The sequence below is a fragment of the Camellia sinensis genome, chromosome 13 (genome assembly GCF_055761805.1).
Source record: "Camellia sinensis isolate YWXY chromosome 13, ASM5576180v1, whole genome shotgun sequence".
NCBI lineage: Eukaryota > Viridiplantae > Streptophyta > Magnoliopsida > Ericales > Theaceae > Camellia > Camellia sinensis.
The window spans coordinates 58,269,178-58,406,237 of record NC_138973.1 but is presented as its reverse complement, the minus strand read 5'-3'; the positions used below and the strand labels follow the sequence as shown (position 1 = coordinate 58,406,237).

At 35.5% G+C, this 137,060-nt stretch overlaps 13 protein-coding genes and 1 long non-coding RNA gene across 45 annotated transcripts; 7 read left to right on the top strand and 7 right to left on the bottom strand.

Annotated features, from left to right (window-relative positions):
* The first annotated feature begins 7,885 nt into the window (after positions 1-7,885).
* Positions 7,886-9,034, top strand: LOC114300180 (uncharacterized). The gene is made up of 3 exons (XR_014349876.1): positions 7,886-8,008; positions 8,731-8,816; positions 8,980-9,034. It is a non-coding gene; the product is annotated as an uncharacterized LOC114300180 (long non-coding RNA).
* A 5,825-nt stretch (positions 9,035-14,859) lies between these two features.
* LOC114291816 (kihadalactone A synthase LFS) lies at positions 14,860-20,125 on the bottom strand. Its single transcript, XM_082903853.1, is given in 11 exon segments — positions 14,860-15,134; positions 15,683-15,762; positions 16,067-16,112; positions 16,286-16,342; positions 16,837-16,895; positions 16,993-17,093; positions 17,499-17,620; positions 18,041-18,092; positions 18,271-18,351; positions 18,794-18,986; positions 19,915-20,125. Coding segments are annotated over 11 exon segments (933 nt in total). The 5' UTR covers positions 19,993-20,125; the 3' UTR covers positions 14,860-15,070.
* A 1,984-nt stretch (positions 20,126-22,109) lies between these two features.
* On the bottom strand, positions 22,110-32,463 carry LOC114310828 (uncharacterized). The gene is made up of 2 exons (XM_082903855.1): positions 29,493-32,463; positions 22,110-22,834 (listed from the first exon to the last, which is right to left on the bottom strand). The coding sequence occupies exons 1-2, from the start codon at positions 29,616-29,618 to the stop codon at positions 22,373-22,375; spliced, it is 588 nt and encodes a 195-aa protein (XP_082759981.1). The 5' UTR covers positions 29,619-32,463; the 3' UTR covers positions 22,110-22,372.
* Positions 32,464-36,304: 3,841 nt separating this feature from the next.
* Positions 36,305-46,428, bottom strand: LOC145806550 (azadirone synthase LFS-like). Of its 4 annotated transcripts, none has more exons than XR_014349865.1 (12): positions 45,947-46,409; positions 41,309-41,394; positions 40,211-40,403; positions 39,689-39,769; positions 39,459-39,510; positions 38,931-39,052; positions 38,416-38,525; positions 38,269-38,327; positions 37,718-37,814; positions 37,493-37,538; positions 37,109-37,188; positions 36,305-36,560 (listed from the first exon to the last, which is right to left on the bottom strand). XR_014349865.1 is itself a non-coding variant. In XM_082903847.1 (12 exons), the coding sequence occupies exons 1-12, from the start codon at positions 46,104-46,106 to the stop codon at positions 36,497-36,499; spliced, it is 1,101 nt and encodes a 366-aa protein (XP_082759973.1). In that variant the 5' UTR covers positions 46,107-46,428; the 3' UTR covers positions 36,305-36,496. The 4 variants fall into 4 exon arrangements, 2 of the variants coding, with proteins under 2 accessions (XP_082759973.1, XP_082759972.1); XR_014349866.1 differs by having other exon boundaries at positions 38,425-38,525; XM_082903847.1 differs by having other exon boundaries at positions 37,718-37,774; positions 38,425-38,525; positions 45,947-46,428.
* A 1,139-nt stretch (positions 46,429-47,567) lies between these two features.
* On the top strand, positions 47,568-51,361 carry LOC145805416 (uncharacterized). The gene is made up of 3 exons (XM_082900547.1): positions 47,568-47,693; positions 49,409-50,367; positions 51,236-51,361. The coding sequence occupies exons 2-3, from the start codon at positions 49,411-49,413 to the stop codon at positions 51,359-51,361; spliced, it is 1,083 nt and encodes a 360-aa protein (XP_082756673.1). The 5' UTR covers positions 47,568-47,693; positions 49,409-49,410.
* Positions 51,362-52,692: 1,331 nt separating this feature from the next.
* Positions 52,693-54,182, top strand: LOC145806552 (uncharacterized). Its single transcript, XM_082903854.1, has 6 exons — positions 52,693-52,787; positions 52,883-52,967; positions 53,056-53,145; positions 53,269-53,520; positions 53,636-53,775; positions 53,856-54,182. The coding sequence occupies exons 3-6, from the start codon at positions 53,137-53,139 to the stop codon at positions 54,040-54,042; spliced, it is 588 nt and encodes a 195-aa protein (XP_082759980.1). The 5' UTR covers positions 52,693-52,787; positions 52,883-52,967; positions 53,056-53,136; the 3' UTR covers positions 54,043-54,182.
* Positions 54,183-54,953: 771 nt separating this feature from the next.
* On the bottom strand, positions 54,954-58,840 carry LOC145806551 (uncharacterized). Its single transcript, XM_082903848.1, has 2 exons — positions 56,682-58,840; positions 54,954-56,134 (listed from the first exon to the last, which is right to left on the bottom strand). Exons 1-2 carry the CDS (start codon positions 56,713-56,715, stop codon positions 55,083-55,085), a joined length of 1,086 nt encoding a protein of 361 aa, XP_082759974.1. The 5' UTR covers positions 56,716-58,840; the 3' UTR covers positions 54,954-55,082.
* Positions 58,348-107,538, bottom strand: LOC114308149 (kihadalactone A synthase LFS). 3 transcript variants are annotated; one of them, XM_082903851.1, is made up of 12 exons: positions 107,222-107,528; positions 102,598-102,790; positions 95,173-95,253; positions 94,943-94,994; positions 94,415-94,536; positions 93,909-94,009; positions 93,753-93,811; positions 93,202-93,258; positions 92,978-93,023; positions 92,593-92,672; positions 91,937-92,044; positions 58,348-58,840 (listed from the first exon to the last, which is right to left on the bottom strand). In XM_082903851.1, exons 1-11 carry the CDS (start codon positions 107,297-107,299, stop codon positions 91,981-91,983), a joined length of 933 nt encoding a protein of 310 aa, XP_082759977.1. In that variant the 5' UTR covers positions 107,300-107,528; the 3' UTR covers positions 58,348-58,840; positions 91,937-91,980. The 3 variants fall into 3 exon arrangements, with proteins under 3 accessions (XP_082759977.1, XP_082759976.1, XP_082759978.1); XM_082903850.1 differs by lacking the exon at positions 58,348-58,840 and having other exon boundaries at positions 91,679-92,044; positions 107,222-107,538; XM_082903852.1 differs by lacking the exons at positions 58,348-58,840; positions 95,173-95,253 and having other exon boundaries at positions 91,679-92,044; positions 107,222-107,500.
* LOC145805415 (uncharacterized) lies at positions 65,059-65,970 on the top strand. Its single transcript, XM_082900546.1, has one exon. It carries the CDS (start codon positions 65,059-65,061, stop codon positions 65,968-65,970), a length of 912 nt encoding a protein of 303 aa, XP_082756672.1.
* Positions 67,694-68,605, top strand: LOC145805414 (uncharacterized). Its single transcript, XM_082900545.1, has one exon. It carries the CDS (start codon positions 67,694-67,696, stop codon positions 68,603-68,605), a length of 912 nt encoding a protein of 303 aa, XP_082756671.1.
* On the top strand, positions 70,329-71,519 carry LOC114291824 (uncharacterized). The gene has a single exon (XM_028235699.2). The coding sequence runs from the start codon at positions 70,329-70,331 to the stop codon at positions 71,517-71,519; it is 1,191 nt and encodes a 396-aa protein (XP_028091500.2).
* LOC114308147 (uncharacterized) lies at positions 103,604-107,420 on the top strand. Of its 24 annotated transcripts, none has more exons than XR_014349871.1 (10): positions 103,615-103,756; positions 103,875-104,208; positions 104,608-104,684; positions 104,817-104,852; positions 104,970-105,034; positions 105,116-105,202; positions 105,415-105,484; positions 105,774-105,905; positions 106,603-106,698; positions 107,185-107,420. XR_014349871.1 is itself a non-coding variant. In XM_082903871.1 (9 exons), exons 5-8 carry the CDS (start codon positions 105,007-105,009, stop codon positions 105,898-105,900), a joined length of 312 nt encoding a protein of 103 aa, XP_082759997.1. In that variant the 5' UTR covers positions 103,615-103,756; positions 103,875-104,208; positions 104,608-104,684; positions 104,817-104,852; positions 104,970-105,006; the 3' UTR covers positions 105,901-105,905; positions 107,185-107,420. The 24 variants fall into 24 exon arrangements, 16 of the variants coding, with proteins under 16 accessions (XP_082759995.1, XP_082759997.1, XP_082759996.1 ...); XR_014349874.1 differs by having other exon boundaries at positions 104,970-105,053; positions 105,166-105,202; XR_014349870.1 differs by having other exon boundaries at positions 104,817-104,864; positions 104,970-105,053; positions 105,166-105,202; positions 105,421-105,484.
* A 1,789-nt stretch (positions 107,539-109,327) lies between the features above and the next one.
* On the bottom strand, positions 109,328-113,820 carry LOC114308148 (uncharacterized). Its single transcript, XM_028253656.2, has 2 exons — positions 112,284-113,820; positions 109,328-110,024 (listed from the first exon to the last, which is right to left on the bottom strand). Exons 1-2 carry the CDS (start codon positions 112,407-112,409, stop codon positions 109,563-109,565), a joined length of 588 nt encoding a protein of 195 aa, XP_028109457.1. The 5' UTR covers positions 112,410-113,820; the 3' UTR covers positions 109,328-109,562.
* Positions 113,821-119,900: 6,080 nt separating this feature from the next.
* Positions 119,901-131,919, bottom strand: LOC114291815 (azadirone synthase LFS). Of its 4 annotated transcripts, none has more exons than XR_014349863.1 (12): positions 129,582-131,807; positions 124,901-124,986; positions 123,801-123,993; positions 123,279-123,359; positions 123,052-123,103; positions 122,524-122,645; positions 122,009-122,118; positions 121,862-121,920; positions 121,311-121,407; positions 121,086-121,131; positions 120,702-120,781; positions 119,901-120,153 (listed from the first exon to the last, which is right to left on the bottom strand). XR_014349863.1 is itself a non-coding variant. In XM_082903845.1 (12 exons), exons 1-12 carry the CDS (start codon positions 129,739-129,741, stop codon positions 120,090-120,092), a joined length of 1,101 nt encoding a protein of 366 aa, XP_082759971.1. In that variant the 5' UTR covers positions 129,742-131,919; the 3' UTR covers positions 119,901-120,089. The 4 variants fall into 4 exon arrangements, 2 of the variants coding, with proteins under 2 accessions (XP_082759971.1, XP_082759970.1); XR_014349864.1 differs by having other exon boundaries at positions 122,018-122,118; XM_082903845.1 differs by having other exon boundaries at positions 121,311-121,367; positions 122,018-122,118; positions 129,582-131,919.
* Between the last annotated feature and the right edge of the window lie 5,141 nt (positions 131,920-137,060).

Below are 137,060 nucleotides of genomic sequence, written 5' to 3'. Positions count from 1 at the left end.
TAATGCGGCCGAGAATCCGCGCTCACATTGTTGGGGCTTTCTAGGGCTTCCTCGTAGTTTCTAACAAACTGCCTAACAACCATTGCTATCCTTGTAATAGAATGATCAACCGTGTTATATTTCTACAAAAATTTCTTATAAAAACATTTTTTTTATAAATTTTGATTGATAAGAGTTTGTATGCACTTAAATTTTTATCGGCCAAAATTTATAAAAAAATACTTTTGTGAAATTTTTTTTTTGGAATAATTTTTTTTCATAAAAAGATATTAGGATAATCATATAAAAGTTATAAATATAAAAAATAATTATACTAAAATATAATATAAAGTATATTTAAAATAATATCATTACTAATATCATAATTAGTTATGACTAATACCATGATATGTATAATTAAGTCATAAAATATAGAATTTCTCAAAATATTATGATGTTATTTTGTTGTCGTTTGGCAAAAACAATTTTAATTGATTTTTTAGAATTAAGACTTTTTTTTTAACTTGGTACTAAAAAATTCATTTGGCAATTTTATTTATTTTTTAAACTTTTGTGAGAAAAAAATATGAAATGATTATAATTTAGATATAATATTTTGTCTTATTGACTTATTTAGTTTATTTTATCTTTTGTACTTTTTTAATTTTAACTGGAATAACCAAACGAAACCTTTGTATATATATATATATATATTTACATTAGTAAAAATAATTACAATTCAAAAAAATTCCAATGTAATAAAGTTGCACACAAAATATGATGGTTTATGGGCAAAAGAGAATTGTCTAATATCTAGTATATTACATAGTTGTTTATTTAGTAGTATTTAGATTTTTAAAAAAATGTGTTTTTTATTGTCAAAAGGACATATCATTTGTGTTATAAGTTGGATCAAGTAGATAACTTTTTGTATTTTACAAATATTTTTGAGTTGATTTGATAAAATAAAAACAAATAGAGAGAGAGAGAGAGAGAGAGAGAGAGAGAGAGAAGTTTGAGTTGTTAATGACAAATTACTTAAAAGATTGAGTCTATAGAAACACTGAGGGGTGGTGTAAAGATTTGATGTGAAGTCTAAGTTTGAGTTATTCTAATAAGCCATCTGTTCTTTAATTTTAAGATCTCAAAATTAGTTAAGATACACGCAAATTAATTCAGATACTCGATTATTGACTCTATAGAATACTTGGTATGTTTGTATAATAGTTAGGTTTATTAAACACTTTCAAGGATCCTTTAATAGTAAAGATATTTAATTATTTTACTTTCGAGATTAATTGATGTACACGCAAATTGACTCAACCATTCGATTATTGATTTTATAAATCATTCGGCATATCTGCAAGATAACTAAGTTTATTTTATTTATTTATTTATTTGAAGAAAATGAGATCACTCATTCTAATAATAAAAGCAACATACAATTTCATACACATACAAAACGTAGTTCAGATCTGAACTACGACTAACTTCATGGACAGGCTGAACATCCTTTCTATTTACCTTAGTAATACATACATGATCCAAACTACTACAAAGATAACTAATATCATTTCAAATAGAGTACAATTTCCATTCCACCGCCTTCTTTGTTTTGATTCTCCATAGCAACACTTTAAAATCTGTGAGAATATTAACTGATAAAAATTCTGTGCTGTGAACACCATTTGAGCACCTCCAAATAACTAAATTCATTGGTCACCTTAAAGCGAGTAAGGGCATCTAATTGGCTTATCCTCTATTTTTCTAACAAGAAAAGTATATATTTTACTATTGTGTGGCCAAATAACTCACTGGCTCCTTTTTTTGGGGTTGGTGGAACAAATTATAAAGAAAAGGACATACAAGTCATTTCCTCTCCCCAATAAAAGCTATCATTTTAAAGCTTTCATATGAAAGTATCAATCACTTTTGAGATCATTATATATGGAAATAGATGTACAAAGCTTTCAAATGAATTCCATCATTTTTTAATTAATTAAAATGAATCTAACATATATTGAGTAAATATATAAAACATGAAATAAACAGATAATATATATATCTATCAACAAATATTATTTTTCTTCGTAATAGATTGAAAGCCACAACAACCCCAAGTAACGAGTTCCCACCAAGTTCCCAAACAAATTCTTTGAGCTAATAATGGTATAAACATGGGAAAATTAGTAAAAAAAATTAACACACGCAAGAAAAAAATAGTCTAGTTGAAGTAGAAGCATATATGTAAGTAAATAGATAGTCAAGCATAAATTGTGGATTATTTTTATTACACAATCAAGTAAAGTTATAAGAAATGACAAAAAACTAATATTAAAAAAATTAATTATAATTAATATTCAAAATTTTATTATATCCCCTCTTATTTCTCCTGTTTGTTAGGACAAGGACAAAACGGTAAAAAGCATGGTTTATTCAGATTTCATTTGGAAAATGAGTTGACTTTTTGACTTTTTGGCTGGCCTCATTTGGAAACATGTTATTTTAGTAAATTTTTAACTTTTTACGAAATGATTTACAAAAAAATAGAGAGAGTGATGTGACAATTTGTAGTGACTTTTTGGCTAAAATACTTACTCCCCAAATCTCATTAGATTTTTTTGACTTTTGTGAGAGAAAAAATAAAATAATTATGGTTTAGATATGATATTTTATCGTTTTATAACTATTTTAGTTTAGTAGTCCCATTCCAAAGGAGGGCTCATTTAAAGATTGTCCATGCCATTTTGTATATTTGTAAATCAACTATTGAATAAAAATTACTTATTCGTATATTAATTATTGAACAAAAATAATTATTCTAACATCAAGTACCAATTATATTTTTATTCTATAGTTGATATCTAAATTGCTAATTTAGTTTAATAATTGATAAGTGTATTTAGTTAGGTCACACCATATCTCTATTTTTTCATAAATTTTTTTATAAAAATAAAAAAAATACACTAAATAAGCAAATCCTAAGCAGCCACTTAAATAAAAAATAATGTAAATTAAGATTTTTTATAATATACAGATAGAAATTATTGTAAAATAATGGATAATGTAAAATTAAATTAAAATAGACCACATGGAAGTGTATGTATAGCAAATGGTAGGGAGGTCAACGTGGCACAAAGGTGTATATTCATGGGTATAATCCAACACAAGATTTCTTATCGTATAAAGCACATTATAAAACCTTATCACACTACAAGAAAAGTGAGTTTATGAGACGGAACTATTTGTGATGGCACACTTGCCGTCTCAAAAAATCACTTTTTTGTGACGGCAAAAAATGACATCTTAAAAAACAGAGTATTTGCCGTCTCAAAACATGAGAGTATTTGCGACGGTATTTGGTGCCGTCGCAAATACCCTGCTTTTTAAAACGGTATTTTCTGCCGTCGCAAAAAGTGACTTTTGTGTGTTTTTTTTTTTTAGTGAATATTTTTAAAATTTTAATTCTTTTTAGATGCACCTTACTTAGATGTATCTAAAAAAAAATTACGATTTTTTTTAAAAAAATTAATAAATACATAAAAATACAAAAAAAAAAATGTATTGAAATATTGTATTTTTGGTATTTAGTGAATTTTTAAAAGATTTTTTTTACAATTTTTTTAATTTTTAGGTTTATTTATGTTAGGTGTGTCTAAAAATAAAAAAAAAAATGCTTAAAATATTAAAAAAATTCAGTAAAAACAATATAACACGGAAAACAATAAAGTATAATTTTCTCAAAAGAGTTTTTGGAAAACTCTAACCTAGCATAGTGATTGTGGTTTTGAGACAGCTTCATATATATACAGTCACAAAATGGTTTGAATAAATTCAACGGTATTTTTCTGTTGCAAAAAAATATTAAAAAAAATAATGTCGTCTTACTCTTTTGATATAACATTTCTCTTTTCATTTATTTTTTCATCTTCATGTCTCTTTGTCTCTATCTCTCTCTCTTCTCTTTATCTCTTTCATTCGTCACTCTTCTTTCTCTATCTGTCTGTTTCTCTTTCTCATTTTCTCTCTGTGTCTCTCGCCTATCTCTCTTCTCTCTATCTCTCTCATTTCTTTTCTCTATCTCTCTCTCTCTCTTATCGTTCTATCTCTTTCGCCTATTTCTTTTATCTCTCTGTCTCTCTCTTTTTTTGTGTCCTTCTCTCGCTCATCTCTTTTTGCTCTATTTCTCTCTCTTTTTGTCTATCTCTCGTTCATCTCTTGTTTCTCTCTCTTTTTCGATCTCTCCATCTATATCTCTCTCTCTCTGTCTCTCACTCACTCATCACTCTTCTCTCTCTCTTTGTGTCTACTTGTCTATTTCTCTCTCACTATGTTCGCCTTGTTCATTCTCTTACTCTCATCTTCTCTATTTATCGAGCTCCTTCTGGATTTATCGATCCACTATAAGAAAATGCACTTTTAGCGACCATTTTGTCTCTCTCTTGCTCACCACTCTCTCTCTCTCCTCTATCTGTCTCTCACTCATCTCTCTCTCTCACCACCCATCTCCTCTACCACCTTCACCACTACTGCAAACGCTATTTCACTACCAGCACTACTACCACGGTCGCCATTTCATCTCTACGACTGCCATTACTACTACCACCGCCACCACTCCACTACCACTACTACCACTATTGCCAGTACTACTACTACCATTACTTCTCTTTCACCCCTGCCACTCCATCTACTCTACCACTACTACAACTTCACCACTAATCTCCTTCGCCATCACCACCACCACCACCACCACCATCATCTCTTATCCACCATCTTCACCACTACTGCCGTTTCCTCTTCTCTACCACAAAATATTACCTCTCTTCTCTCTCTCACTCATCACTCTTCTCAGTTTGTCAGTCTCTGTCTCTGTCTCTTTCTCTTTCTTTTTCTCTCTTTGTCTCTCGCACATCTCTTTTCTCTCTACCTCTCTCATCTCTCTTTCTCTATTTTTCTCTGTCTCTCTCTATCCCTTTTTCCCTCTCTCTCTCTATATATATATATCTCTTTCTCTCGTTGTCTCTCTCTCTCACTTATCACTCTTCTCTCTCTCTTTCTCTCTCTGTGTCTGTTTGTCTGTCTCTCACTCTTCTCTCTCTCTCTCTTTCTCTCTATGTGTCTGTCTGTCTGTTTGTCTCTCTCCCCCATTGTGTTCACCTTGCTCAATTTCTCCCTCATCTCTTCTCTATTTACCGAGCTTTCCACTACAAGAAAATGCACTTTTAGCGACCATTTTGTCTCTCTCTTGCTCATCAATTTGTCTCTGTCTGTTTCTCTCTCTCTCTTTCTCTCTATCTCTCTTCTCTATCTGTCTCTCACTCATCTCTCTCTCACAACCCATCTTCTCTACCACATTCACCACTACTGCAAATGCCACTCCACTACTACCACTGTTGTCACTCGACCTCTACAACTATCATTACTACCACCACTACTACTACCATTACCTATCCTCTACCACCGCTATTCTATCTCTTCTACCACTACCACAACTTCACCACTTATCTCCTTCAGCATCACTACCACCACCACTATCACCTCTTGTCCACCACTTTCACCACTATTGCCACTTTTTATCCTCTACCACAAAAAATTAGTTCTTGATTTGTAGTAACAAAAAAAAAAAATGGTCGCAAAAAAATATTTTTCATTGACCACAAAAAATTAACTTTATTTTAATGGAAAATATTATCCCTACTTCTACCAAATAAAAAAATAATAATAATTTTTTATTCATTAAAATAATGAATAAAATAAATTTTCAACATTACTAAATGGGAAAAAAAAATTCATTAACTATAAAAAAAATTATTTTAATAAAAAATAATTTTTTTTAGCAAATCCTCCGTTTCGAAAAAAAAAGAATCGTTTTATTATTTAAATATTCATTTGTAATGAAAATATAAAAAAAAATTCCAAAAAAATTTCCATTCCCCCCCCTTTTCATTCCCGCTCGTTTTTTCTCCCCCCCTCAACCAAAAATTCCCAAATCTCAAATCCCTAATTTTTGAACCAATAATCCCCATCTCTGTCTCTCTCGCGACTGTGAGCAGGGCAGACGATGGCGTCGAGTGACGGGGTTAAGGAGCCTCAATCTTTTGTTTCTCACTCCGTTGGCTTTCCCTCTGTTGCTCTCATTCTAGTGGCGAAGGAGCTGCTGAGAAACCTGATGTGTATGCGCACTGTCAGATTACTCTCTCCCCTTCCATATCACAAGGAGGAAAGCGCCCTCTCTTTGCTCTTTCTATATCTCTCTGTAATCGTATTCATAATTCACGTTCTCATCTCTTCTTCTTCTTCTTGTTTTTGGTTCTTCGCATCTGTAATCGCCAACCCGCTCTATATATAGGAATTCCATTGGAAACCTTGTGTTTCCTTGACGATCTGATCTACATAATTGAAGTTTAGATTTTTGATTTCGGTTTCTCCTCTGATCCGTCTCACAAAATGCCTTCCGCTCTAAAAGTTGAGTATTATTTGGTTAAAGTTTTTCAGTTGAACAAGTCTCATTTGTTGTTTGTTTGTTTAGTTTCTTTTGCATCTCCCCACTTAACTAATTTTTAGTTTGACTAGTTTACATCTCTATTCTCTGTGTATTCATTTCTACACTTCCTAAGTTTGAAATGAGTGTTGTTGTTGATTGGAGCAGGATTGGGAGATCATTAATGATTTGAGGATCGACATGGCTAGGCTTGCATCAAAAAATTTATTAAGGTAACTGATCTTCATTTTGTTTTCTTTTCCTTTCAAATTAGAGCCTTGCATAGTTTATCATTTGCTTGAGCAATAACCACTAAAGAGGTAGATAAAAATATTTGGTTTTATTTGATGAAAAGCTATTGGAGCATCCCATCAAGCTTTTAACCAATTTTTACTCAAACTTGATGCTCTTATAAATCCATTTTTCTAAAAAAAAGCACTAGGTCATTTGGCATGTCCATTTCCCACCAAAAATCCAACTTTAGCCACTTAAAAATGCCAGTAGTTAAGCCGAAAATGCTAGAAAGCTAGCATTTTGGGAACTGTATGATTAAGGAAAAAAAAAACCTTATGTATTTTTCTCTATTAACTTTGTAGAACAGTCTTGTGTTTCCATGATAGGCAATTTTAGCAAAAGCTGTTTCCAATTACTTTGTTAATGCTTTATAATTTGTTCTGTGTTTTATCTCTGTCTCTCTCAAACTTGTTTACTTCAAATATCAAGTTGTAATATTTCCAAGTTCCAGGCAGAGAAGATGGTTCTGGTTGCTTATGGATGGAGGCATACAATATCTGTCTCATCTTCTGGTGGTTTATACACTTATGGGTGGAGTAAGTATGGTCAATTAGGACATGGAGATTTTGAAGACCACCTCATACCTCATAGGCGGGAAGCCCTGCGTGAAAATTTTATTTCACAGGTAACCTTTTCGGTTTTCATGGAGTTGATTATGATTTCCTAATTTGGTATCAGTTCCTTTATGTTCTTTTCTTTAGACAAGAAAATCTAGTGAAAAGAATAAGAATATGGAATTTGTTGTATTCTTTATTTGCTTGAATTTGTTGTTTAGAGATCTCAATACTCTGTTCTCTTTCTCTGCCTTCTTGGTGACAAGGTACTGTTTAATGAGTCAATAGAGTTCGGTTGATGTATTTCAACTTGTGAAGAGTTTAGTTGCTGTGTGGTTGACAGAGATTTTGAAATTTTTAAAGGAATTTGCTTAATAAAAGAGCATCAGAATGTTTAGTTAAAGGAGGTGCATATGATACACACCCTATAACGGGTATGTACCGAAGGGGTTCCCATATTATATTACTTGGTCCATTGGCCTTAATGTTTAGTTAAAGGAGAATATTGCTGGTTTTGATTTCTTATATGGGGTCTTTTTTAATTATCACTATCTTTTGCTGGTTTGGTTTTTCACTTGCAGAAAGTAGTTCAGATCTCATGTGGGTGGAGGCATACACTTGCTTTTACTGAAAGACAAAATGTATTTTCTTGGGGAAGAGGTACAAATGGACAGCTTGGGCATGGGGAGTCAGTTGATCGGTAATAGCTTTTGGACTGGCCCAATATTTTGACATTATGAGTTTCATATGATACTTTGTATTTGGCTTTGGGCATGGAATGCCTCTGAACTGGTACCCAGGGCTATTAAATAGTTTTTAAGTTGCCCATTTTATTTCCTTTTAATTGTTTTCTAGCATAAGGTTGTACATTGTAGAATGGTTTACTTGTTCATATTTATTTGAGTTTACATTTTTTTTTTTTTTTTTTTTTTTTTGTGGGACTGAACACCTAAGAAGTGTAGAGACTTCTCAGGTGTGTCCATGTCGGACATTCGTCCAAGCGTGTCCTATTATTTTTTTGAGAACCGAACATGTTTTGGACGCTCTGGGAACACATAAGTCTGTCATTTAGACACATGAAACACAATATAGTTTGAACAAAATAACTTAAAATACAATGATAAAAGAAAAACAATGTATATTTACGCCTATTAATCCCTCATCCTTTAAACTTTAGGAATTCATGTTATGTTGTAATTTTTAAAATTTTTAAATAAATATTTGTGTATGCGACGTACGATAAATTTTAAAATTATATATTTTGCATGTTTTCCACACGGTCTGTGTCCTGCATTTTTTCAATGTCGTGTTGTATGTCTGTTTGTGTGCTTTGTAGTTGAACATCACATGCCTTCTCAATTATGGCATACTCTTGTGTAACTCATAAACTTCTAGATTTTTTTTTTCCTCGAAATTTTGTAGAAACATTCCAAAGATGATAGAATCTCTGAGTGCGGATGGATCTAGTGGACAACAGATAGAATCTTTAAAACTTGACCCATCTACAGGTGTGTGACTTCCCTTTCTTTGTCTATATTTGTTTTTTAAGCAACTCAAGTTAAGAGTTTATACCACTATTTTGGACTACATTGAATTCCATTATTATTGATATTATTATTATTATTATTATTACTATTATTATTATTTTTTTTTTTTTTTTTTCGTGAGTAGGGAAAGCTTTGGTTTCTCCAATTGAGAGATATGCAGTTGTTCCTGATGACAATGTAAGTGTTCTTTCCACAGTCTTCATTGTCTTCATTACTGGTGTTTAAATAGTTAGAATGTGTGGAACACCTGCTAATAGATGATGGAAGCGGCACTCATTAAAAGAAAAAAAAAGGAGTGGTGGAAGAGGCAAGATTAAGTGTTCTTACGAGTAAATCAAATTCTAGGGCTTGAAGCTACAAACTAGTTATTCATATTTAAGTTTCAACAAGCACTGCATAGTGCAATACAAATGATATTTAAGCATACACGTATTTGAATATGATTGGAGGACATTTGAAATTTGTCAAATATTACAAAGTCTGTCACTAACACAGTTCTTTTCTGGCATATGAACTTTGTACGTTGTGAATCCTAGTTCTTATCTTTGCTCTGTTACTATCATGGGGATTTATGTATTAGCTTTTATCTCTTAATGATTTTGATGGTATTTATTGCTTTGTTCTAGATTTTCTTCAAAAAGATTATAATTTGCAACTGTTATCTATTTATTTGTAGGTCAAAAGAACAAATTTTGCCGAGGGGAAGATCTGATTCTAGAAGTAAGGAATTTGCAGCTTGATTTTTGAAATAGGCCCAAAATTGAAATCTTGTTGGAAATTTTTTATTTTTTGTAAGAGCATTTAAATATCCAAGTGTGCTTATTGGTGAATATCAGATTTTATTTTATTATTTTACTTTTTTTTAGGATTGGGGTGAATTTTATAATTTAAATATGCTTTTATGAACATGTACAGTTTAATTGTTCTTTGTAAAATATTGAATTTGATGGTTTTATTAATTTTTATTTTCTGTTATGATGTTTTTGTGAATGGAATGTAAATAACCAACTCAGAGCATATTTTATATTAATTAAATTATGAAATTAAGTAAAAAGGTGGCGTTTTTGTTCAAAACGCCACTATATCTTGTGACGTCATCAATTTGACATAATTATTTAAGCAGATTTAATAGTATACTGATGTTTATGAAAACGTCACTATAAGTATCAGTGATGTTTATAAAACGCCTTATACTTATAGCGACGGCGTTTTGCCATCGCAAAAAAGCAATTTTTTGTTGAAACGTAACGCCTTTAGCGACGGTTTTATTGCCGTTGCCAATAGCTCTTTAGCGACGGTTCAGGTGCTGTCTCAAATAAACCTTTAGCGACGGTATTTTTGTCGTCGCAAAAGACCTTTTTAGCGACTGCAACACAGTGCTGTCTCAGAAAAACTCAGATTTTCACGCGTTATTTGCGATAGAATTTTTCCGTCACAAAAAAGGCACTTTACCGTCCCAAAAAAAGGCGACGGCGTTATGCCGTCGCTAAAACCCTTTTGCAACCCCCTTTGTTGCGACCCCCCACTTGCCGTCGCAAAAAGCTATTTACCGTCGCAAAAAACCTTTTGAGACGGCATTTGGGGTATTTGCGACGGCGTTTTACCGTCGCAAAAAAGCAATTTTTTTGTAGTGTCACCATCTTATCCGAACACTTTTAATCTCTATCCGATGAATTTTCGATTATGGGTCCCACTCAGAATAAACAAAGATCAGGATGATTGTGAGCTGGGCTTAATATTTGACGGCTGAGATTTTCTAGGTGGAGAGCACCATATGGTGGCATGTATCCAATCTTGTCTACCCCCCTAAAGTTGGATGGACGGTGGAAAATCGTGTTGGGCCCACGTGATTGTACAGGTGGAGATTATTCCATATGTCGTTCTTCACCTTCTTACTTGTTTGACCCATTAAAGAATATTTTAAACGTGTCCTCCAATTTAACGTAAGTTTCGGAATTTTCTTTTATATCAAAAAATAAATAAATATTTAAATACAGGATTTATTTGGGAGGTACTAATTTAGTATATTATTTTATCTTATTTAAGTTATAGTACTTTCAATTATATTTCACGTTTATATAAAGTCAAAAAAATATATTTATTTAAATCATTTTAAATAATCTCACAATACTAAAAAATCACTACTAACCCATAGAGGAAATCTAATTAAAAAAAAAAATAATCAAAGGTACTATTTGATTTAGTTTTTAAATAAATATTTAGATCAAAAAGTCAAAAAACAAGTTTGATTTATCAATTTTTTTTAAAAAAATTCAGTCTCCTCTTTTCTTCCCTTTTTTTTATTATTTATTTTATTAATAAATTAATTAATCACTTTTTTTTTCAAAAACTAAACCAAAAGGAACCAAAATGATTTTTCATAACGATTTTACAATGAGACTGTTTGATGCATCTTAAATATTCTTAAAAACTTGTGTTAAATTATTTAACTTACCTTCTACTTATAACTTAAAGAGGACTTATGTGTACTTCTTAATAGATTAATTTATTATCTAATAAGTCTTATGGTAATTAATAATATTTTTTATTAAATGCTAGGTCGTTCCCCTCAAGTGACGCGTTGCGCCTGCCTCCGGGTGTTTCGAAAAGTGAGCAAGGGGCGCCGCACCGACGCCTGGGTGCGGTGAAAAATGGGCAAAGGTTTCCGCGTTTTTCTGGACGAGCGCGGGTAAAGAAGCTAGTCCAAGACTATAGGTTTAGGATAGCCACTTGGAACATAGGAACCTTAACTGGTAGGACGATGGAATTAGTAGATGTTATGATTAGGAGGAGAGTTAGTATAACTTGCATACAAGAAACTAAGTGGACGGGAGAGAAAGCTAGGGAAATTGAGGATACTGGTTTTAAATTTTATTATAGTGGTAAGGATAGACGCAGGAATGGGGTAGGAATCATAATTGCCAAGGGTCTTGTGGAAAGTGTGGTGGCGGTCATTAGGAAAGGAGATAGGATTATGATAGTTAGATTAGTTATTAGAGGGAATATAGTGAATATTATTAGCGCTTACGCCCCTCAAGTAGGGTTAGATGATCAGACTAAGAGGAATTTTTGGGAGCAAATGGATGAGATCATACAGGAGATACCCGTAGGAGAGAACCTGGTTATAGGTGGAGATTTTAATGGCCATGTGGGCATAGATAAAGTAGGTTATGAAAGGGTGCATGGTGGATACGGTTTTGGTGACAGAAATGAGGCTGGAGAGAGAATCTTAGATTTTGCGTTGGCTTCTGACTTGGTGGTGGCTAATACTATGTATAAGAAGAGGGATGAGCATTTGATAACCTTTAAGAGTGGATTAGTTAAGAGCCAAATAGATTATTTCTTAATGAGAAAAGTAGACTGCCTAAAATGCAATGATTGTAAGGTGATTCCTGGAGAGAGTCTGGTCTCTCAACATAGGATTTTGATACTAGATTTATGTTTTAGAGGGCAATACCAAGCTAGGAAGGATGGTGGGCGTCGTAGGACGAGATGGTGGGACTTAAAAGGGGATAAACTAGAAATATTTAATAATCGAATGGATAAGGAAGGTACTTGGGACTTAGAAGGTGGGGCTAACACTATATGGAATTCGATGGCCAATTGTATGAGGAGAATCTCAAGGGAAGTGCTTGGAGAGTCGAAAGGAACGGGACCCAGCTCTAGGGAACTTGGTGGTGGAGGGAAGAGGTCCAAGCAGTAGTTAAGGCAAAAAAAGAGTGCTTTAAAAAGTGACAGAAAGATAGAACTGAGGAAAACCTTAAGAGCTATAGATTGGCTAATAAGGAGGTCAAGAAAGTAGTGAAAGAGATTAAGTTGAAAGTTTATGATGACCTATACACTAGACTAGATAGTAAGGAGGGAGAGAAGATGGTATACAAACTTGCTAAGATGCGGGAGAGGAAAACAAGAGATTTTAATCAAGTAAAGTGCATCAAGAGTGAGGATTCTAAGGTATTAGTGAAGGACGATGAGATTAAGGAAAGATGGAAGAATTATTTTGAGAAACTATTAAATGAGGAACATGGAAGTACGACAATAGGGGAAGAAATAATCAGTAATACGATAAACCAAGACTATAGGTTCTATCGCAGGATTAGAAATTTTGAAGTGGAGATTGCACTTAAGAAGATGAAATCAAATAAGGCTTTAGGACCTGATGATATCCCTATTGAAGCTTGGAAGTGTTTGGGTAAAAAGGGAGTTGCTTGGTTGACTAGGTTGTTTAGTAAAATTTTGTTGACTAGGAACATGCCAGATGAGTGGAGGAAGAGTATTTTAGTGCCAATCTATAAGAATAAAGGTGATGTCCAGAATTGTAACAACTATAGAGGAATTAAGCTAATGTGTCATATAATGAAAGTGTGGGAGAGGGTGATGGAACGTCGATTGCGAGACATAACAGAGGTGTCAGAGAATCAATTTGGGTTTATGCCTGGTAGGTCAACAATGGAAGCGATCTATCTTTTGAGGAGAGTAATAGAAAAGTATAAAGAAAAGAAAAGAGACATTCATATGGTGTTTATCGACCTTGAGAAAGCATATGACAGAGTGCCCCGAGATATAATATGGTGGGCGTTAGAGAAGAAAGGGATGACAAAAGGCTACATTGACGTGATTAGGGACATGTATGAAGAGGTGGTGACCACTATTAGATCGCCAGCTGGAGAAACAAATGAATTTCCTATCACTGTAGGGTTACACCAAGGATCTACCTTAAGTCCTTATCTTTTTGCTTTAGTTATGGACGAGTTGACGATAAATATTCAGGATGACGTGCCATGGTGTATGCTTTTTGCAGACGATATTGTGTTAGTGGATGAGACTAGAGAAGGAGTTAACACAAAGTTGGAGATCTGGAGAAAAGCTCTTGAATCTAAAGGATTTCGGATAAGCAGAACTAAGACAGAGTACATGGAGTGTAAATTTAGTAACAGTAACAATGAAAGCAGAAGAGAAGTGAAGATTGAGAACCAAGAACTGCCTAAGAGTGAACATTTTCGTTATTTAGGGTCAATTATCACAACAGCGGGAGAGATTGATGCAGATGTGGCCCATAGGATTAAGGCGGGATGGTGTAAGTGGAAAAGTGCGTCTGGGGTATTGTGCGATAAACGAATACCTACTAGACTCAAAGGTAAGTTTTATAGAACGGCTATTAGACCAGCTATGTTGTGTGGGACGGAGTGTTGGGCAACTAAGAAACAACATGTAGATAAGATGAGTGTGGCTGAGATGAGGATGCTAAGGTGGATGTGTGGTAAGACTAGACAGGACATGATTAGGAATGAGTGTATTCGGGAATGGGTAGGAGTAGCACCGATAGAAGATAAGTTGAGAGAGAATCGTTTGAGATGGTTTGGTCATATTCAACGGAGACCAACAGAGGCAGTAGTGAAGAGATGCGATGCTGTAACGGTAGATAGAAGTGTTAGGGGACGAGGTAGGCCTAGATTAACGTTGACTAGCGTTATAAATAGAGATATGAATCTACTTAATTTGACCAATGAAATGGCCTTTGATAGGGCCGCGTGGAGAAGAAGGATTCATGTAGCCGACCCCATTTGATAGGACTTAAGGCTTCGTTTGGTTTGGTTTGGTTTATTATTTAAAAACGTCACTAATTGTTAATTTTTAGCGATAATTTAAAAAATTTATCACAAAAAATGTCATTAATTATAAGTTTTAGAGAAAGTTTAAAAAAATCGTTACTAATTTTCAACATTTAATGACATTTTAAAAAATTTGTCACAAAAAATCATCACTAATTATAAGTTTTAGAGATAATTTATAAAAATTGTGACAAAAAAATCACTGATTGTCAATTTTTAGCAACATGTAAAAAATTATCACAAAAAATTATTTTTAGCGACAATTTTATTAAGATTTATTTTCAATAAGATTTAATAAGAATTAAGTACAACTATTAAAATCTATTGATAATTTATCATATAACTATAACAAACGTTACAAGTTTGGTTAACGTTGTTATGACACATGCTAATAGTTTAAAATAATTGTACTTTGTCTATTATACTTACTTTCATATAAGATGTACAATATTTCTAAATATCTAAACATGAGGCATAAGTTTAAGAGTAATGTTGCATATATTAAAATTAAACAACAAAATACAAATATAAAAATAAATTAAGTGCAGAGCAGAAGTACCAAATATTCAGCTTTTTCAAGGCATGATGCCTTCAAACTCAAACCTATGAACCATATGTAAGCCTGAACCTCTCTCCCAGGTAGTCTCCACTGCGGACTGGTGGAAATCTGCATGACATCATGACCTATCAATCTTAACTCCCTTAATGAACAAAACATACCCATTTGAAAGATAATAATAATTATAAAAACAAAATAATATAAAATATTTTTTAAGAACAAAAATCACTTGCTTTAGAAATCAATGAATGCAAAACAAATGTGAATACTGAGGACAGACATAGTTTATCAGATGATTTATCTATCGGTGAGATATCCGAAGTGCATACAATGTTTGTCTTCTGCAAGTCAAATATAGCCTATGGGATTCAAATGCCCAAACACATATCTCGCACTAGGACTTTACAATATGCCACAAAATCATTTGGACAGACCGTCTAAGCATTCTCAAAATTGTTCCCAAAAACACTGAAGTGTTTGATACCATTGACAATCCATTTGTGACACAAGCATTACAGAAATAGGCATGAAATCTCATTTGATCCACTATTACAGGATGCTAGCAAAAGGCAATACCAAAACCACTAACTTCTAATTTCAAGCATAGCGAGCAGTGACGTATAATAACAGAAGTTAGGCCAAGGGGATGTCCATACCTAGGAGGAGTCAACTCACTGCAGCAACTCTCCAAGCATTCCACCACACAGTCTGCGCTGGGATTTAGGAAAAAAGCCATCTGAGGAATTGCAATTAAGCAATGGTCAGCAGTGAAACTTCCGATTTTCTTCTTCTTCAACAGCTTATTTATCAGAGTAACCTATCCTCTAGTCTATCCAGTTATAAAGCCTTATTTTGTTTTTTCCCTACAGATTGATCTACTCAGTCTACCCTTTAGTTTTACCCAGCTGATTAAGAACACATAATTTTGGTACTACATCATAAACATGAACCTCTTCCTTGACCAAATGAAAAGAGGAAAAAGTAGAGCATAATGGCAAAAATTGGACAAGAAAGTAAATTGTGGACAAAATATTTAGTACCGAATAGCGTTCTCGTCCTGTTGACATCACTCTGTGCAACGTGGACCTACAAAAGAATTTAAACATTGAAATATGGAGAGAGAGAGAGAGTATTCATGTACTTGAAAGAACAAACGGAAAAAAAACCAAAAACAAAACATTTCATCCTAAATAGATGAATGAATTCTCTGAGAAAAAAGATGAAATGAGATGTTTAAGTTACTAGAAATGGAACATTACCGAAACAAACAATTAGTCCACCTCTCCGTCATGTCCCCGATGTTAACAATAAGGGCCCTGCAGATTTAATTTGCCCCACAAAACTTCAAATTCTGAGCTAAAACATACACAATGGGAAGAACAAGAAATAAATTCTCTGGTTAACCATAATTGTAGTTGTGCAGAACTCTACAATCTCCATTGTGAATGTAAATGAAAAACTCAAGCTTCAGCCTTTTTAGATATTAGACATTTTTCTTCATATCTATTGCTTAGATATAATAATAGATCAATTTTATACAAATTGTAGTGTAAAGAAAAGAAAAATTCCAAGTTGGAAAAGGCATTCCCTACAGCAGGAGACTCGGGCACTTGAAGCCCACAAACGTGCCTCTTAAGCAACAAATGTATTTAAGGCCTTGAAGTTTGGGAATGGTAAAAGATATTCAAAGTTGGAGCGAAGAAAAAATAAATTTTCAGGTCATAATTAACAAAATAGAAATTTGTTGGATACATAGATACAGACCAAATGACTATTTCATTGAGTTAATTTTGTTAAATCATGAACTCACCCATTGATATGATCCACATCTTCCCAGACCAGTGGTTGCTTAGATTTGTCCCTGCAAACCTGTTAACACATAAAAGCTAGCTAACTAAAATGATGGAAGATATTATATTCAATGAATTTACAGCTGAAGATCACAATTAATATCGACCAAACATGCCTGAAGTCCACCAACACCATCTGTTGCTAGTAGGGTTATCATTCCATAGTCTGAATGAGCAGAAGCACCAAAAATTTCTTCATCAGAAAGCCCCAATTCACCTGAAATCAAAATAGAGAGGCAAAAGAGCTTTGGTTAAATAGCCATTCTTTTTAGTTCCTACAAATCAATAATCATTTCCTTAAAAGAAGCTTCAATCCAATCCACAACTGTCAAATTAAAGCATAATGTTTCAGATAAAGTGCACGCAGAGACATTGAGAAAATAGTATTTTTTATCTAGTCAATTTCCAATTACATTTTCATATGCATCCTTAATTTTCTGGATTTCATCCTGCTATCGCAAAGTGTTGCAATTTTACTGACAGTAAGACATACAAACAAAATGCTAAGCTCCTTTTATAAACCACACATCCTACAGATTCCTGAATCCGTCCATGTATGAACCCAGATAATGAAAAGAAAGACTATACAGACAAAGCAGATAAAGCCAAATTTTGATTCAACCAGGATAGTGTAGGAGACGAAGAAATGGCATTGGTGGATTGAAAGCCCCAGCTTTCTCAAAGAAGTCTTCATCCAAGTTTAAAGCCAGAGCAATTAAAGAGATCAACTTTTTTCCAGCAGTCCTGAGGCAGCAAAAATCAACACCAGCCAAAAGTCATACACAGCCTTGTTCTTATCAACATAAGGAATTATGAGCTATTTGATCAATCAAAACTGCTGCACCACTTTTTACCAAGGCATCTTTATATAAAAGTCATCTAAACTATTCCAAGCATTAAGTATCACATCTCAGGCCCCAAAAATTAGTTAAAAAGACAGAAGTTTTTCAAAATCATGTAATCAAAATCATGTAAATGCTTAAGAAAGTCATAGAATTAACATGAGCAAAACTTCTGATTTTGTATGAAGAAATTAACGCTTATTGAAGGAAATGAACTTACTAGGCAGACACAGTTTAAGTGAATAGATCTACTATGATTTCTGATCACTTTCTACTCTCTTTTCAGAGTGTGACATAGGAATAAACAATGGGGAAAACTTACAGGACTCTTTCATAGTAAGATTCAATAGTAGGTCACCAAGATGGCAAAACTTCTGGAATTTCCTAGCCAGACAACACCAGAAATAATGTTATCACCTCAGGAATCATGTACCCATTGTACAACATGTATGCTAAATGACAGATTACAAAATGTAGGAGAAATGAAATTGTTATATGAGAACATGTTAAGAGAACATAAACAAGTGAAAGCACACAAAATTATTAAAATACCTTCTGAAGGCCATTGATTCAGATTACTATGACTTGAAATGCTTTCCAGGGGACCAATATAGAAACTCTCTTTTGAGTCACCTGTACTCCAATCAGTAGAAGACAGGCAACCCTAAGTTCTTTTCTCCATTACACCAATGAAATATGCATTAATGAGAAAAGAACCTATTAGAGTTTCTCCATCTAATATCAATCATACCATCAATCAATGAGTTTCAACCCTGGCTTTAAATTCATGAATTGGAAAAAAGTTATCTTTAGGACCACATCCTGTTTAGACTGAATCACAAAATCTTTGTAAAATCATTGTCAAACTTGCTATTATTTGTCAATTTATGCTTCCACCAAAATTTGAGAGCATTCATTCAAATTTTCAGCATACTCAATCTCGATACTAAACTGATACACTTTTCTGAATTTATTTTTTTAATCTGAAAATTTTAGCTTACATCGGCACATTTCCCACTTTATATACAATTTGAAAGCATCACAAAATTTGTCAAAAGTGAGAGAACAGTAAAACCTTTAGAACTTGAAGAAGGGTTGAGATTCTCGGCATACAGTGGCGTATAACCTCTTGTTTCTCTGTGAAGCAATTTCATCTTCTCTTCAAGGGGGAGTCAAAAGAATCTTTTGCTCTCATCAAACACTTGCTTAAGCAACTGCTGCTCTACCCCATGGTTTATGAGGTAAAAAAAAACACATTCTATGCATGCCTACACCACACATCCGAATACTAATGAATTTGGGAACAACATGATGAATCATTCTAAAAAACAAACCAAATTAATATTACCATTACTGGCCCATTTCTAACAGTTTATAAGCTTTCCAGTTAATTGGCTTACCTTAACAATTAACAACCATATGCTTATCAGAAAGAATTCTTTAGGCTGTGTTTGTGGAGAAAAAATAAAAAAGGAAAGAAAATGTGGAGGGGAAAAAAAAATAAAAAAAAAAGAAGCTTAATTCAAATTTCCCTTCCCTTTTCTTTTCCCCATGTTACAAAATAAGGAGTTGTTTGGATAACCCAAGAAATTTAATAGTATCACTGCATCATTCATAGCTTTTAAAATCATAAAGTAACATTGCATAATTAATGAGTTTATCTATTCTATTATATAATGCTAGCACCCAAGTTGGTGTGAACACTGTCACCCATTTTACCATTCCCAAACTGCCCTTATGCAATTACCTCAGTATGTAACTAGTTGATTTTCAATACACACCGTCTAGTTAAGCAAATGACTTCCCAAATGACACTATATCACTTGTCCACTATAACATTGCTGCTTTTCTAAGCTGAAATATAACTAAGTATGTAAACATTCAAGTCCAATGGGATGTCCAAACACGCCCTAAATGCACAAACATGTAACTTGATTTTAATTTCTGGGTACTTTTGTCTTGATTTGCATATATAATATACCAAATTTGAAAAAAAAAATAAATTAAATTAATTAAAAACAAAAACAGACACCTGATGAAGATAAACGTAATTCTTGAAAATATTCTATTGATGATAAAATAAAGCTGATATATAAGGCAAATATGCAAATACAGATTTGTATATATATATATATATATATATGTAGTGATAAGGTGTGAAGAAGGAGAAGACGAAGAAGGAGAAGAAGAAGAGACCTGACGGATGGAATTGGCGGTGGAGATTCGATCAAGAGAAGCGAGGTCTATGATGGGAAGTTGTAGAGCTTTCGCCATTTTCTTCCCCTGCAAATTTGTATTCAAATCGAAATTGATACAGTCTGTCTTAGACCATCTACAACATGTATTCTTGTTTTCCAATGAAATAAGTCAAGTTGCCAATCCTGACATTATACCCATGATGGACAATGATGGCTCATGATCAAAAGAGCCGAAAACAATCCAAAAGCAATACACTGTATTACATATTGTATTAACCGAAAGTTGCCGGCGCTATATTATATTACTAACAGTAGGCACTATATTATATTATTAAGGTCAAGTTTGGAAACATTAAAATAAATTTTTTTTTTTTTTATCATATAATCTCTCTATTTTTTTACATATCATTTCGTAAAAAGATAAAAAATGTACTTATTTAAGTCATTCCAAATAACATCTAACATTTACCAATGAAATAAGTCAAGTTGCCAATCATGACATTATACCCATATCAAATTTGTTTTCCAATGAAATAAGTCAAGTTGCCAATCTTAACATTATACTCATATCAAATCGAAGATTATTTTTGACTTTTCATCAAATTGAAATATCTCCAACAAATTGAGGATATGGTTCTAGTTTATTTATATAAAACCAGTCGATTGTCCGGACATCCATTTAGTCGATAATTTGATAAAAAATATAAAAATTTCATTGGAACGTTTAGGTGTAATTTGGTAATACTAAGTATGAGATGAAGTTTTTATTCAAATCTTTACTTAAATTTGATAAAATAAAATAAAATAAAAAAGAATATGAGTTGGGGATGTTTTTAGAGGAAACACTTATGGAGCTTTTAATTAAAAATAAAAATATGGCATAATTTTAATTTTTTTAAAATTATAAGTTAAAAAAATGTCATAACTTAAAATAATTAAAAAATTCATCGATTATAACTAAAATAATGTCATTACAAAAAAAAAAAAATTTAAAACTTAAATTTTTTTTTTTAAAAAAATATAATTAAAGGACATAGAAGTGTGTATATTAAAATTTTCCTTCTTAGAAACCCAGCCAGCTCATATATTGACTTCGTAGGACTAGACCAGAGCTTTCTCAAAATTCATTTTTGAGTTAATTACAATTTTTCCCAAAATAATTTGATACAAATTTCATTTTATTTGTATAGTATTACTAAAATGGTTGTCAATTTTGTAAGGTATATACATATATAAAATTAATAAAAATTTAGACAAAATAATCAAATTGAAATTGAATTTTGAGTGTAAGAACCAAATTATTTGATTTAAAACCATAGGAACTAAAATTAAAATTGAGTCTATATAGAGTTGAAATTGACTCAACTTTTTGATTGCCTTCAAGTAAATTCAAATATTTTTCAAGACCTCAACGCAATAATACAATATTATTATTCTATTAGGCTATAATATTTTTTGAATTATGAATGAGAATAATATATGAATATGTAATTTATTTTGAGTGTTGCTAATAAAATTTCATTTCAACACAAGGAAAAAATAAAAATAATAATAATAAGGATAGATTATTTCATTATTTTTTGAAATTTTTGAAATCTTTTTATTTTATTTTCTATTTCCAACCTACTTTTTATTCCAATCTTGAATTAATCATTGGCTCAAGTCACTTGTTAATATTTGTTTTCATTTTTGTATGAATATTCTATAATTTGTTGGAGAAATTTACCTTTTAATTAGTTAAACTTATTTAGTGGTAGGTTTTGGAAAGACATCACTGTAGATAATGATGGGGGCAATTTAAAAGAAACTTTCACACTACAATTTCATTTGCATTGGACTCATTGATGCATTGTGTATAAGTGGCTTTTTGGTAGTTGTTTTCTTTAGCCTTTTTTTTTTTTTTTTTTTTGTTGATTTTTATTTTCTTGGTCTTTATTAAACTTGTTTAAAATAATTATCAAAATTTTTTACTCTTAAAAATTGAACAAGAAAAAATTGGACATGCAAGCCTTAATAAATTTTTAATGATGCATCTCTCCATTTCAACTTCACAGAATGATTGAAATAGCTATTTTAACTCCAAAAAAATCGCCTTTAATGTTCGATAACACACAAGTAGTTGTAGTATAAGCTAAATAGTAATAAAAAAAAATCTTTGTAAAAAGAGTCCGATCACAAAATGAGACACAATTGTAAGTATAAATGTCTAATTCTATGATTAAATTTTGTGAATGTAGAAGAACTGAAATAGTAATAATATACTACAAAGAAGTCTCAGTCATACCACAATATGAAAATGCATTCATGCCTAGCTAATATTAAACCACTAACTAGTGCACCATGTAGTAAAACATATGCAACACAAAATATCCAGAAGACATTGTCACTACCATGTTCAATACACATATCAAACATCTCCTAACAGCGATTCAAAGCTTCAATGAGCTTGGAATTGGCTAGAGGTAATCAAACATGTCAGCCGGCAATTCATCAAAGAAACTATCAGCTCTTCCATCGTTCCTCCCCGTGCCATCCAATTCAAGGAATGGTGAGCCAAAGTTGATCTGTGACACATTTTCAAGTTCAACAGCTTGTCGAGTGCTCGCGGACACATCAAGAAAGTTGGATTCACTGAGGCCCAAGACGGAGTCATGGCTTTCGGGCAAGAATGGGAGGTGGGTGAAGGAGTGTTGGAGAGGGGTTTGAGTTGAGGACTTGTTGTGATGGTCAGTCTCTATGGTGTCAAGTAAGGGCATGGTTGTTGAGTCTAGATTGATCGAGTTTGGGGTCATCATGAAATTGGGTAGTGACATTATCCGCAATATTTCAGAGTTTCCCATGGAAGAAGAGAGGCAAGATTGACATTTTGAAGATGATGATGCTTCTTCTTTCATTTGGGGGGTATTGAACTCTGGTGCCTGATATATGAGACACATGCTTACTATAAGATACTGCCTAGGAAAACAGAGCATGTGACAACAAAAACTATAGATGAACAAATGATGGATATTCAGTCCAATGTACAAGAAACTGCACATAGATTATGGTAGAGTACTGAAAAATGTACATTCAATCCAGTAAAAATAAAATAAAATAAACCTCAGTTATTGATATTTATGAATCAATGTAAAGTAGACAACCTATGGAAAGCATTAAAGCGGTCTGCAGTTGCATTGGGAAGTGCTTCAGCTAACCCACAAAAGTATTAAGAAAAATGCTATGAATCCCACTTAAATACTCCGAATTTACCCTGAATGGGAGTTGTGTGGTTGAAATTGAACTTGTGTAGTGTGGGGTCCATGTGTAGAATAAATTTGAACCACAAAATGACAATTCTGAGTAATTTCTGGGTAGTTAAGATTGGGTTTGTAGTATTACTGAAGTATTAAAGTGTGTCCCAGCCTCAATGTTAAATCTTCGGAAAATAATTTGCAAACATAAATTTTATACAGAAAATCCTACCAAAATGATATGGCAATGGTACTTTGGAAATAAATAGATACAAATCAACCACATTATTATGTATAGATTTTATATATGATTTTTCTATTTGTATATCATTACTCTAAATCTTCAAACTCCTCATAGGTCAAAGTTCTCAAGAATCGGAGATTGACATTAAACCCCAATTTTATAGTTCTAATGACATTATTAGCAATAGTCCATACAAAAATAAACTTCTTGACTTCAAAGTCCCCATAATGCCGAGTAGTACTATTCATTTTGTCCTTTACACTACAACAATCAAAATCAGAACTCACCCAGAAAAAACTTGTGAAACAATACTGGAAATATAACTCACTAGTATGCATGAATAGTACTACTCGGCATTATGGGGACAATTAGTGTTTGTTCTGCAAAAAGCCGTTGAGCTACCAGAGTGACTCAGAGCATTTATTACAATCAATCGTTGACAATCTATGCATAAAAATCCACTTGAACCACACAAAAGTTAAAGCAGTCTAGTTAAAAATTCATCTGCGAAGATAAAACAAAGAAAGACCAAACATTTTAGTTTTTGGTCATAAAATGCAAAGAAGCTTTAATAATAATAATAACTACTCGAAGATTCTCCTTCCCATGCATCCTAAGAAGCACAGACCACTTCTAAGAAAGCGATATGTCCATGTTGGACACCGACACTCTCGGACACATGTTTGATACTCTTTTTTACGTGTCCTTAATTAAAATTAAAAATATTACTTTCGAACACGTGTCCGACACTCAATTTACAACGTGCCCGTCACTTCTTGGCCATGTCTATCACTAAAAATTTAAACACGAGACCAGCACTTCGACATTTGCTAACGCATGATTTTCAAAATTTGAGAATTTGACGTACATATTTTATATTCTTAAAAACAATGTAGGATTGTTAATAATAACGGAATGTATAATTCTTTAAAAATATATATATATATATATAAATAGATGGCTTAAGAGGATGAGAGAAATGTTGCAATTATATATGTTTCCTAATTCATGTAAGCGAATTAGATATAAGATTTACTTTTAGTATAAAGTAATATTATGCACATATATAACTATATAATATAATATATTATATCAAAATATAATTATTTGTGGCGTGTCCAAGCCGCGTCGGTCTCCTACGTTTTTGCAATTTTTTGTGATGACGTATCCGTGTCATATATGTGTCCTGTGTCCCTGTCTATGCTTCACAGCATGCATCCGAGCAAAACTGAGTAACTAATCCAAGGTTGGTTCCTAAGAAATTATTGATGAAAAAAATAATTCTAAGTTCTGAATTTTATGTTCATTATTAGTTTGAGCTATGTGAAAAAAGAAAATAAATCATTGTGATCTCTCATTTGAGTGAAAAATGTAAACATAAATTTCAGAACATAAACCTTACAGTTTGGATCATTTACCATGTATTTTATCAAGAAATCAAGACAAAATGACATACCTGAATCCATTGATGAACGGTTAAACGGAAGCGTGATTATCAATGAACTCTTTGTTATTGATTATGTTATTGCCTTCTAATCCTTTCCCCTTTGGTGCCTTATGATTCTCCTTGAGAGGATTTAGAAAGAAAAATGGCAGTGTTCTTATTTTTTCCACTTGGGAAGGAATAGGGACCATAACCTTTTAAAGGTTGTAATTGGTTTTCAAAACTGAAAGGTTGTGGAAGTTCAAAATGAATGAAAACCAACTTTAACCAATATGTTTTAATTTCTATTTCTGCCCTTCATAGAAATAGAAATTATACAACTAGTATCTACACATTAGGTCCATAACACATATACCCTTAAGCCTATTAACTAAATTGAATCACTTAAATTGTAGGCTTCTTATAAATGATAACACCACATTTAATTATGTGGTCCCATTGAGACATTATCTAACAATCTCCCACTGGACCACATATGTATCCTGAAAAATGTGCTTAACTTTAGTGAGCTCAGAAATTTGTTATCATAACTTGAGGGTATCCAAACAATCTAGTCCATTAACTATATTAATATGGGATCAAAGCGGTCTTCGTTACATCAATTGTAACTCGACCCACCAATGGTCACGTATACTAATACAGCTAAATGACATAGATCAATCATGGATGCGTAGCATGGAAATTACATGTGATGTGATCCATACATGCCTATTTCCAACTGGTCCTACTTAACTTTATTGAGATCAATACTTCACAATACGTAACAGAGCTTAATAAACTGAATATTTCATTTCTGCAGAAATTAATCTAACTACATAGATAAAACTCAAGGCTGACATAAAGTAGTAATATAAATACAAACTCCCACTAAACCAGAATGTTCTCAAATAGAACAACACCCATCTGAGCAATGTGCTCATGAAAGACCTTGGGTGGTAGTCCCTTCGTAAGTGGATTCGCTATCATGGAGTTTGTCCCAATGTGCTCTATGGAAATCTGTCCACTCTGCACTCTTTCTTTTACAACTAGGAACTTGATATCAATATGTTTTGATTTTGTCGAGCTCCTGTTGTTATTGGAATATAAAACTGCAGACTTATTGTCACAATATAACTTAAGTGGTCTTGCAGTGCCTTCCAAAATACGCAACCCAGTGACAAAATTCCGCAGCCATATCCCTTGGTTTGATGCCTCATAACATGCTACAAATTCTGCGGCCATGGTGGATGAAGCTATGAGCGTCTGCTTTGCAGACCTCCAAGATATTGCTCCGCCAGCTAACAGATAAATATAGCCTGATGTGGATTTCCTACTGTCTTGGCATCCAGCAAAATCGGAGTCGGAATATCCAATGACCTCTAACTTATCCGATCTCCTATATGTGAGCATATATTCCTTTGTTCTCTGTAAATATCGCATAACACGCTTGACTGCTTTCCAATGATCCATGCCAGGATTACTTAAATATCTGCCTAACATGCCAACTATAAACGCAATATCCGAACGCGTACATACTTGAGCATACATTAGACTCCCTACAGCTGAGGCATAAGGAATCTTCTGCGTTTCTTGAATTTCAAGACTGCTCTTCGGGCATTGGCTGAGACTAAACTTGTCTCCCTTAGCAACCGGGGTTTCACCTGATTTTCAATTTTGAATGCCAAATCTATTGAGTACTTTTTCGATATAGCTCCTTTGTGATAATCCCAGAATACCCCGAGAACGATCTCGGAGTATTTCGATTCCTAATACAAAGGAAGCATCACCAAGATCTTTCATTTCAAAATTCTTAGATAGAAATCTCTTGGTGTCATGCAATAAGTTTATATCGTTTGTGGCAAGCAATATGTCGTCAACATATAAAACCAAAAATATGTGTTTACTCCCACTGAACTTGTGATACACACATTCATCAACAACATTAGTTTCAAAACCATACGAAGTGAGAATTTGATGAAATTTGAAGTACCACTGACGAGAAGCTTGTTTGAGTCCATAGATGGATTTAATCAATTTGCAAACCATATTCTTTGGGTCTCCTAACACAAAGTTTTCTAGCTGCACCATATAAATTGTTTCTTTAATGTCACTATTAAGAAAAGCTGTTTTGACATCCATCTGATGCAACTCAAGATTAAAATATGCAACAAGCGCCATAATTGTCCTAAAAGAATCTTTCGAAGAAACTGGAGAGAAAATTTCTTTAAAGTCAATTCCTTCTTTTTGAGTAAAGTCTTTGGCTACAAGACGTGCCTTATACCTCTCCACATTACCATTTGAATCCCTTTTGGTTTTAAATATCCATTTACAACCTACGGGCTTCGCACCAACTGGTAATGAGACAAGTTCCCAAACTTTATTGTCTTGCATAGACTTATATTCTTCATTCATGGCTTCTATCCACTTATGAGAGTTGGAACTTTCCATGGCTTGACGAAAGTTGATTGGATCATCTTTCGACATTCCATTTTCTACCTCATGTTCCTGGAGATATACAATATAATCATCTAAAAATGCAAATCTCCTTTCTGTGGTGGATCGCCTTAATGGCACAGATTCTTGAGGTTGAGGTTGTAGAGTTTGTTCCTCAGGAACAATTACCTCATCTTGAATGGGGGTTTGAACTATATTATCTTGAACAACATTGTCTGGTTGAGGATCCGAAATTACTTCTCGAGCAATGACAGGTATAGGAACCTGTGATTGGTCAAAAGTAGTAGTAGGAAGTGGGATTACTCTTGCTTCCTCCTCAAAGACAATGTCTCTAATTAGATTTCTCCCCCCAAACTCAATATCCTCAAAAAATGTTGCAATTCCCGTCTCAAATATTGACCTATTTGTGGGATCATAAAACTTGTAACCCCGTGATCGTTCGGAATGAATAAACAATTTTGCTCACATTAAGTTACCAAACAGATAATCTCTAAATAAATTAATTTAATGACAACATCTCAAGATACCTAGCACAACATTAATACCAAGCCTTTGGGTAGTGATATTAACTGTAAATGGTATTCTTGTTGTAATGATCAAACATTGACAATAAGTTATGTCAAATAACAAATCTATCTTTTGATGGATTTATTATTCACATTAGGTTTTCTTGACAATTGGCACATGTTTATCACCACAAAATGTGTGTGTAATTCTGCAAAGTCTTAATCATGTCTTTGGAACGATAAATACCCGCATGAGATACACAGACATGAACTTCAAAACATTCCATATAAAACAATCTAGACAAGAGAGATCACTTTTGTGACATCTTGTTTGAATTGACTTATATTGAGTGTTAGAAAATTAAATTTTTGTAGACGTTGTATGAAATTACATTAAATTTAAAGATTTCTAAATTTGTGACCCCGTATATGTTATATAATCTGCAGCAATTCCAATTATATATATACATATATAAATAGAATTGACGGGTCCAAAAAATAAATAGTTTTTTTTTTTTTTTTTATGATGTTCAAAATTAAACCGATCAAATCGCAAGATATATCTATATATATATAAATACATGATGTTCATCCATTTGAGAGGAAAAAAAAAAAAAAAAAATTGCCCACCGAATCATTTTACAATTCCAGAAAACAGATTGCCATTTTCACAGAACAAAACAGGAAAAAACAGAATTTACATCCATAAGAAAATTCAGAATCTGATTCCAAGAAACTAAATAGAATGAATAAAGCATATCAATTCTGATAAGACACATGATATGCATGCTCTGATACCAATTGTAAACATAAATTTCAGAACATAAACCTTACACTTTGGATCATTTACCATGTGTATTATCAAGAAATTAAGACAAAATGACATACCTGAATCCATTGATGAACGGTTAAACGGAAGCGTGATTATCAATGAACTTTTTGTTATTGATTATGTTATTGTCTTCTAATCCTTTCCCCTTTGGTGCCTTATGATTCTCCTTGAGAGGATTTAGAAAGAAAAATGACAGTGTTCTTATTTTTTCCACTTGGGAAGGAATAGGGACCATAACCTTTTAAAGGTTGTAATTGGTTTTCAAAACTGAAAGGTTGTGGAAGTTCAAAAGGAATGAAAACCAACTTTAACCAATATGTTTTAATTTCTATTTCTGCCCTTCATAGAAATAGAAATTATACAACTAGTATCTACACATTAGGTCCATAACACATATACCCTTAAGCCTATTAACTAAATTGAATCACTTAAATTGTAGACTTCTTATAAATGATAAGATCACATTTAATTATGTGGTCCCATTGAGACATTATCTGACAAAAAAGAGATAAGAAATGACGGTATTTTCTCACAAATCATCATGCTTGAACAAGCAAATTCTCTTTATTTCCATTTCTCATAATTTCTTATTCAATTTGTAAACCAAATATGAGTTCTTTTTCATAATTTTTATTATATCTCATCAATCACTCAAATCCACATAGAAAACCATCAACCCAAATCAAATAAACTCATCATTTCTGTGCTTAAACCCTTCATTCTTAGTAAACAACTAAAAAATAAATAGTATTGACTCATTCATTCAATTTCGAATTCGATTCTTCACAATTATCACCAAACAAAGATAAACAAAATAAAACTTTGTAGATGCAGAACTTCAAAATTAAAACCACTGAACCCATAAATTAACCAAACAAAGTTCGAACCTTTCTTTCTTTCCCGACTGGACGACGACCCGGGAACAAAATCCTCCAACGCATACCCATCTCCGGCGGCGCCGCCGTGGTCTGGCGTGTCTCCGGGAGAGTCATGGTTTTTTCCGGCGAGGCCATTTTGAAGGTTACCGCTACTGGATCCGGTGTAATGGGTCAAGTTACCCATACTGGCACTCTTCCGGATCGATCCATCAGTCAACCGGACTCCGAATAGCTTGACTCCACGGTTCGGGCAGGTCCGAGAGTTGTGGCCATTGTGGCTGCAATACGAACGCCGCCGAGTCATGATCCCTCTCGCTCTCTCGGGTCTCCAAGTCGAATCCACCAAAACCCAGATTCGAATTCGGATTAATTACATGATCCGAGGCGATTAGGGTTTTGAGAAAATTGGTTGTGGTGGAATTCGAGTTAGTGTTTGGTTGAATAGATTTTGATTCAAAGATTTTCTATTTCTTTTTCTCTCTCGAAATTCGGAGATGCGATATATAGATGTAGAGAGAGAAAATGAGTGAAAGAGGAGAGAGAGACGCGGTGGACAAATATGGATCACAAAAATTTCTACAAAAATTTCTTATAAAAACATTTTTTTTTATAAATTTTGATTGATAAGAGTCTATATGCACTTATAAAAAGAAGAAAAATGTTTGAGGGACATTATTTTTGTGGTTCAAATGGTTTGAAATTACTAAAACGACGTCGTTTTGATAATTTCGAAATTGTTTTGTACTCAAAACGACGTCGTTTTGACAATTTCAAATCATTTGAGCCACAAAAATTATGACCCTCAACCATTGCTGATAAAAAAATACAATATAAAGCCAAGTGAGATTTTTTTTTCTATATTGTTATATTTTTATCCGTCAGAGTTTATAAAAAAATACTTTTTTTTTTTTTTGTAGGAATAAATTATTTTCATAAAAAGATATTAGGATAATGATATAAAAGTTGTAACTATAAAAAAAAAAAAAGTTATACTAAAATATAATATAAAGTATATCTAAAATAATATCATTGCTAATATCATAATAAATTATGACTAATACCATATATGTATAATTAAGTCATAAAATATAGAATTTTCTAAAATATTATGATGTTTTTTTGTTATTGTTTGGCAAGAAAAAAAAATTAGTTGGCTTTTTGGAGTTTTCGTTTGGCAAAGTTTTTTGATTTTTGTAAAAGAAAAAGTGAAATGATTATGGTTTGAATATGACATTTTGTCTTATTGATTCATTTAGCCTATTTTGTCTTTTTATTTTTTTAATCCTAATTAAGATAGCTAAACAAAGGTTTTGTATATATATTTATACTAGTAAAAATAATTACAGTTCAAAAAATTTCCAATGTAATAAAATTGCACACAAAATATGATGGTTTATGGGCATAAGAGAATTGTCTAATATCTAGGATATTACATAGATGTTTAATAGTAATATTTAGATTTTTTAAAAAAAAATGTATTTTTTATTGTCAAAAGGACATATCATTTGTCTTATAAGTTGGATCAAGTGGATAACTTTTTGTATTTTACAAATATTTTTGAGTTGATTTGATAAAATAAAAACAAATAGAGAGAGAGAGAAGTTTGAGTTGTTAATGATAAGGGGTTGTTTGGGAGTGTCCTAAATAAGTGTATTTTTTATCTTTTTGGACTAAAAAATTGAGAAAAAAAATATGGATGTTTGGGTTAATTTTTTATTTTTTATGAAAAAATGTGTATTAAAAAATTGTATAAATTAGTGTGTAGGGAAAAATTAGGATTGAGAGTTGTGCAACCGTAATTGTTGACTTTTGGTAAATAGTGTTAATTTTTAAAACTTTTTGAGTAACTTTTTAACTTTTTGACTTTTTATGGACTTGCCAAACTTGACCTAAATTACTTAAAAGATTGAGTCTATAGAAACATTAGGGGACGGTGTAAAGATTTGATGTGAAGTTTAAGTTTGAGTTATTCTAATAAGCCATTTGGTCTTTAATTTTAAGATCTCAAAATTAGTTAAGATACATACAAATTAATTTAGATACTCAATTATTGACTCTAGAACACTTGGTATGTTTGTATAATAGCTAGGTTTGTTAAGCACTTTCAAGGACCCTTTAATAGTAAAGATATTTAATTATTTTACTTTCGAGATTAATTGATGTACACGCAAATTGACTCAACCATCTAATTATTGATTTTATAAATCACTTGGCACGTCTATAGAATAACTAAGTTTATTTTATTTATTTATTTGAAGAAATTGAGATCATTCATTCTAATAATAAAAGCAACATACAATTCCATCCACATACAAAACATAGTTCAAACCTGAATTACGTCTAACTTCATGGGTAGCCTAAACATCCTTTCTATTTACCTGAGTAATACATACATGATCCAAACTACTACAAAGATAACTAATATCATTTCAAATAGAGCACAATTTCTATTCCACCGCCTTCTTTGTTTCGATCCTCCATAGCAACACTTGAAAATCTGTGAGAATATTAACTGGTAAAAATTCTGTGCTGTGAACACTATTTGATCACCTCCAAATAACTAAGTTCATTGATCACCTAAGCGAGTAAGGGCATTTAATTGGCTTATCCTCTATTTTTCTAACAAGATAAGTATATATTTTACTATTATGTGGCCACATAACTCTGTGGCTCCTTTTTTGGGTTTGGTGGAACAAATTATAAAGAAAAGGACATACAAGTCATTTCCTCCCCCAATAAAAGCTATCATTTTAAAGCTTTCATATAAAAGTATCAATCACTTTTGAGGTCATTATATATGGAAATAGATTTACAAAGCTTTCAAATGAATTCCATCATTTTTTAATTAATTAAAATGAATCTAACATATATTGAGTAAATATATAAAACACGAAATAAACAGATAATATATATCTATCAACAAATATTATTTTTCTTCATAATAGATTGAAAGCCACAACAACCCCCAAGTAACGAGTTCCCACCAACTTCTTAAACAAATTCTTTGAGTTAATAAATGTATAAACATGGGAAAATTAGTAAAAAAATTAACACTCGCAAGAAAAAAATAGTCTAGTTGAAGTAGAAGCATATATGTAAGTAAATACATAGTCAAGCATAAATTGTGGATTATTTTTATGATACAATCAAGTAAAATTATAAGAAATGACAGAAAACTAATATTAAAAAAATTAATTATAATTAATATTCAAAATTTTATTATATCCCTCTTACTTTCTCCTGTTTGTTAGGACAAGGACAAAATAGTAAAAAGCATGGTTTATTCTTAGAGATGGACCACGGAGGGGGCTGGCAGAGGTAACCGCCACCTCAAAGTTTTGAAAAAATCCCCTAGATATAGTAATAAAATTACAAATATTTTTAAATTATATAAGTTTGCCACTCCAAAATTTTTGCAAAAAATTTAAGAACCGCCACCCCCTAAATTTTGTACTTTAAAATTTATTTATTTTTTGATAAATACTAAAATTTCAATAACAATAATTTATTTTTTAAGTATGATTACTTTTTTATTTTAAATTTAGTAATGTTAAAATAATTAAGAATTTATTTGTTAATATGTGAAAGTTTTTTTTGTCTAATTACGGCCCAAATTTTTTAATTGTTTCCTTATAACTAAATAAAAAATATAAAATATAAAATAAAAATAATTACTCAAGAAGATACAAGTCTCAATCATATGTAGGCAGCAGTAGCCTACCTAGAGCAGTCATCATATATTCAAAACAAAGAAACTTCTCTTCTCTTCTCTCTTTTATTTCACAACCAGTGAACTCAAATTATCAGAACCAGTCACCCAAAACACAATCTCTCTCTCGTGCGTCATGAGCCTTCCAGCGTTCAAGATCGTGATTCCTCCGGCAATACTTCAGTACTCTCTCTCTCTCTCTCTCTCTTTGTCTCTCTCTCAGAGTAAGGGTTTATTGTTTGGGGAAAAAGATTAGACTATGAACTTGGTAATGCTAGTAATGGAACCATTTGTGTAATTCCTTTTTAGGGAAAAAGGATTCGAGCACAACTTTAGATGATTAAGTAGATATGTAGAGCAAATAGTTGCTTTTTTGAAAATTAATATGGATTTACTAGAACATATTCAATTGTATTTTGATAATATTTTATAATTATATACAATGAATGGAAACATCTAATTATATATTTTTGTGATATTTGGATAGAAATTGATATTGTATGTCACATACTCATTATAAATTTTTTAATTACATATACAATCGCACCCTCGATATTAAAATCTCTCGTCCGTCCCTATTTATTCAGACTTCATTTGGAAAGTAAGTTGACTTTTTGACTTTTTGGCTGGCCTCATTTGAGAATATGTTATTTTAATAAATTTTTAACTTTTTACGAAAAGATTTACAAAAAAATAAAGAGAGTGATGTGACAACTTGTAGTGACTTTTTGACTAAAATACTTACTCTCCAAATCTCGTTAGACTTTTTGATTTTTTTAACTTTTACCAAAGAAAAAATAAAATAATTATGATTTAGATATGATATTTTATCTTATTAATTTTTTAATTTATTTTATCGTTTTATAACTATTTTAGTTTAGTAGTCCCATTAAAATAATTAAATCGTTTTATAACTATTTTAATTTAAGAAAATGTCTCGTAGCTCAAATTTGGTGCTCAAAAGTGGTTCAAATGGCCAAAACGACGTCGTTTTGGCCATTTTTATGTTGTTCTGTACTCAAAACGACGTCGTTTTGGCCATTTGAGCCACTTTTGAGTCACAAAATTTGAGTTACGTAGCATTGCCGTTTAATTTAATAGTCCCATTGCAAACGAGGGCTCATTTAAAGATTGTCCTTGCCATTTTGTATATTTGTAAATCAACTATTAATAAAAATTACTTATTCATGTATTAATTATTGAACAAAAATAATTATTCTAACATCAAGTACCAATTATATTTTTATTCTATAATTGAAATCTAAATTGCTAATTTAGTTTAATAATTGATATATGTATTTATTTACGTCACATCATATCTCTATTTTTTTTTTATTTTTTTATAAAAATAAGAAAAAATACACTAAATAAGCAAATCGTAAGCAGCCCCTTAAATAAAAAATAATGTAAATTGAGATTTTTTATAATATACAGATAGAAATTATTGTCAAATAATGGATAATGTAAAATTAAATTAAAATAAGTGTATGTATAGCAAATGGTAGGGAGGTCACCGTGACAGAAAGGCGTATATTCTTGGGTATAATCCAACACAAGATTTCTTATCGTACAAAGCACATTATAAAACCTTATCACCATCTTATCCGATGAATTTTCGGTTATGGGTCCCACTCAAAATAAACAAAGATCAGGATGATTGTGAGCTGGGCTTAATATTTGACGGCTGAGATTTTCTAGGTGGAGAGCACCGTACGGTAGCATGTATCCAATCCTGTCTACCCCTCTATAGTTGGATGGACGGTGGAAAATCGTGTTGGGCCCACGTGATTGTACAGGTGGAGATCATTCCACATGTCGTTCTTCACCTTCTTACTTGTTTGACCCATTAAAGAATATTTTAAACGTGTCCTCCAATTTAACGTAAGTTTCAGAATTTTCTTTATATCAAAAAATAAATAAATATTTAAATACAGGGCTTATTTGAGATGTACTATTTTAGTATATTATTTTATCTTATTTAAGTTATATCACTTTTAATTATATTTTACATTTATATAAAGTCAAAAAAATATATTTATTTAAATCATTATAAACAATCCCACAATACTAAAAAATCACTACTAACCCATAGAGGAAATCTAATAAAAAAAAATCAAAGGTACGATTTGATTTAGCTTTTAAATTAATATTTAGATCAAAAAATCAAAAAATAAGTTTGATTTATCATTTTTTTTTTTAAATTCAGTCTCCTCTTTTCTTCCCTTTTTATTATTATTTATTTTATTAATAAATTAATCAATTACTTTTTTTCTCTTCTCTCTCATTTATACATTAATCAATCAAATTTTTTGTCACACTATCTTTTAAAATACAACTTAAAACTCAATTTTTTTTTTCAAAAACTAAACCAAAATGAACCAAAATGATTTTTCATAATGATTTTACAATGAGACTGCTTGATGCATCTTAAATATTCTTAAAAACTTGTGTTAAATTATTTAATTTACCTTCTACTTATAACTTAAAGTTGACTTATGTGTACTTCTTAATAGATTAATTTATTATCTAATAGGTCCTATAATAATTAATGATATTTTTTTACAAAATATTATTTAAAAACATCACTAATTGTTAATTTTCAGCGACAATTTAAAAATTTTATCATAAAAAATGTCACTAATTATAAGTTTTAGCGAAAGTTTTAAAAAATCGTTACCAATTTTCAACATTTAACGACATTTTAAAAAATTTGTCACAGAAAATCATCACTAATTATAATTTTTAACGATAATTTATAAAAATTGTGATAAAAAAAATCTACATTTTATACATCTTTTCATAAAAAGTCAAAAATCATCTCAAGTATATTAATTTTTTTACTTCATATTTTAATTAAAAAATCAAAAAATTACTAAAATAGTATGTTTCAATTTAAATAATTAAACTCTCCTATCTTAAAAATAATAATAATTAAAATCGAAAGTTTTATGTGGTTCATGTCAACCTTAGGTTTGAGAATTTGCTGCGAGTGATGCAAGATTTCCAAGAAATGCAGGCATCAAAACACAGCCACATATCCTGTATCAAGGTTCCAATCACCAAAGCTGTGTTTGGATCTAAATTTTTTTTAAAAAAGTTCATAGATATAAACTAATAAATGAAATATGAGCTAAATTTTTATAACTTTTCCCTCATCGAGCAATCAGGCTCTGACAGTAGTATAGGAAATATGTTTTTTTTATCAAAATTAAACCACAAAATACAAATATAAAAATAAATTAAGTGCAGAGCAGAAGTACCAAATATTCAGCTTTTTCAAGGCATGATGCCTTCAAACTCAAACCTATGAACCATATGTAAGCCTGAACCTCTCTCCCAGGTAGTCTCCACTGCGGACCGGTGGAAATCTGCATGACATCATGACCTATCAATCTTAACTCCCTTAATGAACAAAACATACCCATCTGAAAGATAATAATAATTATAAAAACAAAATAATATAAAATATTTTTTAAGAACAAACATAACTTGCTTTAGAAATTAATGAATGCAAAACAAATGTGAGTACTGAGGACAGACATAGTTTATCAGATGATTTATCTATCGGTGAGATATCAGAAGTGCATATAATATTTGTCCTCTGCAAGTCAAATATAGCCTATGGGATTCAAATGCCCAAACACATATCTCGCACTAGGACTTTACAATATGCCACAAAATCATTTGGACAGACCGTCTAAGCATTCTCAAAATTGTTCCCAAAAACACTGAAGTGTTTGATACCATTGACAATCCATTTGTGACACAAGCATTACAGAAATAGGCATGAAATCTCATTTGATCCACTATTACAGGATGCTAGCAAAAGGCAATACCAAAACCACTAACTTCTAATTTCAAGCATAGCGAGCAGTGACGTATAATAACAGAAGTTAGGCCAAGGGGATGTCCATACCTAGGAGGAGTCAACTCACTGCAGCAACTCTCCAAGCATTCCACCACACAGTCTGCGCTGGGATTTAGGAAAAAAGCCATCTGAGGAATTGCAATTAAGCAATGGTCAGCAGTGAAACTTCCGATTTTCTTCTTCTTCAACAGCTTATTTATCAGAGTAGCCTATCCTCTAGTCTATCCAGTTATAAAGCCTTATTTTGTTTTTTCCCTACAGATTGATCTACTCAGTCTACCCTTTAGTTTTACCTAGCTGATTAAGAACACATAATTTTGGTACTACATCATAAACATGAACCTCTTCCTTGACCAAATGAAAAGAGGAAAAAGTAGAGCATAATGGCAAAAATTGGACAAGAAAGTAAATTGTGGACAAAATATTTAGTACCGAATAGCGTTCTCGTCCTGTTGACATCACTCTGTGCAACGTGGACCTACAAAAGAATTTAAACATTGAAATATGGAGAGAGAGAGAGAGAGAGAGTATTCATGTACTTGAAAGAACAAACGGAAAAAAAACCAAAAACAAAACATTTCATCCTAAATAGATGAATGAATTCTCTGAGAAAAAAGATGAAATGAGAAGTTTAAGTTACTAGAAATGGAACATTACCGAAACAAACAATTAGTCCACCTCTCCGTCATGTCCCCGATGTTAACAATAAGGGCCCTGCAGATTTAATTTGCCCCACAAAACTTCAAATTCTGAGCTAAAACATACACAATGGGAAGAACAATAAATAAATTCTCTGGTTAACCATAATTGTAGTTGTGTAGAACTCTACAATCTCCATTGTGAATGTAAATGAAAAACTCAAGCTTCAGTCTTTTTAGATATCAGACATTATTTTTCATATCTATTGCTTAGATATAATAATAGATCAATTTTATACAAATTGTAGTGTAAAGAAAAGAAAAATTCCAAGTTGGAAAAGGCATTCCCTACAGCAGGAGACTCGAGCACTTGAAGCCCACAAACGTGCCTCTTAAGCAACAAATGTATTTAAGGCCTTGAAGTTTGGGAATGGTAAAAGATATTCAAAGTTGGAGTGAAGAAAACATAAATTTTCAGGTCATAATTAACAAAATAGAAATTTGTTGGATACATAGATACAGACCAAATGACTATTTCATTGAGTTAATTTTGTTAAATCATGAACTCACCCATTGATATGATCCACATCTTCCCAGACCAGTGGTTGCTTAGATTTGTCCCTGCAAACCTGTTAACACATAAAAGCTAGCTAACTAAAATGATGGAAGATATTATATTCAATGAATTTACAGCTGAAGATCACAATTAATATCGACCAAACATGCCTGAAGTCCAGCAACACCATCTGTTGCTAGAAAGGTTATCATTCCGTAGTCTGAATGAGCAGAAGCACCAAAAATTTCTTCATCAGAAAGCCCCAATTCACCTGAAATCAAAATAGAGAGGCAAAAGAGCTTTGGTTAAATAGCCATTCTTTTTAGTTCCTACAAATCAATAATCATTTCCTTAAAAACAGCTTCAATCCAATCCACAACTGTCAAATTAAAGCATAATGTTTCAGATAAAGTGCACGCAGAGACATTGAGAAAATAGTATTTTTTATCTAGTCAATTTCCAATTACATTTTCATATGCATTCTTAATTTTCTGGATTTCATCCTGCTATCGCAAAGTGTTGCAATTTTACTGACAGTAAGACATACAAACAGAATGCTAAGCTCCTTTTATAAACCACACATCATACAGATTCCTGAATCCGTCCATGTATGAACCCAGATAATGAAAAGAAAGACTATACGGACAAAGCAGATAAAGCCAAATTTTGATTCAACCAGGATAGTGTAGAAGACGAAGAAATGGCATTGGTGGATTGAAAGCCCCAACTTTCTCGAAGAAGTCTTCATCCAAGTTTAAAGCCATAGCAATTAAAGAGATCAACTTTTTTCCAGCAGTCCTGAGGTAGCAAAAATCAACACCAGCCAAAAGTCACACACAGCCTTGTTCTTATCAACATAAGGAATTATGAACTATTTGATCAATCAAAACTGCTGCACCACTTTTTACTAAGGCATCTTTATAGAAAAGTCATCTAAACTATTCCAAACATTAAGTATCACATCTCAGGCCCTAAAAATTAGTTAAAAAGACAGAAGTTATTCAAAATCATGTAAATGCTTAAGAAAGTCATAGAATTAACATGAGCAAAACTTCTGATTATGTATGAAGAAATTAACGTTGATTGAAGGAAATGAACTTACTAGGCAGGCACAGTTTAAGTGAATAGATCTACTATGATTTCTGATCACTTTCTACTCTCTTTTCAGAGTGTGACACAGGAATAAACAATGGGGAAAACTTACAGGACTCTTTCATAGTAAGATTCAATAGTAGGTCTCCAAGATGGCAAAACTTCTGGAATTTCCTAGCCAGACAACACCAGAAATAATGTTATCACCTCAGGAATCATGTACCCATTGTACAACATGTATGCTAAATGACAGATTACAAAATGTAGGAGAAATGAAATTGTTATATGAGAACATGTTAAGAGAACATAAACAAGTGAAAGCACACAAAATTATTAAAATACCTTCTGAAGGCCAGTGATTCAGATTACTATGACTTGAAACGCTTTCCAGGGGACCAATATAGAAACTCTCTTTTGAGCCACCTGTACTCCAATCAGTAGAAGACAGTCAACCCTAAGTTCTTTTCTCTATTACACCAATGAAATATGCATTAATGAGAAAAGAACCTATTAGAGTTTCTCCATCCAATATCAATCATACCATCAATCAATGAGTTTCAACCCTGGCTTTAAATTCATGAATTGGAAAAAAGTTATCTTTAGGACCACATCCTGTTTAGACTGAATCACAAAATCTTTGTAAAATCATTGTCAAACTTACTACTATTTGTCAATTTATGCTTCCACCAAAATTTGAGAGCATTCATTCAAATTTTCAGCATATTCAATCTCGATACTAAACTGATACACTTTTCTGAATTTTTTTTTTAATCTGAAAATTTCAGCTTACATCGGCACATTTCCCACTTTATATACAATTTGAAAGCATCACAAAATTTGTCAAAAGTGAGAGAATAGTAAAACCTTTAGAACTTGAAGAAGGGTTGAGATTCTCGGCATACAGTGGCGTATAACCTCTATTTTCTCTGTGAAGCAATTTCATCTTCTCTTCAAGGGGGAGTGAGAAGAATCTTTTGCTCTCATCAAACACTTGCTTAAGCAACTCCTGCTCTACCCCATGGTTTATGAGGTAAAAGAAACCACATTCTATGCATGCCTACACCACACATCCGAATACTAATGAATTTGGGAACAACTTGATGAATCATTCTAAAAAACAAACCAAATTAATATTATCATTACTGGCCCATTTCTAACAGTTTATAAGCTTTCCAGTTAATTGGCTTACCTTAACAATTAACAACCATATGCTTATCAGAAAGAATTCTTTAGGCTGTGTTTGTGGAGAAAAAATAAAAAAGGAAAGAAAATGTGGAGGGGAAAAAAAAATTTAAAAAAAAAGCTTAATTCAAATTTCCTTACCCTTTTCTTTTGCCCATGTTACAAAATAAGGAGTTGTTTGGATAACCCAAGAAATTTAATAGTATCACTGCACCATTCATAGCTTTTAACATCATAAAGTAACATTGCATAATTAATGAGTTTATCTATTCTATTATATAATGGTAGCACCCAAGTTGGTGTGAACACTGTCACCCATTTTACCATTCCCAAACTGCCCTTATGCAATTACCTCAGTATGTAACTAGTTGATTTTCAACGCACACCGTCTAGTTAAGCAAATGACTTCCCAAATGACACTATATCACTTGTCCACTATAACACTGCTGCTTTTCTAAGCTGAAATATAACTAAGTATGTAAACATTCAAGTCCAATGGGATGTCCAAACACGCCCTAAATGCACAAACATGTAACTTGATTTTAATTTCTGGGTACTTTTGTCTTGATTTGCATATATAATATACCAAATTTGAAAAAAAATTAAATTAAATTAATTAAAAACAAAAACACACACCTGATGAAGATAAACGTAATTCTTGAAAATATTCTATTGATGATAAAATAAAGCTGATATATAAGGCAAATATGCAAATACAGATTTGTATATATATATATATGCAATGATAAGGTGTGAAGAAGAAGAAGAAGAAGAAGAGACCTGACGGATGGAATTGGCGGTGGAGATTCGATCAGGAGAAGCGAGGTCTATGATGGGAAGTTGTAGAGCTTTCGCCATTTCTTCCCCTGCAAATTTGTATTCAAATCGAATTTGATACAGTCTGTCTTAGACCATCTACAACATGTATTGTTGTTTTCCAATGAAATAAGTCAAGTTGCCAATCTTGACATTATACCCATATACCCATAATGGACAATGATGGCTCATGATCAAAAGAGCCGAAAACAATCCAAAACCAATGCACTGTATTACATATTATATTAACCGAAAGTTGCACTACATTTAGGCACTATATTATAGTACTAACAGTAGGCACTATATTATATTACTAAGGCCAAGTTTGGCAACATCAAAAATAATTTATCTTTTTATCTTTTTTTCATCACATCACCTCTCTACTTTTCTGCACATCTTTTCGTAAAAAGACAAAAAGTACACTTATTTAGGTCATCCCAAATAACCCATAACATTTACCAATGAAATAAGTCAAGTTGCCAATCATGACATTATACCCATATCAAATTTGTTTTCCAATGAAATAAGTCAAGTTGCCAATCTTAACATTATACTCATATCAAATCGAAGATTATTTTTGACTTTTCATCAAATTGAAATATCTCCAACAAATTGAGGATATGGTTCTAGTTTATTTATATAAAACCAGTCGATTGTCCGGACATCCATTTAGTCGATAATTTGATAAAAAATATTAAAATTTCATTGGAACGTTTAGGTGTAATTTGGTAATACTAAGTATTAGATGAAGTTTTTATTCAAATCTTTACTTAAATTTGATAAAATAAAATAAAATAAAAAAGAATATGAGTTGGGGATGTTTTTAGAGGAAACACTTATGGAGCTTTTAATTAAAAATAAAAATATGGCATAATTTTAATTTTTTAAAATTATAAGTTAAAAAAATGTCATAACTTAAAATAATTAAAAAATTCATCGATTATAACTAAAATAATGTCATTACAAAAAAAAAAAAATTTAAAACTTAAATTTTTTTAAAAAAAAATATAATTAAAGGACATAGAAGTGTGTATATTAAAATTTTCCTTCTTAGAAACCCAGCCAGCTCATATATTGACTTCGTAGGACTAGACCAGAGCTTTCTCAAAATTCATTTTTGAGTAAATTACAATTTTTCCCAAAATGATTTGATACAAATTTCATTTTATTTGTATAGTATTACTAAAATGGTTGTCAATTTTGTAAGGTATATACATACATAAAATTAATAAAAATTTAGACAAAATAATCAAATTGAAATTGAATTTTGAGTGTAAGAACCAAATTATTTGATTTAAAACCATAGGAACTAAAATTAAAATTGAGTCTATATAGAGTTGAAATTGACTCAACTTTTTGATTGCCTTCAAGTAAATTCAAATATTTTTCAAGACCTCAACGCAATAATACAATATTACTATTCTATTAGGCTATAATAATTTTTGAATTATGAATGAGAATAATATATGAATATGTAATTTATTTTGAGTGTTGCTAATAAAATTTCATTTCAACACAAGGAAAAAATAAAAATAATAATAATAAGGATAGATTATTTCATTATTTTTTGAAAATTTTTAAATCTTTTTATTTTATTTTCTATTTCCAACCTACTTTTTATTCCAATCTTGAATTAATCATCGCTCAAGTCGCTTGTTAATATTTGTTTTCATTTTTCTATGAATATTCTATAATTTGTTGGAGAAATTTACCTTTTAGATAATGATGGGGGCAATTTAAAAGAAGGAAAATTTAGCTATAAACCCTCTTTACCTTCCTTTCATTGTTAAAAGGATTAAGAAAAAAATTATATTTTCTAAACCCCCTCATAATTATAAAATTTTGCATAAAAGACAAAATTTATTATTTAAATATTTTATTAGACTATTATACCCTCAACTAAATTTCCTCACCTTCTCCACCCACTCTCTCCTCACCTTCTCTGCTCTTTTACGAGCTCTCTGTTATGATTCTCAACATTCTTCGATCTCCTCCTACGCCGATTCAGTTTTTCCGATCACTCTCCAGCGGTTCATACGCCGCCGCCGCCGGTGTCTTCCTCAAGGCGGTGGAACATGATCGAAGTCTCAACCAAGCAAACGCACAAACAAATTCTCTTTTTTCCTTCTCTCTTCCATTCCTAGGGTTTGGATTGGATTCGTTCAAAGCTCTCGTGATTTCAACCAAAACTGTGAATATACCTAAATCACTCTCAGTTGCAGAGAATTTTCTTTGAATGGCGCATAGGTTTCGCAGTGGAAGAGATCGTCGGAGATGATCGGAGAAAGCTTCGACGATGTCGACGTATCGCCTTCCAATTCTCATGAAGTTCATGTTCTTGCCGTTGATGATAGTCTTGTCGATCAAAAATTCGAATTATGAAAGAGTATAGAGACAGATCGCGCGACTGTTCAAAATTTTCATATTTGAACACAGTTCTTCAGATTTTTCATATATATATGTGAGTGTTTGTGTGTGTGTGTGTGTGTGTGAGGGAGAGATTTTTCATTTGGATAGTGTTGTTAAGTTCTTAAATTGATCTATTGATGAGTTGTTACTATGTTCTCTCAACTTTTTGTTGTAAAATTATTTTTGATTTTGACAAATTTTTGTGTCGTGAGTGAGCAATATGGATTGTGTATATGTAATAGATAACAGAGAAAACAAAGAGGTGATACGAAAGAGGCAAGTAACTGTGAAGAAACAGAAGAACAGTGGTTGTGAATGATCTAATTTCATTTGATAGAACCAGAGTAAAATTTTACTCTGGTTTTATTGCTCTGTTTTTTTCATTTGACAGAACCAGAGTAAAATTTTACTTTTAACTTCAAAATCTCACAGTTTACTTGTTTTTCAGAGTAAAATTTTACTTTTATACAGAGTAAAATTTTACTTTTAGTTTCAGAGTGTAAAATTTTACTTTTAGTTTCAGAGTGTAAAATTTTACTCTTATTCAGAGTAAAATTTTACTTTAGTTTCAGAGTGTAACATTTTACTCTTATTCAGAGTAAAATTTTACTTTTATACAGAGTAAAATTTTACTTTTATTTTACTCTGAAATACATAGTGAATATGGCTTAATAGGAGAGCTGATAGATATGAGGGTAATATAGTAAAAGAAACAAGTTTTAAAATATCAGGGGGTTTTGAAAGTATTTATATAATTCTTGTCCTTTTGAAAGACAAATTAGATAGTGAGGGGGCTATCACCAAATCCCCCTTAAAAGAAACTTTCACACTACAATTTCATTTGCATTGGACTCATTGATGCATTGTGTATAAGTGGCTTTTTGGTAGTTGTTTTCTTTAGCCTTTTTTTTTTTTTTTTTTTTTGATTTTTATTTTCTTGGTCTTTATTAAACTTGTTTAAAAAAATTATCAAAATTTTTTACTCTTAAAAATTGAACAAGAAAAAATTGGACATGCAAGCCTTAATAAATTTTTAATGATGCATCTCTCCATTTCAACTTCACAGAATGATTGAAATAGCTATTTTAACTCCAAAAAAATCGCCTTTAATGTTCGATAACACACAAGTAGTTGTAGTATAAGCTAAATAGTAATAAAAAAAAATCTTTGTAAAAAGAGTCCGATCACAAAATGAGACACAATTGTAAGTATAAATGTGTAATTTTATGATTAAATTTTGTGCATGTAGAAGAACTGAAATAGTAATAATATACTACAAAGAAGTCTCAGTCATACCACAATATGAAAATGCATTCATGCCTAGCTAATATTAAACCACTAACTAGTGCACCATGTAGTAAAACATATGCAACACAAAATATCCAGAAGACATTGTCACTACCATGTTCAATACACATATCAAACACATAGTATAAAGTAATATTATGCACATGTAAGCGAATTAGATATAAGATTTACTTAGTATAAAGTAATATTATGCACATATATAACTATATAATATAATATATTATATCAAAATATAATTATTTGTGGCGTGTCCAAGCCGCGTCGGTCTCCTACGTTTTTGCAATATTTTGTGATGACGTATCCGTGTCATATATGTGTCTCGTGTCCCTGTCTATGCTTCACAGCATGCATCCGAGCAAAACTGAGTAACTAATCCAAGGTTGGTTCCTAAGAAATTATTGATGAAAAAAATAATTCTAAGTTCTGAATTTTATGTTCATTATTAGTTTGAGCTATGTGAAAAAAGAAAATAAATCATTGTGATCTCTCATTTGAGTGAAAAAGAGATAAGAAATGACGGTATTTTCTCACAAATCATCATGCTTGAACAAGCAAATTCTCTTTATTTCCATTTCTCATAATTTCTTATTCAATTTGTAAACCAAATACGAGCTCTTTTTCATAATTTTTATTATATCTCATCAATCACTCAAATCCACATAGAAAACCATCAACCCAAATCAAATAAACTCATCATTTCTCTGCTTAAACCCTTCATTCTTAGTAAACAACTAAAAAATAAATAGTATTGACTCATTCATTCAATTTCGAATTCGATTCTTCACAATTATCACCAAACAAAGATAAACAAAATAAAACTTTGTAGATGCAGAACTTCAAAATTAAAACCACTGAACCCATAAATTAACCAAACAAAGTTCGAACCTTTCTTTCTTTCCCGACTGGACGACGACCCGGAAACAAAAATCCTCCGACGCATGCCCATCTCCGGCGGCGGCGCCGTGGTCTGGCGTGTCTCCGGGAGAGTCATGGTTGTTTCCGGCGAGGCCATTTTGAAGGTTACCGCTACTGGATCCGGTGTCATGGGTCAAGTTACCCATACTGGCACTCTTCCGGATCGATCCATCAGTCAACCGGACTCCGAATAGCTTGACTCCAGGGTTCGGGCAGGTCCGAGAGTTGTGGCCATTGTGGCTGCAATACGAACACCGCCGAGTCATGATCCCTCTCTCGCTCTCTCGGGTCTCCAAATCGAATCCACCAAAACCCAGCTTCGAATTCGGATTAATTACATGATCCGAGGCGATTAGGGTTTTGAGAAAATTGGTTGTGGTGGAATTCGAGTTAGGAAAAATGCTTCGACCCCTACTGAGGGGAGGTGCTGTGATTGGATGAAAAAAAAAAAATTATTTTATTTATTTATTTTTTTTTTTTGAGTTTCGGCTAGTGGGGGCTCGCCACCTCACTGGGGTGCGACCCCACTGGGGGGTCTGCAGCAGTCCTCTTCGAGTTAGTGTGTGGTAGATTATTTGGGGCCTCTAGCATTACTCTTTTCTATAAAAAATGCTAGGTCCTAAACAATCTACCAAATGTTTTACTAAATCTCTCACATGGGTGTGAGACCTACACAAAATCACATGTGTATGAGTCCCACACCCATATAAGAGATTTGACAAAATATTTAATAAATTATTTGGGGCCTCTAACATTATTCATTTTCTATTTCTTTTTCTCTATCGAAATTCGGAGATGCGATATATAGATGTAGAGAGAGAAAATGAGTGAAAGTGGAGAGAGAGACGCGGTGGACAAATATGGATCACAAAAATTTCTTATAAAAACATTTTTTTTTATAAATTTTGATTGATAAGAGTCTATATGCACTTATAAAAAAATACAATATAAAGTCAAGTGGGATTTTTTTTTCTATACTGTTAAATTTTTATTTGTCAGAATTTATAAAAAAATACTTTTTTTTTTGTAGGAATAAATTATTTTCATAAAAAGATATTAGGATAATGATATAAAAGTTAAGACTTTTCTTAAGTGTGCAACTTACACCTTACACTTACGTCTTTCTGTTTACTGTCCTGTTTTATGTTTACACCTTCCATTTACACCTTTTGTGTTGGTTGCATATGGTGTGCAACCTTAAGGGGTTGCACACCATAACAGCACCCTAAAAGTTATAACTATATAAAAAAAAAAAGCTATACTAAAATATAATATAAAGTATATTTAAAATAGGGGATTTTTTTTTAAGGTCCCTAATAATAACAATTTAGAGGCTAAAGGACACACAAAAAGATAGTGATGCCTCACGTCCCTGAAACAACTTGGCGCGCGTTTTTAATTATTTTGTGGACCAAAATACCCTCGCCAAAATCAACACAGAACCAAACTCATTCCGACGTCTCAGTTACATTCCAAACATCCAGCATCTTCACGAACAGGAGACCAGCAGAATTAGGGTTTCAACATCATCTGCACCATCGACATTACAGCTTCGTTATCCTCTCCAAAAATCATTCCCATTCCTTCCTCACAAATTTCTCTGACCTACGTTAAAGCTTCGTTTTCACGGCTCATCATCATCTCAGTCCATCTTCGTCACGTCGCATCTTCATCGCGGACCATATCAGCTCATCATTCAAGTTTCATCCTAACTCTGGTCAGTTTTTCTACAATACAACTAGATTTTCTCTGGAAACACAGTTAATAGCATTTTATAATAACCTTTCATAAATTAGGGTTTCAATTTCGTAATAAAAAGCTACCTGCATTTGAAAAAATTTATTTCTGTGTATTTTGAACTTATTCTTCAACATGTTTGTTTGATTTTATCTGTAAATTTCTCTGGCATTTGAATTTCTCTGATTTTTTATTAATGTAATTTTCTTCTTTCAATTTTCTCTGGCAAGTTTATTTTCACAACAATTTTTTGTGTTTTTATCTTATTCTTGAACATGTTTCTGTAATTCTGTCTATAAATTTTCCTGCTCCGTAAATTTCTCTGTAATATGTATTTTTAATTGCAATGTCTATCTTAATCTAGAATGTCTATTGCTTTCTTGCCTCTGTCTTAAGTTTCTCTGGTATTTATAATTTTCTCTGACCACATCACATCACTTTCCTCCCTTGTGTCTTTGTCATTTTAAATTTTCTCTGGAATTTTAATATTGTGGACTGGAATGAATGTTTCTTCTTGGAATTTTCTCTGCCATATGTACTTTGAGAAAAAGTTATTTCTCTGAATTTTGATCTTATTCTTGAATATGTTACTGTCATTTTGTATCTGAATTTCTCTGCTTTGTAAATTTCTCTGGAATATGTATCCTTCTTTGCAATGTCAATTACACTCTTGCCTCTGTCTTAAGTTTCTCTGGTATTTATAATTTTCTCTGGAATGAATGTTTCTTCTTGGAATTTTCTCTGCCATATGTACTTTGAGAAAAAGTTATTTCTCTGAATTTTGATCTTATTCTTGAATATGTTTCTGTCATTTTGTATCTGAATTTCTCTGCTTTGTAAATTTCTCTGGAATATGTATCCTTCTCTGCAATGTCAATTACACTCTTGCCTCTGTCTTAAGTTTCTCTGGTATTTACAATTTTCTCTGACCACATCGCACCACTTTCCTCCCTTGTGTCTTTGTCATTTTAAATTTTCTCTGGAATTTTAATATTGTGGACTGGAATGAATGTTTCTTCTTGGAATTTTCTCTGCCATATGTACTTTGAGAAAAAGTTATTTCTTTGAATTTTAATCTTATTCTTGAATATGTTTTGTCAATTACACTCTTGCCCCTGTCTAAGTTTCTCTGGTATTTATAATTTTCTCTGACCACATCGCACCACTTTCCTCCATTGAGTGTCTCTATCATGGTTAATTTTCTCTGCTTGTGTATGTAAATTTTTCTTGCATTTTAATATTATGAATTGAAATTTTCTCTGGAATGGAAATTTCCTCAAGAATGTGTAATTTTTTCCAGAATGTGCATTTTTCTCTGGTATGTTTATTTTGTTCAATTCTTGATTTCAATATGGTATACTTCTCAGTGCCATGTTTACATTACTTTGTTTATTTTATCTTTGCTAATTGTGGAATGCAAATTTTCTTTCACTTGCCATGTTTACTTTTTTCTATCATTCATTTTCTCTGGTATGTTTACTTCTATCTGTAATTTAAACAATTATTGAAAATTTCTCTCCCATGTTTATGATGCTGTGTTGATTTTCTCTGACATGTCAAATTTTCTGTAATTTTCCCTTATCTGTAATTTTCTCTGGCATCTCCAATTTTCTCCCTTATCTGTAATTTTCTCTGACATTTCCATTTTTCTCTGGGATTTAATGTTGACATCTCTATGCTTTAATCATTGTCTAGAAATGGCAAAACGTAAAGGCAGCGAAACACCGGAAACACCAAGCAAAAAACAGAAACTGTCTCAGTCTTCTTATGGACTAGGATCAAAAACCAGCAGCAAAACACTAGAAACACCAAGGAAGCAAGAACAACTCTCTCAGTCCTCTTATCATCTAAGATCAAAAACCAGCACTAAAACACCACAAACTCCTTCCCAAAACACACAAGTCCAAGCTGATGAAGCAACTAGCATCCAGATGAGTACCCCAACTTCAAAAGACTCAAGCTCAAGGGGGAAAAAACCTGTTAAACTCCACAGAAAGAGAGCTCACTACAGCATTCAATACCGATCCAACCTCTCATCTGTCGTCTCCTTCTTTCAAACACTTAAATTCAGTTCAAAACATCTTCTAGAGCTTCAAAAGACCCCATTCTGGTATTTGATTCAAGCTCTAACCACTGGAAGGATGGATCCAAAGAAATCTAGGAAATCCGATGATGATGTAGTTGCCATAATCCAATGTTACAATGAAAAAACAAAAGCATTCACAGTTGGGAAGAAGAACCTGACCTTTACAACAAATGACATGACCTTGATTTTTGGTTTGGAAGGAGGTAAAGGAGCCATGTCATTAAGATACTCTAAAAAGCCAAAATCTGCATTCCTCAGGAGAAGATTCCAAAAGGACACAAGGCTCACTGGTCCTGTTCTTAAAAATGCCTTGGTCAAAGCAATGAAAGGCAAGCAACCAACTGACTTCAAAGATGTAGCAATCATTGTTACATTGTACTTGTGTCTCACCCTATTTTTTGCAACAAGTGGGAATTCAATAGGTTGGGTTTTTATAAAGTATGTGGAACCTCTTGAATCAATGAAACAGTATGATTGGCCGGAAGCAATCACATCAACATTGATTGATTCTATCATGGCATTGCATAGAACTCCAGAAAAAGTTACGGGGTGTGTCATTGCATTGTTGGTAAGTATAATATCCATTCAAATTTGCAGTTATCATACTTACAAATTTGTGCGTTTACAAAATTTTATTTACTTTCATTTTCATCACAGTATTGGCTATGTGAACATGCAACTATCATTGACTCAGAAGACAGTAACACAACAGACTTCCCAAGATGTGCCAAGTGGAACCTTCAAACCTTGACGAAACAGCTGCAGAAGACACCAGTCCACTCTCTTGCACCTCGACAGGTTAGATTCCTATTGCTACCGAAATCTCAGTGAAATTTCAAAAATTTCTCTGACTACTGCTTTGTTTCCCTCCTTGTGCATTGATTGATTAAGATTAATTTTCTCTGAAATATCAATTTATGTTTTCTTCTTTGTTAACCACTGGTCTATTTCTGCCATTGTAATCAATTTTATCTCCCATCCAAATTTCTCTGACCACAATTGTAACACATTAACTTATATGCCCTGATTCATTTTCTCTAATATCTGAATTATGTTCTTTGTCACATAATTTTCTCTGGCCCATCAAATTTTATCTCCTTGTGTGTAATTTTCTCTGTCCATAACTTGTGTGCCTTGCATCTTTGATTAACACTGTTTATTTCTACCCTTCTAATGAATTTTCACTGGAATTCAAATTTCTCTGACACAAATATAGTAAAACATTAACTTATAAACACTGTTTATTTCACTGTTTCATAATTTTCTCTGCCCCATACAATTAACTCCATGCCTCTAATTTTCTCTGGCCCAATACAATTTTCTCTGAAGTTTGTATCCAATTAGTATCATTTAGATGAATTTTATTTTCCTTATTTGAATTTTTTCTCTGAGTGAATTTTGTAACATTTCTCTAATAAAAGAGTCTCCTGTTACAGATTGATAACAAGCAGCTAGTCAAAAACCCATCTGAGGAGTTTTGTCTTGGCAAAAAGACGAAGAAAGAATTAAAAAAGGCAATTGTCATATTCAAGGAGAAATTACAAGATCCATCTGAAGATTGAGGGAATGAACAAAAAGAAGAAGAAACCACCAAAGAAACCAGCAATGGACAAGAACATCAAGCAAGCAGCACAGAAGAAGAAACCACCAAAGAAAGTGAAGAAATAGAACCAGAAGACAAAGAACAAAATGAACAGAAAGAAAATGATGAAGAAAGTGATGAAGAAGAAAATAATGAGCAGATGGACCAACAACATGATGAAGAAAGTGATGAAGAAGAAAATGAACAGAAAGAAAGTGAACAAGAAGATGAAGATGAAGATGAACAAGAAGAAGAGAACAAGGATGAAAGTGATGAAGAAGAAAATAATGAGCAGATGGACCAACAACATGATGGCATTTGTGGCTCAACAATGCATCAGCCTGAAAAATTTGAGGAATCAAAGGATGCCCAAATTGCTGATCTACGTCAAAGACTGAAGGCACTGTCTCAATCTAAAAAAGAAGAAGACAGAAATTGGATGGAATTACTTGCTGAAAAGGATATTTCAATAAGAATCCTGACATCACATAACTCAGAACTTCAAGAAAAAGAAAGCACAATCCGAATGAAACTAAGGATGTTGGAGGTTGAAAAAGCAGACGATGCAAAAACAATTCAACAGTTGAGGTGTTCAAATTCGGAGCTTGAAACTGAAAATGCCAAATTGCATGAACAAGTTCAAGAACTATCTGTCCAACTAGCAACACAACCATACCGAACACCAACACAACTTCAACCACAAGGTCAGTGAAAATCTTGAGCCACAAAAAGTTATGTCCTTGTGCCATCATAACTCAGAGAAATTTCTATTTATTATAATTTTCTCTGTCATTGGTAATTTTCTCTGGAAGTTATATCTCTCTCAACACATTAGTTATATTTCTACTGCTCATTTCATTTCTCTGTATATTTTCTTATTCCATTTTTGGGGCTTGTTTGATTTTCACTGTGTATAGTTGGAATGCAATTGGAACAACAACCAACAACCCAACAAGAGCAAATCCCACACAAACAACAACCGAAACAAAAGAAGAAACTCTATGGTAACTACAAAATATTGAATTAAATAAATTTACATATTGAAATATCATCTGTTGCTTCAGAGAAATTTCACTTTTCCTAATATTTTCACTGCCTACAGTCAAAAAAGATCCAACCTCAATGATAAAAAATTTAAAGGCAAAAGAAAGGAAGGAAAAGCAGCATGATCCAGAATTCCAATATCCGAAAGTTGCGAAAGTGACTAGAGCTTCAAAACAAGCTGCAAAACAAGTTGAGCAAAGCACAAAGGACAAAGAAGTGCTTGATGCTGATGCATACGTCTTGCCTCAACCTATAAACATAACAAAATCTTGGGTCTTTCCACAAACTCTTCCCATTTCAAGATTGATAAAAGATCATATAAAAGACATCTTGCAGCACATATCAAATGTGTCTGGGCTTGAGTAAGTACAACAAACAAAATAGAACATAACAAACAACAAATTACAAACTTATGTTGCATTAACAACAATTCAATCCCTTCTTTGTCATCTTGTAGAGCTTTAATTTGGACAAGTGAGTTGAATATCATTACCTTTGAAGACATTGGAAACCTCATAAAGCAAAAAGAAATTGCCAACAATGTAAGTCTTTCCCTTTCATCAACATTTCTCTGCAATGTTCCATCAGCCTTTATAAAACAATATTACAATTATAAATCATATTTTTTAGGTCATTGATGGCTATGGAGAGATCCTTTTGGCTGACCAAATCAGAGAGAAACAACAACCAACCTCATTTTTTTTCACATCCATGTGCTTAGTATGTTACTACTATTTTATTTGATTTTCTCTGGAATTTACTTTCTACTTTCTCTTCTTAATATACTTCTTGAAGTCAGTTGTGTCACTAACAAAACCATTTTTTGATTTTCTCTAAGCACAGAATTTCATCAACATGACAGAAAATCAAAGTTTTCGAGTGTCCTTATTTGACAAGCATATTGAAACAGCATGGAGGAACTATAGGTTCCTCCATTTCCCAATAAATACTGGAGGTAATGAGAAGTCCACACATGGAAATCACTGGACCTTGCTTGTCCTGGACAAACAAGACAATTTATGGAGGTTCTACAACTCATTGAGGCCAAGGAGGGATGATGCAGAAGACAAATATGTCAAAGATGCAAAACAATTGGTAACGAGTGCAAATTTCTCTGATCCATCATCATCTTTATGTGATGATAATTTTCATAGAATCCCATTGACTTGTCCGTAAATTTCTCTCTTATATAAAAATTATTTTTTTGCAGCAAGATTACGTGGAGAATTTTCTGAAAGCTTGTCTTGAAAGAGACGCTCAATCACAACCCTCTTTCAAATTAATTAACTCACAAAACACAAGTTATGACTTTGAGTATGTCAACAATGCTCCACAACAAGAAAGCGATTCGTAAGTTTCATACATCTATAAATAAGATAATTTCAGTTGCATGTTTCTTAAAACTAACCATACCTATAATTTGTATGCAGTCTGGATTGTGGCCTCTTCGTCTGCTATATAATGAAACAATATAGCAAGCATGAACCTATCAAATCCAAATTATCCACACAAGAGATAAGGTTGATGAGGGCAGAACTCATAGAGAGATTTGTGACCGAAGTTGGCAGGTCATGGACTGAACCAATTGAAATACCCCCAGAAGAACCACAAATGTAATAGTGAAACTAGTGAAAGGAAGACAATGTACATATCCACACAGAGAAAATTGTCTCACATATATGTATATATCCTTTCTTGTTCATACATTGAAGGAATGATGATCCTTGACGTATATGTATATATCCTTTCTTGACTAATCTAAATTTCATTTTTTTTTTTTATTTCGACTAATGTAAATTTCAACAATTGTCTGCCAGAGAAAATTGTCTGCCAGAGAAAATTGTCTGCAGAAATTTCTCTGGTATAAACTACCAGAAATTCACAGAGAAATTTAACTTGTATCGTCCCAAGGGGATGCCTATATGATCATGTAATCTGTAAAACTTTGTGTTGGTACAAAACAATCATCAAACTCAACAAAACACAAAGCACACAGTAATTTTATCCGCCACTGGAAAATTTCATTGCATGAATTTCAAATTTCAGACCACAATGCCCATATAGTTTTCTCTGTTGGTGAAAAATTTCTCTGGATGAAAATTTCTCTGGCTTTGACACAAATTTCTGAGTTCAAGTGAGTCCAGAGAAATTCTTTCCTGGTCCAGAGAAATTCTCAACTCAGAGAAATTTTTTGAATGCTCTGTCTGCTGTGCACATTTCTTGAAATGACTGATATGAAGCTACCAGAAATTTACAGATAAATTTAACTCATATCTCACCAAAGAAGGTGCCTATATGATCATTCAATCTCTAATGCACTGTGTTAGTACAAAACAATTATCAAATTGAAAAAACACAATCCACACAGTACTTTAGTCTGCCATTGTCAAATTTATGTGGATGAATATGAAGCTTCAAAACACAACACACAGAATTTTCTCTGCCATAGGAAAATTTCTCTGGATGAATTTGACAGGTACTACAAACCCACTGCCTATAGTATATATCAACAAACACACTTTAACTCATATTGAAAAATTTCTCTGGATGAATTTGATTGATATTATTATATACACTGTCCAAAAAATAAATTTCACAAAACAAAATACACAAAGTAATCATCAAATGTATTATTCCATCAATAAAATGTATAATCCTCAACTATTTAACAAAGGTTCCTTGCATGTCCTCTTATTATGGTGACCAATACTCTCACAACGACTACACTTAATCACCCTTTTAAACTCTCCAGTAGAAGCAATTCTGTTCTTCTTCGGCCTCCCAGCAGGTCTCTTGCTCAATGGAGGTAAAATCATAGCATCTTCAATGCTACACACAGGTTTTTCAACAGTTGGAACTGGGCCAATCGAAAAGGAGTATGCTTGACGATACATATCAGCATGAAAAAATGGTTCAACAAATGAATTCAAATTCTTTCCACTCCTAAAAATTGCAGCAACAGCATGTTGACATGGATACCCATTTATTTCCCATTTTCGACATGAACAAGTTCTCAACCCAAGATCAACCATAACCGAAGGAAAACAATGTACTTCAAAGACATTATCAGATGATAAACTCACATTCCATGTCCTCCCGTCCAAAAAAGACTTCTCCAACACACTATCCATACGAGGACACAAAATTTTATTCCATTTACTAGAGAGCAACCTCCTATCAGACCTCATATTCATGATTTGCAACCGTATCATGTCCACCAAATTTGTTATTGGCAAGTGCCGAGCTTCTCGTATCCATGAATTGAATGACTCAGCAACATTTGAATACATCTCACCATAACGTTTCCCTGCAAAATATGCATCACTCCAATTTTCATATGGTAAACTTCTCAAGAAAACACTCACAATGTCTCCTCCCTCACTTTTTAACTCATTTAACTTGAAATGAAATGATGCCTTTGTTGGAGCATATGCACATTCTGAAAACTTGGACACAATCGTCTCCCTAACCAAATTTGTGTTTCCACATGACAACTTATCCCTCAAATTTCTCTTTAGATGTTCCAGACAAAATCCATGAAAGCAGTTAGGGAAAAACCTAGCAATTCCCTCCACAATTCCACAATGTCGATCTGATATGAAACTTATCACCCTTTCTGATCCTAATACTCCATATAAATGTTCAAGAAACCAACACCAATTGTCTTTATTCTCAGCATCAACAACAGCAAAAGCTACAGGAAAAAAACCTACAAAACAAATAGGAACAAGCATATTAGGTACACACATACAGAGAAAAATAGAACAATAAACATCCAGAGAAAATTCACACATTGGCAACATCCAGAGAAAATTGAATAAGTGACCAGCTACAGAGAAAATTCACACAATCATAATATACAGAGAAAATTCACTTAGTGACCACCTACAAAACAACAGAGAAAAATAGAACAATAAAACAACAAGAGAAGTTTGACACTGCCAACATCCAGAGAAAATTCACACATTGGCAACATCCAGAGAAAATTGACTTAGTGACCAGCTACAGAGAAAATTCACACAATCATAATATACAGAGAAAATTCACTTAGTGACCACCTACAGATACAATTCACACAATGACAACATCCAGAGAAAATTCATACACTGACAAAAATCCATTGAAAATTCTCACAGTGGCCACAACAATAGAAAATCCACACAGTGGCCAAAACCAGAGAAAATTCACATTCACTCAATTCCTACATGTATAGAAAATTCACATACTTAGATAAAAATAGATATATTTACAATTACCTTCATTCCCATCTTTCCCCGTTGCAGCAAGCATAACTCCTTTGTATCGTCCTTTCAAAAATGTTCCATCAAGAAAAAGCAATGACCGACAATATTTGAAACCAGCAATGCATGCATGAAAAGCCACAAACACTCTTTTGAAACGCTTGTTATCTTCAAAATCTAACTCAAAACGACTCCCTGGATTGTTCTTCAATGCCTCATCAAAATACTACCGTAATTGATCAAATGACAAACAAGAATCCCCATATGTACTACATTTTGCTTTCTCAACACTCAACCAACCACAGTTATAACTAATTGAGACCCCATACTTGTCTTTCATTCCTTTCACAACATCCACTGGACGAGTTAAAGGTTTTGCACTTACCTCTTCAAGTATCAGCCCAGAAACCAAGCTGGAAGTCATCCTCGAATGTTTACTCGTACGAACCGCCACACCACACGTATGTTCATTGTTCAAAGTCCTTATGTAGAAGAACCCATTTGTTTTTTCAACAGAAGCATGTACACGCCACATACATCCCCTTGATTCCTTATATGCACATTCTGCCGTAACCCTCAGCTTGTCATTTTTAACATACGTAAACTGAAAACCAACCTCAATAGCATACTTGCATAAAAAAGTACGGAACTCAACCACACCACCCTCAAACTTTTGTCCAACACTCGTAATATTATTCCGCCAACTAGCCGACAATAACACCTTTTCTTGGTGAGAACAAAACTTAGAGAGTGAATTCCTTTCAACATCCACCAGCCTATCACACTCACCATCCACAACATCTACCCAATTAGACCCCACTTCATCCTCTTCATCAGAAGTACTACATCTACTAACTGAAACATCAACTATATCAACACTGCGTGCACAAACAACCCTCAACATATTCAGAAAATCAATATTATTTCGAACCATACAATTCGGATGGCCCAAAATAGAATATGAAATACACATAGTCTCAGGTTTCAAATTCTCCCATGTTTTACACAAAATGCCAACCAATTCCTCAAAATTCAATTCGCATGAAACATTAATGACAATAGTATCATTCCCATATTTGCACAGCAACAACACTGCACTGTCCATTAAAACTGAAACAAAAAACAACAAAAAAAATCACACAAACACTTCACAATAACAACATAAATGTCCAGAGAAATTTCTAAAAATTATAATTTTCTCTGAACTTAAAATAAAACTCCAAAGACATCTACAAACTGATATTCACCTTCAAGATGATAAAAAACAAAATCACAGAAACTTAATGAATCACAGAGAAATTTACTGCTAACAATTAAACACAATTATAGAAAAAAAATCACATAGAATACAAGTCCAGAAAAATACTTTTCTCTGAACTACAAACTGAAAGTGAGTAACAAACTTACAATTTTCTCTGAACTACAAATACAAGTATAGAGAAATTTATGAACTTGCATTCACTTTCTCATATTCTATCGCCATTACAAACTTCTAATAATATGTCCATATGCACTTATAATTTCCTCTGGACTACACAAACAATAGTGCAGAAAATGAAATTTCTCTGGTTTGAAAAAACATAGAACACAACTATAATTCATCAGCATGTTGATAAAAAACAGAGCACCAAAAATGAACTCTAAACATCAAAATCACCTACACTGTCAACACTATCTGAAATTGATCAAAAAAACAAAGAATGAAAAATTAATTCCAAAAATAAAAATCAACTCTATCAAGCTGGCCTCTCTCTAAACAAAAATAAAAATACATTTGGAATCTAAATCGAAAACAAACCTAATTCAACTCAACTCAAAAACCTACGCGATCAACACACTGTCAACACTCTTTCAAATTGATTAAAAAACAAATAATAAAAAATTAATTCCAAAAATAAAAATCAACTCTATCAAGCTGGCCTCTCTCTACACAAAAATTCAAAACAAATATCAAAATGCATGTGCTATCTCCATCGAAAACAAACCTGATTTAACTCCACTGAAAATCTACGCGATCAATACACTATCACACCACTGAAATCTCCGACGAAATCTCCAACAAAATCTACACGATCGTAGCAATCTTTCTCGTCAACTCCACTGAAATCTCCGACGAAATCTCCACCATAAAATCTCCACTGAAATCTCCGACGAAAACTCCGACAAAATCTCCCCTTCAAATTCGGTTTCCAAAATGTATCAGTTAACTCAACCATATAATATTCAAACAAATTTATGTTATAAAGGAAGGGTAATTTAGGTACTTTATAACCTAAAATAAATTTGAGGGACCTTAGCCATCAAAACATATTATAAAGGACCTCTCCTCATATCAAAAGTAGAGGAGGGACCTTAGGCCAATTTTCCCTTTAAAATAATATCATTGCTAATATCATAATAAATTATGACTAATACCATATATGTATAATTAAGTCATAAAATATAGAATTTTCTAAAATATTATGATGTTTTTTTTGTTATTGTTTGGTAAGAAAAAAAAAATTAGTTGGCTTTTTGCAGTTTACGTTTGGCAAAGTTTCTTGATTTTTTTGACTTCTATGAAAGAAAAAGTGAAATGATTATGATTTGAATGTGATATTTTGTCTTATTGATTCATTTAGCATATTTTATCTTTCGGAACTGCTACGTAGCTCGAAACTGTCGAACTTGAAATTTGCTCGAATCCAAAATGACGTCATTTTGGAGAATTTTTTTTTTTTTTTTTTCATTCTCGTTTTTTGGAAGTCGAAGATGAAGAAAAAACAGAAGAAGAAGAAGAAGATGAAAAGAGCTGCAGATCCAGATCATCAACATCAACAAAAAAAAAAAAATTTGTTCATCAACAATTTTTTTTTTTTCTTTCTTGCAGGAAGAAGAAGAAGAACAAGAGCAAGAGAAGAAGAAGAAGAGGAAGCAGACCAGAACTAGAAGAAGAAGAAAAGAGAATAGGAAGAAGAAGAAGAAGAAGAAAAAAAAAAAAAAAAACAAAACATCAATGTCTTCTCTTCGTTCAGCTCCAGATCAAACAAAACATCAAACAAAACATCAATTTTTTTCCCCCCCTTCATTTTCAGCTCCAGATCTAGAAAAAAAAAAAATCATCAATTTCTTCATCACATTCAGCTCCAGATCAGCTCCAGATCAAACAAAACATCAATTTTTTCCCCCCTTCATTTTCAGCTCCAGATCTAGAAAAAAAAAAAAAAAATCATCAATGTCTTCATCACACAGCACATCTTCATCATCAACATCTTCATCAACACAGCACATCTTCATTATCAACATATTCATCATCAACATCCCCAGATCCAGAAAAAAAAAAAAAAAAAAACTGCCCCTTCTCTCTTCCTCTTCTCCCCACCGATCGCCTCCTCTCTTCCTCTTTTTTTCTTCTTCTTCCTCTTCTTTTCTCTCTCTCCTCTCTATCTCGCCTCTGTCTATTATTGAAAAGCAAAGCCTCTGTCTGTAATTGAAGCAAGGGAAGGAAAAGAATTTAAAAAAAAAAAAAAAAATTCGAGCCAGTTTTCGAGCCAAGCATTCGAGCTACGGATCTTTATCCTTTATCTTTTTATTTTTTTAATCCTAATTAAGATAGCTAAACAACGATTTTGTTTATATATTTATATTAGTAAAAATAATTACAGTTCAAAAAATTTCCAATGTAATAAAGTTGCACACAAAATATGATGGTTTATGAGCATAACAGAATTGTCTAATATCTAGTATATTACATAGATGTTTAATAGTAATATTTAGATTTTTAAAAAAATGTATTTTTTATTGTCAAAAGGACATATCATTTGTGTTATAAGTTGGATCAAGTGGATAACTTTTTGTATTTTACAAATATTTTTGAGTTGATTTGATAAAATAAAAACAAATAGAGAGAGACAGAGACAGAGAGAGAAGTTTGAGTTGTTAATGATAAATTACTTAAAAGATTGAGTCTATAGAAACATTAAGGGACGGTGTAAAGATTTGATGTGAAGTTTAAGTTTGAGTTATTCTAATAAGCCATCTGGTCTTTAATTTTAAGATCTCAAAATTAGTTAAGATACATACAAATTAATTCACATACTCAATTATTGACTCTATAGAACACTTGGTATGTTTGTATAATAGCTTGGTTTATTAAACACTTTCAAGGACCCTTTAATAGTAAAGATATTTAATTATTTTACTTTTGAGATTAATTGATGTACACGCAAACTGACTCAACCATCTGATTATTGATTTTATAAATCACTTGGCATGTCTACAGAACAACTAAGTTTATTTTAGGGACATTTACATACAAGTCCCATTTTGTGAACTTATACTCCATTAGGTCCTAGATAAAATTATTTGTTCCTTCAAGTCCCATTAATTTTTAATAGACCAATTTACCCATGCAAACCCCCTCATCTTCTTCGTCTTCACTCGAACTTGCCTAATGCAGGTGACTTTGGGAGAAGAAGGCTCTGGGTTTTCGACAGCGCAGCCTTGTTTCTTGGTTCCGGTGGGGAACATGGGAGATTGGCCGCCTTTGAGGCTGCCGTTTGTTTTGAGTCGGCGGCTGAGAGAGCTGGGGAGAGAGACGGGTGCGCCACGAGCGCGGTCGGGGCTGAGGATTGACTTAGAAGAGATCTTCATGGACGGGGAAGAAGAAGAGGAGAGGCGAGAGGTGAAGCAGATGAAGAGTTCGCTGGTACTGCTTGTGCTGGCAGTGCGATGGGGTCTCTCTCATGAGTCCATTATTGCTCTGTTTCGGCCATTAACAACCATAAAAATGGCTGATGATTGATTTTATTGCACGCACAAAGAGAGAGAGAGAGCTTCAATTAGAAGCTCCAGATTTAGTTTGTCAATCAGAGAGAGAAAGTGAATAGCTGAGACGAGAGAACCAATTAGGAGATTGAGAGAAAGAGAGAGAGAGAGAGAGAGAGAGAGAGAGAGAGAGAGAGAGTTTTTTAAAATTGAGAACCTTCTCCGTTTATAATATTCTCAATTTTAATCATGAAAAAATTGAGAAATTTCTCAAAATTGATAATTATAAATTTCTTAGAATATTCGCAGAATTATCTTTCTTTTCAATCCCATACTTTTCTCAGAAGCCAAACATAAATTTTTTAATTTTGATAATTATATATTGAAATCATTCTCTGTTTGAAAATTGAGAATATTCTCAGTTTTGAAATTGAGAACATTCTCAGTTTTGGGATTAAAGAGCAAAACGTCTTTTTACTTATAAATGGGACTTATTGGTTCAAAAACTTTTTGACACGACCTAAACTACCACCAAATATGTAAACAGGACTTTTTGCTAATTAACTCTTTATTTTATTTATTTATTTGAAGAAATTGAGATCATTCATTCTAATAATAAAAGCAACATACAATTCCATACACATACAAAACGTAGTTCAGACTTGAACTACGTCCAACTTCATGGGCAGCCTAAACATCCTTTCTATTTACCTTAGTAATACATACATGATCCAAACTACTACAAAGATAACTAATATCATTCCAAATAGAATATAATTTCCATTCTACCGCCTTCTTTGTTTTGATTCTCCATAGCAACACTTGAAAATCTGTGAGAATATTAACTGATAAAAATTATGTGCTGTGAACACCATTTGAGCACCTCCAAATAACTAAATTCATTGATCACCTTAAAGTGAGAAGGGCATCTAATTGGCTTATCCTCTATTTTTCTAACAAGATAAGTATATATTTTACTATTATGTGGCCACATAGCTCAGTGGCTCCTTTTTTGGGGTTGGTGGAACAAATTATAAAGAAAAGGACATACAAGTCATTTCCTCCCCCCAATAAAAGCTATCATTTTAAAGCTTTCATATGAAAGTATCAATCACTTTTGAGGTCATTACATATGGAAATAGATTTACAAAGGGTTATGTTTAGAGAGAAAAAAAAAAGGGCATGAAAGCATGGGCGATCCTGATAAGGGCGAGCTTGATGGATCGGCGGCAACGGATCATTCCACAGCAACCAGCACATCCACAGCACAACTAGATGGGCACGACGAAGAACGATCTACAGAAGAGCAAGACTTACTAGAAAGAAACCAACTAAAAACCTTCAAGAATCAAGGTACACCAACTAAACCTCCCATTTCTTTCAAGGAGGCACTCGCATCCCTGCTTTTGTTGGAGGAGTTTCCTGCTGTCTTGTCCGTGGACGCTTCCTCCCCGACGGACCTGGTAGATGAAGATGGAGTACCTGCCATCTCTGTTTCTCCTGAGGAGGTACGACGGATTCAATCTCCATGGGTCAACTCTTTGATTATCTGTCTCATGGGTAAAAATCTGGGCTATAAGTTGCTCATGGAGAAAATCAAAGCACTCTGGAAACCCACTGGGACGTTGCATGGGCTAGATCTTGGTAACCATTTCTACCTCATCAAGTTCCAACTGGATATCGACATCAGCAAAATTCTCAACGGTGGTCCGTGGTTCATTGGCCCCCATTATCTAGCCGTTCGACGGTGGGAACCTGAGTTTCAAGCCACCACAGCATCTAATACCACCACTGTGGTCTGGGCACGCCTCATTGGTCTCCCCATTGAATTTTTTGATGGTTTCATCCTTTGTAAGATTGGTGCAAGGCTAGGTAAGCTACTAAATATTGATATTTTCACTGAGAATGGGGCTAGAGGCCGTTTTGCTAGACTATGCATCCAAATATATCTCTCCAAACCCCTGATCTCTAAAGTCAAAGTAGGAAACATCACCCAACGAGTTGTCTATGAAGGACTGCCAGCCATCTGTTTCAACTGTGGCATAATTGGTCATAGTCTGGATGACTGCAAGGTTTCCAGTAAGGCTTCTTCCACAGCTGAGAAACCCACACCTCCCTCTCCTCCTCTTTCTGAGTTTGGGCCCTGGATGCTTGTTGATCGGAAAAAAACCTCAAAGTCAGTTAAATCCGGTGCCGGTAGAGCTGCCATGGCTGGTACGTCATTGCATCTAAACCCTAAAGTTTGGAGGAAAAAGATGCCTGATTCAAATTTGGCGCCCAAACCCCTTCTGCAGGTCCACGTCACCTCTGACCGTCTTGCTGCAGCTGCTCCTCCAGCTGCAATCCAGACGGCTTCAGACGGCTCCAAGTCAAACCTTTCTATTTCTAATTCTTTTCAGCTTTTAGCTGACCCTACTACATCCATTCTTGGCCCATCTCCCCAACCCTTGACCAGCTCTTCTTCTAATGGGCAGAAAAATTTTCAGAGCCTTGTCCCATCACCCATCACCCATCCCCCCGTCAACCTCAACCCTTTCCTCGTCCAAATCAATATCACCTTTGTCTCTAAAACCTATCCACCGTACCCCCCCTAAACTACCCCTTTTACTTAACCCCTCTGAACCTCCAGTCTGCCCCGTCGTTAACGTCTCTTCCATCACGCCTTTTCAGCATTTTTCAGACTGTAATTTTTCTGCCTTTCAGCCTTTTAACAGTCACTCGTCCCTCTCAAAACCCTCTTCATAACCTTTTTTTTATCCCGCAACCAAATCATCTCTCACCACCACCTTTAAAGTCTAGCCCTTCCAACGTTAAAAACAAGTCCTCCGAACCTCTCACGTCTCTCTTATCCCCCCCTCCTCTCCCTCTGACCATGACTCGTCGTCACCCAAACCGCAGATCGACTCTCCTCAGGAACCCCACCCTCACCAGCACACCTACCATCCCACCCAACCCACCCTACCCCGACCTTCTCATCCCTTTCAGACTGGAGAACCAAGAGACACAACCCATTCCAGGCTGGTACATGAGGGTGAACAACCACTACTCTGGTGTGGATGACCGTCTGATCAAGGAGATTCGTCGAGATCCCTCCTTCATCCTGGGTTGGTTCGACCCAGACATTTTCAACATCTGGATGAGCCTTTCACAATCCCTCCCCTTCCCACCCCATCTCTATAACCAGCAAACTGTTATTGTCACCTTTCTCTCAACTCCATACACTCATCTCTCCGACCAACCCCCCCAGACCATCCAACTAAACCAGATCATCACCCCCTCACTGAACCTCCTCCCAAATCTCTAACCCGTTTACACCCACATCATCTCGGAAACTCTACTACCCATTCCACCTCTCCCCTTTTTGGACTCTCATTGCCTTGTAAATCACCCCCGAGACTTCATTCTAAAGGGCCAACTTTATATGGCAGAAAAGCTGGTAGCGGAACCAAACTTGAGCAGACTACGCATTATCGTGCGATCTTGCACAATGCAAGAAGACTGGGGTTTGGATCACCACGTTAGAGTGATACCATTCTTAAAGAAGACACTACAAACTATGCTGGGTCCGGAATAGATTGACGAAAACAACGAGCCTCTAACTCAGACGGAAGTGGACCTTCCTCATCTCCCACTCTTTAACACTCCCATGAAAGTTCTGCTGTGGAATTGTCGAGAAGCTGCAAACCCACATTTTTTAAGGCATTTCAATAACCTCATGGAAGATCATCGTCCTCAGCTAGCAGTGGTCACTGAAACTAGAGTTGGTGGCAGTAGAGGTGCTGCTCTATGTCAAAACTTGGGCTTCTCCAAGTATCACATTGTGGAAACACACGGTTTTGCTGGAGGAATCTGGTTGCTTTGGAATGATCTGGAAATCCACTGTGACATCATAGCTCAGACCCAACATGAGGTCCATGCTTGGATTCAGGTCCCTTCTATACCTTCTCCGTGGTTTTTTTCAGCTATCTATGCTAGTCCTATATTCAATTCTAGGAGACTATTATGGGAAAACCTTACCCCTTTGGCTGATTCCCATAATACTCCCTGGCTCATAATGGGTGATTTCAATGAATTACTAACCAGTGCAGACAAATTTGGAGGTAGACCTATCAACCTCTCTAGAGCCCTCAAATTCAAAGAATGCATGGACCACTGTGGCATGTTAGACCTGGGCTTCTCTGGCCCAAAGTTCACTTGGACAAACCTCAGAAATACTGGAGCACTCATTCGGGAAAGACTGGACAGAGCTTGGAGTAACCATGATTGGCAACTTCTTTTCCCCGAAACTAAAATCCTCCACTTACCCCGCATTCACTCAGACCGCTGCCCTGTCCTCCTTAACACCCACCCCCTACCTAGCAACAATGTCAACCGTCCCTTCCGTTTCGAAACCATTTTGTTCTCGGATCCCTCCCTCTTCTCAGTTGTTCGTGACAGCTGGGCCCAACACCCTTCATCCTTCCTCCGTAGTATGGTTACTTTCACCTCCAAAGTCTCCATCTGGAATAAAACTTGCTTCGGTAACATCTTCCGTAAAAAAAGAAGACTGGAAAGATGACTGCTTGGAGTCCAGATGTCAAAGTAGGAAACATCACCCAACGAGTAACCTATGAAGGACTACCAGCCATCTGTTTCAACTGCGGCATAGTTGGTCATCGTCTGGATGACTGCAAGGTTTCCAGTAAGGCTTCTTCCACAGCTGGATGACTACAAGGTTTCCAGTAAGGCTTCTTCCACAGCTGAGAAACCCACACGTCCCTCTCCTCTTCTTTCTGAGTTTGGGCCCTGGATGCTTGTTGATCGGAAAAAAACCTCAAAGTCAGTTAAATTCGGTGCCGGTAGAGTTGCCATGGTTGGTACGTCACTGCATCTAAACCCTAAAGTTTGGAGGAAGAAGACGCCTGATTCAAATTTGGAGCCCAAACCCCTTCCGCAGGTCCACGTCACCTCTGGCCGTCCTACTGCGGCTGCTCCTCCAACTGCAATATAGACGGCTTCAGACGGCTCCAAGTCAAACCTTTTTATTTCTAATTCATTTCAGCTTTTAGCTAACCCTACTATATCCATTCTTGGCCCATCTCCCCAACCCTTGACCAGCTCTTCTTCTAATGGGCAGAAAAATTTTCAGAGCCCTGTCTCATCACCTATCCCCCCGTCAACCTTTACCCTTTCCTCGTCCAAATCAATATCACCTTTGTCTCTAAAACCTATCCACCGTACCCCCCCTAAACTACCCCTTTTACTTAACCCCTCTGAACCTCCAGTCTGTCCCGTCGTTAACGTCTCTTCCACTACGCCTTTTCAGCATTTTTCAGACTGTAATTTTTCTGCCTCTCAGCCTTTTAACAGTCACTCGTCCCTCTCAAAACCCTCTTCATAACCTTTTTTTTATCCCGCAACCAAATCATCTCTCACCACCACCTTTAAAGTCTAGCCCCTCCAACGTTAAAAACAAGTCCTCCGAACCTCTCACGTCTCTCTTATCCCCCCCTCCTCTCCCTCTGACCATGACTCGTCGTCACCCAAACCGCAGATCGACTCTCCTCAGGAACCCCACCCTCACCAGCACACCTACCATCCCACCCAACCCACCCTACCCCGACCTTCTCATCCCTTTCAGACTGGAGAACCAAGAGACACAACCCATTCCAGGCTGGTACATGAGGGTGAACAACCACTACTCTGGTGTGGATGACCGTCTGATCAAGGAGATTCGTCGAGATCCCTCCTTCATCCTGGGTTGGTTCGACCCAGACATTTTCAACATCTGGATGAGCCTTTCACAATCCCTCCCCTTCCCACCCCATCTCTATAACCAGCAAACTGTTATTGTCACCTTTCTCTCAACTCCATACACTCATCTCTCCGACCAACCCCCCCAGACCATCCAACTAAACCAGATCATCACCCCCTCACTGAACCTCCTCCCAAATCTCTAACCCGTTTACACCCACATCATCTCGGAAACTCTACTACCCATTCCACCTCTCCCCTTTTTGGACTCTCATTGCCTTGTAAATCACCCCCGAGACTTCATTCTAAAGGGCCAACTTTATATGGCAGAAAAGCTGGTAGCGGAACCAAACTTGAGCAGACTACGCATTATCGTGCGATCTTGCACAATGCAAGAAGACTGGGGTTTGGATCACCACGTTAGAGTGATACCATTCTTAAAGAAGACACTACAAACTATGCTGGGTCCGGAATAGATTGACGAAAACAACGAGCCTCTAACTCAGACGGAAGTGGACCTTCCTCATCTCCCACTCTTTAACACTCCCATGAAAGTTCTGCTGTGGAATTGTCGAGAAGCTGCAAACCCACATTTTTTAAGGCATTTCAATAACCTCATGGAAGATCATCGTCCTCAGCTAGCAGTGGTCACTGAAACTAGAGTTGGTGGCAGTAGAGGTGCTGCTCTATGTCAAAACTTGGGCTTCTCCAAGTATCACATTGTGGAAACACACGGTTTTGCTGGAGGAATCTGGTTGCTTTGGAATGATCTGGAAATCCACTGTGACATCATAGCTCAGACCCAACATGAGGTCCATGCTTGGATTCAGGTCCCTTCTATACCTTCTCCGTGGTTTTTTTCAGCTATCTATGCTAGTCCTATATTCAATTCTAGGAGACTATTATGGGAAAACCTTACCCCTTTGGCTGATTCCCATAATACTCCCTGGCTCATAATGGGTGATTTCAATGAATTACTAACCAGTGCAGACAAATTTGGAGGTAGACCTATCAACCTCTCTAGAGCCCTCAAATTCAAAGAATGCATGGACCACTGTGGCATGTTAGACCTGGGCTTCTCTGGCCCAAAGTTCACTTGGACAAACCTCAGAAATACTGGAGCACTCATTCGGGAAAGACTGGACAGAGCTTGGAGTAACCATGATTGGCAACTTCTTTTCCCCGAAACTAAAATCCTCCACTTACCCCGCATTCACTCAGACCGCTGCCCTGTCCTCCTTAACACCCACCCCCTACCTAGCAACAATGTCAACCGTCCCTTCCGTTTCGAAACCATTTTGTTCTCGGATCCCTCCCTCTTCTCAGTTGTTCGTGACAGCTGGGCCCAACACCCTTCATCCTTCCTCCGTAGTATGGTTACTTTCACCTCCAAAGTCTCCATCTGGAATAAAACTTGCTTCGGTAACATCTTCCGTAAAAAAAGAAGACTGGAAAGATGACTGCTTGGAGTCCAGATGTCAAAGTAGGAAACATCACCCAACGAGTAACCTATGAAGGACTACCAGCCATCTGTTTCAACTGCGGCATAGTTGGTCATCGTCTGGATGACTGCAAGGTTTCCAGTAAGGCTTCTTCCACAGCTGGATGACTACAAGGTTTCCAGTAAGGCTTCTTCCACAGCTGAGAAACCCACACGTCCCTCTCCTCTTCTTTCTGAGTTTGGGCCCTGGATGCTTGTTGATCGGAAAAAAACCTCAAAGTCAGTTAAATTCGGTGCCGGTAGAGTTGCCATGGTTGGTACGTCACTGCATCTAAACCCTAAAGTTTGGAGGAAGAAGACGCCTGATTCAAATTTGGAGCCCAAACCCCTTCCGCAGGTCCACGTCACCTCTGGCCGTCCTACTGCGGCTGCTCCTCCAACTGCAATGTAGACGGCTTCAGACGGCTCCAAGTCAAACCTTTTTATTTCTAATTCATTTCAGCTTTTAGCTAACCCTACTATATCCATTCTTGGCCCATCTCCCCAACCCTTGACCAGCTCTTCTTCTAATGGGCAGAAAAATTTTCAGAGCCCTGTCTCATCACCTATCCCCCCGTCAACCTTTACCCTTTCCTCGTCCAAATCAATATCACCTTTGTCTCTAAAACCTATCCACCGTACCCCCCCTAAACTACCCCTTTTACTTAACCCCTCTGAACCTCCAGTCTGCCCCGTCGTTAACGTCTCTTCCACTACGCCTTTTCAGCATTTTTCAGACTGTAATTTTTCTGCCTCTCAGCCTTTTAACAGTCACTCGTCCCTCTCAAAACCCTCTTCATAACCTTTTTTTTATCCCGCAACCAAATCATCTCTCACCACCACCTTTAAAGTCTAGCCCCTCCAACGTTAAAAACAAGTCCTCCGAACCTCTCACGTCTCTCTTATCCCCCCCTCCTCTCCCTCTGACCATGACTCGTCGTCACCCAAACCGCAGATCGACTCTCCTCAGGAACCCCACCCTCACCAGCACACCTACCATCCCACCCAACCCACCCTACCCCGACCTTCTCATCCCTTTCAGACTGGAGAACCAAGAGGCACAACCCATTCCAGGCTGGTACATGAGGGTGAACAACCACTACTCTGGTGTGGATGACCGTCTGATCAAGGAGATTCGTCGAGATCCCTCCTTCATCCTGGGTTGGTTCGACCCAGACATTTTCAACATCTGGATGAGCCTTTCACAATCCCTCCCCTTCCCACCCCATCTCTATAACCAGCAAACTGTTATTGTCACCTTTCTCTCAACTCCATACACTCATCTCTCCGACCAACCCCCCCAGACCATCCAACTAAACCAGATCATCACCCCCTCACTGAACCTCCTCCCAAATCTCTAACCCGTTTACACCCACATCATCTCGGAAACTCTACTACCCATTCCACCTCTCCCCTTTTTGGACTCTCATTGCCTTGTAAATCACCCCCGAGACTTCATTCTAAAGGGCCAACTTTATATGGCAGAAAAGCTGGTAGCGGAACCAAACTTGAGCAGACTACGCATTATCGTGCGATCTTGCACAATGCAAGAAGACTGGGGTTTGGATCACCACGTTAGAGTGATACCATTCTTAAAGAAGACACTACAAACTATGCTGGGTCCGGAATAGATTGACGAAAACAACGAGCCTCTAACTCAGACGGAAGTGGACCTTCCTCATCTCCCACTCTTTAACACTCCCATGAAAGTTCTGCTGTGGAATTGTCGAGAAGCTGCAAACCCACATTTTTTAAGGCATTTCAATAACCTCATGGAAGATCATCGTCCTCAGCTAGCAGTGGTCACTGAAACTAGAGTTGGTGGCAGTAGAGGTGCTGCTCTATGTCTAAACTTGGGCTTCTCCAAGTATCACATTGTGGAAACACATAGTTTTGCTGGAGGAATCTGGTTGCTTTGGAATGATCTGGAAATCCACTGTGACATCATAGCTCAGACTCAACATGAGGTCCATGCTTGGATTCAGGTCTCTTCTATACCTTCTCCGTGGCTTTTTTCAGCTATCTATGCTAGTCCTACATTCAATTCTAGGAGACTATTATGGGAAAACCTTACCTTCTTGGCTGATTCCCATAATACTCGCTGGCTCATAATGGGTGATTTCAATGAATTACTAACCAGTGTAGACAAATTTGGAGGTAGACCTATCAACCTCTCTAGAGCCCTCAAATTCAAAGAATGCATGGACCACTGTGGCATGTTAGACCTGGGCTTCTCTGGCCCAAAGTTCACTTGGACAAACCTCAGAAATACTGGAGCACTCATTCGGGAAAGACTGGACAGAGCTTGGAATAACCATGATTGGCAACTTCTTTTCCCCGAAACTAAAATCCTCCACTTACCCTGCATTCACTCAGACCATTGCCCTATCCTCCTTAACACCCACCCCCTACCTAGCAACAATGTCAACCGTCCCTTCCGTTTCGAAACCATTTGGTTCTCGGATCCCTCCCTCTTTTCAGTTGTTCGTGACAGCTGGGCCCAATACCCCTCATCCTTCCTCCGTAGTGTGGCCACTTTCACCTCTAAAGTCTCCATCTGGAATAAAACTTGCTTCGGTAACATCTTCCTTAAAAAAAGAAGACTAGAAAGACGACTGCTTGGAGTCCAGAAAGCCCTCGACCACCAGTCCTACCCCTTCCTTCTTGAGCTTGAAATAGCCCTCACCAGTGAACTGAACCATACCCTCAAGCTTGAGGAAGAGTTTTGGGGTCTAAAATCCAGAGTTAATACAATCCTCGAAGGCGATCGAAACTCGAAATTTTTTCACATCACCACCATTAATCGTCGTCGGAACAACTCCATTTCAGCTCTGAAAGATACCTCTGGCATTTGGACGTATGAGGCCCCTGTGATTAAAAACATCCTAGTCTAATATTTCTCCAACCTTTTCACTACCTCCCGCTGTGCCACCACTCTCTCTTTGTCTAACCCTGTGTTTTCCTTCCCCACCATAGACTCTTCCTCACACCCCTCTCTCACTGCCAGCCCTTCAGCCAAAGAAATTAAAAAGGTATTATGGTCCTTTGGCCCATGGAAATCCCCCGGCCCGGATGGTCTGTATCCCATCTTTTTCCAAAAATGCTGGGACATCATAGGTGAATCGGTTTCTTCCTTGGTTATAGAAGCTTTCTCCACAGCCCATATCCACCCCACCCTCAATCACACCTTCCTTTGCCTTATTCCCAAAACAGCCAACCCTGAATCCGTTTCACAGTTCCGTCCCATCAGCCTTTGCAACACCATTTTTAAGCTCATAACCAAGATTTTAGTGGCCCGCATCAGACCCTTCCTAAATGATCTAATCAGCCCTTTCCAAACTAGTTTCATCCCTGGCCGAAAGGGCAGTGACAATGTCATCATAGTCCAAAAGGTCGTTCACAGTTTCAAGTCAAAAAAAGGTAAAGTTGGTCACATGCTCGTTAAAATTGATCTTGAAAAGGCTTATGACAGGCTTGAATGGGATTTCATCCGACAAGTCCTCCATTTTTTCAACTTCCCCCAACTCTGGATTGATCTCATCGTTTCTTGCATCTCTCTTCTTCATTTGCAATCCTGTTTAATGGTGGTACAACTGAAACCTTTCAACCCTCCCGAGGTATTCGTCAAGGTGATCCCCTTTCACCCTACATTTTTATCCTATGCTTGGAATACCTTTCACTCTCTATCACCCACGCTTGCAACCTCCAAATGTGGAAACCCATACAAGTGTCCCGAGGTGGCCCATCCCTATCACACCTTTTCTTCGCCGATGACCTTATCCTCTTTGGCGCAGCAAACACCTGAACCTGTCAAACCATAGCCAACACCCTTCAAAATTTCTGCGAGATGTCGGGACTCCATATTAACTCCACCAAATCCAAAGTCTTTTTCTCAAACAATGTGGATGACCAAACCCGCTCCATGCTTGCTAACCAACTCCAAATCCCCCATACCTTGCACCTTGGCAAATACTTGGGTTGGCCCATCCATCATGATAAACCAAATGCCAATTCCTTCAATTTTATCATTGAGAAGATCCAGAACAAACTCACTGGTTGGCGAGCCAAACTTTTTTCTCCGGTAGGCAGAACTACCCTCATAAAATCTGTTAATGCTGCCATTCCCTCCTATATCATGCAAACCAACTTCCTTCCGAAGAAAACCATCCAAACCATTGACAAGCTTAACAGAGACATCCTGTGGGGATCGACGCCGAAAAAAACGAAACTCCACGTTGTGAATTGGGAGAATGTCTCCAAACCCAACCATCTTGGTGGTCTAGGAATCAGACAAACCCTCTTAATCAATCAAGTGTGCATGGCCAATTTAAATTGGCGTCTAGCAAATGATAACCAGTCACTGTGGATTAGAGTTCTCAAAGCCAAATATCCAAATAATCCCAATCCTAGAAGGCGCGCCTCTCCCATTTGGAGAAATATCCTTAAAGGTAAAAACCTCTTTGACAAAGGAACCAAAATCCTCATTACAAGTGGGTCTACTACTAGCTTCTGGTTCGACAATTGGACCAACCTTGGCCCTCTGCGTCACCTAGTGGAAGGCCCCCTTACTTGCGAGGAAATTACTCTCACAGTCCGCGATTGCTGGATTTCAACTCATTGGAATTTTAATAAACTGTCCATACCAATCCCACTAAACATGCTTTCCCAAATTCAAACTATCACGCCGTGTTGGTTTGGACTTGCACCTGACACGACCTCTTGGACTCACTCCCCCGATGGCCTTTTCCCCAACAGTTCTACGTACTTACTTTCCAAAAACTTCTCCACCACCCCTCCCTTATCCAGTTGGCATTGGGTTTGGAAACTCCCTACCAGACCGAGAGTGACCCATTTCATTTGGCTAGCCCTCCAACAACGTCTTCCCACCAAAGACCTCCTACATTCTAGAAACATCACCTCGATTAGTTCTTGCCAACTTTGTGGGTCATCTCCAGAAACAACCCTCCATGACTTGAGAGACTGTACTTCTGCGATAAGTTTTTGGGACTCACTCATTATCTCCACTAAGGTCTCACCTTCTTTCAACCTTAGCTCAACGGAATGGCTCAAAACCAACTGCCTCTCCACTGAGCCTCACTCATCTTCAATTCCTTGGGCCATTGTCTTTCCCCTTGTTTGTTGGACCATTTGGAAAAATTGAAACTCTGCCTGCTTCGAGCCGACTCCCCCAAACCCACTCAAACCTACCTGGACCATTGCTCTAGCCACTGAGTGGTATCACCTTTCCTACACCACCAAACCCCGTGCCACTAAAATCATTGCTTGTAGTTGGAAACCACCCCCCTTTCCTGGCTTCAAACTTAACACCGATGGCCCGGTAAATGAACATCATGCAGCCGCAGGCGGTATCATCCGTGACAACCATGGCAATTGGGTCTCGGGCTTCTGTAGATTTTTGGGCAAAACCAACAGTCTAACTGCTAAATTTTGGGCCCTTAGGGATGGTCTCAATTTGGCTCTTGAAATGGGACTTACTCCAATTGAAGTTGAATCTGATGCTCTCACTCTTGTGTTCATGGTATTAACTAATTGCAATGACCAACACCACCTTAGCAATATTGTTCATGACTGCAGGTTCCTCCTGGACAACCTCGGATCACCAACTGTTAAACACATTTTCAGGGAAACAAATCAAAGTGCGGATGCGCTAGCCAATTATGGGCTACTTATGATGGATGGGAATTTTCATGTTTTCTCCTACCCTCCATCTTCTTTTATTTCTTAGATGGTTACGTATGATGCTATGGGGATTCTATATCCCAGAACTATCTTGTACTAGCTATTTATTCTATATCAAGCTTATATTTACCAAAAAAAAAAGATTTATAAAGCTTTCAAATGAATTCCATCATTTTTTAATTAATTAAAATGAATCTAACATATATTGAGTAAATATATAAAACATGAAATAAATATATAATATATATATCTGTGCGGAGAGCAAATATTCAGGCAAGCCCGCACTCCTTTCTTCCAAGCTCCTGCCTGTCCGATCGACCTGCGAGCACAACGGTGGTGAGCTACCCGGCGCGGTGTGTGGCCGAAAAACCCCTCCGACGATCAAGTTAGACACACACACAGGAATAGAGAGAGAGAGGACTAAGTTGTGTTTTTCTCACCTAATTGTGTCATCTGTCTAGGCATGGGGGGCGCAAACCCGCTTGTATACCTTCTGCGCACCAAATCTACTCTCATTCGTCTCTCGACAAGTGGTGCTGCTATCCCATCCGTCAGCACAAATCTTGCTGTACATTACCTAACCCAACCGCCAACCCACTCTGCTGGGAGCTCGGCAACCGGGGTACAGCATCACGGTCGCCAACATCCAGGCTGCACTTCATGCCCAAGTGTAGCAATAGCCGAGCTCCGTCCCTATCGTGCTTGACTGCATTCCGGCGAAGTCGAGCTCCGGAAAGGTCATGTCGATCAACCAAAGGCTTTCCTGCCGAGCTTCTGGCACGAGCTTCCCTGCCGAGCCAAAGGCGTATGCCTTCTGGTCGAGTAACGCAAGTTGCACGGTCACCACCGGTGCGAGTAGTTCGGCCACGGGCCGAGCGGCCCCAACTCCGGGAAAGTCCTAAATTATCTCGGCCCAACACGCCCTTGGGCCTTCAAATTGCTCGGCTTTTATCTCGGCCCACTTTCGGCTCATAAATCTCCCTCTCAACTGCCCCTTAATTCCGTCTACGCAAGCGTGACTAGGATTATTTATCCTGACTGGGTAACGCTTCCTCGGTCTTTCAATTTTGCAAGAAGTCAACCGAGCTAGTTTTCTTGCTTGGCTCCGTGATTCACTCGGTCGACGCCTCGTCAGGCCTTCCTGTCTTTTCAACTCTGACGCTGCCATTAACGGGGGCACGTGTCAATCTCTTATTGGCCCTCGAGCAGCCAACCCAACCGTCCCCTCAAATTTGAATTTGGGCGGCTTCTTCCCCTCTATAAACATGCCCCTTCTCGCTTCCTTTTATTCCTACGGCCTCTCTTCAAGTCTTCGACGTTTCAGAGCTTAAGCACCCCCAACAAAACTTCGTCCCTGCCATTCCTTGCATTTGTGCTCGAAGAAGTTGGCCCTGCCCTCAACTGGTAAGTTCCTTGAACCTCGTTTTTTGCTATTTCAGTCGGCATTTCACATATTAGGGCACTAAAAACATAGGTTTTAGGGCATTAGGCACCCAAAACTGTCCCTAACCCTTCACTCTCCTTGTTGTTCTTCATTTTTCCTGATGAACATTGAAGATTTGGAGCGGACCGGGCTCCAGGTCTTCATTCGATCCAAAAAATCATTAAGACCGAGTAAATGACCAGTTTGCCAAAACCTTTAGCAGAAATCGAGGTAAGCAGGGAGCTTGGCCGCTCGACCGGGCTAACATTTGGTCCACTTGTACGGCCGAGCTCCTTGGTACACCTTCAAGACCGAGGTGGTCGGCACTCTTCATGACCGAGCTAAAGTCAAGCTCGTTTTGCGCGACGGTGCTCACACTTACCATTGCCATCATTTTCCTGCAGAGTCCAAGGGGACCACTTGACCAAATATTGAGGCTCTCAAAGACCGAGCAGCCATCAAGACACCAGTCTGTGCCATTCCAGCTTAGCCGAGCTAAACCAGCCGGCTACAAATGGGGTGCTTCCGCTTCCTAGTTGACACCCCGGCTGCCTTGGCCGTATTCCGGGAAGATTACGGTATCCCGGCAGATGTTCACCTAAAGCTCGCCGAGATCGAGACAACCCCTTGGGGCAGATTAGACCAGTGCCCCTTTATCGTTCTTTCTATTGTTGAAGGAGGCTTCTACTTCCCAGTCAACCCTCTACTGACCGAGTTTCTGCGCCGCACCTGGCTTGCATCCACACAAGTATCAACCAACACCTACCGAATAATCAACGGCATTCACGAGCTAAATAACCGAATAGGGACCAACTTAGGTTTAGCCGAGATACTGCGACAGTACACACTTGGGCACACGGGCGACGGCCTTGCCTATTATTTAAAAATTCGACCTGGTAAAGAAAAGATAGTGACCGGCACCCCAGACAAGGACTTACACGATGACGACTTTTTCTGGGTGTCTGGCAACTATGAAACGATCGACGTATCGGGCTGGTTTATTAGCAAGAATTTTGGCTCCACATGTAAGCCGTGCAACCTTGCTCGGTCAATTGCCTTCGTTCCATATTCTATAAATAACTAACACACTTCTCTTCTTTCCTTTGCAGCAATCCAGGCCTTATAAGCCAACTACCACTACCCCAACAAGGAAGCCCTCAGGGCCGTGCTCAGTTATCGCAACCGGGATTGCAACGAACTGTTCGGCTACACCCCGACATACCGGTACTCTGCTCCACGCCGGAGTAAGGTCACAGACTTCCTCCGCGCTCCATCACCTCCTCCAGACCCAACACTACCGGACGTGCCACTAATCCGGTTAACCGAGGAAGAAGAGATGGCAAAACGTAGCCGTATCAAAAACCTCCTCGCCGCAACATCCGCCAAGATACCGAGCGTCGTCACCCGCGCTCCAACTGCTGGTTAATCAAGGGGCGCCGTGGTGGCATTGGCGTCTCCAGTCGCCAGTCAAGCTAGCCAAGAAGCCCGCTGAGCTGGGAAAAGGCCTCGCGCAGATCCCTCTGCCGAACTGGTTGAAGAGCTGACTACCGAGCAACCAACTGTCACCATAGACCCAACGCCGGCATAGCGTCCGCAGCTCAAGCACCGGGGTAAGGAGATCCCAGCAATGGCCTCTGTGAAGGGCGACAAAGAACATCTCCTTGCCTTCGACCTCTCTAAGGCCCTTTTCCTGCCAAGCGACGTGGTCGGGAGCGACCATGTCCCAGACACCCGGCTGGTGAAGTCGGCCGTGAAGTCCACGACCAGGGTAAGAGTCTCAAACTTCTACTCAAATTTTCACAAGTGTTTGCACGGCTTCCAATCTGATCCAATTTTCTTCTTGCAGGCCATCCAGAAGCAACACTTGGTCATGGAGCGCATTCATCGACTGCAGCAAAAGGCAAACGACACTGCCAGCCAAGTCCAAAGCCTTCAGACCGAGCTCGGCCGAGCAAAGTCCTCTCTTCAGATTGCTAACGCTGGCAACACCAAGTTGCTTGGCCAGCTTGGCGATGCTGAGAAAAAGCAGGATGAGCTCCAGGCTGAGCTAAACGCATTTAAAGAGTTAATGGAGAAGGAGTGCAAAGATGCCAACAACGCCGGCTTTAAGGAGGTCAAGGACAACTATAAGAAGCAGGTCTTCACCACCCAAGACATCTATTTCAAAGCGGGTTGGAAGTCTGCCTGCAAACAGCTCGGTCCAGGTCCTGATACCGACGTGTTTGCCTTTCCGCCAGCTGTCTTCCTGCCGACCTATCTCGTGCCATATGCCAATGACGTCTTCAGCGTGTTGGAGGTTGAGGCCGAGGAAGGATTTGAAAGAGCAGCCGAGGCAGATGCTGAGGGAGAGGAACGCCAAGAGCAGGAGCAGCCCGGCCAAACTGCGATCGGCATCCGAGATCAAAGCCCACCGATCAACCTGGAGGAAGCTGGCGACGACGAATTCACTGACCTTTCCCCTCTAGTGTAGTTTTCTTAGCTTTTCTGTCTTTTTGCTCTGCAAATGTAACCGGGCTGTCTGTCCCGCCTCTTGTACATATTTTTATAATTAATGAAAAAGCTCAATTTGCTTGAAGTGTTGGCACGGTCTTAAAGCTGAGTAACGTTAACCGGACAAAATACTTCGGCAACATTAACCATCTCGCTTAACTTGACTAACCGGCAAAGGCGTCTCGGTTGCAGGCATATAGTTGAATAAATCACCAACTGTTTCACCCATAACAATATATCTTGGTTATCATAGTCAACCGAGATGAATCATCTCGGTAGTAGATGTAAAGCTTAGCGCGTCAATTCTTTCAGCCGGAGTGAATCATCTCGGTTGAGAATACCCAAGTTGAGCAAAACATCAACGCTGTCAACCGGAGTAAATCATCTCAATTGAGAATACCAAAGTTGAGCAAAACATCAACTCTTTCAACCGGAGTAAATCATCTCGGTTGAGAATACCCAAGTTGAACAAAACATCAACTCTTTCAACCGGAGTAAATCATCTCGGTTGAGAATATCAAAGTTGAGCAAAACATCAACTCTTTCAACCGGAGTAAATCATCTCGGTTGAGAATACCCAAGTTTAGCAAAACATCAACTCTTTCAATCGGAGTAAATCATCTCGGTTGAGAATACCCAAGTTGAGCAAAACATCAATGCTTTCAACCGGAGTAAATCATCTCAGTTGAGAATACCCAAGTTGAGCAAAACATCAACTCTTTCAACCGGAGTAAATCATCTCGGTTGAGAATACCCAAGTTGAGCAAAACATCAACTCTTTCAACCGGAGTAAATCATCTCGGTTAGGAATACCCAAGTTAAGCAAAACATCAACTCTTTCTACCGGAATAAATCATCTCGGTTAGGAATCTCAAGACTCAAAGCAACATTAAAAATGCTAAGGCAAAGATGAGTTACTTCTATATATTGACAAAAATGACTATTACATGAAGTGCAAGGCAAAAAATTCCTTTGCACAAAAAAAAGAAGCTAAAGCTAGAAATAATACAGCTTGAGGTTGGCTGCATTCCATGGCCGGGGTATTCCTCTACCATCCAAGTCCTCCAGGTGATATGCCCCCTTGCCCGCCAGACCGATTATCTTGTAGGGTCCTTCCCAATTTGCCCCTATCTTGCCTTCACCTGGCACCAGGGTATTGCCCATGACTTTCCTCAAGACCCAATCACCTACTTTGAACGGTCTAGGGTGCACCGTTTTGTTGTATTTCCTTGAGAGCTCTTGTTGGTAGGCAGCCACATAGATGAGAGCCTTTTCCCGACGCTCTTCCACTAGATCTAGTTCGAGGGCAATGGCTTCAGCGTTTAGCTCGGGTGTAAAACTTTCACGTCTGAGGGTGGGCACGCCGACTTCCAAAGGTATGACTGCCTCCATGCCATAAGCCAAAGCAAATGGAGTTTCCCCGGTAGACCGCCGCGGGGTTGTTCGGTATGCCCAAAGGACGCTGGGGAGTTCCTCAGCCCACTTTCCCTTGGCCTTCTCCAGCCCTTTCTTCAACCCATCAAGTATAATCTTGTTTGACGCCTCGACTTGGCCATTGGACTGTGGGTAAGCCGGAGTAGAGTTATAGAATTCAATCTTTAAATCTTCCCAAAACACTCTGAATAGGTGACCGTCAAACTGGGTGCCATTATCAGAGATCAGAATTTTGGGGACGCCAAACCGCGTGACCACGTTCTGCCAGACAAACCGCTTCACGTCTTTCTCCTTGATTGTTGCCAAAGTCTCCGCTTCAACCCATTTGGTGAAGTAGTCTGTGGCCGCGATGAAGAACTTCCGGTTGCCTAGTGCTGTTGGGAGCGGCCCCACTATATCTAGCCCCCACATCGCAAAGGGCCAAGGGCTGGTGAGAGGAAGAAGTTCCCTGGCCGGCTGGTGGATCTGGTGGGCAAACTTCTGGCATTTCTCACACTTGTGAACATATTTCTGAGCGTCGGCTTGCATGCACGGCCACCAGTAGCCTTGCGAAATAGCTCGGTAGGCCAAGGACCTGCTCCCTATATGACTACCACAGATGCCTTTGTGAATTTCGTAAAGGAAGGCTTCCACGCTGCTCGGGTGCACACATTTCAGGTAGGGACCGGTGAAAGATTTCTTGTATAAAGCGCCTGATGGAGAGAGCCAAAACCGCTCAGACTTCACCCACACTTTATGCGCTTCCTTCTTGTTGGCTGGAAGGATCCGTTCTCTGAGAAAGAGGATTATAGGGTCCATCCATGAAAGACCTAGCTCGGCGCAGAATACTTCTGTCTGCCCAGTTTCCTTAATACTGGGCCTCGGAAGGAATTCAATCAAAAGAGGGTTGGGAGATGTGCTGTCGACCATAGAAGCAAGGCCGGCCAACTCACCTGCTCGACCGTTTTCTTCTCGGCCAATCTGTTGGACCCTGATTGCCTGAAATCGCTTGATGTGGTCTCTGACCAGAGTTTGGTACTTCATCATTCTGTCATCCTTTGCCTCGTAAACCCCAGAAACTTGGTTAACCACAAGCTAGGAATCACTGTAAACCATTAGCTCAGATGCTTGCATCTGAAGCGCGCTCTTTAGACCGGTCAATAGCGCCTCGTACTCGACCTCATTGTTGGATGCTAGGAAGCCAAGGGTGATAGAATGTTCAATAGTCAGTCCGTCTGGCGAAATCAGAACTATACCCAGCCCGATACCGTGACGGTTCGAGGCTCCATCAACAAAAAGTTTCCACATTTCGCCGACAAAGAGCTTCCAATATTCTGAGGGGTCCTGAGAAGCTTGAAGGTTGATGGGATCATGGTTGCTCGACTGCTCGGCTTCCGGTCCCATGCTGAGCGGTTCCACTTGAGCCCTCCTTGGTGATTCGGCGCCGGACTCAGCAAGTTGATCCATAATGCCTAAGTCCGTCGGCGAATCGCCAAGTTGCAGTATTATGCCGGCCGCAGGCTCTGTGCTGAGTGGTTCCATTTCTTCCCGCCTCAGTGGTGTGGTGTCGGATGAAGCGGGTTGGGCAGTGATATCCAACTCTGTCATCGCATCACCGGGCTGTGGTATCGTATTAACTGAAGGTGCTTCGGCAGGGCGCGCAAGTTCCGCGTCGCCAATGTCGTCGAGCAGTGGTTTTTCGGTCGAGCTTGCATTCACCTCTTCATCTGCCACGGCAATATCGACCGGGCATACTGGATGAGTTCCAAGTGAGAATTCAGTAACGAAGTCAGCCAGAGTCTGGGCTTTAATGGCAGTGCGCGGCTGGAACTTCACATCGAACTATCCCAATTCGACTGCCCATTTAAGAATTTGACCGGAGAAATCTGCCCGTTTGAACAAAGCTTTGAGAGAGAACTCGGTCAAGACGATGATGGAATGGGCATGGAAATAGTGTGCCAACTTCCTTGAAGCCATCATCAAAGCTAACGCAAGTTTTTCCAGCGGCAAGTACCTCGACTCCGCCGGTAGCAAGGTCTTGCTAACGTAGAAGATGGGTAGATGTTTGATTCCTTCCGACCGGACAAACACCGCACTGACTGCGTGCTGCGATACGGGCAGATAAAAGTAGAGTTCTTCTCCTGGCTCCGGTGTGACCAACAACGGCGCTGAAGACAAATACTCCTTGAGCTCAGCCAAAGCCCGGTCACACTCTTCATCCCCTGAGAACTTAGATTTTAAGGCTTGAAAGAAAGGGCGGCAGCAATCTGATGACCGGCTTATAAATCGGTTAAGCGCGGCGGCCATTCCGGCCAGATGCTGCATATCCTTAGCCGAGCTGGGCTGTTTTAACTCTTGCACGGCTCGGATTTGTGTAGGATCTGCTTCGATACCTCGGTTCGTGACTAGGAAACCCAAAATTTTTTCGGATCCCACGCCGAAGGCACACTTAGACGCATTCAGGCATAGCTTGTGCTTTTTGAGAATGGTGAACATCTCGGCCAAATCGGACAAATGGTCTGCTTGATGCCGGCTCTTAACCACCATATCATCAATATAAGCATCTATTGTCCGGCCTAGCAGAGGAGCGAACATCTTGGTCACCATCCTTTGAAAAGTTGCCCCGGCGTTCTTCAAACCAAAAGGCATGACTCGGTAGCAGAAGAGTCCCCTTGGTGTTGTAAACGAGGTGATCTCTCGGTTGGGCCCATGCATGGCAATCTGATGGTAGCCGCGGTAGGCATCCAAGAAACTGAGCCTGTTATGTCCAGCCGTTAAGTCCACAAGCTGGTCTATTCTAGGCAGAGGGAAGCTGTCTTTCGGACAAGCTCGGTTGACGATTTTGTAGTCAACGCAAACTCGCCACTTCCCATTCTTCTTGGGTACCACGACTGTGTTTAAAATCCACCGAGGGTAGTGCACTTCCTAAATTGCTCGCGCCTCAAGCAAGTTCTTCACTTCCTCCGCAAATACCTCGGCGTGATGCAGCGCCGATCTCCTTGTTCGCTGAATGACCGGCTTGGCTCTGGGGAAGACATTGAGATGATGGCATATAAAACTCGGATCGAGACCGGGCATGTCGTAAGGTGACCATGCGAAGACTTCGATGTTGGCCATCAAAAACTCAACCATGTCGGTCCTTTCTTGGGCTGTAAGGCTTGAGCCGAGCAAGAAGAACTTGTTCGGATGCTCTGTATCAATACGTACTTCCACCAATTCCTCGACAGCTTTGTCCTCGGCCTTGGTGCCCACATCGTCAAGGACTCCCCGATCTTCCGGTCCCTCAATCATTTGAACGAAGCCTTTGGCAGCTCGACTCCCGTTGACTGCCACGAAGCATTGCTTTGACATGACTTGATCGCCCCAAATCTCCTCGATTGCCCCCATGATCGAGGGAAATCTCATTACCTGATGATAAGTCGACGCTACGGCTTGCATAGCATGAAGCCATCCCCTTTCAAGGATCAAATTATAAGTAGATGGCACCTGCAACACCCAGAACTCCACCTGTTTGACCACAGATCCCACTTTGACTAGCAGGATAATCTTTCCCAAAGGCCACTCCGGTTGTGAGTTGAAACCAACCAGTGGCAAAGTTGCCGGGGCCAAATCTGTATCCCGGAGCTTGAACTGTTTGAAAGCGTCGTAGTACATGATCTCGACCGAGCTTCCCTGATCGATCAAGATCCGTTTGACATCAAATTCTTTGACGCGGAGTGTAACCACTAGGGCATCGTTGTGCGGTGTCTGAATGCGCTTTAGGTCTCTTGAGGAGAAACTGATCACATCTTTCTCTTCGGTCTTCCCCCTCTTGATCGCAGGCTGAACCAACAAAACTTCCCTCATGTGTTCTGCCTTCTTGATCATACCTCGGAGATCGCATACACGCGCTGGTTCCACTGTGCCGTGGATGACATTAATAACCCCTTGTGGAGGCGCATCTCGGTCATCCGGTCCCCGCGGGTCAACCGGAGCTTGATTGGCCTTCACGCCCCCATCAATGTAAAGGTCCAAGTGTCCGGCTGCGACTAGCTCTTCCAAGTGTTGCCTCAAAGGCAAACAATCCTCTGCCCGATGGCCTCGCTCCCGGTGAAACGTGCAACGGTACCGTGAATTGAAGCCCTTCTGTCCGTCGCTTAACTTAGCAGGAAACCGAACATACTCCTCGTCACGGATTTCACTAAGTATGCGATAGATTGAAATCTTAAAGACCGTGGTGATGCCTGTCCTTGCTTTCAACCTTCTGTTTGCATTAGCTATGTCATCCCGGTCATTTCGACGTCCCCTACCCCGATTTTTGCGATTCGAGCCACGATCCGATTCCTCAACGCGGTCACTTGATCGACTGGACTCCTGCCCGACCGCGTGCACTTTGCCAGCTGACCTCTTGTCCGCTACTACCGGGGTTGTTTTCACGCTAGATGCCGACGCATCATCCTCCACACGGATGTGCTCATTGATGCGCTGCATTAGCTGGCCCATGGATGTCGGCTGGTGCATGGTAAGCGAGTCCCGCAGTCTATGTCCGACCGGGAGACCTCGCTTGTATTGTGTGATTGCAAGGTTGACCGGGCAATCCAAAATCTCGTTGAAGGTCTCCCAGTATCTGGAGTTGTATGCCTTCAATGTGTCGCTCGGTTCTATTTTGACACTCAATAGATGGTCAACTTCCTTTGGTGTTTTCGTGTTGGTTTTGAAGCGCGTCACGAAGGCCTCGGCCAACTGATGCCACCTTTCTATGCTCCCCTCCGGCAACCTCTCGAACCATTTCAAGCCTAGTTCACCTAAACTTGACGGGAAGATAAGGCACATAAGTGCGTCATTCCGCCTATGCCCGGCCATGACTTGTCGGTAGTGACTCACATGCATGTAGGGATCGGTTTTCCCGTCGTAGAGTGTGAATTTAGGCTGGTGGAAGCCTGCCGGAAGCGGTGTCGTTTCTATCTCCAAGGAGAAAGGGGTGGCACTCAGCCTTGCCAAGTCCATATCTAGAAGGAGTGGCGCTGCTTGGCGGGGTGGAGGTATTCCGACCTCCTCGCTGGTGTGAACCCCATAGGATAGCCGTTGGAACGCCGGCACCTTCTGAGCCTCCCGCCGGCGAGCTCGTTCCTTCAAGACTGCCCGCAAATCCTCTGAACGAGCGGAATAAGAATACCTCAACGTCGTCGCCGGACGTGAGGGTCGATAGGTGTTGTCTTGCGCGCTGGACTTCTCCTCGTGCAGGTCGGAATCTCCAACCTTGTAACTTCTGGTGATGGAAATGGACGCAGTGTGTCGCTGACTCTAACTGCCTGAACAGCGGGGTTGGGTGCTCTCATTGTGGTCTCCCACTCCAGCTACACCCTTCCCTTTAACATGCCGCTTCAACTCCTCTATCTCCGCCGCCATTCGCCGGATGATGGCGTCCTGGTCCCTTAACTTGTGTTCCAGACGTCTGGCATGTGATTCTCTCCGCCACCGATGACCGTCTGGACTTCGTGAATGACCATAACTTCTTCCGCGCTTATCCCACGCATCTCTTGAGTGTCCTCCTGGAGAAGTCTCCAGGTCCGCCATCGGAGGAATGATGGTGGGATGTCCTTCTCTCCATCTGCCCAACTCCGGGGTAACTCCGTCGACGGCGGACAGCGAAATCTCTTCGTTGTTCGCCATGGACGGTGATCAGACGAGCCTAGAAGACAAGGTTTTGTCTGCAAACTTCCCACAGACGGCGCCAATTGTGCGGGGAGCAAATATTCAGGTAAGCCCGCACTCCTTTTGTAATAACCCTCACCACTGCTTACCGATGAACACTGATTACCGTTAAACTGAACTGATCATGACTGATAACTGAACTGATTAAAGTACTGAATTGAACTGACTGAAAACTGGAATTGAATTGACTGAGTGTGTATGTTAATTTGTATTCTATCTGTTTGATTGATTATTTGATCTGTTCACGTTTTATGTTTAAATTGCTAATTGAAGGCCTTATCGGCGGCTGAACCGGGAATTGATTGATGTTTTATGATCCTCATAATTAATGTGAGTTCTTGGTGTATCTACCTGAAAACTGATTAGGTATGACTAAATTAGATTAAATATTGATCAATTGCATAAGTTTGACTTAATTACCAAACTAGCCTTAGTGGCCACTCAATATATATAACATCTTGGAGCCTCATTGCACTCACACGTACACATTTAATCAGCTCATCCCTTAGACTCAACCGACCAAGTAGAGAGAGAGAGAGAGAATTGAGTTGATCTTGGATTCATCTTGAAGAATTGCTTGGTAATTGAAGTATTGGTTTCATAAGTGAGCTCCTAGTCTTGCATTGGAGACCTAAGGTAGAGTAATTATCCTCTTGTTTATCTTGTTCTTGCATGATTCATGTCAAAATTGAAGATTGAGCCATGGATTAGTTCTAGCATGTTGACATAGAGCATAATTCATGCATGCATGTTTGAATTGTTGAGTTGTGAGTTGATTTCATGGTAAAAAGGTACATGCATGTCCATAACTTTGTAATGGTCCATGTTTTCAACTTGTTTTTAGATCAATTGGCTCCTTGGAGCATCAAATTGAAGCTTTGAATTGATTTGAATTCATGCATGTTTGCATGTTCATATTGTTCATGATATTGGTGTGAAATTGGGTTTGAATTAAACACCATTGGGCTTTGATTTCTCAAATTGAGCTTTGAACCATGTTATTCTATGTGTTTATAAAGGTTTTCCAGAAAAATGGGCCCAAGAGGATTGGTTTTGATGCATTTGAACCTGGTTTTGGCTTGGAGGTGCAATTTGGAATTCCCAGATTTTGCACTTCCGCTCGAGCGGGGAAATTGGCGCTCGAGCGTGAAATCCGAGCATCCAGTATTTTCTCTGCACTGTTTTACAGTCTGCTCGAGCGGAGGATTGGGCGCTCGAGCGGAGGCATGTGTCTCACGATCGAGCGGGAATCGAGCGTCCGTCGAGCGGAGATTTCACCCATCCAGTACTTTTACAGTACGCTCGAGCGGGAAAGTTGACGCTCGAGCGTGTACCCTTGTTGAATGACCGCTCGAGCGGGTAAACCTGTACTCGAGCGGGACTCTGTTTTTCTGAAACTTCTGAAATTGCTTTTTGAGTACATCTTTGCATCCTCATCCCATTCTATGCATTCTTAGGCCTAGTTTAAGACATCTTACTGAGGATATAGATGTAGAACACACCGAGGCATTAGGGATTAAGTTATTATCTTTCCCAGCTGTGTAGCTTAGTGTGTTCAATCTGTTAACTGTGTAGGGTTGGCGACTGGGGAGACACGCTCTAGCATACTGTAGCCCAGAACTCTGTGAGTAACGATTGTGTAAAGATATGTTCACAAATGATTATCTTCTGAACAACTGAACTGTACTGTTTTCTGAACTGATTTACTGTTAACTGAATGAATGCATGTCCTATATTCTGAACTGTATTGTGGCATCCTTAGCACCTACTGCTTACTGTTACTGTGACAGAATTCTCTGTCGGTTCCCTTGTTGGAACCACTACTGTTTACTGACTGATGGCCATCATTACTGTTCGGTCTTTTAAGACCTACTGCTTACTGTACTGTTATGCTACTGGGTGTACCACATATGACTGTACTGACTGAACAACTGAAATACTGTTTAATTGAACTGTTTTCATACTGTAAGGACATTCATTCTTAACCTCTTTACGCATTATGTTATTCACTGGGCTTTAGCTCACTGCCCATATATATATATAGGTGTACAGGCACCAGACCGCGGCTAGGAGCGTCAGGGTTACTCCAGTTTTTCCAAGCCAGCCTATGTGCCTCACTGCGAGGTTCCGAGCCTATTGTGTTAAGGCTTAGGGGTGTTTTACAATTTCCCCTTCTGTACTGTCTTACTGTTTGTATAGACCGAATGTTTACTGTACTGTTATGCAGGGATTGAGTCCCTAGTCTGAATGATTGTAAATAGTGTGTATACTGTTCTGTACTGTTTATGTATAAATGTATAAGAAGTCTTTTTGCATACAGACTGTCACAGCTCATTGGACATTGTTTATTTACTGTTTTGGCTTCCGCCAGGCCCTGTACTCTGTATTACTGTATTACTGTTCTGCAGGCCTTCGGTAATCTCGGATTACTGGCCGGTTACGGTGCTAAACCCATAGGGCCGGGTTTGGGTCGTGACACCTTTCTTCCAAGCTCCTGCTTGTCCGATCGACCTGCGAGCATAACGGTGGTGAGCTACCCAGCGCGGTATGTGACCGGAAAACCCCTCCGACGATCAAGTTAGACACAAACATAGGGATAGAGAGACAGAGAGGACTAAGTTATGTTTTTCTCACCCAATTGTGTCATCTGTCTAGGCATGGGGGGTGCAGACCCGCTTATATACCTTCTGCGCCCCAAATCTATTTCTATTCATCTCCCGATACGTGGTGCTGCTATCCCATCCATCAGCACAAATCTTGCTGTACATTACCTAACCCAACTACCAGCCCACTCTGCTGGGAGCTCGGCAACTGGGGTACAGCATCACGGCCGCCGACATCCAGGCTGCACTTCATGCCCAAGTGTAACAATAGCCGAGCTCCGTCCCTATCGTGCTCGACTGCATTCCAGCGAAGTCGAGCTCCAGAAAGGTCACGCCGATCAACCAAAGGCTTTCCTGCCGAGCTTCTGGCACGAGCTTCCCTGCCGAACCAAAGGCGTATGCCTTCTGGCCGAGCAACGCAAGTTGCACGGTCACCACCAGTGCGAGTAGTTCGGCCACGGGCCGAGCGGCCCCAACTCCGGGCAAGTCCTAAGCTATCTCGGCCCAACACGCCCTTGGGCCTTCAACTTGCTCGGCTTTTATCTCGGCCCACTTTTGACTCATATATATTGAGTAAATATATAAAACATGAAATAAACAGATAATATATATATCTATCAACAAATATTATTTTTCTTCATAATAGATTGAAAGCCACAACAACCCCAAGTAACGAGTTCCCACCAACTTCTCAAACAAATTCTTTGAGCTAATAAATGTATAAACATGGGAAAATTAGTAAAAAAATTAACACACGCAAGAAAAAAATAGTCTAGTTGAAGTAGAAGCATATATGTAAGTAAATAGATAGTCAAGCATAAATTGTGGATTATTTTTATGACGCAATCAAGTAAAGTTATAAGAAATGACAGAAAATTAATATTAAAAAAATTAATTATAATTAATATTCAAAATTTTATTATATCCCCTCATATTTTCTCCTGTTTGTTAGGACAAGGGCAAAACGATAAAAAGCATGGTTTATTCAGATTTTGTTTGGAAAGTGAGTTGACTTTTTGACTTTTTTGCTGACCTCATTTGAAAACATGTTATTTTAGTAAATTTTTAACTTTTTACGAAAAAATTTACAAAAAAATAGAGAGAGTGATGTGACAACTTGTATTGACTTTTTGGCTAAAATAGTTACTCCCCAAACCTCATTAGATTTTTTGATTTTTTTAACTTTTGTGAGAAAAAAAAAATGATTATAATTTAGATATAATATTTTATCTTATTAATTTTTTAATTTATTTTATTGTTTTATAACTATTTTAGTTTAGTAGTCCCATTCCAAAGGAGGGCTCTTTTAAAGATTGTCCTTGCCATTTTGTATATTTGTAAATCAACTATTGAATAAAAATTACTTATTCATATATTAATTATTGAACAAAAATAATTATTCTAACATCAAGTACCAATTATATTTTTATTCTATAGTTGATATCTAAATTGCTAATTTAGTTTAATAATTGATAAGTATATTTATTTAGGTCACACCATATCTCTATTTTTTCATAAATTTTTTTATAAAAATAAAAAAAAATACACTAAATAAGCAAATCCTAAGCAGCCACTTAAATAAAATATAATGTAAATTGAGATTTTTTATAATATACAGATAGAAATTATTGCCAAATAATGGACAATGTAAAATTAAATTAAAATAGACCACATGGAAATGTATGTATAGCAAATGGTAGGGAGGTCAACGTGGCACAAAGGCGTATATTCTTGGGTATAATCCAACACAAGATTTCTTATCGTACAAAGCACATTATGCCTCCGTTTGGGAAGTGGGTTGGCTTTTTGGCTTTTTGGTTTTTTTGGCTATTTTAGCCTAGGCTAAAAAGTTTGGTTTGGGAAGGGCTTTTTGGCTTTTTGACTTTTTTGACTTTTTTTGTGAGAGAAGAATATAATGATTGTGGGTTGGATGTGATATTTTGTTTTTTATGGCTAAAATAGCCTATTTTGTCTTTTGTGACTAAAATAGCCAAAAAAGCCCCGTTTAGCTCTTGCCAAACGGAGCCATAGGCTCCGTTTGTTTTTAGAGATAGAATAGAGGGGATTGATAGTAGGAGGACTAATAGTGAGGGGATTGTTAGTGAGGAGATTGATAGTGAGGGGATTAATAGTGAGAAATTGTTAAATTATTTTTATATAAAAAAATATAAAAATATAAAAATTAAACATTAATATTTTAAAAAAAATTTCAATATATAAAAAAATAAAAAAAAAATAAAAAAATTTCTAATCCCCTCACTATTTTTCTAATACTATCTCTACCTCCTCACTATGAATCTCCCTTCCAAAGGTATTAGTAATACCAAGGTATTAGTAGTCCCAAGGTCATCTCTCAAAACAAACAAGGTATTAGTAATACCAAGGTATTAATAGACTCAATTCCCTTCCTATAACCCCAAACAAACGGGGCCTTAATCTCTATCAGATGAATTTTCGATTATGGGTCCCACTCAGAATAAACAAAGATCAGGATGATTGTGAGCTGGGCTTAATATTTGACGGCTGAGATTTTCTAGGTGGAGAGCACCATATGGTGGCATGTATCCAATCTTGTCTACCCCTCTAAAGTTGGATGGACGGTGGAAAATCGTGTTGGGCCCACGTGATTGTACAGGTGGAGATTATTCCACATGTCGTTCTTCACCTTCTTACTTGTTTGACCCATTAAAGAATATTTTAAACGTGTCCTCCAATTTAACGTAAGTTTCAGAATTTTCTTTTATATCAAAAAATAAATAAATATTTAAATACAGGATTTATTTGGGAGGTACTAATTTAGTATACTATTTTATCTTATTTAAGTTATAGTACTTTCAATTATATTTCACGTTTATATAAAGTCAAAAAATATATTTATTTAAATCATTTTAAATAATCCCACAATACTAAAAAATCACTACTAACCCATAGAGGAAATCTAATAAAAAAAAAAATCAACGGTACTATTTGATTTAGTTTTTAAATTAATATTTAGATCAAAAAATCAAAAAACAAGTTTGATTTATCAATTTTTTTAAAAAAATGCAGTCTCCTCTTTTCTTCCCTTTTTTTTTATTATTTATTTTATTAATAAATTAATTAATCACTTTTTTTTTCTCTCTCATTCTTTTACATTCTATACATCAATCAATCAAATTTTTTGTCACACTATCTTTTAAAATACAACTTAAAACTCAATTTTTTTTTTCAAAAACTAAACCAAAAGGAACCAAAATGATTTTTCATAGCGATTTTACAATGAGACTGCTTGATGCATCTTAGATATTCTTAAAAACTTGTGTTAAATTATTTAATTTACCTTCTACTTATAACTTAAAGAGGACTTATGTGTACTTCTTAATAAATTAATTTATTATCTAATAGATCTTATGATAATTAATGATATTTTTTTATTAAATATTACTTAAAAACGTCACTAATTGTTAATTTTCAGCGATAATTTAAAAAATTTATCACAAAATATGTCATTAATTATAAGTTTTAGAGAAAGTTTAAAAAAATTGTTACTAATTTTCAACATTTAATGACATTTTAAAAAATTTGTCACAGAAAATCATCACTAATTATAAGTTTTAGCGATAATTTATAAAAAATGTGACAAAAAAAATCAATGATTGTCAATTTTTAGCAACATGTAAAAAATTGTCACAAAAAATTACTTTTAGCAACAATTTTATTAAGATTTATTTTCAATAAGATTTAATAAGAATTAAGTACAACTATTAAAATCTATTGATAATTTATCATATAACTATAACAAACGTTACAAGTTTGGTTAACGCTGTTATGACACACGCTAATAGTTTAAAATAATTGTACCTTGTCTATTGTACTTACTTTCATATAAGATGTACAATCTTTCTAAATATCTAAACATGAGGCATAAGTTTAAGAGTAATGTTGCATATATTAAAATTAAACAACAAAATACAAATATAAAAATAAATTAAGTGCAGAGCAGAAGTACCAAATATTCAGCTTTTTCAAGGCATGATGCCTTCAAACTCAAACCTATGAACCGTATGTAAGCCTGAACCTCTCTCCCAGGTAGTCTCCACTGCGGACTGGTGGAAATCTGCATGACATCATGACCTATCAATCTTAACTCCCTTAATGAACAAAACATACCCATTTGAAAGATAATAATAATTATAAAAACAAAATAATATAAAATATTTTTTAAGAACAAAAATCACTTGCTTTAGAAATCAATGAATGCAAAACAAATGTGAATACTGAGGACAGACATAGTTTATCAGATGATTTATCTATCGGTGAGATATCCGAAGTGCATACAATGTTTGTCTTCTGCAAGTCAAATATAGCCTATGGGATTCAAATGCCCAAACACATATCTCGCACTAGGACTTTACAATATGCCACAAAATCATTTGGACAGACCGTCTAAGCATTCTCAAAATTGTTCCCAAAAACACTGAAGTGTTTGATACCATTGACAATCCATTTGTGACACAAGCATTACAGAAATAGGCATGAAATCTCATTTGATCCACTATTACAGGATGCTAGCAAAAGGCAATACCAAAACCACTAACTTCTAATTTCAAGCATAGCGAGCAGTGACGTATAATAACAGAAGTTAGGCCAAGGGGATGTCCATACCTAGGAGGAGTCAACTCACTGCAGCAACTCTCCAAGCATTCCACCACACAGTCTGCGCTGGGATTTAGGAAAAAAGCCATCTGAGGAATTGCAATTAAGCAACGGTCAGCAGTGAAACTTCCGATTTTCTTCTTCTTCACCAGCTTATTTATCAGAGTAACCTATCCTCTAGTCTATCCAATTATAAAGCCTTATTTTGTTTTTTTCCTTACAGATTGATCTACTCAGTCTACCCTTTAGTTTTACCTAGCTGATTAAGAACACATAATTTTGGTACTACATCATAAACAGGAACCTCTTCCTTGACCAAATGAAAAGAGGAAAAAGTAGAGCATAATGGCAAAAATTGGACAAGAAAGTAAATTGTGGACAAAATATTTAGTACCGAATAGCGTTCTCGTCCTGTTGACATCACTCTATGCAACGTGGACCTACAAAAGAATTTAAACATTGAAATAAGGAGAGAGAGAGAGAGAGAGAGTATTTGTGTACTTGAAAGAACAAATGGAAAAAAAACAAAAACAAAACATTTCATCCTAAATAGATGAATGAATTCTCTGAGAAAAAAGATGAAATGAGATGTTTAAGTTACTAGAAATGGAACATTACCGAAACAAACAATTAGTCCACCTCTCAGTCATGTCCCCGATGTTAACAATAAGGGCCCTGCAGATTTAATTTGCCCCACAAAACTTCAAATTCTGAGCTAAAACATACACAATGGGAAGAACAAGAAATAAATTCTCTGGTTAACCATAATTGTAGTTGTGTAGAACTCTACAATCTCCATTGTGAATGTAAATGAAAAACTCAAGCTTCAGCCTTTTTAGATATCAGACATTTTTCTTCATATCTATTGCTTAGATATAATAATAGATCAATTTTATACAAATTGTAGTGTAAAGAAAAGAAAAATTCCAAGTTGGAAAAGGCATTCCCTACAGCAGGAGACCCGAGCACTTGAAGCCCACAAACGTGCCTCTTAAGCAACAAATGTATTTAAGGCCTTGAAGTTTGGGAATGGTAAAAGATATTCAAAGTTGGAGTGAAGAAAACATAAATTTTCAGGTCATAATTAACAAAATAGAAATTTGTTGGATACATAGATACAGACCAAATGACTATTTCATTGAGTTAATTTTGTTAAATCATGAACTCACCCATTGATATGATCCACATCTTCCCAAACCAGTGGTTGCTTAGATTTGTCCCTGCAAACCTGTTAACACATAAAAGCTAGCTAACTAAAATGATGGAAGATATTATATTCAATGAATTTACAGCTGAAGATCACAATTAATATCGACCAAACATGCCTGAAGTCCACCAACACCATCTGTTGCTAGAAGGGTTATCATTCCATAGTCTGAATGAGCAGAAGCACCAAAAATTTCTTCATCAGAAAGCCCCAATTCACCTGAAATCAAAATAGAGAGGCAAAAGAGCTTTAGTTAAATAGCCATTCTTTTTAGTTCCTACAAATCAATAATCATTTCCTTAAAAACAGCTTCAATCCAATCCACAACTGTCAAATTAAAGCATAATGTTTCAGATAAAGTGCACGCAGAGACATTGAGAAAATAGTATTTTTTATCTAGTCAATTTCCAATTACATTTTCATATGCATCCTTAATTTTCTGGATTTCATCCTGCTATCACAAAGTGTTGCAATTTTACTGACAGTAAGACATACAAACAAAATGCTAAGCTCTTTTTATAAACCACACATCATACAGATTCCTGAATCCGTCCATGTATGAACCCAGATAATAAAAAGAAAGACTATACAGACAAAGCAGATAAAGCCAAATTTTGATTCAACCAGGATAGTGTATAAGACGAAGAAATGGCATTGGTGGATTGAAAGCCCCAACTTTCTCAAAGAAGTCTTCATCCAAGTTTAAAGCCAGAGCAATTAAAGAGATCAACTTTTTTCCAGCAGTCCTGAGGCAGCAAAAATCAACACCAGCCAAAAGTCACACACAGCCTTGTTCTTATCAACATAAGGAATTATGAGCTATTTGATCAATCAAAACTGCTGCACCACTTTTTACTAAGGCATCTTTATATAAAAGTCATCTAAACTATTCCAAGCATTAAGTATCACATCTCAGGCCCCAAAAATTAGTTAAAAAGACACAAGTTTTTCAAAATCATGTAAATGCTTAAGAAAGTCATAGAATTAACATGAGCAAAACTTCTGATTTTGTATGAAGAAATTAACGTTGATTGAAGAAAATGAACTTACTAGGCAGGCACAGTTTAAGTGAATAGATCTACTATGATTTCTGATCACTTTCTACTCTCTTTTCAGAGTGTGACACAAGAATAAACAATGGGGAAAACTTACAGGACTCTTTCATAGTAAGATTCAATAGTAGGTCTCCAAGATGGCAAAACTTCTGGAATTTCCTAGCCAGACAACACCAGAAATAATGTTATCACCTCAGGAATCATGTACCCATTGTACAACATGTGTGCTAAATGACGGATTACAAAATGTAGGAGAAATGAAATTGTTATATGAGAACATGTTAAGAGAACATAAACAAGTGAAAGCACACAAGATTATTAAAATACCTTCTGAAGGCCATTGATTCAGATTACTATGACTTGAAATGCTTTCCAGAGGACCAATATAGAAACTCTCTTTTGAGTCACCTGTACTCCAATCAGTAGAAGACAGTCAACCCTAAGTTCTTTCTCCATTACACCAATGAAATATGCATTAATGAGAAGTGTCACGCCCCAAAATTTGGACAATTATATATTAAATTAGGACTAAACCCCAATTAATATTCCATCATTCAAATCCTAAGGGTGAAACAAAAAAACTAAAACGCCAACCAAACCATCCACCATAAATTCATAACTATCTAATACTTCCAACGTTAAAGTAACAATAAATACTTCAAAACAACTTAAATAATGTAAGTGTAAGAAATAATGTATAGAGAAAGAGAGAGAATAAATTGTATGTATTATTATTGATTGATATATTGATATCTATTACAATGATTCATGATTCCTATATATAGAAGAGGGTGAGTGTGTAGTAGGTAAGGAGTAGGTGAAGTGGAGGTGGTAGTGGTGTAGTGGGTTAGGTTTAGTGGAGTAGGTTTAAGTGGGTGAAGTAGGTGGAGAGTAGGTGGATTTTAACAGCCCCCCGCAAACTCAAGGGGGATAGGAACTAACCAACTTGAGTTTGGAGAGAGTAACAAAACAAGAAAATACATAAAAATAAAAGAGGATAAGAGACACTGTATGGTCGTGTCAGACCATTGGTGAAGACACTGGATGGTGGTGTCATAACATTGTAGAGGACACTGTATGGGGGTGTCATAACCATGTAGAGGACACTGTATGGTGGTGTCATAACGGTGTAGAGGACACTGGATGGCGGTGTCAGACCGATGTAGAAGACAGTTTATGGGGTCATGTCGGACCGTTGTAGCAGACAATGTGGTGACAGTTGTTGTGACAGTTTACGGAGTCTTGCTGGACCCTTGTAGAAACTAACCGGAATCAATGTCGGGACAGTTTACAGAGTCTTGTCGGACCCATAAAGGAGCTAACCGGAATCAATGTCGGGACAGTTTACAGAGTCTTGTCGGACCCTTGAAGGAGCTAACCGGAATCAATGTCGGGACAGTTTACAGAGTCTTGTCGGACCCATAAAGGAGCTAACCGGAATCAATGTCGGGACAGTTTATAGGGTTATGTCGGACCGTCGTAAAAGTTGCACCCTCAAAAGGTGTGCCCAATCTTTCAAAAGGCGTGCCATCAAAAGGCGTGCCCAATTCATCAAAAGGCGTGCCATCAAAAGGCGTGCCATCAAAAAACGTGCCATCAAAAGGCGCGCCCATATTGTCGGCGAGCGTCGAGCGGCGCATGATGCGCGTGTCTGCCGCTTCGTCAGGGTCTTTATAAATCGAAGCGGAGGCTGAGGTTGGGAAGCATAACAAACCAGTCTGAAACCTCTGAACCTTTGCAGTCTGAAACACTCTGTAACCAACCCTTCTCTGAAACACTCTGCAACCCATAACATGGCCTCTTCTTCTCGTCCAGCTAACCAGAACATGGCCTCCTCTTCCCGTGGGCTACTTACGCTCTTTCCAGAACTGAATGAGTCCACAAGAGAAATAACTGGTGCGGTGGCCAGTGAACCTCAACCAAACACCTCTGGTTTTGCTCCGTTGAACTTTCCGATGCGGTCGGTGGAGCAAAAAATGGCGGTGCAGTCGGATGTGGAGGCCAATCAGTTTACCTTGAAGTCATGTGTGGAAACCATGACTGCGGTTACAAATTTGTCGAACCGGCTGCAGAGTAGGACAAATGAGGTGCAGCAGTTAAACGCCCAACTGGCTCTGCTCCAACGCATGTATAAGGATGCGCGAGCAGAGATAAGTGTGCTAAAGGCGGAAAACAAGGAGCTGAAGCGGAAGGCCAGTTTTATGTTCCGATTTGGAGGGCCGCCATATGCTGCAGTGGAGGAGCAGGGAGTAGTGATCATGCCCAGTGGAGTGGGAAATACGGAGGCAACACCGGCAAGGGCCGCCCAAGACGGTGGCAAGAAGAAAAGACCGGCGGAATAGGCGAGAAGAAAAATCCCACTGTTCCGATTTGTGTTGGTTGTGTTTTGTTTTGTTTTGTGTTTTTTTATTTTTATTTTTTTTATTTTTATTTTTTTTATGGTGTAAAATGCTGATCGGGGTTGATCCCCGGCATGAAGAAATGACAGTTTGTAAAATGTTGTTGTTTTTTTTTTGTTTTTTTTTGTTTTTTTTTTTTGTTTTTGTTTTGGGAGTGTTTTGTTGAAAAAATAAAAATAAAATGAAAGAAAACAAGGGAGAAAGAAAATAGATAAAAAATATTTATAGATGGATGATATGAAAAACATCAGTGCGATTGTTTCAAAATAAAGTGGGGTATTTAAAAAAGAGGAAAAGTGACTAGGAAAAAATAAATAAAAATAAGTGATTTTTGAAATCAAATGGAGGAGAGAGAGGGACAAACCCATGTGATAAAGTGGAGAGAGAGTCGGTGAGTGGGGTGCAAAAGGTGAAGGAGAAATGATGGATTGAAAATGGTTTGGGTCAAAAGTGGACACTGTTAGTGGGGAACATGAGTGCATTGATTATTTGATATAATAATAATAATAATAAAAATAAAAAGTTAGAACAGTTGGAGAGAATGAGTGGAGTATGGTAAGGGTTTCATCCAAAGCCAAAATTCCTGCAGCGAATCACTTCGCAAATCCTAGCATGAGCTTTTTCTCTTTCCAGGCTTATTCATGAATTTCCTGGTGATTTCAAGAGCCTCTGGTGGCATTGTGGCAGAGAACACCCCAACCTGGATTTTGGGTGGCAGCAACTGAGAACACCCCAACCTGGATTTTGGGTGGCAGCAACTGGAAAATATCATAGATTTGATTTTTAAAAACCTCGTGACAGCATTTCATCAGCTTCATCCAAGACAAACATTTTGATGTAAACAGGGCGAAGTGATTGTCTCCGCAACATGTCAAACACACGACCAGGAGTACCAACAACAACATGAACCCCACTGGAGAGAATGCGCTGATCTTCGCGCACACTAGTCCCTCCAACACAAGCATGAACCTTCACACTTTGCTGGGCAAGTTCAAGAGTGGGTGGAAGAACCAAAGCTTGGCACTCAACCAAGCTATAATCTAGCTGCTGCAGAATTCCAGAGCAGAATGTTGCAGTGTTTCCAGTTCCAGACTGTCTCGTCATATGAGGTGAAGAATTCTTCTCCATCAGCCTCACACATGACTACAGTTGCACAAATCTTTGTTGATTTTATCAGCGGAATAGGTTGAGGTCCGGCGGGCGGCTAAGGTGAGGTTGCCGCCCGCCGGGGAAGCGAAAATACTAGGTTTTAAACCAGCTCTGATACCATGTAAGAAATAATGTATAGAGAAAGAGAGAGAATAAATTGTATGTATTATTATTGATTGATATATTGATATCTATTACAATGATTCATGATTCTTATATATAGAAGAGGGTGAGTGTGTAGTAGGTAAGGAGTAGGTGAAGTGGAGGTGGTAGTGGTGTAGTGGGTTAGGTTTAGTGGAGTAGGTTTAAGTGGGTGAAGTAGGTGGAGAGTAGGTGGATTTTAACAGTAAGTTTACGACCCATGCCAAATTTTCAAAATACTAAGGTCATTAAAAAAAATAATAATTACATAAAGTAGTATCAACCCTAAGCTCAAAAAAAAAATAAAAGAACTCCAAACGACATGTCCTACGATCACGGTTATTTTTTGTCACCACCAACACCTCTACTAATCCTGCAAAGGAAGCTCAGCTGCGCTCCAACAGAACGCACCCGAGTTGCCAAGAGACAAAACGGGTCAGTATACAGATATACTGGTATGAGTATAAGAATTGACACCCACGTGTCCACCAGACACAAACAAAAAGTACATTATTTCTTATCACGGGATAAGACAAGTAGTTCCAACCGCACCGAGACGAATGGGTAGTTTCCCGAGATACAGTGGCATTTAGTTTCTTGTCCATATACAACGAAATATAAATTGATTATAGAATAGACAATATAGAAATAAAAATATGGTGGATCAGTCCTGCATAAAAAGTTAGTAAGACCCACCATCCTGCAAAACAAATAAAGTTAGTATAATTTAATCATAAGTAACTTGTTGAAACAAATATAAAATTACACCGTTTCATACTTAAATAATTCGAATTGATCAAAACTCAAAGAACGAAAGTTGTACAGAATCAAATTTCCTAAAAGACAACGTGAACGAATTTAACAGAAACTAAACAGGTTAAGAGAAAAATTTGATCTAAAAATCTAGACGGAATTCAATCGAAAAATATGAAGCTGAAAACGAACAAAAACTGCTATAAGATGATTTTTTCCGAAAAAGTTCAAAACATGAAAAGTGTGCAGAATAATGTTTTACTTCAGTTTACGAGAAACCAATAAAAATGAACTCATTTCGTGGTTAAAACAGCCTATAAAAAATCTGCATTACCACAGAGTGAATCAAACCGACAATAGCCAAGGTCATCCGATTATAAGTTCTAATCGATCTTTTTAATAAAAAGGTACAACACAAAAGTTGTCCAAAATCACGAATACACGCTTCTGCTCAAATTTCATAATTTATCAAGATCGTTTACTAGTTTTTTATCATGTACATACCAATACCATACACACTATACTAATAAATTCATAATTAAATTCTTTGTTCCTTAACTCCACCACTTCGGCCCTCCCCTTCCGGCCTACACATATATCCCATGTGCCTCCTGTATACCTAACACCGCTCCGAAGCCAAACTTGCATGGGGATATCGTCCCGAGTTTGACTCACACTCCCCGGATGGTTAGCATATGCGTACGCGCGCAAATCAAAGCACTTGTCTACTCATGAGAACGAGGCAATAATATATATATACACAACATCTCACACATGAGAATAAACATAACAATGCCGCGCTTAAGGCATTCAAATAAATCTCATAACCCTCACTTTTTTTATACACTCTTTCTCACCATCACTCAAATAAAACAACAATCCACGGAGTCATGTGGAGTATAAGGAATTTATCTATAGGTTCTTAATTAATTTTAATTTCATATGACCATGAGTGTAATTACAACCATAAAATAAATCCATATAAAAATCCTAAACATGGCATATACAACTAATCAAAATAATTAAAAATCAATCCATCATCTACATGCAAATACAAAATCAATTCAACATCAAATAAAAATAAATAAATAAAAAAATAACGAATCAATCCATTCTCTAACCAATATCTATGGATTCTAAGTTTATTTTAATTTTATATAATCATGAGTGTGATTACAATCATAAAATCAATCCATATAAAAACCCTAAATCTTGCATATACAACTAATTAAAACAATTAAAATCAATCAATCATCTAAAAACCTTGAACCTTACATACAAACTAAACAAAATAATTAAATTTAATCAATCATTTAAAAATCCTAAACTTTACCTACACAACTAATCAAAGTAATTAAAATTAATCAATCATCTAAAAACTCTAAAGTTTACCTACACAACTAATCAAAGTAATTAAAATCAATCACTTATTTAAGAACCCTAAACTTTACATATACTACTAGTCAAAATAATTAAAATCAATCTATCATCTATAAACCCTAAATCTTATATTTAATCAAAATAATTAAAATTAATCTATCATCTTTATGTAAAAACAAAATCAAACTAACATCAAATAAATAAAAATAAATAAATAAATGAAAACAATGAATTAAACATAAATCAAGGGAAGTGGAGTTTGTACTCACAATTATTTTTGAAGATCAAAGAATCACTCAAAAAATTAATAAAGTCACCCAAAATAAAACCCTAAACCTTGCATACCCAACTAATGCAAATAATTAAAATCAATCAATCATCCAAAAACTCTAAACCTTACATACACGTCTAATCAAAATAATTAAAAATTAGTCAATCATTTAAAAATTCTAAACCTTACATATCCAACTAATTAAAATAATTACAATCAATTAATTATCTAAAATCTTAAACCTTACCTATACATCTAATCAACATAATTAAAATTTATCAATCATCTAAAAAATCCCAAACCTTACGTACCCAACTAATTAAAATTATTACAATCAATTAATCATCTAAAAATCCTAAACCTTACATATACATCTAATCAACATAATTAAAATTAAACAATCATCTAAAAAATCTCAAATCTTACATACCCAACTAATTAAAATTATTACAATCAATTAATCATCTAAAAATCTTAAACCTTACAGACCCAATTAATCAAAACAATTAAAATCAATCTGTCATCTTCATATCAATACAAAAATCAAATCAATAGTAAATAAATACAAATAAATAAATATAACGAATCAAATGTAAACAAAGAAAAATGGATGTTGTACTCACAATATTATTTTGAAGGTCAATAAAATATTTAGAGAACTAAAGGAGCCACCCAAAATAAAACCCTAATCTTTTTTTTCTTTTTTCTTTTTTTTTTCTTCTCTTTCCACGCCACCCAAAATAAAACCCTAATCTTTTTTTTCTTTTTTCTTTTTTTTTTCTTCTCTTTCCACGCCACACACACAGCACAGCACCCTTTTTGTTCTTCTTGGATGATCAATCAACCTCTCTCTCTCTCTCTCTGGGGCTTGCCGCCGCGCAAAACTTCCCTTTTCTTTCTTTTTGTTTATAACCTAATTCACTACCTATTATATATATAAACCTAAATCTCATACATAACACCTAATAAACTATCATATAATATTATACAACAAATTCTAATATATATAAATATAAATATACAATAATATATATATATATATATATATAAATAACAAATATAAATACACCTTTCTTTTTTTTATGTATAAATAAATATATAAATATAAAGATTCTAGTTAATTATAAATAATTACATACCACATTAAACAAATTAAATATCACATTAAATTAACAGAATAACACATTTAATTTTCATGTAACCACACCATTAATAAAACCAATAATAAAATAAAATCATAATAATAATAAATAAATAACTAAAGACTTACAAAAAAATTAAGATCGCTACAAGAAGAGAACCTATTAGAGTTTCTCCATCTAATATCAATCATACCATCAATCAATGAGTTTCAACCCTGGCTTTAAATTCATGAATTGGAAAAAAGTTATCTTTAGGACCACGTCCTATTTAGACTGAATCACAAAATCTTTGTAAAATCATTGTCAAACTTGCTATTATTTGTCAGTTTATGCTTCCACCAAAATTTGACAGCATTCATTCAAATTTTCAACATACTCAATCTCGATACTAAACTGATACACTTTTCTGAATTTATTTTTTTAATCTGAAAATTTTAGCTTACATCGGCACATTTCCCACTTTATATACAATTTGAAAGCATCACAAAATTTGTCAAAAGTGAGAGAACAGTAAAACCTTTAGAACTTGAAGAAGGGTTGAGATTCTCGGCATACAGTGGCGTATAACCTCTTGTTTCTCTGTGAAGCAATTTCATCTTCTCTTCAAGGGGGAGTGAGAAGAATCTTTTGCTCTCATCAAACACTTGCTTAAGTAACTCCTGCTCTACCCCATAGTTTATGAGGTAAAAAAAACCACATTCTATGCATGCCTACACCACACATCCGAATACTAATGAATTTGGAAACAACATGATGAATCATTCTAAAAAACAAACCAAATTAATATTATCATAACTGGCCCATTTCTAACAGTTTATAAGCTTTCCAGTTAATTGGCTTACCTTAACAATTAACAACTATATGCTTATCAGAAAGAATTCTTTAGGCTGTGTTTGTGGAGAAAAAATAAAAAAGGAAAGAAAATGTGGAGGGGAAAAAAAAATAAAAAAAAAGAAGCTTAATTCAAATTTCCCTTCCCTTTTCTTTTCCCCATGTTACAAAATAAGGAGTTGTTTGGATAACCCAAGAAATTTAATAGTATCACTGCACCATTCATAGCTTTTAACATCGTAAAGTAACATTGCATATAATTAATGAGTTTATCTATTCTATTATATAATGCTAGCACCCAAGTTGGTGTGAACACTGTCACCCATTTTACCATTCCCAAACTGCCCTTATGCAATTACCTCAGTATGTAACTAGTTGATTTTCAATACACACCGTCTAGTTAAGCAAATGACTTCCCAAATGACATTATATCACTTGTCCACTATAACATTGCTGCTTTTCTAAGCTGAAATATAACTAAGTATGTAAACATTCAAGTCCAATGGGATGTCCAAACACGCCCTAAATGCACAAACATGTAACTTGATTTTAATTTCTGGGTACTTTTGTCTTGATTTGCATATATAATATACTACCAAATTTAAAAAAAAAATTAAATTAAATTAATTAAAAACAAAAACACACGCCTGATGACACTACAACAAAAGCTGCCTATAATTTGTTAGACAACGTTTTTTGAAAAACGCTGTGGAATAAAGTGAAATTACGCGTTATCCTTTCTTATAAACACGCGTTCCATTTATAACAGTGCTCACTCTCCCCCAGTCTTTATTTCTCTTATCGTTTTCTGTGTCTCTCCTCAGTCTCCTTGAGAGATTCACCAGGTTCGATTGCGATTACTTGTTCAGATCTAATTCTAAATCCATCGATTCTTGAATCGATTTGGTTGAAATTTCATGACGGTTTTTGTTTTTCTTGATTCTAATTCTGATAATTTTGCAGAGGAAGATAGACCAGTTGAGTGAAGAAGGATCAGATCATTGGGATCAAGACAGGAACCGGGACCGAGATCGGTCGAGTCGGAGCAGGGGGAGGAGAGGAGATAAGTTGATTCACAGGAGTAATAGAGAAGATGGTGGTGAGGACAGTTCAGAGGAGAGCGTGAATGATGAGGGGGACGATGACGATGGAGTCGCCGCCACCGCCGCGGTGAGGATGTTGCCGCCTAATCCAACGACGTAGATGTCGTCTTCATTACTGAACCACCACCATCAGCACCGGAAGAGCTTTCCTCTGCAACTACAAAATCGTCAATGTCGTCGATGTCATCTTCAAGGTATCTCTTTAATTAATTGTCAATGTGTAAATTTTAAACTTGGACATCCTCATTTCATGTCTTTTGCTTGTTTCTGCTTTAAATTTGAGATCGTTACAAGCTTTTGAGGCATAATTTGCAGAAGAAGAGCATGGAATGTATGTTAGTTAGGGGAAGTTTTTATGTGTATCAGATCTCTTTTAACCTCCCATCTGTAGCTTTATTCCTTGAAAACCCATGTTTATTGTTTTGGATGATTCTTTTAACCTCCCATCAGGCCACCTTTAAAGTAGTTGATTTGGTGAGTTTGACCTCCTTTTTTTTTTGTTTTTATTTAAAGGTTTGATTGTTTGATGGTACTCGATTATCGATGTTGATGTTTTTTTTTTATATATATCAAATTATGTATATGGTTCATAGGATGATTATGCGGCAGATGATGAGGAATATGAGGAGAAGTCGAAGAAAGAGAGTTTGGCATTTTTCTTTTTAGCTACGTGAGTTTTTAATTCCTACCTTCCTCGTTAATCACATATAGACATGATGTATATATATATCTGATTGTTTGTAACTTTGTGCGTAGGCGTAGCTATGTATTAAATTTATTTTCTTGTTTGTTTGTGCTGTAGATATGAAAATGGTGAGCCAACGGACAATGCTGCAAGGTTCTATAAATGGTTTACAGAGATAAATTTGAATAATTTCAGTGTATATTGATATTATGGTTCTTTGAGAAAGTAGATTTGGGGGGTTCATTGTTTGTTATATATGATTTTTCATAGGGTAAAGAGAGAGGGGAATGGCTTCAGAATCTTACTTATGGAGTGTTTGGCCTTGGCAATAGACAGTATGAGTACTTTAATAAGGTCTTAATTGAATTTCATCTCATCTTTTTATCAACTTAATGTATATCTATGTGTACATGTAGATGTTGCTAATTGGCTAAGAAGTTTGAATTTGTATGTTGTTGGGAAACAGATAGCAAATGAGGTGGACGAGCACCTTGCTGAGCAAGGTATGTTTACGCCCTTCTAGTGACCTTTTTTTGTCAATTTATGGAAACACTTGTTGTAATTCTTATTAGTTTGTGATGTGTACTTATTGTGCACTTGTTACCTTGAGTTGGTGTTTAATAAATACGTGTACTTATTGTAATGCTTATTAAGTATTTAAAATGTTTAATAAACCCTTCAGTTGTTCATTTTCCCTTTTGTCCGTTACTTTCAGCAACAGGTAGGTTGGTCCGATGGCAATGGAGGCTGAATTTGGAATTTCTACTCCACGAAACCCTTCTCAGGTTTGATTGAGCCTCTCTTTCTGAATTATTATTATTATTATTATTTCTCTGCATTCTATAGTTTGATTTGTTTTCTTTAATTCTTTATTACCTTCTTACTGCTTGTATTTGATTTATGCTAATGATGCAAAAGTTTTGTTTTAAACATTGTCAATTCTAAACTTTGACATGTGCTGGGTATAAATTCAATAAGGGAATCTGCACAAGTCTAGTTTTGTTGTCACTACTAGTTTTGAAAAGGATTACTTCTGGTAATTTGACTTTCTAAATCAGCAACTAATATCTGCAGGGGTGGTGGTGGTGACTTGTGCACTCATTGTTTCAGTGCCTGGGAAAAAAAGAAAGACAAAACTAGAAACGGTAGGAGTTCAGCAAAAAGGAAGTCTTGTTCGATATGGATTTTTAACATCAGCTAGTTCAGGTAATGAATTTTTTTAGAACTAAATTTTTTTTAAATTCTTTTTTAAAATTTTTCATACCTGTTTGAGATCTATATATATAAGTGTGAATGAGTGAGTGTGTTTTCTCTGAAAGTTTTAAGTTGTATTATTGGTCTGTCATAAGTTGGGTGACCATACAAGAACAAAAAGGTTCTCATCCAATTCCCATTTGTAGCATTGCTCTGTTTTTGTTGATGTGCAGAGCATTATGAAACTCCGCTTACATCGTGTTGGGTCACCATACTGTTTTTGTATTATTGGACTATCGTATTCTCTTTTTTCTTTTTTGTCTCTTTTTGTAGATTTTAATTTTTGGTGGTGGCAAAATAAGACACACTCATAGTCAGTAGCAGAACTTCATATAATTGGATTAGAATTATATGACATAATTGCTTCTTTTTATTTTATTTTTATTTTTTTTATATCATAATAATGTGCTAGGCTTTAGAAGCTTAGGTTGCTGTTAGAGAGGAGCTGTATTAAGATGTTACACCAACAACTCAGTTCCTACCCTTTTAGCAGTAAGTTTGTAGTTGTGAGAGGGTGGTGGCCACCTTCTTTGGTTTGAAGCTTTCCATTGTTTTTGTCAAATATTATCATTGTATGTGGTTAGTAGTTTTTTTTTTTTTGGTGAATATGTGGTTAGTAGTTGCTGATTGAATAGAATTGAAAGTGCAGAACATATGCGGAAATGATGTACCTTTGAGCAGTTACAATGGGAAATGAGCAATTACAATGGGAGGTTGTTCTGATTATGAATGTTGCTTCAAAATGGCAAGTGACTTTATATATCCTAGTTAGTCAAATCTATTATATTTACATGGTTAATTTGCCTCCTCTTCTTCTTCTTCTTCTTCTTCTTCTTTTTCTTATTCTCTCTTTTCTTTTGATAATCATTCATACGTAAAAAATTCTTTTTTTTTTTGTTTTTGTTTTTGTCCTTGCTGTTAATTACTTTATTGATCTTTGGGCCATATTCTTCTTCTTTTATTTCCCTAGGAATATTCAGAGCTCTTTGGATTTATTCATAATGCTACTTCTTTCTTGAAACCTACTTTGTTGCTTGGCATATGACTTCTTGTTTATTGTTTGTTTGAGTTTACAAAGATAATATAGACTACAAAGTTCTTTTAATCATATTCAAGTTGTTCAATTCAAACTAACATAAACGTAATTCTTGAAAATATTCTATTGATGATAAAATAAAGCTGATATATAAGGCAAGTATGCAAATACAGATTTGTATATATATATATGCAGTGATAAGGTGTGAAGAAGAAGAAGAAGAAGAAGAGACCTGACGGATGGAATTGGCGGTGGAGATTCGATCAGGAGAAGCGAGGTCTATGATGGGAAGTTGTAGAGCTTTCGCCATTTCTTCCCCTGCAAATTTGTATTCAAATCGAATTTGATACAGTTTGTCTTAGACCATCTACAACATGTATTCTTGTTTTCCAATAAAATAAGTCAAGTTGCCAATCTTGACATTATACCCATATACCCATAATGGACAATGATGGCTCAGGAACAAAAGAGCCGAAAACAATCCAAAAGCAATGCACTGTATTACATATTATATTAACCGAAAGCTGCACTATATTTAGGCACTATATTATATTACTAACAATAGGCACTATATTATATTACTAAGGCTAAGTTTGGCAACATCAAAATAATTCATCTTTTTATCTTTTTTTCATTACATCACCTCTCTACTTTTCTGCACATTTTTTCGTAAAAAGACAAAAAGTACACTTATTTAGGTCATTTCAAATAACCCCTAACATTTACCAATAAAATAAGAAGTTGCCAATCATGACATTATACCCATATCAAATTTGTTTTCCAATAAAATAAGTCAAGTTGCCAATCTTGACATTATACCCATATAAAATAGAAGATTATTTTTGACTTTTCATCAAATTGAAATATCTCTAACAAATTGAGGATATGGTTCTAGTTTATTTATATAAAACCAGTCGATTGGCCGGACATCTATTTGGTCAATAATTTGATAAAAAATATAAAAATTTCATTGGAACGTTTAGGTGTAATTTGGTAATACTAAGTATTAGATGAAGTTTTTATTCAAATTTTTACTTAAATTTGATAAAATAAAATAAAATAAAAAAGAATATGAGTTGGAGATGTTTTTAGAGGAAACACTTACGGAGCTTTTAATTAAAAATAAAAATATGGCATAATTTTAATTTTTTTAAAATTATAAGTTAAAAAAATATCATAACTTAAAATAATTAAAAAATTCATCGATTATAACTAAAATAATGTCATTACAAAAAAAAAAAAATGTAAAACTTAAATTTTTTTTAAAAAAAAATATAATTAAAGGACATAGAAGTGTGTATATTAAAATTTTCCTTCTTAGAAACCCAGCCAGCTCATATATTGACTTCGTAGGACTAGACCAGAGCTTTCTCAAAATTCATTTTTGAGTTAATTACAATTTTTCCCAAAATAATTTGATACAAATTTCATTTTATTTGTATAGTATTACTAAAATGATTGTCAATTTTGTAAGGTATATACATACATAAAATTAATAAAAATTTAGACAAAATAATCAAACCTACTTTTATTTTCTATTTCCAACCTACTTTTTATTCCAATCTTGAATTAATCATTGGCTCAAGTCACTTGTTAATATTTGTTTTCATTTTTGTATGAATATTCTATAATTTGTTGGAGAAATTTACCTTTTAATTAGTTAAACTTATTTAGTAGTAGTTTTTGGAAAGACTTCACTATAGATAATGATGGGGGCAATTTAAAAGAAACTTTCACACTACAATTTCATTTGCATTGGACTCATTGATGCATTGTGTATAAGTGGCTTTTTGGTAGTTGTTTTCTTTAGATATATATTTTTTTTTTTGTTGATTTTTATTTTCTTGGCCTTTATTAAACTTGTTTAAAATAATTATCAAAATTTTTTACTCTCAAAAATTGAACAAGAAAAAATTGGACATGCAAGCCTTAATAAATTTTTCATGATGCATCTCTCCATTTCAACTTCACAGAATGATTGAAATAGCTATTTTAACTCCAAAAAAATCGCCTTTAATGTTCGATAACACACAAGTAGTTGTAGTATAAGCTAAATAGTAATAAAAAAAAATCTTTGTAAAAAGAGTCCGATCACAAAATGAGACACAATTGTAAGTATAAATGTCTAATTCTATGATTAAGGCCAAGTTTGGCATAATTGAAAAAAGACAAAAAATCAAAAAGTCACTATCCTATTTAAGTCACATCATCTTATTTAAGTCACATCACCTCTCTAACACATCACTTCAAACCCAACCCAAACCCAACCCATATTTCATAAAAAGTCAAAAAGTACACTTATTTAGTCTTCCCAAACTAGGCCTAAATTTTGTGCATGTAGAAGAACTGAAATAGTAATAATATACTACAAAGAAGTCTCAGTCATACCACAATATGAAAATGCATTCATGCCTAGCTAATATTAAACCACTAACTAGTGCACCATGTAGTAAAACATATGCAACACAAAATATCCAGAAGACATTGTCACTACCATGTTCAATACACATATCAAACACATAAACTTCTCATCTCCTAACAGCGATTCAAAGCTTCAATGAGCTTGGAATTGGCTAGAGGTAATCAAACATGTCAGCTGGCAATTCATCAAAGAAACCATCAGCTCTTCCATCGTTCCTCCCCGTGCCATCCAATTCAAGGAATGGTGAGCCAAAGTTGATCTGTGACACATTTTCAAGTTCAACAGCTTGTCGAGTGCTCGTGAACACATCAAGAAAGTTGGATTCACTGAGGCCCAAGACGGAGTCGTGGCTTTCGGGCAAGAATGGGAGGTGGGTGAAGGAGTGTTGGAGAGGGGTTTGAGTTGAGGACTTGTTGTGATGGTCAGTCTCTATGGTGTCAAGTAAGGGCATGGTTGTTGAGTCTAGATTGATCGAGTTTGGGGTCATCATGAAATTGGGTAGTGACATTATCTGCAATATTTCAGAGTTTCCCATGGAAGAAGAGGGGCAAGATTGACATTTTGAAGATGATGATGCTTCTTCTTTCATTTGGGGGGTATTGAACTCTGGTGCCTGATATATGAGACACATGCTTACTATAAGATACTGCTTAGGAAAACAGAGCATGTGACAACAAAAACTACATGATAGATGAACAAATGATGGATATTCAGTCCAATGTACAAGAAACTACACATAGATTATGGTAGAGTATTGAAAAATGTACATTCAGTCCAGTAAAAATAAAATAAAATAAACCTCAGTTATTGATATTTATGAATCAATGTAAAGTAGACAACCTATGGAAAGCAACAAAAGTATTAAGAAAAATGCTATGAACCCCATTTAAATACCCCGAATGGGAGTTGTGTGGTTGAAATTGAACTTGTGTAGTGTGGGGTCCATGTGTAGAATAAATTTGAACCACAAAATGACAATTCTGAGTAATTTCTGGGTAGTTAAGATTGGGTTTGTAGTATTACTGAAGTATTAAAGTGTGTCCCAGCCTCAATGTTAAATCTTCGGAAAATAATTTGCAAACATAAATTTTATACAGAAAATCCTACCAAAATGATATGGCAATGGTACTTTGGAAATAAATAGATATAAAACAGCCACATTATTATGTATAGATTTTATATATGATTTTTCTATTTGTATATCATTACTCTAAATCTTCAAACTCCTCATAGGTCAAAGTCCTCAAGAATCGGAGATTGACATTAAACCCCAATTTTATAGTTCTAATGACATTATTAGCAATAGTCCATACAAAAATAAACTTCTTGACTTCAAAACACGGAAGTACGATACTTCATTATATGCTTAAAAATTAGAATTTTCATTTTGTCCTTTACACTACAACAATCAAAATCAGAACTCACCCAGAAAAAACTTTTGAAACAATACTGGAAATATAACTCACTATTATGCATGAATAGTACTACTCGGCATTATGGGGACAATTAGTGTTTGTTCGGCAAAAAGCCGTTGAGCTACCAGGGTGACTCAGAGCATTTATTACAATCAATCGTTGACAATCTATGCATAAAAATCCACTTGAACCACACAAAAGTTAAAGCAGTCTAGTTAAAAATTCATCTGCGAAGATAAAACAAAGAAAGACCAAACATTTTAGTTTTTGGTCATAAAATGCAAAGAAACTTTAATAATAATAATAATAACTACTCGAAGATTCTCCTTCCCATGCATCCTAAGAAGCACAGACCACTTCTAAGAAAGCGATATGTCCATGTTGGACATCGACACTCTCGGACACATGTTTGATACTCTTTTTTATGTGTCCTTTATTAAAATTAAAAATATTACTTTCGAACACGTGTCCGACACTCATTTTACAACATGCCCATCACTTCTTGGCCATGTCTATCACTAAAAATATAAACACGAGACCAGCACTTTGACATTTGCTAACGCATGATTTTCAAAATTTGAGAATTTGACGTACATATTTTATATTCTTAAAAACAATGTAGGATTGCTAATAATAACGGAATGTATAATTCTTTAAATATATATATATATATATATATAAATAGATGGCTTAAGAGGATGAGAGAAATGTTGCAATTATATATGTTTCCTAATTCATGTAAGCGAATTAGATAAAAGATTTACTTAATATAAAGTAATATTATGCACATATTATATCAAAATATAATTGTTTGTGGCGTGTCCAAGCCGCGTCGGTCTCCTACGTTTTTGCAATTTTTTGTGATGACGTATCCGTGTCATATATGTGTCCCGTATCCCTGTCTATGCTTCACAGCATGCATCCGAGCAAAACTGAGTAACTAATCCAAGGTTGGTTCCTAAGAAATTATTGATGAAAAAAATAATTCTAAGTTCTGAATTTTATATTCATTATTAGTTTGAGCTATGTGAAAAAAGAAAATAAATCATTGTGATCTCTCATTTGAGTGAAAAAGAGATAAGAAATGACGGTATTTTCTCACAAATCATCATGCTTGAACAAGCAAATTCTCTTTATTTCCATTTCTCATAATTTCTTATTCAATTTGTAAACCAAATATGAGCTCTTTTTCATAATTTTTATTAATATCTCATCAATCACTCAAATCCACATAGAAAACCATCAACCCAAATCAAATAAACTCATCATTTCTCTGCTTAAACCCTTCATTCTTAGTAAACAACTAAAAAATAAATAGTATTGACTCATTCATTCAATTTCGAATTCGATTCTTCACAATTATCACCAAACAAAGATAAACAAAATAAAACTTTGTAGATGCAGAACTTCAAAATTAAAACCACTGAACCCATAAATTAACCAAACAAAGTTCGAACCTTTCTTTCTTTCCCGACTGGACGACGACCCGGGAACAAAATCCTCCAACGCATACCCATCTCCAGCGGCGCCGCCGTGGTCTGGCGTGTCTCCGGGAGAGTCATGGTTGTTTCCGGCGAGGCCATTTTGAAGGTTACCGCTACTGGATCCGGTGTAATGGGTCAAGTTACCCATACTGGAACTCTTCCGGATCGATCCATCAGTCAACCGGACTCCGAATAGCTTGACTCCACGGTTCGGGCAGGTCCGAGAGTTCTGGCCATTGTGGCTGCAATACGAACACCGCCGAGTCATGATCCCTCTCTCTCTCTCTCTCTCGCTCTCTCGGGTCTCCAAATCGAATCCACCAAAACCCAGATTCGAATTCGGATTAATTACATGATCCGAGGCGATTAGGGCTTTGAGAAAATTGGTTGTGGTGGAGTTCGAGTTAGTGTTTGGTTGAATAGATTTTGATTCAAAGATTTTGGGTATGTTTGGTTTGAGTTTGGGTGATGAAGTTTAGAGATAAAAAGTACGAAAAGTTGTTTGGTTTAGTTTTTTTTTAAAGATGTTTTGGAAAATTATTTTGAGAGAGAGTTTTGGAAAAAGTGATTGATTTGATGTGTATGAGAGAGAGATTTGTTTGGAAAACTTGTAAACCAAACAAGTTTTAAGAAATTTTTTTGGGAAAATTTATTTGGTTTGATTACTTTTAAAAACTTATTTGTAGAGAATTTTTCTCAAAAATTTTTGAGAAACACAAACCAAACAAGGCCTTTCTATTTCTTTTTCTCTCTCGAAATTTGGAGATGCGATATATAGATGTAGAGAGAGAAAATGAGTGAAAGAGGAGAGAGAGACGCGGTGGACAAATATGGATCACAAAAATTTCTTATAAAAACATTTTTTTTTATAAATTTTGATTGATAAAAGTCTATATGCACTTATAAAAAAAGAAAAATATTTGAGGGCCATAATTTTTGTGGTTAAAATGGCTTGAAATTACTAAAATAATGTCGTTTTGACAATTTTGAAGTTGTTTTGTACTCAAAACGACGTCGTTTAGGCAATTTCGAGCCATTTGAGCCACAAAAATTATGGGCCTCAACCATTACTGATAAAAAAATACAATATAAAGCCAAGTGAGATTTTTTTTTCTAAACTGTTAAATTTTTATCCGTCAGAATTTATAAAAAAATACTTTTTTTTTTGTAGGAATAAATTATTTTCATAAAAAGATATTAGGATAATGATATAAAAGTTGTAACTATAAAAAAAAAAAAAAAAAAAGTTATACTAAAATATAATATAAAGTATATTTAAAATAATATCATTGCTAATATCATAATAAATTATGACTAATACCATATATGTATAATTAAGTCATAAAATATAGAATTTTCTAAAATATTATGATGTTTTTTTGTTATTGTTTGGCAAGAAAAAAAAATTAGTTGGCTTTTTGGAGTTTTCGTTTGGCAAAGCTTTTCGATTTTTTTGATTTCTGTAAAAGAAAAAGTGAAATGATTATGGTTTGAATGTGACATTTTGTCTTATTGATTCATTTAGCCTATTTTGTCTTTTTATTTTTTTAATCCTAATTAAGATAGCTAAACAAAGGTTTTGTATATATATTTATACTAGTAAAAATAATTACAGTTCAAAAAATTTCCAATGTAATAAAGTTGCACACAAAATATGATGGTTTATGGGCATATGAGAATTGTCTAATATCTAGAATATTACATAGATGTTTAATAGTAATATTTAGATTTTTTTAAAAAATGTATTTTTTATTGTCAAAAGGACATATCATTTGTCTTATAAGTTGGATCAAGTGGATAACTTTTTGTATTTTACAAATATTTTTGAGTTGATTTGATAAAATAAAAAGAGAGAGAGAGAGAGAGAGAAGTTTGAGTTGTTAATGATAAGGGGTTGTTTGGGGGTGTCCTAAATAAGTGTACTTTTTGTCTTTTTGGACTAAAAAATTGAAAAAAAAATATGGATGTTTGGGTTAACTTTTTGACTTTTTATGGAAAAATGTGTATTAAAAAATTGTATAAATTAGTGTGTAGGGAAAAATTAGGATTGAGAGTTGTGCAGCCGTAATTGTTGACTTTTGGTGAATAGTGTTAACTTTTTAAACTTTTTGAATAACTTTTTGGCTTTTTATGGACTTGCCAAACTTGACCTAAATTACTTAAAAGATTGAGTCTATAGAAACATTAGGGGACGGTGTAAAGATTTGATGTGAAGTTTAAGTTTGAATTATTCTAATAAGTCATATGGTCTTTAATTTTAAGATCTCAAAATTAGTTAAGATACATACAAATTAATTTAGATACTCAATTATTGACTCTATAGAACACTTGGTATGTTTGTATAATAGCTAGGTTTATTAAGTACTTTCAAGGACCCTTTAATAGTAAAGATATTTAATTATTTTACTTTCGAGATTAATTGATGTACACGCAAACTGACTCAACCATCTGATTATTGATTTTATAAATCACTTGGCACGTCTATAGAATAACTAAGTTTATTTTATTTATTTATTTGAAGAAATTGAGATCATTCATTCTAATAATAAAAGCAACATACAATTCCATCCACATACAAAACATAGTTCAGACCTGAATTACGTCTAACTTCATGGGCAGCCTAAACATCCTTTCTATTTACCTTAGTAATACATACATGATCCAAACTACTACAAAGATAACTAATATCATTCCCAATAGAGTACAATTTCTATTCCACCGCCTTCTTTGTTTCGATCCTCCATAGCAACACTTGAAAATCTGTGAGAATATTAACTGATAAAAATTCTGTGCTGTGAACACTATTTGAGCACCTCCAAAAAACTAAGTTCATTGATCACCTAAGCGAGTAAGGGCATCTAATTGGCTTATCCTCTATTTTTCTAACAAGATAAGTATATATTTTACTATTATGTGGCCACATAACTCAGTGGCTCCTTTTTTGGGGTTGGTGGAACAAATTATAAAGAAAAGGACATACAAGTCATTTCCTCCCCCCGCAAGGGTGGCCCAGCGGGTGAGGGAAAAAAACTTGGGGTCTGGGAGTTTGCTCCTCCTGGAGGTCCCAAGTTCGAATCCCACTCCCCACGGGTTATTGTGTGGGCCACTGGAGGTTTGCCCGGTCGTGGGGATACCTGAGTTATCCAAAAAAAAAAAAAAAAGTCATTTCCTCCCCCCGTTTGATGGGACTTAAGGCTTCGTTTGGTTTGGTTTGGTTTCCTCCCCCCAATAAAAGCTATCATTTTAAAGCTTTCATATGAAAGTATCAATCACTTTTGAGGTCATTATATATGGAAATAGATTTACAAAGCTTTCAAATGAATTCCATCATTTTTTAATTAATTAAAATGAATCTAACATAGATTGAGTAAATATATAAAACACGAAATAAATAGATAATATATATCTATCAACAAATATTATTTTTCTTCATAATAGATTGAAAGCCACAACAACCCCCAAGTAACGAGTTCCCACCAACTTCTTAAACAAATTCTTTGAGTTAATAAATGTATAAACATGGGAAAATTAGTAAAAAAATTAACACTCTCAAGAAAAAAATAGTCTAGTTGAAGTAGAAGCATATATGTAAGTAAATACATAGTCAAGCATAAATTGTGGATTATTTTTATGGCACAATCAAGTAAAATTATAAGAAATGACAGAAAACTAATATTAAAAAAATTAATTATAATTGATATTCAAAATTTTATTATATCCCTCTTACTTTCTCCTGTTTGTTAGGACAAGGACAAAACAGTAAAAAGCATGGTTTATTCTTAGAGATGGACCACGGAGGGGGCTGGCAGAGGTAACCGCCACCTCAAAGTTTTGAGAAAATCCCCTAGATATAGTAATAAAATTACAAATATTTTTAAATTATATAAGTTTGCCACCCCAAAATTTTTGCAAAAAATTTAAGAACCGCCACCCCCTAAATTTTGTACTTTAAAATTTATTTATTTTTTGATAAATATTAAAATTTCAATAGCAATAATTTATTTTTTAAGTATGATTACTTTTTTATTTTAAATTAGTAATGTTAAAATAATTAAGAATTTATTTGTTAATATGTGAAAGTTTTTTTTGTCTAATTACGGCCCAAATTTTTTAATTGTTTCCTTATAACTAAATAAAAAATAAAAAATAAAAATAATTACTCAAGAAGATACAAGTCTCAATCATATGTAGGCAGCAATAGCCTACCTAGAGCAGTCATCATATATTCAAAACAAAGAAACTTCTCTTCTCTTCTCTCTTTTATTTCACAACCAGTGAACTCAAATCATCAGAACCAGTCACCCAAAACACAATCTCTCTCTCGTGCGTCATGAGTCTTCCGGCGTTCAAGATCGTGATTCCTCCGACAATACTTCAGTACTCTCTCTCTCTCTCTGTCTCTCTCTCTCTCTCTCAGAGTAAGGGTTTATTATTTGGGAAAAAAGATTAGACTATGAACTTGGTAATGCTAGTAATGGAACCATTTGTGTAATTCCTTTTTAGGGAAAAAGGATTCGAGCACAACTTTAGATGATTAAGTAGATATGTAGAGCAAATAGTTACTTTTTTGAAAATTAATATGGATTTACTAGAACATATTCAATTGTATTTTGATAATATTTTATAATTATATACAATGAATGGAAACATCTAATTATATATTTTTGTGATATTTGGATAGAAATTGATATTGTATGTCACATACTCATTATAAATTTTTTAATTACATATACAATCGCCCCCTCGATATTAAAATCTTGCGTCCGTCCCTATTTATTCAGACTTCGTTTGGAAAGTAAGCTGACTTTTTGACTTTTTGGCTGGCCTCATTTGAGAATATGTTATTTTAATAAATTTTAACTTTTTACGAAAAGATTTACAAAAAAAATAAAGAGAATGATGTGACAACTTGTAGTGACTTTTTGACTAAAATACTTACTCTCCAAATCTCGTTAGACTTTTTGATTTTTTTAACTTTTGCCAAAGAAAAAATAAAATAATTATGATTTAGATATGATATTTTATCTTATTAATTTTTTAATTTATTTTATCATTTTATAACTATTTTAGTTTAGTAGTCCCATTAAATCGTTTTATAACTATTTTAATTTAATAGTCCCATTGCAAACGAGGGCTCATTTAAAGATTGTTCTTGCCATTTTGTATATTTGTAAATCAACTATTAATAAAAATTACTTATTCATATATTAATTATTGAACAAAAATAATTATTCTAACATCAAGTACCAATTATATTTTTATTCTATAATTGATATCTAAATTGCTAATTTAGTTTAATAATTGATATATGTATTTATTTACGTCACATCATATCTCTATTTTTTTATATATTTTTTTTATAAAAATAAAAAAATACACTAAATAAGCAAATCGTAAGCAGCCCCTTAAATAAAAAATAATGTAAATTGAGATTTTTTATAATATACAGATAGAAATTATTGTCAAATAATGGATAATGTAAAATTAAATTAAAATAGACCATGCAGAAGTGTATGTATAGCAAATGGTAGGGAGGTCAACGTGACACAAAGGCGTATATTCTTGGATATAATCCAACACAAGATTTCTTATCGTACAAAGCACATTATAAAACCTTATCACCATCTTATCCGATGAATTTTCAGTTATGGGTCCCACTCAGAATAAACAAAGATCAGGATGATTGTGAGCTGGGCTTAATATTTGACGGCTGAGATTTTCTAGGTGGAGAGCACCGTACGGTAGCATGTATCCAATCCTGTCTACCCCCTGTAGTTGGATGGACGGTGGAAAATCGTGTTGGGCCCACGTGATTGTACAGGTGGAGATTATTCCACATGTCGTTCTTCACCTTCTTACTTGTTTGACCCATTAAAAAATATTTTAAATGTGTCCTCCAATTTAACGTAAGTTTCGAAATTTTCTTTTATATCAAAGAATAAATAAATATTTAAATACAAGGCTTATTTGAGATGTACTATTTTAGTATATTATTTTATGTTGTTTAAGTTATATCACTTTCAATTATATTTCACATTTATATAAAGTCAAAAAAATATATTTATTTAAATCATTGTAAATAATCCCACAATACTAAAAAATCACTACTAACCCATCGAGGAAATCTAATAAAAAAAAAAATCAAAGGTACGATTTGATTTAGCTTTTAAATTAATATTTAGATCAAAAAATCAAAAAATAAGTTTGATTTATCATTTTTTTTTTAAATTCAATCTCCTCTTTTCTTCCCTTTTTTTTATTATTTATTTTATTAATAAATTAATCGATTACTTTTTTTCTCTTCTCTCTCATTTATACATTAATCAATCAAATTTTTTGTCACACTATCTTTTAAAATACAACTTAAAACTCAATTTTTTTTTTTTCAAAAACTAAACCAAAATGAACCAAAATGATTTTTCATAATGATTTCACAATGAGACTGCTTGATGCATCTTAAATATTTTTAAAAACTTGTGTTAAATTATTTAATTTACCTTCTACTTATAACTTAAAGTTGACTTATGTGTACTTCTTAATACATTAATTTATTATCTAATAGGTCCTATGATAATTAATGATATTTTTTATAAAATATTATTTAAAAACGTCACTAATTGTTAATTTTCAGTGACAATTTAAAAATTTTATCACAAAAAATTTCACTAATTATAAGTTTTAGTGAAAGTTTTAAAAAATCGTTACCAAATTTCAACATTTAACGACATTTTAAAAAATTTGTCACAGAAAATCATCACTAATTATAATTTTTAGCGATAATTTATAAAAATTGTAATAAAAAAAATCACTGATTGTCAATTTTTAGCGACATGTAAAAAATTGTCACAAAAAATTATTTTTAACGACAATTTTATTAAGACTTATTTTTAATAAGAATTAAGTATAGCTACTAAGACCTATTAATAATTTATCTTATAACTATAACAAACGTTACAAGTTTGGTTAACGTTGTTACGACACATGCTAGCAGTTTAAAATAACTGTACCTTGTCTATTGTACTTACTTTCATATAAGATGTACAATCCTTCTAAATATCTAAACATGAGCCATAAGTTTAAGAGTAATGTTGCATATATTAAAAATCTTACCACAAAATGTGATTCTGCTTGTGAAACTAAACTTGTTCATATTATTAGGTCTTATTTGGCAACTTAATCTTTTAGTTTAAAAGTCAAAAAGTAATTAAAAAATTAACAACTTATATCAAGAGGTCAAAAATTTCTTTTTCTCTCTACATTTTATACATCTTGTCGTAAAAAGTCAAAAATCATCTCAAACATATTAATTTTTTTACTTCATATTTTAATTAAAAAACCAAAAAATTACTAAAATAGTATGTTTCAATTTAAATAATTGAACTCTCCTATCTTAAAAATAATAATAATTAAAATCGAAAGTTTTATGTGGTTCATGTCAACCTTAGGTTTGAGAATTTGCTGCGAGTGATGCAAGATTTCCAAGAAATGCAGGCATCAAAACACAGCCACATATCCTGTATCAAGGTTCCAATCACCAAAGCTGTGTTTGGATCTAAATTTTTTTTAAAAAAGTTCATAGATATAAACTAATAAATGAAATATGAGCTAAATTTTTATAACTTTTCCCTCATCGAGCAATCAGGCTCTGACAGTAGTATAGGAAATATGTTTTTTTTATCAAAATTAAACCACAAAATACAAATATAAAAATAAATTAAGTGCAGAGCAGAAGTACCAAATATTCAGCTTTTTCAAGGCATGATGCCTTCAAACTCAAACCTATGAACCATATGTAAGCCTGAACCTCTCTCCCAGGTAGTCTCCACTGCGGACCGGTGGAAATCTGCATGACATCATGACCTATCAATCTTAACTCCCTTAATGAACAAAACATACCCATCTGAAAGATAATAATAATTATAAAAACAAAATAATATAAAATATTTTTTAAGAACAAACATAACTTGCTTTAGAAATTAATGAATGCAAAACAAATGTGAGTACTGAGGACAGACATAGTTTATCAGATGATTTATCTATCGGTGAGATATCAGAAGTGCATATAATATTTGTCCTCTGCAAGTCAAATATAGCCTATGGGATTCAAATGCCCAAACACATATCTCGCACTAGGACTTTACAATATGCCACAAAATCATTTGGACAGACCGTCTAAGCATTCTCAAAATTGTTCCCAAAAACACTGAAGTGTTTGATACCATTGACAATCCATTTGTGACACAAGCATTACAGAAATAGGCATGAAATCTCATTTGATCCACTATTACAGGATGCTAGCAAAAGGCAATACCAAAACCACTAACTTCTAATTTCAAGCATAGCGAGCAGTGACGTATAATAACAGAAGTTAGGCCAAGGGGATGTCCATACCTAGGAGGAGTCAACTCACTGCAGCAACTCTCCAAGCATTCCACCACACAGTCTGCGCTGGGATTTAGGAAAAAAGCCATCTGAGGAATTGCAATTAAGCAATGGTCAGCAGTGAAACTTCCGATTTTCTTCTTCTTCAACAGCTTATTTATCAGAGTAGCCTATCCTCTAGTCTATCCAGTTATAAAGCCTTATTTTGTTTTTTCCCTACAGATTGATCTACTCAGTCTACCCTTTAGTTTTACCTAGCTGATTAAGAACACATAATTTTGGTACTACATCATAAACATGAACCTCTTCCTTGACCAAATGAAAAGAGGAAAAAGTAGAGCATAATGGCAAAAATTGGACAAGAAAGTAAATTGTGGACAAAATATTTAGTACCGAATAGCGTTCTCGTCCTGTTGACATCACTCTGTGCAACGTGGACCTACAAAAGAATTTAAACATTGAAATATGGAGAGAGAGAGAGAGAGAGAGTATTCATGTACTTGAAAGAACAAACGGAAAAAAAACCAAAAACAAAACATTTCATCCTAAATAGATGAATGAATTCTCTGAGAAAAAAGATGAAATGAGAAGTTTAAGTTACTAGAAATGGAACATTACCGAAACAAACAATTAGTCCACCTCTCCGTCATGTCCCCGATGTTAACAATAAGGGCCCTGCAGATTTAATTTGCCCCACAAAACTTCAAATTCTGAGCTAAAACATACACAATGGGAAGAACAATAAATAAATTCTCTGGTTAACCATAATTGTAGTTGTGTAGAACTCTACAATCTCCATTGTGAATGTAAATGAAAAACTCAAGCTTCAGCCTTTTTAGATATCAGACATTTTTTTTCATATCTATTGCTTAGATATAATAATAGATCAATTTTATACTAATTGTAGTGTAAAGAAAAGAAAAATTCCAAGTTGGAAAAGGCATTCCCTACAGCAGGAGACTCGAGCACTTGAAGCCCACAAACGTGCCTCTTAAGCAACAAATGTATTTAAGGCCTTGAAGTTTGGGAATGGTAAAAGATATTCAAAGTTGGAGTGAAGAAAACATAAATTTTCAGGTCATAATTAACAAAATAGAAATTTGTTGGATACATAGATACAGACCAAATGACTATTTCATTGAGTTAATTTTGTTAAATCATGAACTCACCCATTGATATGATGCACATCTTCCCAGACCAGTGGTTGCTTAGATTTGTCCCTGCAAACCTGTTAACACATAAAAGCTAGCTAACTAAAATGATGGAAGATATTATATTCAATGAATTTACAGCTGAAGATCACAATTAATATCGACCAAACATGCCTGAAGTCCAGCAACACCATCTGTTGCTAGAAAGGTTATCATTCCGTAGTCTGAATGAGCAGAAGCACCAAAAATTTCTTCATCAGAAAGCCCCAATTCACCTGAAATCAAAATAGAGAGGCAAAAGAGCTTTGGTTAAATAGCCATTCTTTTTAGTTCCTACAAATCAATAATCATTTCCTTAAAAACAGCTTCAATCCAATCCACAACTGTCAAATTAAAGCATAATGTTTCAGATAAAGTGCACGCAGAGACATTGAGAAAATAGTATTTTTTATCTAGTCAATTTCCAATTACATTTTCATATGCATTCTTAATTTTCTGGATTTCATCCTGCTATCGCAAAGTGTTGCAATTTTACTGACAGTAAGACATACAAACAGAATGCTAAGCTCCTTTTATAAACCACACATCATACAGATTCCTGAATCCGTCCATGTATGAACCCAGATAATGAAAAGAAAGACTATACGGACAAAGCAGATAAAGCCAAATTTTGATTCAACCAGGATAGTGTAGAAGACGAAGAAATGGCATTGGTGGATTGAAAGCCCCAACTTTCTCAAAGAAGTCTTCATCCAAGTTTAAAGCCAGAGCAATTAAAGAGATCAACTTTTTTCCAGCAGTCCTGAGGTAGCAAAAATCAACACCAGCCAAAAGTCACACACAGCCTTGTTCTTATCAACATAAGGAATTATGAACTATTTGATCAATCAAAACTGCTGCACCACTTTTTACTGAGGCATCTTTATAGAAAAGTCATCTAAACTATTCCAAGCATTAAGTATCACATCTCAGGCCCTAAAAATTAGTTAAAAAGACAGAAGTTATTCAAAATCATGTAAATGCTTAAGAAAGTCATAGAATTAACATGAGCAAAACTTCTGATTATGTATGAAGAAATTAACGTTGATTGAAGGAAATGAACTTACTAGGCAGGCACAGTTTAAGTGAATAGATCTACTATGATTTCTGATCACTTTCTACTCTCTTTTCAGAGTGTGACACAGGAATAAACAATGGGGAAAACTTACAGGACTCTTTCATAGTAAGATTCAATAGTAGGTCTCCAAGATGGCAAAACTTCTGGAATTTCCTAGCCAGACAACACCAGAAATAATGTTATCACCTCAGGAATCATGTACCCATTGTACATGTATGCTAAATGACAGATTACAAAATGTAGGAGAAATGAAATTGTTATATGAGAACATGTTAAGAGAACATAAACAAGTGAAAGCACACAAAATTATTAAAATACCTTCTGAAGGCCAGTGATTCAGATTACTATGACTTGAAATGCTTTCCAGGGGACCAATATAGAAACTCTCTTTTGAGCCACCTGTACTCCAATCAGTAGAAGACAGTCAACCCTAAGTTCTTTTCTCTATTACACCAATGAAATATGCATTAATGAGAAAAGAACCTATTAGAGTTTCTCCATCCAATATCAATCATACCATCAATCAATGAGTTTCAACCCTGGCTTTAAATTCATGAATTGGAAAAAAGTTATCTTTAGGACCACATCCTGTTTAGACTGAATCACAAAATCTTTGTAAAATCATTGTCAAACTTACTACTATTTGTCAATTTATGCTTCCACCAAAATTTGAGAGCATTCATTCAAATTTTCAGCATATTCAATCTCGATACTAAACTGATACACTTTTCTGAATTTTTTTTTTAATCTGAAAATTTCAGCTTACATCGGCACATTTCCCACTTTATATACAATTTGAAAGCATCACAAAATTTGTCAAAAGTGAGAGAATAGTAAAACCTTTAGAACTTGAAGAAGGGTTGAGATTCTCGGCATACAGTGGCGTATAACCTCTATTTTCTCTGTGAAGCAATTTCATCTTCTCTTCAAGGGGGAGTGAGAAGAATCTTTTGCTCTCATCAAACACTTGCTTAAGCAACTCCTGCTCTACCCCATGGTTTATGAGGTAAAAGAAACCACATTCTATGCATGCCTACACCACACATCCGAATACTAATGAATTTGGGAACAACATGATGAATCATTCTAAAAAACAAACCAAATTAATATTATCATTACTGGCCCATTTCTAACAGTTTATAAGCTTTCCAGTTAATTGGCTTACCTTAACAATTAACAACCATATGCTTATCAGAAAGAATTCTTTAGGCTGTGTTTGTGGAGAAAAAATAAAAAAGGAAAGAAAATGTGGAGGGGAAAAAAAAATTAAAAAAAAAAGCTTAATTCAAATTTCCTTTCCCTTTTCTTTTGCCCATGTTACAAAATAAGGAGTTGTTTGGATAACCAAAGAAATTTAATAGTATCACTGCACCATTCATAGCTTTTAACATCATAAAGTAGCATTGCATAATTAATGAGTTTATCTATTCTATTATATAATGGTAGCACCCAAGTTGGTGTGAACACTGTCACCCATTTTACCATTCCCAAACTGTCCTTATGCAATTACCTCAGTATGTAACTAGTTGATTTTCAACGCACACCGTCTAGTTAAGCAAATGACTTCCCAAATGACACTATATCACTTGTCCACTATAACACTGCTGCTTTTCTAAGCTGAAATATAACTAAGTATGTAAACATTCAAGTCCAATGGGATGTCCAAACACGCCCTAAATGCACAAACATGTAACTTGATTTTAATTTCTGGGTACTTTTGTCTTGATTTGCATATATAATATACCAAATTTGAAAAAAAATTAAATTAAATTAATTAAAAACAAAAACACACACCTGATGAAGATAAACGTAATTCTTGAAAATATTCTATTGATGATAAAATAAAGCTGATATATAAGGCAAATATGCAAATACAGATTTGTATATATATATATATATGCAGTGATAAGGTGTGAAGAAGAAGAAGAAGAATAAGAGACCTGACGGATGGAATTGGCGGTGGAGATTCGATCAGGAGAAGCGAGGTCTATGATGGGAAGTTGTAGAGCTTTCGCCATTTCTTCCCCTGCAAATTTGTATTCAAATTGAATTTGATACAGTCTGTCTTAGACCATCCTACAACATGTATTGTTGTTTTCCAATGAAATAAGTCAAGTTGCCAATCTTGACATTATACCCATATACCCATAATGGACAATGATGGCTCATGATCAAAAGAGCCGAAAACAATCCAAAACCAATGCACTGTATTACATATTATATTAACCGAAAGTTGCACTACATTTAGGCACTATATTATAGTACTAACAGTAGGCACTATATTATATTACTAAGGCCAAGTTTGGCAACATCAAAAATAATTTATCTTTTTATCTTTTTTTCATCACATCACCTCTCTACTTTTCTGCACATCTTTTCGTAAAAAGACAAAAAGTACACTTATTTAGGTCATCCCAAATAACCCATAACATTTACCAATGAAATAAGTCAAGTTGCCAATAATGACGTTACACCCATATCAAATTTGTTTTCCAATGAAATAAGTCAAGTTGCCAATCTTGACATTATACCCATATCAAATCGAAGATTATTTTTGACTTTTCATCAAATTGAAATATCTCCAACAAATTGAGGATATGGTTCTAGTTTATTTATATAAAACCAGTCGATTGGCCGGACATCCATTTGGTCGATAATTTGATAAAAAAATATATAAATTTCATTGGAACGTTTAGGTGTAATTTGGTAATACTAAGTATTAGATGAAGTTTTTATTCAAATTTTTACTTAAATTTGATAAAATAAAATAAAATAAAATAAAAAAGAATATGAGTTGGAGATGTTTTTAGAGGAAACACTTATGGAGCTTTTAATTAAAAATAAAAATATGGCATAATTTTAATTTTTTTAAAATTATAAGTTAAAAAAATTTCATAACTTAAAATAATTAAAAAATTCATCGATTATAATTAAAATAATGTCATTACAAAAAAAAATAAAATTTAAAACTTAAATTTTTTTTAAAAAAAATATAATTAAAGGACATAGAAGTGTGTATATTAAAATTTTCCTTCTTAGAAACCCAGCCAGCTCATATATTGACTACGTAGGACTAGACCAGAGCTTTCTCAAAATTCATTTTTGAGTAAATTACAATTTTTCCCAAAATGATTTGATACAAATTTCATTTTATTTGTATAGTATTACTAAAATGGTTGTCAATTTTGTAAGGTATATACATACATAAAATTAATAAAAATTTAGACAAAATAATCAAATTGAAATTGAATTTTGAGTGTAAGAACCAAATTATTTGATTTAAAACCATAGGAACTAAAATTAAAATTGAGTCTATATAGAGTTGAAATTGACTCAACTTTTTGATTGCCTTCAAGTAAATTCAAATATTTTTCAAGACCTCAACGCAATAATACAATATTATTATTCTATTAGGCTATAATATTTTTTGAATTATGAATGAGAATCATATATGAATATGTAATTTATTTTGAGTGTTGCTAATAAAATTTCATTTCAACACAAGGAAAAAATAAAAATAATAATAATAAGGATAGATTATTTCATTATTTTTTGAAATTTTTTAAATCTTTTTATTTTATTTTCTATTTCCAACCTACTTTTTATTCCAATCTTGAATTAATCATCGGCTCAAGTCGCTTGTTAATATTTGTTTTCATTTTTGTATAAATATTCTATAATTTGTTGGAGAAATTTACCTTTTAGATAATGATGGGGGCAATTTAAAAGAAGGAAAATTTAGCTATAAACCCTCTTTACCTTCCTTTCATTGTTAAAAGGATTAAGAAAAAAATTTTATTTTCTAAACCCCCTCATAATTATAAAATTTTGCATAAAAGACAAAATTTATTATTTAAATATTTTATTAGACTATTATACCCTCAACTAAATTTTCTCACCTTCTCCACCCACTCTCTCCTCACCTTCTCTGCTCTTTTACGAGCTCTCTGTTATGATTCTCAACATTCTTCGATCTCCTCCTACGCCGATTCAGTTTTTCCGATCACTCTCCAGCGGTTCATACGCCGCCGCCGGTGTCTTCCTCAAGGCGGTGGAACATGATCGAAGTCTCAACCAAGCAAACGCACAAACAAATTCTCTCTTTTCCTTCTCTCTTCCATTCCTAGGGTTTGGATTGGATTCGTTCGAAGCTCTCGTGATTTCAACCAAAACTGTGAATATACCTAAATCACTCTCAGTTGCAGAGAATTTTCTTTGAATGGCGCATAAGTTTCGCAGTGGAAGAGATCGTCGGAGATGATCGGAGAAGGCTTCGACGATGTCGACGTATCGCCTTCCAATTCTCATGAAGTTCATGTTCTTGCCGTTGATGATAGTCTTGTCGATCAAAAATTCGAATTATGAAAGAGTATAGAGACGGATCGCGCGACTGTTCAAAATTTTCATATTTGAACACAGTTCTTCAGATTTTTCATATATATATGTGTGTGTTTGTGTGTGTGTGTGTGAGGGAGAGATTTTTCATATATATATGTGTGTGTTTGTGTGTGTGTGTGTGTGTGTGTGTGTGTGTGAGGGAGAGATTTTTCATTTGGATAGTGTTGTTAAGTTCTTAAATTGATCTATTGATGAGTTGTTACTATGTTCTCTCAACTTTTTGTTGTAAAATTGTTTTTGATTTTGACAAATTTTTGTGTCGTGAGTGAGCAATATGGATTGTGTATATGTAATAGATAACAGAGAAAACAAAGAGGTGATACGAAAGAGGCAAGTAACTGTGAAGAAACAGAAGAACAGTGGTTGTGAATGATCTAATTTCATTTGATAGAACCAGAGTAAAATTTTACTCTGGTTTTATTGCTCTGTTTTTTTCATTTGACAGAACCAGAGTAAAATTTTACTTTTAACTTCAGAATCTCACAGTTTACTTGTTTTTCAGAGTAAAATTTTACTTTTATACAGAGTAAAATTTTACTTTTAGTTTCAGAGTGTAAAATTTTACTTTTAGTTTCAGAGTGTAAAATTTTACTTTTAGTTTCAGAGTGTAAAATTTTACTCTTATTCATAGTAAAATTTTACTTTTATACAGAGTAAAATTTTACTTTTATTTTACTCTGAAATACATAGTGAATATAGCTTAATAGGAGAGCTGATAGATATGAGGGTAATATAGTAAAAGAAACAAGTTTTAAAATATCAGGGGGTTTTGAAAGTATTTATATAATTCTTGTCCTTTTGAAAGACAAATTAGATAGTGAGGGGGATATCACCAAATCCCCCTTAAAAGAAACTTTCACACTACAATTTCATTTGCATTGGACTCATTGATGCATTGTGTATAAGTGGCTTTTTGGTAGTTGTTTTCTTTAGCCATTTTTTTTTTTTTTTGTTGATTTTTATTTTCTTGGCCTTTATTAAACTTGTTTAAAATAATTATCAAAATTTTTTACTCTTAAAAATTGAACAAGAAAAAATTGGACATGCAAGCCTTAATAAATTTTTCATGATGCATCTCTCCATTTCAACTTCACAGAATGATTGAAATAGCTATTTTAACTCCAAAAAAATCGCCTTTAATGTTCGATAACACACAAGTAGTTGTAGTATAAGCTAAATAGTAATAAAAAAAAATCTTTGTAAAAAGAGTCCGATCACAAAATGAGACACAATTGTAAGTATAAATGTCTAATTCTATGATTAAATTTTGTGCATGTAGAAGAACTGAAATAGTAATAATATACTACAAAGAAGTCTCAGTCATACCACAATATGAAAATGCATTCCTGCCTAGCTAATATTAAACCACTAACTAGTGCACCATGTAGTAAAACATATGCAACACAAAATATCCAGAAGACATTGTCACTACCATGTTCAATACACATATCAAACACATAGTATAAAGTAATATTATGCACATGTAAGCGAATTAGATATAAGATTTACTTAGTATAAAGTAATATTATGCACATATATAACTATATAATATAATATATTATATCAAAATATAATTATTTGTGGCGTGTCCAAGCCTCGTCGGTCTCCTACGTTTTTGCAATATTTTGTGATGACGTATCCGTGTCATATATGTGTCCCGTGTCCCTGTCTATGCTTCACAGCATGCATCCGAGCAAAACTGAGTAACTAATCCAAGGTTGGTTCCTAAGAAATTATTGATGAAAAAAATAATTCTAAGTTCTGAATTTTATGTTCATTATTAGTTTGAGCTATGTGAAAAAAGAAAATAAATCATTGTGATCTCTCATTTGAGTGAAAAAGAGATAAGAAATGACGGTATTTTCTCACAAATCATCATGCTTGAACAAGCAAATTCTCTTTATTTCCATTTCTCATAATTTCTTATTCAATTTGTAAACCAAATACGAGCTCTTTTTCATAATTTTTATTATATCTCATCAATCACTCGAATCCACATAGAAAACCATCAACCCAAATCAAATAAACTCATCATTTCTCTGCTTAAACCCTTCATTCTTAGTAAACAACTAAAAAATAAATAGTATTGACTCATTCATTCAATTTCGAATTCGATTCTTCACAATTATCACCAAACAAAGATAAACAAAATAAAACTTTGTAGATGCAGAACTTCAAAATTAAAACCACTGAACCCATAAATTAACCAAACAAAGTTCGAACCTTTCTTTCTTTCCCGACTGGACGACGACCCGGAAACAAAAATCCTCCGAGGCATGCCCATCTCCGGTGGCGGCGCCGTGGTCTGGCGTATCTCCGGGAGAGTCATGGTTGTTTCCGGCGAGGCCATTTTGAAGGTTATCGCTACTGGATCCGGTGTCATGGGTCAAGTTACCCATACTGGCACTCTTCCGGATCGATCCAGCAGTCAACCGGACTCCGAATAGCTTGACTCCAGGGTTCGGGCAGGTCCGAGAGTTGTGGCCATTGTGGCTGCAATACGAACACCGCCGAGTCATGATCCCTCTCTCGCTCTCTCGGGTCTCCAAATCGAATCCACCAAAACCCAGATTCGAATTCGGATTAATTACATGATCCGAGGCGATTAGGGTTTTGAGAAAATTGGTTGGGGTGGAATTCGAGTTAGGAAAAACAACAACGATAGACCATTAATTTTGGAACTCTAAAAAGACCACTAATGACATGACACTCAATAAAAAAAAAAATACAACACCAAGGTCAAAACATCAAATCATTCATGATGGGGCCTACTGCCACATCATTAGTGGTAGCACTAATTAGTACTCTCACTTATTTTCCTAGGAAAAATGCTTCGGACCTCACTGGGGTCGACCCCCAGTGAGGGGAGGTGCTGTGATTGGATGAAAAAAAAATTGTTTTATTTTTTTTTATTTTTTTTTTTTGAGTTTCGGCTAGTGGGGGCTCGCCACCTCACTGGGGTGCGACCCCACTGGGAGTCTGCAGCAGTCCTCTTCAAGTTAGTGTGTGGTAGATTATTTGGGGCCTCTAACATTACTCTTTTCTATGAAAAGTGCTAGGTCCTAAACAATCTATCAAATGTTTTACTAAATCTCTCACATGGGTGTGGGACCTACACAAAACCACATGTGTATGGGTCCTACACCCATGTAAGAGATTTGACAAAATATTTGGTAAATTATTTGGGGCCTCTAGCATTATTCATTTTCTATTTCTTTTTCTTTATCGAAATTCGGAGATGCGATATATAGATGTAGAGAGAGAAAATGAGTGAAAGTGGAGAGAGAGACGCGGTGGACAAATATGGATCACAATTTCACAAAAGTTTCTTATAAAAACATTTTTTTTTATAAATTTTGATTGATAAGAGTCTATATGCACTTATAAAAAAATACAATATAAAGCCAAGTGGGATTATTTTTTCTATACTGTTAAATTTTTATCTGTCAGAATTTATAAAAAAATACTTTTTTTTTTGGTAGGAATAAATTATTTTCATAAAAAGATATTAGGATAATGATATAAAAGTTAAGACTTTTCTTAAGTGTGCAACTTACACCTTACACTTACGTCTTTCTGTTTACTGTCCTGTTTTATGTTTACACATTCCATTTACACCTTTTGTGTTGGTTGCATATGGTGTGCAACCTTAAGGGGTTGCATACCATAACAGCACCCTAAAAGTTATAACTATATAAAAAAAAAAAGTTATACTAAAATATAATATAAAGTATATTTAAAATAATATCATTGCTAATATCATAATAAATTATGACTAATACCATATATGTATAATTAAGTCATAAAATATAGAATTTTCTAAAATATTATGATGTTTTTTTGTTGTTGTTTGGCAAGAAAAAAAAAATTAGTTGGCTTTTTGGAGTTTACGTTTGGCAAAGTTTCTTGATTTTTTTGACTTCTATGAAAGAAAAAGTGAAATGATTATGATTTGAATGTGATATTTTGTCTTATTGATTCATTTAGCATATTTTATCTTTCGGAACTGCTACGTAGCTTGAAACTGTCGAACTCGAAATTGGCTCGAATCCAAAATGACGTCATTTTGGAGAATTTTTTTTTTTTTTTTCATTCTCGTTTTTTGGAAGTCGAAGATGAAGAAAAAACAGAAGAAGAAGAAGAAGAAGAAGAAGAAAAGAGCTGCAGATCCAGATCATCAACATCAACAAAAAAAAAATTTGTTCATCAACAATTTTTTTTTTCTTTCTTGCAGGAAGAAGAAGAAGAACAAGAACAAGAGAAGAAGAAGAAGAGGAAGCAGACCAGAACTAGAAGAAGAAGAAAAGAGAATAGGAAGAAGAAGAAGAAGAAAAAAAAAAAAACAAAACATCAATGTCTTCTCTTGTTCAGCTCCAGATCAAACAAAACATCAAACAAAATATCAATTTTTCCCCTTTCATTTTTAGCTCCAGATCTAGAAAAAAAAAAAAAAAATCATCAATTTCTTCATCACATTCAGCTCCAGATCAGCTCCAAATCAAACAAAACATTAATTTTTTTTCCCCCTTCATTTTCAGCTCCAGATCTAGAAAAAAAAAAAAAAAATCATCAATGTCTTCATCACACAGCACATCTTCATCATCAACATCTTCATCAACACAGCACATCTTCATTATCAACATCTTCATCATCAACATCCCCAGATCCAGAAAAAAAAAAAAAAACCGCCCCTTCTCTCTTCCTCTTCTCCCCACCGATCGCCTCCTCTCTTCCTCTTTTTTTCTTCTTCTTCCTCTTCTTTTCTCTCTCTCCTCTCTATCTCGCCTCTGTCTATTATTGAAAAGCAAGGCCTCTGTCTGTAATTGAAGCAAGGAAAGGAAAAGAATTAAAAAAAAAAAAAAAATTCGAGCCAGTTTTCGAGCCAAGCATTCGAGCTACGGATCTTTATCCTTTATCTTTTTATTTTTTTAATCTAATTAAGATAGCTAAACAACGATTTTGTTTATATATTTATATTAGTAAAAATAATTACAGTTCAAAAAATTTCCAATGTAATAAAGTTGCACACAAAATATGATGGTTTATGGGCATAACAGAATTGTCTAATATCTAGTATATTACATAGATGTTTAATAGTAATATTTAGATTTTTAAAAAAATGTATTTTTTATTGTCAAAAGGACATATCATTTGTGTTATAAGTTGGATCAAGTGGATAACTTTTTGTATTTTACAAATATTTTTGAGTTGATTTGATAAAATAAAAACAAATAGAGAGAGAGAGACAGAGAGAGAAGTTTGAGTTGTTAATGATAAATTACTTAAAAGATTGAGTCTATAGAAACATTAAGGGACGGTGTAAAGATTTGATGTGAAGTTTAAGTTTGAGTTATTCTAATAAGCCATCTGGTCTTTAATTTTAAGATCTCAAAATTAGTTAAGATACATACAAATTAATTCACATACTCAATTATTGACTCTATAGAACACTTGGTATGTTTGTATAATAGCTTGGTTTATTAAACACTTTCAAGGACCCTTTAATAGTAAAGATATTTAATTATTTTACTTTTGAGATTAATTGATGTACACGCAAACTGACTCAACCATCTGATTATTGATTTTATAAATCACTTGGCATGTCTACAGAACAACTAAGTTTATTTTAGGGACATTTACATACAAGTCCCATTTTGTGAACTTATACTCCATTAGGTCCTAGATAAAATTATTTGTTCCTTCAAGTGCCATTAATTTTTAATAGACCAATTTACCCATGCAAACCCCCTCATCTTCTTCGTCTTCACTCGAACTTGCCTAATGCAGGTGACTTTGGGAGAAGAAGGCTCTGGGTTTTCGACAACGCAGCCTCGTTTCTTGGTTCCGGTGGGGAACATGGGAGATTGGCCGCCTTTGAGGCTGCCGTTTGTTTTGAGTCGGCGGCTGAGAGAGCTGGGGAGAAAGACGGGTGCGTCGCGAGCGCGGCCGGGGCTGAGGATTGACTTAGAAGAGATCTTCATGGACGGGGAAGAAGAAGAGGAGAGGCGAGAGGTGAAGCAGATGAAGAGTTCGCTGGTACTGCTTGTGCTGGCAGTGCGATGGGGTCTCTCTCATGAGTCCATTATTGCTCTGTTTCGGCCATTAACAACCATAAAAATGGCTGATGATTGATTTTATTGCACGCACAAAGAGAGAGAGAGAGCTTCAATTAGAAGCTCCAGATTTAGTTTTTCAATCAGAGAGAGAAAGTGAATAGCTGAGACGAGAGAACCAATTAGGAGATTGAGAGAGAGAGAGAGAGAGTTTTTTAAAATTGAGAACCTTCTCCGTTTATAATATTCTCAATTTTAATCATGAAAAAATTGAGAAATTTCTCAAAATTGATAATTATAAATTTCTTAGAATATTCGCAGAATTATCTTTCTTTTCAATCCCATACTTTTCTCAGAAGCCAAACATAAATTTTTTAATTTTGATAATTATATATTGAAATCATTCTCTGTTTGAAAATTGAGAATATTCTCAGTTTTGAAATTGAGAACATTCTCAGTTTTGGGATTAAAGAGCAAAACGTCTTTTTACTTATAAATGAGACTTATTGGTTCAAAAACTTTTTGACACGACCTAAACTACCACCAAATATGTAAACAGGACTTTTTGCTAATTAACTCTTTATTTTATTTATTTATTTGAAGAAATTGAGATCATTCATTCTAATAATAAAAGCAACATACAATTCCATACACATACAAAACGTAGTTCAGACTTGAACTACGTCCAACTTCATGGGCAGCCTAAACATCCTTTCTATTTACCTTAGTAATACATACATGATCCAAACTACTACAAAGATAACTAATATCATTCCAAATAGAGTATAATTTCCATTCTACCGCCTTCTTTGTTTTGATTCTCCATAGCAACACTTGAAAATCTGTGAGAATATTAACTGATAAAAATTCTGTGCTGTGAACACCATTTGAGCACCTCCAAATAACTAAATTCATTGATCACCTTAAAGTGAGTAAGGGCATCTAATTGGCTTATCCTCTATTTTTCTAACAAGATAAGTATATATTTTACTATTATGTGGCCACATAACTCAGTGGCTCCTTTTTTGGGGTTGGTGGAACAAATTATAAAGAAAAGGACATACAAGTCATTTCCTCCCCCCAATAAAAGCTATCATTTTAAAGCTTTCATATGAAAGTATCAATCACTTTTGAGGTCATTACATATGGAAATAGATTTACAAAGGGTTATGTTTAGAGAGAAAAAAAAAAGGGCATGAAAGCATGGGCGATCCTGATAAGGGCGAGCTTGATGGATCGGCGGCAACGGATCATTCCACAGCAACCAACACATCCACAGCACAACTAGATGGGCACGACGAAGAACGATCTACAGAAGAGCAAGACTTACTAGAAAGAAACCAACTAAAAACCTTCAAGAATCAAGGTACACCAACTAAACCTCCTCTTTCTTTCAAGGAGGCACTCGCATCCCCGCTTTTGTTGGAGGAGGTTCCTGCTGTCTTGTCCGTGGACGCTTCCTCCCCGACGGACCTGGTAGATGAAGATGGAGTACCTGCCATCTCTGTTTCTCCTGAGGAGGTACGGCGGATTCAATCTCCATGGGTCAACTCTTTGATTATCTGTCTCATGGGTAAAAATCTGGGCTATAAGTTGCTCATGGAGAAAATCAAAGCACTCTGGAAACCCACTGGGACGTTGCATGGGCTAGATCTTGGTAACCATTTCTACCTCATCAAGTTCCAATTGGATATCGACATCAGCAAAATTCTCAACGGTGGTCCGTGGTTCATTGGCCCCCATTATCTAGCCGTTCGACGGTGGGAACCTGAGTTTCAAGCCACCACAGCATCTAATACCACCACTGTGGTCTGGGCACGCCTCATTGGTCTCCCCATTGAATTTTTTGATGGTTCCATCCTTTGTAAGATTGGTGCAAGTCTGGGTAAGCTACTAAATATTGATATTTTCACTGAGAATGGGGCTAGAGGCCGTTTTGCTAGACTATGCATCCAAATATATCTCTCCAAACCCCTGATCTCTAAAGTCAAAGTAGGAAACATCACCCAACGAGTTGTCTATGAAGGACTGCCAGCCATCTGTTTCAACTGCGGCATAGTTGGTCATAGTCTGGATGACCGGTTTCTAGTAAGGCTTCTTCCACAGCTGAGAAACCCACACCTCCCTCTCCTCCTCTTTCTGAGTTTGGGCCCTGGACGCTTGTTGATCGGAAAAAAACCTCAAAGTCAGTTAAATTCGGTGCCGGTAGAGCTTCCATGGCTGGTACGTCATTGCATCTAAACCCTAAAGTTTGGAGGAAGAAGATGCCTGATTCAAATTTGGCGCCCAAACCCCTTCTGCAGGTCCACGTCACCTCTGACCGTCTTGCTGCAGCTGCTCCTCCAGCTGCAATCCAGACGGCTTCAGACGGCTCCAAGTCAAACCTTTCTATTTCTAATTCTTTTCAGATTTTAGCTGACCCTACTACATCCATTCTTGGCCCATCTCCCCAACCCTTGACCAGCTCTTCTTCTAATGGGCAGAAAAATTTTCAGAGCCTTGTCCCATCACCCATCACCCATCTCCCCGTCAACCTCAACCCTTTCCTCGTCCAAATCAATATCACCTTTGTCTCTAAAACCTATCCATCGTACCCCCCCTAAACTACCCCTTTTACTTAACCCCTCTGAACCTCCAGTCTGCCCCGTCGTTAACGTCTCTTCCACTACGCCTTTTCAGCATTTTTCAGACTGTAATTTTTCTGCCTCTCAGCCTTTTAACAGTCACTCGTCCCTTTCTCAGAACCCTCTTCATAACCTTTCTTTTATCCCACAACCAAATCATCTCTCACCACCATCTTTAAACTCTAGCCTCTCCAACGTTAAAAACAAGTCCTCTGAACCTCTCACCTCTCTCTTATCCCTCCCTCCTCCCCCTCTGACTATGACTCGTCGTCACCCAAACCGCAGATCGACTCTCCTCAGGATCCCCACCCTCACCAGCACACCTACCATCCCACCCAACCCACCCTACCCTGACCCTCTCATCCCTTTCAGATTGGAGAACCAAGAGGAACAACCCATTCCAGGCTGGTACATGAGGGTGAACAACCACTACTCCCGTGTGGACGACCATCTGATCAAGGAGATTCGTCGAGATCCCTCCTTCATCTTGGGTTGGTTCGACCCGGACATTCTCAACATCTGGATGAGCCTCTCACAATCCCTCCCCTTTCCATCACATCTCCGTAACCAGCAGGCTGTTATTGTCATCTTTCTTTCAACTCCTTACACTCATCTCTCCGACCAACCCCCCCAGACCATCCAACTAAACCAGATCATCACCCCTTCACTAAACCTCCTCCCAAATCTCCAACCCGTTTACACCCACATCATCTCGGAAACTCTACTACCCATTCCACCTCTCCCCTTTCTGGACTCTCATTGCCTTGTAAATCACCCCCGAGACTTCATTCTAAAGGGCCAACTTTATATGGCAGAAAAGCTGGTAGCGGAACCAAACTTGAGCAGACTACGCATTATCGTGCGATCTTGCACAATGCAAGAAGACTGGGGTTTGGATCACCACGTTAGAGTGATACCATTCTTAAAGAAGACACTACAAACTACGCTGGGTCCGGAATAGATTGACGAAAACAACGAGCCTCTAACTCAGACGGAAGTGGACCTTCCTCATCTCCCACTCTTTA

What these genes read in the sequence shown, in the direction of transcription:
- LOC114310828 (XM_082903855.1), bottom strand. Translation starts at nt 29,618, where the DNA reads ATGGCCTCGCCGGAAAAAACCATGACTCTCCCGGAGACACGCCAGACC. An exon ending in CAGTCGGGAAAGAAAGAAAG is followed by an intron (nt 22,835 to 29,492) that starts GTTCGAACTTTG and finishes CTCATATATCAG; the next exon opens with GCACCAGAGTTCAATACCCC.
- LOC145805416 (XM_082900547.1), top strand. Translation starts at nt 49,411, where the DNA reads ATGGCAAAACGTAAAGGCAGCGAAACACCGGAAACACCAAGCAAAAAA. An exon ending in GGTGTGTCATTGCATTGTTG is followed by an intron (nt 50,368 to 51,235) that starts GTAAGTATAATA and finishes CTCCTGTTACAG; the next exon opens with ATTGATAACAAGCAGCTAGT.
- LOC114291824 (XM_028235699.2), top strand. Translation starts at nt 70,329, where the DNA reads ATGAAAGTTCTGCTGTGGAATTGTCGAGAAGCTGCAAACCCACATTTT.
- LOC145806551 (XM_082903848.1), bottom strand. Translation starts at nt 56,715, where the DNA reads ATGCTTGCTGCAACGGGGAAAGATGGGAATGAAG. An exon ending in GGGGAAAGATGGGAATGAAG is followed by an intron (nt 56,135 to 56,681) that starts GTAATTGTAAAT and finishes TTTGTTTTGTAG; the next exon opens with GTTTTTTTCCTGTAGCTTTT.
- LOC145806550 (XM_082903846.1), bottom strand. Translation starts at nt 46,106, where the DNA reads ATGACACCGGATCCAGTAGCGGTAACCTTCAAAATGGCCTCGCCGGAA. An exon ending in TCTTACTATGAAAGAGTCCT is followed by an intron (nt 39,053 to 39,458) that starts GTAAGTTTTCCC and finishes TTGCTACCTCAG; the next exon opens with GACTGCTGGAAAAAAGTTGA. An exon ending in CAGGACGAGAACGCTATTCG is followed by an intron (nt 37,189 to 37,492) that starts GTACTAAATATT and finishes GCAATTCCTCAG; the next exon opens with ATGGCTTTTTTCCTAAATCC.
- LOC114308148 (XM_028253656.2), bottom strand. Translation starts at nt 112,409, where the DNA reads ATGGCCTCGCCGGAAACAACCATGACTCTCCCGGAGACACGCCAGACC. An exon ending in CAGTCGGGAAAGAAAGAAAG is followed by an intron (nt 110,025 to 112,283) that starts GTTCGAACTTTG and finishes CTCATATATCAG; the next exon opens with GCACCAGAGTTCAATACCCC.
- LOC114291815 (XM_082903844.1), bottom strand. Translation starts at nt 129,741, where the DNA reads ATGACACCGGATCCAGTAGCGATAACCTTCAAAATGGCCTCGCCGGAA. An exon ending in CAGTCGGGAAAGAAAGAAAG is followed by an intron (nt 124,987 to 129,581) that starts GTTCGAACTTTG and finishes ACAAATTTGCAG; the next exon opens with GGGAAGAAATGGCGAAAGCT. An exon ending in AGTGAGTTGACTCCTCCTAG is followed by an intron (nt 120,154 to 120,701) that starts GTATGGACATCC and finishes GATGTCATGCAG; the next exon opens with ATTTCCACCGGTCCGCAGTG.
- LOC114308147 (XM_082903858.1), top strand. Translation starts at nt 104,956, where the DNA reads ATGATTTTTCATAGGGTAAAGAGAGAGGGGAATGGCTTCAGAATCTTA. An exon ending in CGAGCACCTTGCTGAGCAAG is followed by an intron (nt 105,203 to 105,414) that starts GTATGTTTACGC and finishes CGTTACTTTCAG; the next exon opens with CAACAGGTAGGTTGGTCCGA. An exon ending in CTCCACGAAACCCTTCTCAG is followed by an intron (nt 105,485 to 105,773) that starts GTTTGATTGAGC and finishes TAATATCTGCAG; the next exon opens with GGGTGGTGGTGGTGACTTGT.
- LOC145805414 (XM_082900545.1), top strand. Translation starts at nt 67,694, where the DNA reads ATGAAAGTTCTGCTGTGGAATTGTCGAGAAGCTGCAAACCCACATTTT.
- LOC145805415 (XM_082900546.1), top strand. Translation starts at nt 65,059, where the DNA reads ATGAAAGTTCTGCTGTGGAATTGTCGAGAAGCTGCAAACCCACATTTT.
- LOC114308149 (XM_082903850.1), bottom strand. Translation starts at nt 107,299, where the DNA reads ATGGCGAAAGCTCTACAACTTCCCATCATAGACCTCGCTTCTCCTGAT. An exon ending in TCGTCTTATACACTATCCTG is followed by an intron (nt 94,010 to 94,414) that starts GTTGAATCAAAA and finishes TTTTGATTTCAG; the next exon opens with GTGAATTGGGGCTTTCTGAT. An exon ending in TGGACTAATTGTTTGTTTCG is followed by an intron (nt 93,024 to 93,201) that starts GTAATGTTCCAT and finishes ATTCTTTTGTAG; the next exon opens with GTCCACGTTGCATAGAGTGA.
- LOC145806552 (XM_082903854.1), top strand. An exon ending in TCAAAGATGCAAAACAATTG is followed by an intron (nt 53,521 to 53,635) that starts GTAACGAGTGCA and finishes ATTTTTTTGCAG; the next exon opens with CAAGATTACGTGGAGAATTT. An exon ending in CCACAACAAGAAAGCGATTC is followed by an intron (nt 53,776 to 53,855) that starts GTAAGTTTCATA and finishes ATTTGTATGCAG; the next exon opens with TCTGGATTGTGGCCTCTTCG.